Below are 144,179 nucleotides of genomic sequence, written 5' to 3'. Positions count from 1 at the left end.
AAAAGCAGATTGGCATAAAATGCTCTTTATAATTTCAGTGTGAGTGGCCTTGACTAATCTGCTATAGGCCAAATGGGCAGATATACTCTATTTGTATCATGGAACTGAGGTGTTTCAGGCACAACCATTGCTAACAGGTGTATAAAATCAAGCACATAGTCATTCGTAGACAAACATTTGCAGATAAATGGGTCATTTTGAAGAGCCAAGTGACTTAAACATGGCACTGTCATAGGATGCCACCTTTGCCACCAGTCAGTTTGTGAAACTTCTGCCCTGCTAGATCCGCCCCAGACAACTGTAAGTGCTATCATTGTGAAAAAGAAGCATCTAGGACCAACCATGAAGCAGTAGACCACACAAACTTACAGAGTGGGGCTGCCAAAATGTATAAAAATGCGTATCCTCTGTTGCATCACTCACTACAGAGATCCAAACTACCTCTAGAAGCAACATCAGTACAAGCACTGTGCATCAGGAGCCTCATGAAATGGGTTCCCATGGCTGATCAGCTGCACATAAGCCTAAGATCACTATGCACAATGCCACGTGTCAGCTGGAGTGGTGTAAAGTACGCCACCACCGGACTCTGGAGTAGTGTAAATGTATTCTCTGGAGTGATGAATCACACACCACTATCTGGCTGTTTGTTGGATGAATAAAATCCTTGCAGAGTTTTTGCTTCTGTGACATTCTTGGGTCATCTTGCATGCAGGACACTTTTAAAGTCTACTCGTTTATGTTCAGTGATATTAAGGTGAGGTGACTGTGGGGGTCATTCTAAAAACTTCAGCTTGCATTTCTTGAAGAAGTTAATCGTGGATTTTAAGGTATGTTTGGGATCATTGTCCTGCCTCTTTTTAGCTTCATCTAACATTTTCTGTAAACCCATAAAAATGTTTTCAGCTCTTGCAAAACATTTTGTTGCTCACATACTGGTCTACATCTTAATTTCTGATCTGCCATCAAGTTTTCCTCATAATTTCCAACAACTTACATACATATTGCCAAGATAAATGAACTTTAAATACTTTAAATAATGTGTTTAGGTGCCTAAACTGTTTTTGCATAGCACAGTATATACAGTTGTATGCAAACGTTTGAACAAACGCAGTCAAATTTTATGTTTTGTGAAAATAAGTTAACACCTCTTTTACAAGGCACAGGCTTAAGTATGACATTCCCCAACAAATTAGTACACAATTGTTTTATTTGCTCAGTTTAACATATTGGAAAACGTAAAAACATTAAATATAAAATGTGCCATAACTTTTGCACAGGCCCTTTTATGCTTCCCCAGTATGTTAAATTCAGCTAATACACTGTGATTGTGTTTTAATATGTGCAGAAGTGTGTTCTCTGTAGAGGACGTGTTCACTTATTTACACTTAAAAAATCAACAACATGTCAATTGACCAGGGGCAGCCAAAAATCAACAACATGTCAATTGACCAGGGGCAGCCAAACTTTTGCAAGTGACTGTATTTAACAGAAAATTTCACAAAAAATTAACAGAAAATTGAAATCATTTAATATTGCTTTCAGATTTTCACAGAAATCTGCAGGCATGTTTTTTCACATTTCCAAAGTTTTTAGAAGTTGGTTACACTGTTAGCTTCCTTGTAGCATGGATGTAGTAATTTTTGATTTTGACATTTTAATGACCTCGTGATTCAGATGATCTTGTGAAGTGACTATTTGTTTGCATATGAATAATATGCTATGAAGGAACATGGAACAAATTAAGAAATGTAGATATATTTTAATGGATTGTGCATAAATATACAGACAGTTGGCACTCCTGGTGTTCTGATTTATCAGGACTGACCCAGATGTGTCTAACGGCCTCACGGTTGGTGAGGTGGGTCGTGAGGGTCCTGTGTTAAAGAGATAAACATGAGCAATGCTGCTGAAAGAGAGGATTTCCCTGCACAGGAACCTGCAGACTCTATCCTGTGCACCCTGGGAGGGAGGGTGCGGGGGGGGGGCAGATGGAGGGAACCGGAGGTGTAGGCCACCGTTTCCAGCTGGAAGCTCGAGGTCCTCCAAGATCTTCTTGAGGGTCACCACGCGTTTCCCTCCACACGCCCTGCTCCGTGGCCTAGAGGTGCAAGACACCGCCTGAGCTGCCCCACCGTCCATTGTTAAGGTCCAGCAGAGCTGCTTGCGCTCATTTCCTCAGGAGCTATTTCTGACCGGCCTGCTTTTCTCCTCTCGGCTCTGATATATGAGCGATTGTGCCTTCGCCGGGCCTTTCCCTTATTCCTCTGAGGAGTCGGACTGTTGGCTCTCACCATTGGGTCAAAAAGTCTTTTATAATTGGATTCATAAATAGACAGATTTATTGTTATTTCACAGCTCACACCAGTGAAAAAGCATAACGGTGAAGGAAATTCTTGGTTCAGAGGTCCAATGTGAACATGTGCAAGGACATTAAGCAGCATAAATCTAATTTAAAACTGATATAACCTGATATATATCTAAAAACCTAAACAACAGTGCAAAGCGAACATTAATACAAGAGAGATATAATTAAATATAATTGTACATGCTTCAATATAAAATGACATACTTCACAAACATACTGTTTTTCATTCCTGCAGCAATAAATAACAGCCTATAAGTGGAAAAATTTATTATAAGTTTATTTGGCACAGATGAAATTTTAGTGCAGTTCTGCAACAGTGGTGCAGTTGTGTGCAAAAGTCAAATGGCATGTTTTTGTTGATTTTCTAAGTGTAAATAAGTTAACACATCTTCTGCAGAGAACACTTCTGCATATTTTAATGCACAATTACTGTGCATTGGCTAAATTTAACATATTGAGGGAAAAATTACATAGAAAGTGGCCTGTGCAAAAGTGATGACCACCTTTTTTCAAATGTGTTCTGCAAATCAATGGAAATTATGCACTCTGCTATAGTTAAATGTGTAGGGAACACATTTGGGACATTCAATATTTTTGCTTCGTTCAACATTTTTGTTTATCTCTTGACTTGATTATTGGTGTCTGACATAGTTGTCTCATAAACGTGGGCAAAAATACGTCACATAAGCTAAAATCAGTGGAAGCAATCCTCTTGAAGTCTGAATTCTGTACTAAAATCTGAATTCTGTATATGTTTCTACTAATTATGCTATAAGCTTATACTTGTTAGCCACATTAGCCTCATAGTAATTAGCCTCCAGGGCTAAAGCTAAAGAAGCTAACGTCAGACAACGAACAAGTCTTGGTTCATTGACTTCATTTGAGTTAAGGGGGTTACCGTAAATTTGTTTTTTTTTACAGAACTATCACTTTAAATGTGATGAATTGTCCAGCTGTGGTGGCTATAGAATGTCACAAAGCAGCTGGAACTGTAGTTTATGTTTCACAGGCCATTCAGAAGCTCCTCATTCACCTCTATTCATATTCCTACACAACAGCGGGCAGTGCCCACACCTGGCCAATCAAAACAAGGCCTCAGCTATTCAGTGCTCTGACTGCAGTCAGCCACTGTAAAAGCTTTTATTCATCTCTAACACACAAATACTCAACAAACAGTCTCTTCCTCAACCACAAACTGCATATTTATGGCTCATCAGCAGGATGGAGCAGTTTGCTCAGGCGTGGCGATGTGTTTTAGATTAAGCTATTTAAATGCTACACATGGTTTTACAGAAGTGTGAAACTTACCAAAGTGTGAAATGTTTAGCTTAGACAGTAATACATTAAATTAATTTATTCATGCATGTATACACTATTGATTTATGCTTTTCACTGACGTTGCAATGTTGCACAAACTAAACAATAAAGACAAACAAAATGCTTGGTTTGCATGTGTGTCTGTTTATGTCTGTATGAGAGTCAACAAAGACATGACACTCTATTGGGATATCACATCATTTTGATCACATCAGTTTGTTAATCCATTCATGGTGGAGGGATACATGCAGGGCATTGTGAGGCAATATAGTCCCCAAAGAAAATGCACTTTTTCAGATTTTTGACATTTAACCATCATCAACATTTCATACAAATAATCAGAAGACACGTGTAGGTTCACTGTTGGTTTTGGATAGTAAATAAAATGTCTATATTTGTGTTGTAGTCATGGTGACCCCTGGTTCCACCACCACTGTAAAGAAATCTGAACCATTTCACACCAAACCATTTTGAACCACTCTGTTTACATCTCACATACTGAATTATATAGAATATTTGGAAAAATTGGTGGAAGTATTTTCCACCCCTGGAATTCAATGACTTAGAGGTTTTATTCAGAAAAGATATGATGTAATATGTTGCTGTTAAAATTACAACATTCACTTACATCGATCAGGCATAACATTATGACCACCTCCTTGTTTCTACGCTCATTGTCCATTTTATCAGCTCCTCTTACTATATAGGTGCACTTTGTAGTTCTACAATTACAGACTGTAGATCATCTGTTTCTCTGCATACTTTGTTAGCCCCCTTTTATCCCTGTTCTTCAGTGGTCAGGACCCCCATGGACCCTCACAGAGTGGGTATTATTTGGGTGGTGGATCATTCTCAGCACTGTAGTAACACTGACATGGTGGTGGTGTGTTAGTGTGTGTTGTGCTGGTACGAGTGGATCAGAAACAGCAGTGCTGCTGGAGTTTTTAAACACTGTGTCCACTCACTGTCCTCTCTATTAGACACTCCTACCTTGTCAGTCCACCTTGTAGATGTAAAGTCAGAGACGATAGCTCATCTGTCTATCTGACGATAGCAACATCGGGCTAACAAAGTAGGCAGAGAAACAGATGGACTACTGTCTGTAATTGTAGAGCTACAAAGTGCACCTATATAGTAAGTGGAGCTGATAAAATGGACAATGAGTGTAGAAACAAGGAGGTGGTCATAATGTTATGCCTGATCGGTGTAATTAAATGAATAAAATTAAGCTGTCCCATTAACATTCATTACATTACACTTGTTTTTTTTCTAAAGATAAGCCTCAGTTTGGTCAGGAAGTGGCATATGTGATGTGTTTGATGTGCGTGATGTGTGTATGTGTCGGGGGGGTATTGGCTGGAGTGTGTATTGTTAACTAACTGCTTGGTCTGCTTTAAAGTCTTTTGTTGTGTTCATTTGTCAGCAGCGCTGTGCTGTTAGCCTCAGATTCATTAAGCTCAGTGTTTACCCACACTGACTCAAATCCATGCACATGCATTAAAATGTGCTACTTCACTACTTCTACACAACTGATGTCTCTCAGTTTACTTCTTTTGTCAAGAACTGTGTTGATGTAATAAACTTTCCTCATGTGCAAAGTTACGTTTAAATCATGTAAATTCAAACCACTGTGTCTTTCAGTGCAGGAGATGCTGCAACACCCAATAACAGAGCTTCAGGACTTAAAAAAAGTTTCAAGTAGGACACTTCAATTCACAAAGTGACAATGTGGACAAAACACCATACTGTGAATATAGTGCTACATATTGCAATTATAACATGTCTTGCTTGTTGAATTAAAAAAGTGAAATGCTTAGATCTGCCTTCACTGCTGCGACCGAATGTATGTACCTTTGTTTTAGTGTTTATGTTGGTTGGATTCTTGACCCCTTTGATTTGACAGCTCATCTGGAGCTGTGATTGGCCAGAATGCTTACATTACACTGAAAAATCTGTCCCTTGTTGGCTCATTTGCATGTTATGATATTGCAAGGCAATAACAATGTCAAAATAATTGCAAGCAATAATTTGAAAACCAATTAATTCAGAGGGTGTCCAGCTCTAACTTCAGTTAATTTTTTACATAGCAACTGTTACAGTGGATGCTGTCATAAAGCAGCTTTACAGGAATCCAGGTCCAAGGTCTTAATGTTGCCTAGAAAGACGCAAGGAAGGAACTCCCTAAGAGCATCAAGAAAAACCACTGTGAGGAACCAAGAGTGAAATGGAGAAAACTCTCTAAGAACATGAGGAAGAGCCACTGAGAGGAACCATAACTCAAAAGGAGAAAAGTCTCTAAGAACATGAGAAAGAGCCACTGAGAGGATCCAAGACTCAAAAGGAGAAGGTCCCAAAGAACACAAGGAAGAACCACTAAGAGAAACCAAGAAACCAAAGAACATGAGGAAAAACAACCAAGAGGAACCAAGACTCAAAAGTAGAAGGTCCTAAAGAACATGAGGAAGAACAATGAAGACTGAAAAAGAGAAGGTCTCAAACACAAGGAAGAACCACTGAGAAGAACCAAGACTCCAAAAGAGAAGGACCCAGAGACCATGAAGAAGAACCACTGAGAAGAACCAAGACTACAAAAGAGAAGGTCCCAGAGAACATATGGAAGAACCACTGAGAAGAACCAAGACTCCAAAAGAGAAGGTCCCAGAGAACATGAGGAAGAACCACTGAGAAGAACCAAGACTCCAAAAGAGAAGGTCCCAGAGAACATGAGGAAGAACCTTTGAGAGGAACCAACATTCAAAAAGAGAAGTTCCCGAAGAACATGAGTAAGAACAATTAAGACTGAAAAGGTGTAAAAGAACATGAGGAAGAACCACTGAGAAGAACCAAGACTTGAAAAGAGAAGGTCCTGAAGAACATGATAAAGAACAACTGAATGGAACCAAAGAGAACTTCCATTGCAGTATAGTATTCAGAGCACAGTACTTCTGTAAAGGGTTCTCAGAATCAGTTCCTGCAGGGCTGTAAAACAGTTAAATGTTGCTTCTTTGCTAACATGAAGTTGTTAGCACAGAGTAGATGCTAAACTGTGACCAGAATCAAACAACCTCAATCAAGTAGATCCAAATGGGGCCGTTACAGCCGATGCTTGGACGTGGATTACGGAGTCTGTCTAGTGGTCAGTGATCATGTTTCATGTTTTCTTGTGTTTCTTAATGAAGATTTGTCGCGGTTCAGCCTCCCTGCTGCTCTCGGCCATCAAAGCCAGCAGGACCGGCTCTAAAGCGGAGTCCACTCCACACTCTCTCACAGCAGCACTGATGAGTGCAGCACTGCGCTGTGTGTTGATGTGTATTGTGAGTGCTGTGGCTGAGGCTGCGGCCATTTCACACCATCACATACCATCACTCACCCCTTTCATTTGCTTCCCTCTGCTACTTTCACCACCAAACAATGAAGTCCACCACCATAGGTAATAAACAAACTCCTCAGCCCACAGCCATTTCTGGGCCAGTGCTTATTAGGACGCTGCATTTATAGACAAGTAAATGTGATTATTCATTAGAAATTACTATAATAGGTGAAATAGAATTTAATTTTTGGCTGGAGTCGCTCTTTTAACAAGCCTAACAAGTCAGTTTTACCGACAGATCAAAACTTTGTAACTCCATAAAGCGTTTTTATTGGGTTTTCACAGGGTTAGAATAAAATCACTGTTCACCATGTAAATCCACATTCAAAAACAATACAAATAAATAAACACAGTCATATGAAAAATTTTGTGCGCCGTCAAATTCCATCTTTTGTTGACTTCCTAAGTGAAAATAAGTTACATATCCTCTACAGAGAACAAACTTTTGCACATTTTAATCCACAAACACAGTCTATTTGCTGAATTTAACATATTGGGGAAACTTTTATTTTTTCCAATATGTTAAACTGAGCAAATAAATAGCAAGTGTGCGGTAACATTTGCAGACAAATGTCATACCTACGTTTGTGCCCTGTTAAAGAGGTGTTAACTTATTGTCACACACCATGGAATTTGACTGGGGGTGTTCAAACTTTTCCATACAACTGTATATATTGTGCTATGCAAAAACAGGCACCTTAGCATATTATTTAAAGTTATTTATCTTGGCAGTTTGTATGTAAGGTGTTGGAATTGATAAGGAAAGCTTGATGGCAGATTGGAAATTAAGATTTAGACTAGTAGGTGAGCAACAAAATGTTTGATAAGACCAGCAAACATTTTATGAGTTTACAGACAATGTTAGACAAAGCTAAAAAGAGGCAGGACAATGATCCCAAACATACCTTAAAATCCACTGTGAACTACATTTCAATGCACCGTTACTGTTTAAAGTTCAACCGTGGCCTGTGCACAAGTCATGCTACATTTTCTATTGTGGATTAAATTCAATTGTGCACTAAATTAAATTATGCGTAGAGATTTGCAGATTGAAATGTCACATTTAAGTGTGTTCTATGTGGAGAATGTGTTAACTTATGTTCACTTAGAAAATTAACAAAATATGTCCTTTGGCCAGGGGTGTTTAAACGTTTGCATACTGCATATTTTTGGTAGTAATGTAATTGATCTAGCTTCCCTCTACAATCAGAAATCCACCCCAAAGCAGATGTAGTTTTTATAAATTCCTCCAACCTTCAGGATACATCATCAGAAGGGGGTTGTAGTCTTTAAATGGGGAAAATCTCACTCAAGAGCAACACTGCTGTAGGGTGCGAGTAGGAAAGTGGTGGTGGAAAGAGATGGGTACATTTTTATTTTGGCTGGAGTGTCTTTTTAAGAAATCTCAAACAGACTTAATTATATGGTTTCTGATCAGTGTGGTTTCTGAACACACATGGGCAAAATGCACAACCACGGTCAGACCAAAACCTTCTACCTCCTAAAAGGTAACTTTACAAGAGAAGGACAAAAGATTATTTACTTTCAAAGGAAGTTAATGCAAAAATAATTTATTCCAAGCAATTTTTGACCATTTCTGTCCATTTAGCATGACATTTTGGCACAATCTAAAGAGTAGCTGGCAATTTTAAATGTTGTCAAAAAATGAAAAACAACAAAATTAGAGTTGAGGTTTTATATATTTAGTACAACATGACACAAAAGTTATCACTCGCAAACATATCTACTACTGAGGAGATCATTAGTCTGACCATCATGCAAAAGAGCTCTGTGACACGCAGATAAAGATATCTACTCAGGCTTTAGCAGGAACTGCAGTGTTTTTAACATAGCAAGCGTTGAGGGTGTTTCTTTTGAAGACTGTGTGGTTTTTAAATTTAGTGGGTAAGCACTCTATAAGTACAGACCAGTAAGTTGGGCCTAATCCAATCTCTTTTTTTTACCCCTACCCCTTGTTTCCGAGTGTCACCTTGCCCCTTGGAACTGAGTTACAGGGGTAGTGGTTGAAATCTTCCCTACGAAATAGGACCCTCAAATAAAAAAAGAGCATTACTTCATTAACAGGCTACTAGCGGCACTCTTTAGGCGACCCTGTCAGTCTGCAGTGATAGCAGAGGAGGGTAAAGTTCAGCAAACCTTAGATTTAGAGAATCGTATGCCTTTGTGGAAGGGGGGGGGCAATTATTTATTACTGCCCACCCCTAATTCTTCAGTGATAGGAAGCTGAAGCCAGCCATTTGCCAGTTTCTGAGGCGCCAGAAAGTAAATGCTGCACCATTTAAGGTGGAACGGGAAATTTAGCTAGCTACTGAGACATCAGTAGTACTAGCAATTTTTATGCTTGTTATGAAGAAAAGGACCATAATACATTGAAATGACATTAAACTAAGATAATACAATAGTTACGGTAATTTTTTAACAGAGAAAATACTCACATTTGTAGGTTTCTTTGTAGGTTTCTTTGGTTCACTTCGCCCTACCCCTCAATCTCAACAAAAATCAGGACACCTCTACCCCAGACGTGAACGTGCAAAACAGAGGAGTAAGGGCTAAGTGGTAGGGGCAAGGGGAGAAATGGGATTGGGCCTTAGACTGAATGCAGATATCTAATTTCTGTATTCTGAATATGAATTGTGAATACTTGGTTCTGGCAGCAACGCACTGCAGGCCTCAACTTTCACAGAATTTTCATGGGAAGTCCCTCTTATAGCTTAACTGTACAGCAAGTCAGTCATTACGCAGGAATGCGTAGTCATGCTAAATGCCCTTTTTTATAAGAGAGCTGTTTGATCAGAGCCATATAGAAGGCCATACATCAAGGAATGCTGCCTATAGAACAATTTCAAAGGTGTAGATTGTATTTTGAATGCAGTGACTTTGACACAGACTGCATAAGTTCTTCTCAGGTTTCTCTCTTCCGCCTGCAGACGTGTCTGTCTTTGAAGGAGCACAAGGTTCGAACCATGAAATTCATGCAGTCGACGGGATCGAATGGCCGTTTCAAATCTTTTTTACGACATCTTTGAACGTATCCACAGAGATTTGGTGCAGGACGTAACCAGAGACTTGTGAAAGGTATAATCTGACACCTATGGGCTCTAAAACTCTTCAGCTGTCACTAAACAAAGGGCCAAAGTCAAAACACTACGCGCCACATCTATATACAGCAGGCCAGAGGTGTGGAAGTAAACAATCATTTTGTATATTTGCAACAATACTGCCATAAAACAGATAGCTCTGGTACTAAAATCTGATTGGTTGAGTTGTTGGAAGATACTTGACACAGCAATGAGCACCTCACAACAATTGGATTTTGCAGTAATGTGCCTCACTGTGCAGTGAATGGGCTATTATGCTGCTCATATAGATCACTGAGTGCAGTGAAAAATGAAGTAAGAAACTGGTTCTGTTTAAACTAAAGCTCTGACAAATTCTTTTATCAACAACTAGCCTAAAATATAGCAGGCTAACAGGCTAAACCGCTCCTCCATTGATGTTAAGCTTGGAATATATTGAGGATTTACTGTAAAAAGATGAAGTAAAGTGAAGTGAAGTAAAGAATATGTCTTACATGCTTCAAATGTCCATTTTTTCAGCCTAGTTCTGCCTTGAGTAGCATTAAACCTTGTGTGGGAAAATAAATGTGTGGCACCATTAGCTTGATGCTAACACAACACTGGAAATTGCCTTTGGGCACTAGTGGAATTTATCATTATTATGGTGGAAAGCTATATTGTGATATTTTTTAATTTTTATATGATAAAAAGTTAATGACAACAGTAGCATACTCCAAACAAACTAGACATATTGTTGGACTGGTTGTTTATTGCAATTATTATTAATTCATTATTAATAATTAATAAAAAAAACGTTGCATATTTTATTGGATTTTCTACTATTTTCTTAAAGCAATGTCACTTGAGGCCGTGCTTTACAGTGATTTTACCACAAGGTAACCCCCTTACATCATGATTAAATCATAGCAGTTGTTGCTTTATCAACAACATATTTGTTTGTCTACAATTAATATTTAAAACAGTTAGCCACTCAAACTGCTGCATAAAACTGCCAAAGCCACTTAACTACCACACCAAACAAAGCTTGCTGGTTTGTACAGGGTATTTTGGTGAGTTTTGCAGTGGTATGAGGTCAGTTCAGTGTGTAGCAGTGTTAGTTTATATGTAGTATTATTCATATTTTGTCTCCCTAACAATGTCATAACTCAGAGAATGCAGCAAAATGTACATGCAGCAAAGCGTATCAGCTTTGAAACGTGTTTGTTTATTAATAGGTGCAACTGAATTTAGTGTTTGGTGTTCTTTACATTGAGATGATCCATTGACATTTGGGGGAGGAAATGTAGGTCAAATTGTCTGCTTTGGAATATTTTGGTTTACAACAAGGGACAATTTTTTTAATATTATTTTTAAAACCAATTTTCATGTTTATCTTTACAAAGTACGTGTTTGGCCTTGTTTGTGTTTGGCAACCTGAAGCTGTGTAAGCTTTAGTGATGAAATGCTAAAAGCACAGAAATATATGTTATGTTTTACAGCCTTTTCTTTTCTTTGAATGTTTTTATATTTGAATATCATTCATTTTTTGTTTTCTTTCTTTAGATTTGACTAAATATATTGTGTCATCCTTGTGTATGCTGTCATATTGTCTCTTTTTTGTCTACTTATTATGTATTTTGCTTGTTTAGGTCATCTGTAAAGCACTTTGTAAAGCAAAGCGAAATTTATTTTGTTTCATATAAATAAAATGTATTATTACATTTTACTCTTATCGCTGAGGAACATGGCATTTTCTGTAAACGAGCCTTTACTGAATATGTTTCCTGCATGTTTCTCAGAGCAGCACTGACAGATAAACAAATAAACAAACCAAAATAAACACAAAGGTGGGTACCAGGCCACACACATTCTTATGGGGTGGTGGGGGGGTAGAGGGGGGTAGTCATGGACACATGTGTCCAAACACACACATATTTGTGTGGTCTCAGAGGGTTCTTTTATATAACAGAAACTCCCTCCATTCTCTCACGCTTCCGCTCCTATCTGAACTTCCCTCACTGTCGTCTGCTCTCTCCCCACACACACACTTACACAGTGGTGAACAGTGACTGTTAGTGCTAGACCTTCAGTGTGGGCCATTAATGTCAAAACATGGCCAAGAAAATTAAAAAGACCTCTACAATAATGCTAATTTCTGCTGGTGCCCCTATGGGGTTCTGATTGTATGTAAGCGCTTAGCTAACAGCAATTCATATTAACATTTGTGGCTGTTGTAGATTAAAAACAGATATTTGAAGCTTGTAAAATCATTCCAAATGTTTTATCTGAAGCTTGTAACAGACATTATCATATATCTGAGCTCATATGTATCAGTTTTACAGTGACTCTTTCAGTAAAGAGTTCTGACATAGAGCTGCCGCTGCTGTTTTACACTCCTAAAAACTAACACAAACCTGCTTAGACTACAATTCATATTCACAGGTAATGATACATCTTGAACTCCCAGAAGGACTAGATTCTTACAAATTTGGACAAATGGACATTTGAAATTTATGTCAGAAATGCCTGCCATGCTCCCTGTTATCGAGGTTAGACCTTCTAACATCAGTTTTTCAACAGTTATTATACAAGGTTTGTTGCAAAAGTTAAAAAAAACGTTTCTATCTATATTTTGTGTGACGGATGGAAAGGCTATACTTTGTAGACCCTGTTAAGAATAACAGTTTGTTATTTTTGGCAATGTTGAAAACTTACCAGTGGCAGAATTTGGCTAATATGGCCCATATTCACAGTTAGTGATGTATCTAGAACTGTTGGAAGCCTAGAATCTCACAAATTTAGTTTCACCCATTGTAAATCAAAACGTGATTGGTTGAATCCACTGTCAGTTCTACAGTAATATGTGAGGGGCTATCAGAAGTATTAGGCTTTCAATTCAGCTCCTGAAGTCTTAACCAATGAGAAAGCTCACTCAGCTGTATCTATCACTTCGGCACATTTTAAGGGACTGTTTCACTGTTTATTTGCTGAATTTAACAGATGGGAGGAAAATAACGCATAAAACATGGCCTGTGCAAAATTTGCACATTTTATATTTTATGTTTAATTCAAAATTGTGCACTTAAAATCAAAGAAATGTCATATTTAAGTTTGTTTTCGTGTAGAGGATGTGTTAGAAAATCAACAAAACATAGAATTTGACCAGGGGTGAAACAATTAGCTCTTTTCTGAAGGCCTAGAAGGCCCTGAGGGATCCTCACTGCATACACACACACAAACACATGCTTCAGCTCATAATCTCTGTCTCACTGCCACACACACTAATCTCCAGATTATACAGTTTGCTCAGTTATTAAGTGCATTGTTTTTGCAAGCATATTTCAGTGTCCTTTTGAGCATAAACATTAGCTATAGATGATAATAAAAGCATTTTAAAGCATTGTATGCAAGCCTGGCATCAGATGCGGAGCATTTCAAAACCACAGAGGGGCCGGGGGGTCTGCAGGGTTAACACACACTGCAAAAAAAAACAAAAAAAACAGAGCAAAGCAGAGTGACATGTGCAAACCTTCCAACGTTAATCAGCTCCATGTACGTTTTTAAATTAGGTGTGTATGGCAAGCAGAGGCCACAAAATTTAGTTTCACTCTTTTGTCGCATGTCGCTTTAGAAGCATGTACAAAAAGTAGGTTTAGTGGGGCATAATGATTGGCTGGTGGGGTATTGCCCCACTAAAAGACCCCTCAGGCTGGGTTTCATTATGTGCATTATACTACACATAATTAATCAACCCTCAAACTCAAATGGCCTATATGTGTATCAGAGCATGTGAGTGGCAGGCGTTTCCGCTCCTCACTCAAAAGCATTTCGGTATTCACTCCGCTCCAGCTGTGCTCCGCTCCGGGTGTTCACTTTCCCACTTCTCACTCACTCCTCACTCAGACTTCAGAGAAACCCCGCTCCATATGATCCATTCGTATGATATTAATTTTATGTCTTGAATGTATGGATAACACACTACACACTTTATTTTTTAAATTACATAGTTTATAGCTATTATTAAATGAAAAAGTAGTTAAACCTTCTGTGCTACAATGCCAATTCACAAGCCAGAAAACTGCTGAGGGGAAAATAAATGCACATGCTTTTAAAACACTCTTCTTTATAATTTGTGCAGCAAAATGGACAAGAGACTTGCTCTGTCTGAGGCCTGTAGTGCTTAGTTTTAAATGGTGTGTATTTCCAGCATGTAATTCTGCTGAACAGCTCCACAGCGCAGAAGCTGTGTATGAACAGCTATCGCGTGTGAGCTGTAGAGTCACTGCTGGTATGTGATAAGGAGGAATATTTCATGCTAAACAGGCTGCCATGCTCCCTTATAGCACCAGTTTTTCAATGGTTATTAAACAGCACTTTTCTCTTTATATTTTGTGTAACGGGGTGCACATACTAGTTTTTATAGACCCTGTTGAGAAAGAAATCAACAAATCAACAAATTATCAAGGTAGAAAACTTACCAGCATTAGAATTTGGACCATTTGAAGACTTAAAGGGGAATTCCATCAATTAAAAAATTCAAAAATTAAAAACATTCTGCATAATTAAATAATCGAGAATGTCATTGAGAGTGGTTTGATGTGAAATGGAGTGAAATGGAAGTATTTTATTATATGAAACTTCAATTACTATATACATATATATATATATATATATATGTAGACATTCTGGGAAATGGAATCTGAATCATATTTCTTAAGTCCTTCACCCTTTTAACTCTGTCTGTATGTGGTTCAGTTCTTTACCTTCATAACTGGAGACCTCACACATTAGTTTCAGAAGACACTGAACAATAATCCTTGAGATTAATACCTCAATAATGAATCTGTAATGTAAACAATTCATAGTAGTTATCATATAATTCCTGAATAATAAGCTTATTGTTTAAAAACTTAAGCTCATGATCTCATATTACAATTCTGTAGTCATGGCAACATTGATGTATGCCTGTGGGATGAATTTACTGTGTCCATTGTAGTGTTTTAAAACTTTACTTTCAAAGGTGTTTTTTATAATAATAATAATATCTTGATCATCTGTTTGGATGAAAATCACATTTTCAACATTGTGAGGTGATAATTTAAGGCTCAAATATTTTTGTTTCTATTCTATCAAATGGAACACAGTCAGTATATACAGCTGGATGCAAAAGCCTTGGTTGAATAACATGTTTCGTTGATTTTCCAAGTGAAAATAAGTAAAAATAACACATTTAAACGTGGCATTTTTCAAAGATCGCAAGTTTACCATACTGGGAAAAAAATAAACCATACAATATACCATACAGCGCGCAAGAACTTTTGGCCACATTTTACATTTTACTTTTCCCCAATATGTTAAATTCAGCAAATAGTAATAGTAAGAGTAATTGTGGATTAAAACATGCAGAAATGTGTTCTCTGTAGAGAATGTGTTTACTTATCTACACTTAGAAAACCAACATTTGAGTAGGAGTGCCCAAACTTTTGCACATGACTGTGGGGAGTTGCTACCTCAGCATAAAATGCAGTTTATTTAATGACAGCATTTTCAGATTGTAAGTAAAACGACCCCCTTGACTCATTCAAATCCCAACTGTGACTCAATTTATATAATACAGTGATAACTCTAATTGTGTATTTATGTAATACAGTACTAATAACCCAGTCCATATTGCGTATGTTACATTAAGTGCCTGCTGCATGTGGGGGTCGGCGAGATTAGCACTTTTTCAGTAACTCCCTCCGGCTGAGATTACGTCCAGCCCAAAGCTCATTAGTGCAAACGTGGCTTAATGAAGGGGCAGCCTTTTAGGGGGTTAACATGCCTCTGTACATGCAGCATTTGTTTATAAGTGCTTAATTAGAAAAATTATGAGCCCACAAACATCTAGCTAAAGTCTGTTTTCATAGTGTAAAAGATTATTAGCATTATTCTTGTTTGTATGTGTGTAAAGCAGCTTGTGAGTCAGGACAATGGTGTAATGCATGTCCATGTTTGCTGAAATTATCAGAGGAAATACCAGAAATTTTGTGATTGCAACAACACATGCACAGCAATTCCACTCAGCACTGTTTCTCAGTGGGGCAAAACGCTGATATTTTGGGGCCTCTGTGTATGAAGCAAGTAGCAGAGAGGAAATCTGTCTGTAACATGCATTTCCTGTTGGACGTTTGCTTTGATTCTGGACTGACGGAGGACAATAAGTGACCTCATTGCTGCTTGAAAACAGGGAAACAGCTAATGCTAAAGACATTTCAGCACAGTCTGTGAGGGAAAGAGCAAGAACGCTAACAAAAAGAGTACTTTTCTAGTTGAAGAAATGTTTTATTCACAGAATACATACAATTATTTACAGAATAATTCATGGCAGAAAATGAGAAACTGACCAATTACATTTCACAAATGTCCACTGGCACACACCAACACACGTCACAGTCTCTCATCTGTAAAAGCTGCCACCTATTAATTGGCCCTCCACCTCCAACATTTGTCAGTTACCATCTGTCAGTCTGATCCCCCCGTCTCCCCCTGAGCCCCCCCACCCACACACACACTCAGAAACTCTTTAATCAAGTTGCAACACTTCTCCTCGACTGACACCCCACCCCAAGTTTGAACCCCAGTCTTGATGACAATAGCTCAAAGCTAAAATGATCAAAACAAAACAAGATCCTTATCTGCATCTGACCAAGTGCTTAAGAAATGAAGCAATAAAAACTGTTTAAAAATGCGCTCATTTAAAAAGTTGAGAGCAAATGTCTCTTAATCTGTCTTTCAGGCCACCCACCAGGCTACCCATCAGCTCTAAGTCTCAGAGTCCCCAGAGTAAGTCTGGAAAGTCCGCATGAGGTATGGCCCACCAGCCTGAGAGACAGCCTGGAATTCTGTCCTGAAACGTCTGGAGCACAGCTGTCTGTTGTGCTCTGCTCTCTGGAGGTATTACCAGGGTGCTGAAAAGCAAGGCCTATGGCTCTGGAGCCCTGGTGCCTGCATGACCGGAGCCACTCTTGCACTCTTGTGTTAAATTCACTTTCAAGTCCTTGGAGTGCCCAAAGGTGATCAACCAGCACGTTCATTCACGCTATTCCTCAAGGTGTCTTCTGGTGGACTACAAGAGGAAGAGTATGCAAGTGTTCCTCCAAGATCTGTAGAGTTACCTTTAAGTTATGAAGGTTTGCAACATCTTGCAAGAGTCTAAGATCTTTAGAGCTACCTTGAAGCCTTGAACAAGGTCAGCTCATGACCTCCTTCAAGAGTCTAGGGGTGACGTCCTTCAAGAGTCCAGTGGTGCTTCTCCAAATTAAATAAGCATTACCTTTAAGTTGTGAAGGCTTGAATGAGATGAAGACTTCTTTCAAGAGTCTAGTGATGTTTCCTCGCAAAAAAGCCTCCACTCACCACCCCCTCACACTTTGGTGGCCAGCGACTGCGCCTCCGTCTTCTGAGAGGACAGGGAACTTGCGGGGCTTGCATGGAGTGCCTTCTTTAGATTCAGCAGGCACAGGCACTGGGAGCGGAAGCGCAAGTCGAAGAAGGCGTAGAGGAACGGGTTGAGGCAGCTGTTGACATAGGCCAGGCAGGTTGCGTAGGGGTGGGCCAGGAGCAGGAAGGTGAGCAAAGTGCAGGAATCCGGTGCCAGGCCCAAGTAGGACAAGGCATCCATACTTTTCACGACATGGAAGGGCAACCAGCAGGCTGCGAAAACCACCACCAGTGTGGTGATGATCTTCAGGAGACGCCTTTTGCGCTGATCCTCCTTGCGCAGGCTGTTGAAGTGCCGAGTGATGGTGCTGCCGATGAAGCCGTAGCACACCATCATGGCCAGGAGTGGGAGGACAAAGCCCAGGGCAGTGGAGGAGATGCTCAACCCGGCGATCCAAAGGTTCTCTTGGCCAGGCTTGGTGATCACCTGGCTGAAATCCATGGCACAGGAGGTACGGTTGGCGTCTTTGTCATACATGGTTTTGCGAAAGAGCAGTGTGGGAGATGCCAAGATGCCGGAGATGATCCAAATGGCAGCCAGAGATGCCCTCATGTGGCCTTGGGTGCGCAGCTGGGAGCTGGTCAGAGAGTGGACGATGGCCAGGTAGCGGTCCAAGCTCATGCAGGTGAGGCAGAAGACGCTGGCATACATGTTGAGCAGTACAATGTAGCTGCTGATCTTGCAGAGGGCAGCACCGAATGGCCAGTGGTACTCCAGGGCTGTGTACACGGCCCATAATGGCAGGGTCACCACAAAGGTTAGGTCAGCCAGCGCCAGGTTGCCTATGTAGACATCCGCTGCCCTCCGCTTGCCCTGAGCCTTCCAAACGGTGAAGATGACGATGCCGTTGCCCGAAAGGCCTAGGATGAAAATTAGCATGTAGAGCACTGGAATGAGGGAGTATGACGGAGCCCACTCCTCATAGTCGCACATGCTGTTGTTTGGCAGGTCCTCGTAGTCTGGGTAGTAGTCATCAGAGTTATCCATGGTGCTGTTTTCCAGTTTGCTGTGATCTAAAAGTTCAGTTTGCAGTTCTTTCTGAAAGTTTCAGCAAAGTTTTGAAGTATTCAGTTCAGCTGTATCCAGCACAAAGCAGTGAGAGACTGAAGAAAGCCAGCAAGGCAGCAGAGAGCGTGTTCTCAGAGAGGAGTCCAAGTGTGAATGCTCTCTGAGACACACAGTCCGCCTTTTAAAGGCCAGAAGCCCCACACCCCTCAACCCCCCCCACTCCTCCACTCTCCTCCCCTCCCCTCCTCATGCCCTCCCCTCCTCCTCCTCCCTCACAGTTTGGTTTTCCCTCTTTACTCCACCAGTCTGTGCAGGAGAGCAAAATAATCACATTTACTAAATCAATTTGTTTAAAGATTAACATTTTACCAGTAATACAAAAACAAAACAAGCTAGTGGGGATTACCACTGTGCATATCTTTAAAAAATCTACAGTAATCTATGAATCTATGTATGGATTATGCATATACAGCTGTATGCAAACGTTTGGGCACCCTGGTCAAGTTTCATGTGTTGATGATTTTCTAAGTGAAAATAAGTTAACACATCCTAAACAGATGTTCTGCACATTTTAACACATAATTACTGTTTAGTTGGTATATTAAACATTTTTGAAAAAACACAAAATGTGGCCTGTGCAAAAATTCTGGCACATTTAAAAAAAATTTTGATTATTTTTATTTTTTTCCTAAAATTAGCAGAAAATCAACTAATCATGACCAGGAGACTTCAAACTTTTGCATATTACTAACATAACACACAAACACACACACACACCTATTCACATGTTATTACATGTTGATATAAGTGTGCATGTTTATATAAATTCAATTGAATATGTTATGTGTGTGTGTGTGTTACACATTCAACTGAATTCAATGAGTATAAGAAGAAGAATGAAGATTAAGTAGATTGTTTATTTCTGTCATATGTTTTATTGTCAGAAAATAGATGGCAAGTTTCTGGAATATTGCCAAACCAGAGTGTCCTAAGACTCATCAGAACAAGCCAGGACTCGTGTGTCTTCAGCTGTACAGAACTCCACTGAGCTCCTCACAGACAGAGGAACCTGTGAATGGCCCATTCACACACGCTTCTCCATTTCCATCCCAAAACATGGAAACTGCTCCAAAGGCCAGTTTCATACGTGTCTGCACAAGCCCAGAGAACACTTCCTAATGAGCCCGAAACCATTGACTGCTGAAACATCTCTTTCAGCTCAGAGCTCAGAGAATAAACCCTGACAGGACAGAGGCTTATACTCACACTGAGGGAACAGAGCAGGTCTGAACCGCTGTACAGAAAAGGAAGAGAAAAGAAGAATAACTGATCCTCACACTGATCCTTTCCTCTTGGGATCATGGGAGAAAGTGAAGCTTCAGCACAGGAAAGTCTTATTGACATTCAACAAATCAAAAAATACCACTTAAGGCCTGTTTTAAGATCTGTTTATTCTTCAAATAATGAAACAAATGAGAAGAAACAATTAAATTAGATAATAGATAGATAAAAATAGATAGATAGATAGATAGATAGATAGATAGATAGATAGATAGATAGATAGATAGATAGATAGATGAAGATGGTGTTGAATCGTGCTGAGGTGGCTTTGGTTTGTGCTCAGTAACTTCATCTGATAGATCACACAGGATATTGAGGGTCTGATGGTCCTCTGTGGTCCACACCCAGTGTTTCTATTTCTGTTGGCCTCTTCTGTACGCTATAGACCTCAACACAGCGTCCACTCACACAATTCATGTCATCGAAGAGTCCAGAATACATATACAGTCCGAACTCAGGGTGATCCTTCAACATATTGAGCGAGATAACATCACAGTGTGTCGGGCTCTGTAGGAGCACACGACGCAAACACATGGTCATTAGAGCCAGAGCATGTCTGTAGAGAGAGCAGTGAAATGTGGGAGGATGTGATGTATTCTGGGTGGATCTGTAAAGGAGTGAAGAGGCACTGCAGGCAGTTGTGGGGCGTCTACAGGTTCATACACAGAGCTTTAAGAACAAAGGAAAGAGAAAAGAGTTTTGTTCAAAATGCACAAAAACTGAATGTAAACCCAGTTTGGAGGATTTACAGTCATATGCAAAAGTTCAGGTGCCCTGAGTCAAATTACATGTTTTGTTGAAGTGTAACTAAGTTAACACATCCTCTACAGCACATGCAACAACTGCCTCATTAAACACACCTGATTCAGCTCATCAGCTAATTAGGAAGGCCTTCATAAACTGAATTCAGAGCATTAGATGAGGGTAAACGCTAATCTCTGCAGCGCTTTGGCCCAGAAGGTCATCAGTTTGACATGTCTGTTCTACAGAGCACACACTTCTGCACACTTTAATGCACAATTACCATTTATTTGCTCTGTTTAACATTTTGGAAAATAATAGAACATAAAATATGTTGAAGTCAGCAAATACAGAGTGATTGTGCACTACAATGTAGTTTAGTACTGTGGCTGATGAGACCCAGTACACAGTACAATGAAAAACATGTTGTAAACTTATAAACATGATACAAATTCAGAAAACATTTTAATCAAAATGATTACACAGTTGTAATTTCCATCATCTTAGTTGTAATATCAATTATATTAGTATATATTAGTATATATCTGCTCAAATAAAGGTTATCTTACTTTTATCTGTGAATGTTTAAGCTGCATGTACTTTAAAAGTCTTAATGGCTCCACCCCCTCTGAGTGTCCTCCAGAAACATGCCCATTGTGCAGTGACTGACTCTACTGCATTTCTGAAGGTCTGATACCATCCACACTATCACTATGGAGGACAAAAAACCTGTGATTTTGTTTAACTTAAAATCGTTTAAGTGAGCATGTCCATTTGGTTTTATGAAATGACTCCATTATGAGCAGAACTATGGATACACATATGAGCCCTTAGAGCTTGGGAGGGGGGGTTTATTGTGAAATTTTGTGCTGTATAATGTTTGTTTAAATCATGTGTAAGTTCTTGGTTTCACTGGGAAATCATTCATCACAAAACTTTATCTTTTCTTGTGGAGTCCCTCAAGGTACAGTTTTAGGGCATTTGCTTTTCTCTTTATACATGTTACCTCTAGGTGATGTCATTAGGGAATATAATATAAATTTTCATAACTATGCTAATACATTACCATTCCTTCCGATGATCAAGGCTCTGTTGAGTGTCAGATATTTCTCAGTGGATGTCAAAACATTTTCAAGATTCAGAGAAAGCTGCTTTATGAGAAGCTCAGCTCTTTAGCTCCATATACCAGACCTGAAGTAGGAGACCTGGGTGTGATCTTAGATCAGATCTGAGCTCTGTTTTAATCTGCATGTAAATACAGCCACTAAAGTAGCTTTTTATCATTTGAGAAATATCACTAAAGTTCGGCCTTTTCTATCTCAGAGAAACTTGTTGCTGTGTTTGTTTAGCAGAAGTGATCACTGTAATGATCTTCTTAGTGGAGAAAACAATCCAACCTCTATATCTCAGACAGAACACAGCATCACAGATCCTCACAACACCAACACAGAGAGCTCCTATCACTCCTATTACACACTGCACTGACTGCCTGGATCTTTTAGGAGAGATTCTGCTGCTGGTTTTTAAAGCTCTAAATAGGCCCTTTTCACAAGAACCGTAAGTGGTGGAACCACCGGCTCCAGTGAACGAACATCTACTCTCTCAGTTGCTGATCATTATTGAGGGAGAAAACGAACTATTCCTCTGAAAGCTGCTGTAGCAGCAACTTTAAAGCAAGAACTGCGTTCAGTGTAATATTAGTCAGCAGTGGTAAAATGCAGAGGTTCTTTTCCTCCGCATGACAAAGTTCATTCCTTTATTAATTGTACAAACTCATTTTCCACTGCTCTTCATCAGCTGACAAACCATTGAAACAGAGATAAGGCTGTTTTTGCTTCAACAGAGAGCGACTCTTTCTGTTATTTTGCTTCTAAACTGTGGAGTGCCTGTAGAGCACTTTGAGCTGCCTTTTTTCATGCTATGAAAAATGCTCTATAATTAAAGTTTTTAAGTGAAAATAACTTCTAGTTAACTCATGTTCTCCAGTTAACTCAGCCTCTTCAAGGAACCAACTTAAATATGAATTTTTTTGCTAATTTTAGTGTACAAGGTCTATTTCTTGGCAGAGCTTAACAAATGTGTTAAATTCAGCAAATAAACAGAAGATGTGTTAAGTTCTTTTAACTTAGAAATCAACATGTCATTTGACTATAATTTGCACATAAAAAGATGTCCAGCTTGGGTAAATTAACTTCCTTCACTTTAAATGAAATTTAAATCAATTTAATTTAATTTAACCCTTTAGACTCCAATTCTCATACCTACAGAACATACACATTAATTTCATAGTAGATACTGAATAGTTCAGAGTAGATAATAAATAGTTCATAGTACACATGGAATAATTCATTAAAACATGCTGAATAATCAATAAGTATACAGTGAATAATTCATAGTAGACACTGAATATATAACCAGTATATACTAAATAATTAATAGTAGACACTGAATATATAACCAGTATATACTAAATAATTAAAAGTAGATACTGAATAATTAATAGTAGATACTGAATAATTAATTAGTATATGGTGAATAATTTATAGTAGATACTGAATTTAAAGCTTTTACTATAGAATTATTAGATACTTTGTATTTTAGTAGCAAATTATAATGTAATGCTATGAAATACAGTAAATACTCAATTTGAAACCTATCTATGGTCCTTATTTGTATACTTTGTTTGTTTTGTGTTTTTGGCCATTGTTTCACCATAAACATAAACTTTTTGCCCTAAAGTTTGGGTACCCCATAAATAAACCATACTAGTAACTGAATATAATCATGACTGAATATAATGCCGATTTGTAGGGGTTAATAAAGTTTAATACCACTACTAATTAATTCTACTTATGTGTATTACTTTACATAATAATACAGTGCTGCAGTAAGTTCTGGTAAATGCAATATGAATCGCAGTACCAACCTCATTTAAGGGACCTTTTCTCTGTCTGTGTGTGTCTGGATGGTCACTGGTTGTTTGCTGTATTAGGAGCAGACTGGACTCAGTGTGGGTAAGCAGGCGGGACGCTTCACTCGGCACTCTGACCCATCTATCAGCACTCGCACAGTCAGTGGCGCCAAGGTCCCAACCCCAACAGACACAACTATCCTCCATCAGCACGCACACGTTCTCCTCCCTCTCTCACTTACACAAATGGCAGAAAGACCCACAGACTCACATATACTCACTATAACAGCTCTCTGCTGTAGCCCTTACTGACCATCCTCAGCATTAAAGCCATACTTCAGCAACAAATCTGGCCCCACTTCCACACGTAGTTGATCAGCCAAGACATGCTTGGAGCCTCAGTTGTTTTACACTGGAGCTATTAGGCTAATGTAGCCAATGAATAATGGAAGCGTTTACTCCACCAATTTGCATTGAGAGCTTATTATTCATTTGTTTAGTCAAAATAATGATAAAGTGCATCTGATGTGTGACATATATTTATATTAATGTGTTTTCCTTTTCAGAGTGCTAGTTTGTAAACTGAATAAAAATCTACGAATTTTGGCTTTATTAGTTTTTGCATATGAAAATGCAACAACATTCAGAAATGAGAAATTATTTAATGAAAAAATGAAAAAAAAACCAGCAGAAATTCTTTATTGCATCAGCCCTGAATGTTTAATACTGTCAAGGGTGACCTTCTTATGTGTTTAAGACTCCTTCAGAGCTCCTCTTCATTCTTTCTCTCTCTCTCTCTCTCTCTCTCTCTCTCTAGCTTTCTCTCTTGCTCTCTCTCTGGTGGTATTGTTCAGCCATGCTGTTGTGTGCAGTGCTGGGTGTGGTCCTGATTGCAGCTCTACTCTATTTATAAAAGGGGCTTTTTCATATTTACTGAGTAGAAAAGGAAGAGGATGCACTGCTATCTAAAGCTGAACCACAGATTATTCTCCCACACACCTGGAGACCCTCTTATCTCCTCCACTGCTCTTAACGGCACTGATAGGCAAATTTGATGAGCCAAATGGTCCAGATATGCGCGCTGACATGAACACCACAGGAGCAGCAGCTGCTCATTTCTTTATCTCTGATCAGGAGAACTCCAGCTGTGTTCGGCTCCTTTACCAATCAGAGAGGGTTTTTTTCATCTGTGTCGCAGTCTGACACTTCACTGAGTCACAGCACAGCATTTAGATACACTACCGTACAGCAGCTTCACGTAACGTTCAGTAACATATCACTCACAGAGAGAGAGAGAGACAGAGTGAGAGAGAGAGAAAGAGAGAAAATATATAGAGAGAAGAGAGGAAGAAATAGAGAGAGATATATAGAGAGAAGAGAGAGTGAAAAAAGAGAGAGAGAAATATAGGGATAAGAGAGAAAAAGAGAAAGAAGAAAGAGAGAAAGACATATATAGAGAGAAGAGAGAGAGAGAAATATATAGAGAGAAGAAAGAAGAGAGAAATATATATAGAGAAGGGGGGGCTCTCTCCGTGAGTGACCCTTACGAGCAGCTGTTTTGTGTGTTTGGTCTCTCTGATGTGTGTATGTGTGTGTGTGTGTGTGTGTGTGTGTGTATGTGTGTGTGTTTAACAGCTGTTCTGAAACCACCTTAGAGCATCTTCAGAGTGTGTGTGAGGGTATGAAAAAAGTGTAAAGTGAGTCGACCATCAGACTTATAATAATCTACAGCACACAAAGAAACTGATTACTGGTGTCAGAAAAACCATAATAACACAATGAGGACCAGCCCTTACCATTAACATAACGTAATGACAGGGTTACGCTAAATACCTAAATACCTTATTACATACAGCTACTTACAAATACACAATATGGGGCATATGGGGCATATTACTATTACATAAAGATAACTAGGGCGGCACGGTGGCGCAGTGGGTAGCGCTGTCGCCTCACAGCAAGAATGGCCTGGGTTCGATTCCCGGCCGGGCGACCAGGGTCATTTCTGTGTGGAGTTTGCATGTTCTCCCCGTGTCTGCGTGGGTTTCCTCCGGGTACTCCGGTTTCCTCCCACAGTCCAAAGACATGCAGTCAGGCTGATTGGACGTGCTAAATTGCCCCAGGTGTGAGTGAGTGTGTGACTGTGTATGTCTGTCTGTCTGCCCTGCGATGGACTGGCGACCTGTCCAGGGTGTATCCTGCCTTCCGCCCAATGGCAGCTGGGATAGGCTCCAGCACCCCACCGCGACCCAGAAGGATAAGCGGTTTAGATGATGTATGTATGTATGTATAAAGATAACTACATATATAATACATGTGGGGCATGTTAGTATTATGTATAGATATCTACATATATAATACATACAGAGCATGTTTTTATTACGTATAGATACTTACATATATAATACAGAAGAGGCATATTATTATTATTATTATTATTATTATTACGTATAGATACTTGCATGTATAACACATACAGGGCATACTGTTATTACATATAGATACTTACATATAAAATACATACAGGGCATGTTGTTATTACATATAGGTATTTACATGTTATGTACATTTTAAGTATTGTGATGTAGTGAACAAATTTATACAACTCGCAAATAATTTTGATATTAAATGTTTAAATATTAAATATTAAATATATTCACCAGGTAGGTGTGTCCAAGCTTTTGACGGACAGCATAATGTGTGTAGATGCTTTGTGTACAGCTCGTTTCATAAACTGGAGCAGTTTTACTGTAACCAGAGAATCCAACTGTGTAGGTCTCCCTCGACTAACAGTTTGACCAATAAGATCCTTCTCATCTCTCTGTGTTAAGTGGTCATGGGTGATTGACACCAGCCTGCTAATCACTGTGGCCTCCAGGATGGACGAGCTCACGCCTCAAAGCTCTGAGACCCCCGGCCCCCTGGCCCCCCTCTTCTAGCCCAGCATGGTCTCTTCCAAATCACACTTCATCATGAGCTCGGGAGCATATTGGAAGTGTGGATGTTTGTTTTTCCAGAACACAAAGACTCCTATGAGGACTAATGTGATATTTTCTGTTACATTGCACAAGTGCTTCCCTGCTCTAATACTGCTGATTCTCAGAGAAGGGCTTTATTATTTACCTGATATACTAAAAACACTGAACAGCAGAGCTCTGGCTACAGGGACGCATTTCAAGATCATTTATATATCCCCTTACACACTGTGGGCTGGTTTCCAAGATCCAGATTAAGTCCATGTCTATGTGTACTAGTCCATGTCTAGTACACAGGTTCTAGGGGCTGTATGTGGCCTAACGCTTCAGCTCCTCACTCTCCTAACTACACAGTTTCATAGTAAATAGTGAATAATTCATAGTAGTTGCTGACTGGTAAGCTTTAAATAGGAATTCCATAAACTTTTTAAATATCTACATAATTCAGTCACTGAGATGTAAACAAAGTCATTTACATTGGAACGAGTGGTCGATATAGCCATTTTACTTGCCATACAAAACCACCAGTGAACCTACACGTGTCTTCTGAGTTTTACATCGGATGTTGATGATGGTAAAACAGTGGAAAATCTGAAGAAACTAGATTTCTTTGGGGACTATTTTTGGTTCAAGGGTTAAAGGGTTAACTCCATGGAACTGTGAGAAGTTCTATACTTCCATGCCTCACTCATGTAACCCCATAGCCTACATATTAGTTTTATAGTAGATGCTGAATAATAAGCTTTAATATTAACACCTTAAATGGCAGAGAGCTTAATATTATCTCCTTAAATAGCTGGGAGCTTAATATTAACTCCTTAACTGGCTGAGAGCAGGCCCAGTCTTCCATTCCTCGCTGCTAAAGAAAAACATTGTTTCCAAGTGTTTACTGAATCATATGCCTAAAGAGGAACTCCAATTTTTCAATATTCCTATATAATTTAATGGTTGAGATGTGAACAAAGCCATTCAGAGCGGTTTGATGTGAAATGCTTCGTTCCAGAGAAACTTACTGAATTAGAGTTGTTCACAGTGGTGGTGATAGAAACCAGACATCTTTAATGCCTTTTAAAGTTCCCTCACAAAAAGTTATTACATAAAATAGTTATGAATACACAGCCTGGTGTCTGAGACATATCTATGGTAGTTTTGTGATAATGTTTTGGCCTAAAAAAATATTTTAATCAATTTATTTTAACTCATTCATGGTAAAGGCATACATGAAGGGCGCCCTGAGGCAAAATAGTCCCCAAAAGATCTTATTTTTTCAGGCTGACCACTATTATAGCATCATCAACATTACATATAAAAATTCAGAAGATGTGTAGGTTCACTGGTGCTTTTGGATAGTTAATGAAATGTCTATATTTGTGTTATAGCCATGGCAACCCCTGGTTTCCATCATAACCACTGTAAAGAAACCTGAGTCTATAAGTTTGTCTACAAATGAAGCATTTCACATCAAACCACTCTGAACGACTCTATTTATATCTCAACCACCCACTTATGCAGACGTTTTGAAAAATCGGTGGAGTTCTCCTTTAAGATGAAGGAATTTTAGGGACCTAGAGATGAATGGGCTAAAATGGGCCCAAAAGACAAGACCTGCTGGATTTATAGGTCGATTATAATTATAATGCCTTCATAATTAAATAATTATAATGGAAACAAACTCATTCAGAGTGGTTTGGTGTGAAATGTTCTGTTCTAAACTTACCGCGTCAGAATTGTTGACAGTGCTGGTGATAGGATCCAGCCTTATTATCTTCTCTGAGCGGAACTAAAATCAGGTTAGAGAAGAGGAACAACAACATCTACAAACAGGCTGCTAGAGTAGCTAAAACAGGAGCAAAGACAACAACCGGACAGTTTTCCTGGAGATGGGACGCCACTTAATTAGCCAGGCCAAAACATTCCCTATCACACACAGCCTCTATCCTGTCCCTCTGCAGCCTTGCCCTGCCATGACCCCACAGCACTAACACAGCACATGAGTGAGATGGACTGAATGCTAGAAATACCAGGTTATGCTAACTGCTGACTATGCCCTGCTAGTGTCAGCTAGCATCTTCTTTCAGACCTAGAAGCTCCTAGCTGATTAGGTATACGCTGTGATGTTGTGTTATAGGTGTTTTTTTTTCTGATCAAAGCTGATCAACATTTGCAGGTCTAAACACAAGACAGATAATGAACAGAACAGTCTATTTCTATGCTTTGTGTTTGTCCCCTTTAAATCATTAAAATCGGTCCAAGAAGTAGAAACTATGCATGCATGTCCATGTTGGCCATAGTAATATGTTTGCAAGCTTCATAATAATAGGAATGTTTTCCATAATCACGACTTACTGTCTCATAAATATGACTTAGGCTCCATCTGAAATTGTACCCTGTTCACTATATAGTGCACTATTTTGGGGTTTCGCCATTTTGTAGTGGTGTCTAAAAACAGCACAAAAGATCCAGTGTACTGAAACAAACCCACGATGCACCACAATTAGTAGTGTACAACCAATGTACCCTAGCAGATAAATGATACCCATAATGCACTTTGTTGTTTGGTTTGAATTATGGTTACTGAGCCCAGTATCTCCACAGTCCTCTCTTAAGATTTGTTACAGATATACATAAGCTTTATAATTCTATAGATTTATAGAATTTATCTGCTGTCACACAGTAATGAGCAAACCTGCATGATGTAGTGTCTAAAATTTTTTACTACCATCCCCAATTCTGTCCCCAGTACTAGCGTTCTATGTAGTAATACAGATTTTCGATGTAGGGGATAGTGATTGGGGAACCATTTCAGACACAGCTTTAGTGTCTAATAATAATGAGGGAGTAAATCCTATTAGGGTCATTCTCCATTTGGAGTGGGAATTCAGGTGGATACATTTTTTAAAAATCAATTTCTTTCATACCAAAACCAAATAATCTTAATATGTCTATTAACATCTCCTATTATCATATATGCAAACAGGAGAGCTTAATTCCAAACATATTTTACACCATATTCATACAACACCAGTGACTGTGACTGCAGTGACATTCTGGTTAAAACTGAGGATTTTGTTAATTGGCTGACTCATTGGTGGTCAGGTGACCTTGTGCAGCTATTTAAAATCAGTAATAAAAATGATATATGGCATTATTTTGAAACAAAAATTAATTACCCAGCCATTAAAGCACATAACACCAGTGACACATGGAAGTTATTTGCTGCCTGAAAAGCAAAATTATTAATAAATCAATGAAATATAGTGAGAAGTGAACTCGCCTTCTCATGCCTTGAGATGCTTCCTCTCTGATGAGCCTTGACCCAAAGAAGCAGTTTAATAGAGCTGAAAATACTATGTTAAAATGTAACATAAGAGTCCTGATAACACCAGTGACCAAAATGTCTGTGACAAACGAATTTTATAAATAAAATACATATTTTTAAATTTAGTATAATGTTAATGATATAAAAAGTACACATGAATCTGCTGTATGCAAATTCCCAAGTTAAACCTCTTAAACATATGGTTTTATATTTAAAATGGTTTCTCAAATGTTGTAAATTGGTTTTGTGACAAGCTGTTTTTCATATGCAGAGCAACTATGAAACAGGATAAAAAAGAAAAATCAGAGAAATCATAAAGTAAAGGTATTATTTAATCTTAGGTCAACTGTGTAAATGTACATACTGACTTTTGGAGCTGTGTCTGATATTTTAAGCATCTTTTTAAGCCCTACAACATTTGTGACATGCACTCCAAATGGAGAATGACCCATTTATGAGATATTTAGTCATTATTATGTTTCACAATTATGGGAAGTGCCATCATTATTATGACATAATGTACCACAGTTAGCTCTGACCTCGCAATGTGATTGGCTGACTGGCATTCTATGAGTATCACTTAACCTTATTTGCCTTTAATGTAGCAACAACCAGCCATTAAAAAAACAGCAGCCACAACCTTATTAAGCATGTGAAAGATTATAACACAGAAATCACATTGTTAATAAAGAAGAGTAGACTACATGTTTGTCTAAGCATTAAAAAGGGCTTTCTAGTACTATGGAATTTACTTTACTGTGGTCTCCATCGTGTCTTCTCTGGTGAAAGCTGGTGAAAAAGGGGCCGCTATGGCAGACGCACATCAGAGCGAGGCAATAAGAGCATGGTGAGAGTTTCCTCACCCTACTACAGATCAGACACAAACACGTTTTCCCGCATGGCCAGCCTAAACATCTAGACTAACATTCACCTCAGCTGCGTGTTTCTATTTAACGACCTGCTGAAACCATCGGATGCTAATCAAGCTAGCATGCGACAGACACGTTTCAGCCAGGGCGAGTCCATAACCCCTCTGTGTCTCTTTCCCCAGCTGTGCTGATTAACAGCCCACCGTCCGGCCTAATTAGCCTAGCTGAAAGATGGACTGCCACTGCTGCAGTGGCTAGCTAGCTAGCTATCGCTTAACAGAATTTTCTGTTTATTTAACTTCCTCTTATCTGCTGCCCCCAGAGACACTGAGTGAATCAGAGCTCTTAAGGAACCCGAGAGAGTCCTTTGTCTCTGTTTCATGCCTCGGCCAGTTCGGTTTCCTCTCCCTTCATAACGGCATTGTGCTAGCATACGAGATGCACCGACTGAAAAGTGATGCAAGGAAGTTCGCACTCAGCCAGTGTCCTTGAGTCTTAATCACAGCCTTATTTTAGATTAGAGCACTGCCGACTGAAGTGTGGCCAACACTCTGGCATCCCCATTTAAAAGAGTGATGATGTGCTTTGTAGTTCACCTCACTAACAACATTTATAAGCTTCAGGTTTCTGACCCTCTGGCTAAAGCCAAAAGCTGTTTACCAGGCCAAAAGTCATTGCCCACTCTTCTGTTGTCCACAAAAAACATTGTTTCGGACAGGATGGGCTATGTCAGGTACCGTGGCCACCCTGACTGACGTAAACGTGTCCGGCTTGTGTTTTTGGGTCACTTTAGGTAGGGACATTTCACCTGAAGCAATCCGTCTCTGTCGCTCTATTGTTGTGCCTTTGTTTGGGAGAGGAGCCACAGCTGATGTAAATATTTGACTCTTACGCCAAACCTGCGCATGAGGGGGATGTCCTGATCTGTGTGTTGTGTTTGAAATGAGGTGATATTTACGTACAGCTTTCATGGTGCACCGACACAAAACTCGTTCATATCGTCATATCATTTAACCCCTGCATTTTTCTCCTGTTTTGGAAATTCCTTCATTCAGCCACCGCTGCACTATTTAGATGGAAATGTGCATGATTTACATAATCATATTTTGTAGGTAAGCAAGCAAGTTTGCTTTGCTTATATGTACAGGACAGTCTGATATGAAAAAAGCGTAAATTGTTTATCTCAGCACGGCTGTCTTTGTGGAGAGGTGTGAATTGTTTTTCACAGTAGGAAGTTCTCATCCTTCCCCTTTCACCCCCCATTGCTCGCTAGCAGCTCAACACAAAGTCACAATATTTCCAACACAGAGAGATAACAATGTCTTAAGTCATCTGATAACAGAGTTATGGGCAAAGATATTTATACCACTGGATCCTCTGAATTACGAGGTCGTTAAAGAGCTATAATAGTAATATTGCTTCAAGCAAGTTTCAAGTGAGTTGCAGGAAACTTTAATGCAATTCAAGTGAACTTTACTTGCAATTTAGTGCCTAGCAATTAAAACTGCTGTGTAAAGCAAGCCTTATTTCCTTCATACACTGAGCACGGTTTATTTGGATATCAAAGGTGAAAATGTGATGTTTAATTCACTCCCTGTCTGATTAGCACACAGGTTTTCTAACTTACTCATTAAACCTCCTTGCACAATAGGCACTTTACAAAACTATTTTGTTCTAGATTGCTTTTACAGTGTAATTAATCATTGTGCAGAATCTATTTTGCAATATCCTATTTTTACCCCAGCACTCTTGTCATTGCTTATTGTCTACAGTGTGTGATTCTGCCTGTTGTGACAATGTTCATTGTTATTTTATTTATGGCCGTTATTGTTTATTTTAGTTAGTCTTCTCCGAAATCTGCTTAAATTGAGTAACAAAGATTCAAGCTGTGTGTTAAAGCACTTCTTCAGCTTCGATTTCACCTCCTGAATGAAGCAGAGAAACCCTCTGATTTCCTTTCACTCCTCCAAAATGGAAAATAGCCTACTCAGTGTCACTGCTTGCTCCTTTTTGTGAGGAGCGAAGGATCTTTTTGGTCACTTGAGGACATTTTGACCATTTGTTTTTGTGTGCGTGAACGAAATTGCAAATTTTTTTAAGGATTGCATTGCTTCCAGTAAGTATAGTTTTTAATTTTCGTCTGAACATTTTACATTTTCATGTTTGTTTGTACCACACTCAGTGCATATAAAGGACGTGGAAAGTGGGAGGGCTGAGGGCATTCTCAACTGCTAAAAACTAGAAAAAAGAGCAGAACATATATACTTGAATATTTTGAGCCATGTGTGCTTTTTTAGTGTGGAGTTGACTGTAAAAGTCACCTGCTAGATGTGCACATGTACCTTGACCATAGGCATGACACAACTCTTGTCCGTGCCTCAAATCAACAATCTAATTGGTCAGTGCTCACCTCATTTACATAAGGTTCGTTCAGTGTGAGAGGAGCAACAGCAGAGTGTGCATCAGAGTTTGCTGTTTTGATCACATATGCGTATCTGTGTTATAATACATTCTGTTTCATGATATCCAAACCATTAAAATGAAAATAATAAAAATATTTTATAAATAAAAACATGACATTATGGTGTATGTTAACTATACGCTGCTAAAAATTTCAGCACCCCCAGTTTAAAACATATTCCAGCTTCCCTGGTGCTTTACATCCTTTAGAACCATAACTGTTAGATATACACTTTAAAAAAATGGTTATTCAAGGTTCTTTAGTAAAGCAAATGGTTCGATATAGAACCATGAACACTCAAAGAACCCTTTGCATGATCAAAGGGTTCTTTGCATCGCAAAAGGGTTCTTCAGATTGATGGAGAATGTCCTGTAGTAGCAAAAACGGTTCTTCTCTTGTTACAAGCTTAACATCTTACTTTTAGCAGAACCCTTTTGGGTGCTATATAGAACCCTTTTTAAAAAGGTTCTATACAGAACCATCAATCTGAAGAGCCCTTTTACGATGGGGTACGATACAAACATTTGTCCATGTGTGATCATTTTGCAAGGCACAGCCTGTCGCCACAGTGGCTACCCAGAATCCCTCAAGGCCAGTGCACTCATTACTGCACACTGCAGCAGGCACCACAGGAAGGAGGGTCTGACGGACAGGAAGTGACCTCTATTTATGCCCATTTTACCAGCCTGGAGTTCTAAATTGAAGCTCCGGTGGTTCCCTTATTGATTAGGCCATTGTTTGTCTTCCTGCTGAGGGTGAAAGCTGGCAGTGGGTGGGAGATGAAGTGGGAAAACCAGAGAGTGAAAAATAAAACATGACAAAGAGGAAGAAAGGACAGCATGCATCATTGTCATTGTTACTGATTCTCTGAAGAGAATTTATATCTATTTATAAAGCCCTTTATAAAGAGCTTACTGATGATATAACCTTAGTAAAAGAGATTGTTCTCTTGTTCATCTTGCATCCGGCACCACTGAATAAGGCTTTGCAGGGCTGGACATATATTTATAACTTGCATACACAAAAGGATTTTCCGAACACAGAGCTGATTTCTTGCCAAAATGAAATGACCAGTTTCATGTATTTTTCTATCATTTTATATCACATTCTAATTAGATATGTTAAGCCATATTTACCTATTAACAAGTTAATTTAAAATATGTTTAAAAATATGTTTAAAATGTGTGTACAAATGTTTTACCCTCTACAGTGCATGATGTAATTTAGTAATGTGTTATCGTGTGTAATGGAAAGGCAGAAAACTACAAAAGAATGCCCCTGACCTTCAGCCCCTTGGACAGCACTGCAATAAAAACTGGCATAATTTTGTGAAGTTTGTCACCACATGGGCTTAGGAACATGTTGGCAAACTGTTGACAATAAACACTGTTTGTCAGTGCATCCACAAATGCAAGTTAAGACTGTACTACGCACAGTGGAAGTCACATTATCAACAAGGGCTAGAAACGCTGCTGACTTCTCTGGGCTTAAGCTCATCTGAAATGGACTGATGCTCAGTGGAAACATGTATTGTGGTCTGATGAGTCCACCTTTCAGATTGTTTATGGAAATAATGGATGTTGTGTTCTCTGGACCAGAGAAGAAAAGGTCCAGATTCTTACAGGCATTAAGTTCAAAACCCAGTGTCTGTCATTGTGTTGGAGGGTATTAGTGGGTATCCTGTACATCTGTGAAAGCACCTGTAACACTGAACATATTTTGGAGTAACATATGGTGCCTTCTAGACACCGTCTTTTTTTTAGGGCTGTCCATGCTTATTTCAACATGACAACACCAAGAAACATTCTGCACATGCTACAACAGCATGGCTGTGTAATCAGAGAGTTCCGGTGCTTGAATGACGTGCCCGTAGTTCAGTGTGTCCTGTAAAAACATGTCTTATTAAGCTCAAAATGTGACAACAAAGGCCCTGTATGGTTGCAGAGCTGAGCACTTGTATTACAGAAAAATGGCTAAAATTCTGCTTTCAAAACTGGATCAGTTTGTGTCTTCAGTCCCCAAATGATTATTAAGTGCTTTTAAAAAGAAAGGTATAAATATATATGCAGAACAAGATACTCATTTTTCAGCATCAGGAAAAGAGCAGAGTATATACATTTAACAAGATATAACAAAATATACAGAAGTCTTTATTCAGTTTCTCAAAGAAATCTACAGACACACCTCCAAAGTTCAGTCTTAGAAGTTGGTTGATCATTTTCTCACAATGGAAGGATAGACAGAAACACCTGTGGATGTTTTCAGATCTGAAGCAGCTTGATTTTCTCCTCTCTCTCAAAGATGAAAGCTTTAAGTGCTGTTTATCTGATGGGGACAGTTTTGGTGTCTACCAGGTCTTCCAGGTGGTTGTTAGGAGCCCTATTGTCTTTGTAGTTTTAATCTTTTTTTAGAGCTCCAGTTTTGGAAAGTCCCGTTTTTTCCTTTGACTTTCTCATTCTTTAAGCAAGTAGATTGTCTTTTATCTAATCTCCTCACAAATATCTCCTGAAAATGAATAACTTGTACTTGATTTCTGTTCTGATTGGAGGTTTTGTAAATGAAGGTCTCTTGACTTTTGCACAGCACTGTATAAATAAAGCTCAGGTCCCCACACTGACTGAAGGTAAGAGGACGGCTGGTTTTATTTAGAGCTTTAGTGCTGTTGGTTTTTTGGTGACTGCAGGACTCAGAGTGTGAGCTGTTATCTGTGGCGTCCTGACTGAGCTCTTATCCCACAGGCCGGCGTGAATGAGTCCTGCTGTTTCTGTCGTGAGAGATAGGGGAGGAGAGTGGCTGAAAAGGCACAACTGGCTGTCAAATTGGATAAAGATTGAAGTGATTCAGCGGGTCAGGCTGCAGAGAATGAGACAGAAAAGGGTGAGACACATACCAGTTAGTGCTGACCTCGCCATGTGATTGGCTGAGAGGCATTCTATGAGTGCCAGTATCTCGTGATATCATTGTTGACACCATGACCACATTTTTTAAGCATCATTCCAGTAATAACCTGTAACATGGCAACAAAATAGTTTAATAAAACGAGTGTTCTTTGTGAAAATAATGTAAATAAACTTTTGTTTATTTATGTTTTTGTTTACTGTTGTTGTATGTATACAATACTGTATACCATTGACATAAGTGAAAAAACAGGAGTTTTCAAAACTGTAGTCCAAAAAAAATCCTCCTCTTACTTTCACTCAGTGAATGGACCTGAGCTTTTTTCATACAGTGCTGTGCAAAAGTTAAAGACCACCTTTCATTTATAAAGTTTCCAGTCAGAACAGACATTAAGTACAAGTTATTCATTCAGGAGATATTTGTGAGGAGATATAAGATAATCCACTTGCGTAAGGCAGGAGAAAGTCAAGGAACAGAGTGAAGTCCAAAAACTGATTAAAAGCTCCAGAAAAAAAATGTGACTCCTAACAACCATCTGGAAGACCTGCTAGACACCAAAACTGCCAACACTGCAAAACAGAACTTAAAGCTTCATCTTTGAGAGAGAGGAGAAAATCAAGCTCCTTCAGACCTGAAAACATCCACAGGTGTTTCTGTCCATCCTTCCACTGTGAGAAGACAACTCAGCACTATGGGTCTGAAAGGATGTGCAGCTGTTAAGAAGCCTCACTGAGAAAAAGAGACAGACACTTCAAACAAAGAAGCTGAACAATGGACTGACTACCCCAGAGTCCAGACCTCAACATCACTGAATGTGTTTGATTACTTCAGAAAAAGAGTAGCCAACTTCTAAGACTGAACTTTGGAGGTGTGTCTGCAGATTTCTGTGAGAAACTGAAAGTGATTCTCCTGAAAAGAATGGAAGCTGTAATAAAGGTACAGAGTGACACACTGAATACTCAAACAGCTGATAGTCATTAATAGATAGATAATAGATAATAGATTTAGTCATTAAGGCTTCTGTATAATTTTCTGTAGAATATATATATATATATATATATATATATATAGTTTTTTTCCCATGACGTTGAAAAATTAATAAATTGTCCTAAATGGCCATTTTGACTGTAAATTAAATGAAAGATGGGTGGACTCTAACTTTTGCAACTTTTATTTGTGAGTGAAACACAGTATCAGTTAGCCAAACTAAGAACAAGCGCAGGATGTGAATTAAACAGAGAGAAGGACTGCATTACCAATTAAACATGTCCAGTATGTGGCTAAGTTAGCTAACTAGCAAGTCTGGCTGGCTATCGACCTCTTTCTTTATTATCTCAGTGGACTTGATATCATATGCATCCGAAACAAATAATGAGATTAGATTGACAATTTTTTAACCTTAAAGTTAAATATCAGGTTGAGAATTCAAACAGACAAATAGTCTGATAGCTTTTTGTGAATGGACAGCTATGCTAAATAAATCCAGTAAATCCAGTAAATCCACCTTTATTGTGTAGTGGGGAATGCACACTGAAGATTTTTACCTCTGCTGCGGTTCAGGAGAAGTACTGCTCTCATTCCTTCATCTCATCAATGTGGATCACTCTTTGAAGAAACAGTGGTGATAGGAACCAGAGGTCACTATGACTACAACACAAATACAGCCTTTTTATTTACTATCCAAAACCACCAGTGAACCTACACGTGTCTTCTAAATTTTATATATAATGTTCATGATGGTAAAATAGTGAATATATACGTTTTTTTTGCCTCACAATGTCCGGCATGTATCCCCTCCACCATGTATGGATTTAAAAATCATTTTAGGCCCAAAGTCTTACATAAAACTATCATAAAACAGTGTCTCAGACATCAGGATGTATTTATAACTATTTCATGTAATAACTTTCTGTGAGGGAGCTTTTAGAGGTGGACGTCTGGTTCCTATCACCACCACTGTGAACAATTCTGACTCAGTAAGTTTCTCTACACCAGAGCATTTTGCACCAAACCACTCTGAATGACGGTTTACATCTTAACCATTGCAATAGGTAGAAATTTTGAAAAATTGGTGGAATTCCCTTTTAAGTGTTTACCATTGCTTCAGCAAAGCACTTGAGCTGATGAGTTGAGCAGCTATGAAGAAACTGTGTTTTTCTGGTGCCAACACTACAGAATGTGAAGAGTTTTGTTTTAGGCTGATCTCTGTGGCAAACCATTTGAGTCACTTTAGCGGGAAACTGAGCAATTCTGGGAAAATTCTGCTCTGCCCTGGAGTCTAGAACATCTCTGCAAGGTTTTATTTGTTTCTCTAGAACGGAGCATTTCACACCAAACCACTCTGAATGACTGAAAAATCAGTAGAATTCCTTTTTTCAAAAAAATCTAATTTTATTCAGCCACTTAATTTGAACGCTGGCTCAGGGTTTATCTGGTTAACAGATAAGGCAAAATTATTAGGCCCTCTGCGGGGTCCAGAGCGGTCCTGGACAAATGGCCTAATATGTCTGTGGTGAGGGGAACCCTCGAGTGCACTACAGACATAACACAAGTCATCGTTCACATGCAAGCATGTATACATGTGCACACACACATGCACATACAGGGTCACATGGTTACGATGGTGGGCTTACAGCAGTTGGAACACAATGAGCCATTGTGCTGTAGATTTAGAAGACCTGCCTGCCATATGGCTTTACAATCAGTCCATATTATAATGGTGTTCTTAAGTGGCGACCCATTGTGAACCACATCAGTGTCAACCCATCCGTCCTTCAGCACACACACACACACACGCATGTGTGACATCATTAGAGTGTCCATTGTTCAATATGGTTGGAAGCTGGACAGCAGGACTGTGGTGACCCATAACAGTCAGAGTGTATCACAGTATTCCCATGTGGACAGTTTCTTACCGTAACTGCATCAGTCTTTCTGTAAGTTAAGGTCGCCCCTTCCTCATCCATTCAGAGTGGCGCCCCCCCTTGCTAGTCCATTCAGTGTGGCTCTTTCAGCTTCTTTGACCTGCAAACCTGCGCGCACATAAAACTTCAAAGCAAATTTCATTAAGTATATTAATAATTTAATTATCTACAAAGTCAATAGCTTCCATCATTTTTTTTACAAAATATATTTTAATACATCTAAAATTTTGGCGATAGAAATCTGTAATATTTTATTAAGGTTGACAAAACTGTTTTCAGCTTTAGCCAAAAAAGTGTTTCTCGATACCTGAAAAGCTGCAAGAAAACCTACATTGGAAAAATGTTGCATTCATGCATAGAAAAGTTTGTGTCATATTTCCCTCATATGCCTCTTACAGTTACCCAGACAGCGTAGTGGAAAGGTACATCTGCGCTGAGGAGGAGACGAGAGCGCTTTTAAAAGTAACACCGGAACTTTTCAGCTCTTACAGAAAGAGACAACCAAATTAAACAGACCTGTATCGAGTAAAATATATGTAAAAGCATTTGCTCATATTACAAATAGATGTGAAATATAATCCAAAATATGCACATATATCCTAATGCATTGAAATATATGCACGTGTAGATGAAGTACAAGTATCATTGTCAATATTGAATATTTACATACAAATTGCCTTCCAAAAAAAAGGCTTCTCCAAAATGGTAACATTACAGGAGAAGGCAAAAATGTTCTTAACTTTCAATGTAAAGTGATTCGAAGCAAATTTGGAGCAATTCTATTGATTTGTTCATCATAAAGTTTTCACATAAAGTAAAGGGGCAGCTGCTGTGCTACAATGATGCAGAAAAATACAAACGAAAAAATGTGAACAGTGATGATATATGTCAAACGTATACGAAAATATACTACAAAGTTGACCCATATAAATATTCTTTTCATATGTGGAATTTCCTTATCAGGTAATGGTTGATCAGAAATTAGAGAGGAAAACACGTTTAAACCAAAACCTATGAAACAACTGATGTCAATTCATAAGGCTTCTTTATCTCTAAAATTCTGTTTGATGGAAACATGTTGCTGAGAAGAACATTTTTTAAATGCATTTTCATTTTATCACTTGAAAAATATCTTTTGATTAAATACAAAGAAATTCTAAACACAGGAATGTTCCTGTCTATGTCTATGGTCTATGCTGGTCCAGTGTTGGCCTGGTTCTGGTTTAGCTGGTCACCCCAGCATGGTCATGCTGGTTGACCAGCATACCAGCGTCAGAATACAACATATGCTAGTTTTGGTGGCGACCAGCATATCAACTTCCATTGCTGCTGACCAGCATACCAGCATCCAAATCGCAACATATGCTGGTGACCAGCTATGCTGGTCTTTCTAGCAGGGTTACTATGGCTAACAGCCAATTTAACCTAGCAGCATCATACAGAGTCAGAAACCACATAATCAATAGTCTATAAGAGATACTGACCATCTCCACACAGTTTGAGGTGAGTGTGTGATGTAGGAATGCAGTTAGCACCATGCTAATTGGTAAGCTTGTTAATTGCCTTGTAGCTCCAGTTCAAAACTTAAGAAGCAAGAGAGGGGGTGAGAGGGGGTTGTCTAAATTTGACTTATGGCCAAAACCATCGTTTTAGGAACAGCAATGCTAATATTTCAGTCTGACTTTAGCATTATTCTAATGAATATCTACAGCTAAGCTTTCACTTCTTGTTAGCTACATTAGCCTCGTAGCTCCAGTGTTAAAACTAAAGAAGAAAACTTCAGACACCAAACATGTTTTCTAGGCTGACTGGCCACATTTGAGGTCAGAGGGGAAACTGTGTGACTTGCCAAACTATCAAATTTAACAAGGAAAAAGCAGACTGTGGAAAAACAGACTTGACCAATCAAAAGTGGAGCGGATCCCTGGAGAGTGGCTCAGAGGAAACTCCTCTCCCCAGTTATCAGCAGACAGACTGGGTCTGCTCCCTCTCTCCTCCTGTCTCCTGTCCTCATTCTTTCTCAAGACCAACCTTCACCAGCTGTTGCCAGTGCATGGACACCAGTGACCAGTGATCACTTGCATAAAACATCTTAACTATTTGTCTTAAGTTAAATGCTTAAGGATAAATTAAAAGCTGTAGGTTTTAAATGTGGAAACTGTCAAAAAGTGTTAAAAAAGTGCTGAAATGCAAAGTTAGAGTCTAAAACCAAATTTATAATTATATTTCCATTCCACTTTCCACTTAAACATTTCCCTGAAGAAATTAAACGCAGGTCAATTAAGGTAAAAAGGCCAAAAGGACAAAATTTACTTAAAATGTTTTATGCAAGTGACCATTAAGGTATATACCTCTAACCACAAAACTATTAGATTATGATTCTTTAGGAAACAATTCTTCATTAAATTAAATGAAAATCATCTCAAACTTCACCACAATTTAATTAGTTTATTTTGATAAAATTCAGACTTATTTTTCCACAAATGCAACTGGAGGAACTATTTACACAGTAGCGCAATATGAACAATAAAAACAACACACTAAGCTTAATAACACATTATTAATTTTTTAGGAGATGTTTCTGAGGAGATTAGATGTAAGATAATCCACTTGCATAAGACAAGAGAAAGTCAAAGACTAAGTCCATTCTTCCACTGTGAGAAGACAACTCAGCGCTATGGGTCTGAAAGGATGTGTAGCTGTCAAGAAGCCTCACTGAGAAAAGGAGACAGACACATCAAACAAAGAAGCTGAACAATGGACTGACCACCTCAGAGTCCAGACCTCCACGTCACTGAATGTGTTTGGGTTACTTCAGAAAATGATCAACCAACTCCTAAGACTGGGCTTGCGTCTAAGACCGGAGGTGCGTCTGCAGATTTCCTTGAAAAACTGAAAGTGAGTCTCCTGAAAAGAATGGAAGCTGTAATAAAGGTAAAGAGTGACACACTGAACACAGCTGATATTAGATTTAGTTATTTAGGCTTCTTTGCCGTTTTCTGTTTAAGATTGGGTTCTGCTTTTTTCCTATATTGAAATAAATAAATGAAGGGTGGTCTCCGCAGTAAACTATAAAATGTGAAGAAAGAGGGAGGAAGAAATATTACATTACTGAATATTGTTATTATAATCAATTATAGCAATCAAAAATTGATGCAACTGAATTGCTACATTTAAATCAATGCATTGTGACACATCATTGATTTTTACATTGTTACTACTGCCCCAGTCACCCAGTTGTGGTGTGTGTGTGTGTGTATCCTGTATCTGCGAGCGCAGTTTCCTCACTAAGGAGGAAGATGGGAGACAGTGGAGCAACAATGGCAGGAAAAGCTTCCAGATCACATCAAGATTACGACTCGAAAACACTCCTCAAATAAACACCAAACACACTCCTGTAATCCACACACACACAATCTTGTTTCTGTGGGGTCATTACATAGAGTTCCATTCATTTCCTGGAGACTTAACCAAACCTTAACCAGAACTGATACTAGTCTAATCCTAGTCCTCACTTTAACCCTGCCCTCACATTAAAATTTAATGACTTAAATTGTGGTCCCCAAAAAGAAGAAAGGTCCACACAGCGTGAGTGTACGGTCCCCACAATGTGGCATAAACCTGGTCCACACACACACAGAGCCCTGCTGCTCCTTTATATATGCTCCCTAATATGGACAAGACAGAGATATGAAGAGTAGCCACAGTTACAAGCTCAGCTTTACAGCTTTACAAAGGCTATAAGAAAAAGGTTAGAGACGTTTTTTCCAAACTTACTGGCAAATAAAGCTGTGCATGATCTGCTCTGCAAAAGCTTCAGGAGGGGATCTAAGCAGGCCTTAAAATAAAATAAATGCATAAGATAAATGCAGCTTTAAGGGCCTTTAGAAGAAAATTTCCCACTTTCTTCTTTTTTGGAGAATTTCATTAAGATCATTCTTATAAACTCAGTGTTTTTCTTAACATCCTTTATAAGTTTTTTCCTAGCAAAGCTGTCATGAATCTGGTAACTGAACTGGGAAAGTTGCTGTAACCCACAAACCCAGCAGCAAAGCCTTCATATGACTCCAACATTCAGTTTAACAGAAATTTAGTGTCGAATAGAACAGGGTTTCTTAACCTGTGGGCCAGGGACCACCAGTGGGCCATGAAGCACCCTCTAGTGGTCCATGGGCCTGTACTCAGGAGAAGGCAGTAGTTCATAGTGGGCTGGTAATGGCACTTCAAGTCATTAAAACATAAGAGGAAAAAAGATTAACTTAAGCCTAATAATTAAAACTCAAAGAATCAAACATTTCCAAATTATGCCCAATATAAACATTAACAGAGACATATAAATAAAAACATTGCAGTCGCAGGCTAATTAAACGTCATGAGTCTGAGACAAAGTAGCCGCCGGGGGACACTTTCTCCTGGGGGAAATCCACAATTTTCCACAAGAGCATTTTCATTGAAACGGCAATGGCCTGCACCTCCAAATCACAGTCCATATCTACATCTACCCTTTTTTCTTTTCCTCCTTTTTTGACATCTCTGCAAAATACGGATTTTTTAACATGCGATGTTTTTTTAACTTTTGTTAGTTTGTTTAACTGGCCACCTGGCATGGTCATGCTGGTTGACCAGCATATCAGCATCCAAACCATAACACATGCTGATTTTACTGGTGACCAGCCATGCTGGTCTATGCTGGTTTTTCTAGCAGGGGGATGAACCACCCAAAATAAAAATGAAAAAAGGAAAGCTGGGATTCTGATGACCTCTGATCCTCCTCAGAAACAGAAGTTGGCAGCCGTTCGTTGTGGAGTGACCGTCCCCAAACAGCCTCATCCCAGTTCACAAAAGGTCATAAACATGAGCAGAGACGTAAATACGACAGCGTAAACATTAAACACGCACAAGGCCGGAGTCCAGAGTGACTTACTGTTGATCTTAGGGTCATCCTGCGTAAAAAACGGTAAACAGGCAAATCCACTTCCTGTCCACTACTGACAGCAAAAGCATCTGTTTGACCTCTGACCTCAAGAAGTCACTAACTGATTTCCTGCCCCACGTGTGCTTAGCTGGACCGCTGGACAGAAACTTGCATCTGCATTTACATCCACATTTCAATAGTCTCATCACTCAGAGCCTCTTATAGTGCAAATAGATCAAGTGCTAATAATGTTTAAGTGTCTGTGAATATGATTATGAGTCACCGGCATCAACTAGATCAGTCCAGAAGACTGAAGGTAAACGAAAGATAAGACTAAGTATATTTTATTTGAAGCGAGAGTAGAAAGGGAATATACAAATGTAGAACATGCAGAGGTGTACTTAAAGGAATACTCCAGCCTTTTTTTAAAGAGGAATTCCACCCATTTTAACCATTTAGTTATGCAGGAACCCACCCTCCTGCATAATTAAATGGTTAAAATGTAAACAAAGTCATTCAGAGTGGTTTGGTGTGAAATGCTCTGTTTTAGAGAAACTTACTAAGTCAGAATTGTTCACAGTGGTGGTGATAGGAACCAGACGTCCACTTCTAAAAGCTCCCTCACAGAAAGTCAATAAATTAAATGGTTATGAATACTCTGCCTGATGTCTGAGACACTGTTTTCTGATAGTTTTGAGAAGATTTTGGAAGCTAGACATATTTTAAAACACATTCATGGTGGAGGGATATATATAGTCGGTTTAGTGCCGCTCCACACTTTTGCTGTGTTGCTGGTAGTTTTTTTTTCTGGTACTGCGGTCTGTTTTTGTGCATGCACAGACTGAGAAATCCAAAAGAAATCAGAGTAAGAGTTTACATGCACTGAGAAATCTGATTACTGAGCTTAAATCCAGCTCTCTTTATCTGACTTCTTAATCAGATTTCTAGACCTTATTCTGATTGGAGTGTGTTGTTCACACGACCACTTAAATTAGATTATGATTGGAGTATTGAATGCATGTAAACACTGAGTTTTCTGTTCTTTTCTAAGTTTGGGGAAACATGCAGAAATCACTACCATACAATGCAGTGCAACACACAGAGCTCAGGTTAAAAACCTCTGGACTCCTCCTTTAAACACACACACACCCATCTTCACTAACGACCTGTCTTCACTCAGCTCATCTCATTCTCAGATAAAACAGGCCTGTCACACAAGAGAACATTTCTCTGAGAGAAAAATGCTGCTATCTCCCTCCCTCCCCTCACTCCTCCACTACTGACGTTATTAACAAGTGTCATTACGAAAGGAGGAGGTTAAGTATGTTGTCTTCTTCCATCACTGTGGTTTAGTCATGCAGTTACAGACTCTTTCTATGACAAACCTGTTAGAAATGCATAAAACTTGCTTGTTTGAGCACTATCGACTGCACTGCCTGAAGATTACTCGCTCTAATGAGAGTCATCTCAGGGATTAACTGCAGTAAAGGCCATTAAATCATAACTAATATTACGTTATGCGTAATATTTTTTGGAAAAAAGGTCTGGTCTTAAGATAGATTTACTTTTGTCAGCCCTAACCGGAAATTGCACACAATGTCGTTACGGGAATAAAATTAGGATGATGGTTCTCAGAAGGCTTGTGATGAGACTTGGAGATTTGGAAGAGGAATTGTGAGAAACTTTACTTTTTTTTGGCGGGGTGGGGGGGGTGGGGTTTGGATAGTAGAGAGATAGGAGATAGGAGAAGGAGGGACACCGCAACCTCTTAACTCCAAGGTCCCATGGGCATGTCGACCCACATCTCAGTTCTGCATTCTCATAACTACAGAACTCACTTGGTTGATGATTCATAGTACCATAGAAAGGCTTAAAGCAGGGGTGCCCAAACTTTTTTCAAAGAAGCCCAGATCAAAATACTTGAGGGCCAAAATATTATTGACAAATGATTCAAAATATTGAAAGGGAATTCCACAGATTTTTCAAGATGTCTGAATGTATACAGTCATTCAGAGTGGTTTAATGTGAACTGGTTCATTCTGGACAAACATATAGACACACATTTCTTTACAGTTGTGGTGAAATGAACCAGGGGTCACCATGACTACAACACAAACATAGACACTTTTATTTACTATCCGAAACCACCAGTGAACCTAAACATGTCTTCGGAGCTTTATAAATGTAATGTTCATGGTGAAATATTAATAAATGATAAAAAAAAAAAGTTCCTTGGGGACTATTTTGCCTCACAACACCCTGTATGTACTTTTCCGCCAGGAATAGATTAAAAGAAGTGGATTAAATATATTTTAAACCTAATCTTTATCAAAAAACTATCATAGAACAATATGTCAGAGATCAGGCAGAGTATTCATGACCATTTCATGTAACAACTTTCTGTGAGGGAGCTTTTAGGGGTGGACATCTGGTTCCTATCACCACCACTGTGAACAATTCTGACTCTGTAAGTTTCTCTAGAACAGAGCATTTCACACCAAACCGCTCTGAATGACTCTGCTTACATCTTAACCATTTAATTATGTAGAATTTCTTAAAAATCGGTGGAGTTCCCCTTTAAGTTCTCAAAATACCTGTGCATGCTGAGCTTTCTCTGAGCTCACGTGTTTCCTATCGCTGTATAAAAGATGCACGAGGGTCTGAGATAGTTGGATCAGTAAGTGGTTATAACAAATAATTAAACTGTTTATGAGTAACAATAATACATTTATAATGTATTAATTATTTTCCTATTCAAGTGTTTACTTCAAAAAATTTGTGAGACATACAAAACAAAAATCTATACATTTTCTACATGTAATAAATGCAGCATCTGCATTCAGAAAAATCACTTTCTTAAAGGAGAAGAGCTGATTAAGCAGCATAAATAGACAAGTTTATGTTCAAACTTGAAGGGTTTAAATATACTGAACTGTTGAACTTGCTCTGTTAAGAAGTTGGTGCTGTGAGACTTGAGGAGCTTGTGGCTGCTTTAGTTTCTTTCCTTAATATTTACTGTAATGTTCATATTTTGTTTCATGTGCGTTGATATTAAATTTATTTCAGTCTTTTGAAATATGAGGCGCATTTGTTGTGGCTCTCGATGAAAAAGTGTTCAAATTTCCATCTCACCAAATTCTGCGGTTCTTGGTATTGAGTTTAAACTTCATGGCTGCAGTCTGGACTAAAGGTGGTCAGTAAATTAAGCTGCAGGTCTAGTCAAAGAAGAAAGGCTCTTAAACTTTAGCTAGCTTTGTTAACACAGTGCAGCGTGTTACACTGTAATTTACCATACTGCTGCCACCATCTGGCAAAAGGAAGAACTGCAACGTACTGGCTGGAGAGCCACTTATAGCACACTCTTAAGCAGGAGCCACAGGCCAATTAAAATCTGTATGTAAGCTGCATTTGTCCCTAAACAGAAAACACATTGACTCGAAACTCACTTATAATTGAAGTTAATGGGCAGTTACAGAATAAACGTTTGAAATATGTGACTACATTATGCAGATAAATCTGTTTCTCCATGCATTTATTTGAGAATTAATTTCATAATTCTAATATCTTGTTCCTACTACTATGAAAGACAGATTAAACTCAAGCTTAAGCTAGGTCTGAATTATAATAACAGACTGTTTTGACTAACATGTCTATCAGACTCTACTCACACCCTCACCTCACACAAATGCCACTTACTCAGGATCATGTATAGAGTCCGAAACATGTCAGTGTTTTTTGAGGGTGTAAAAATAAGACAAAAAATCTTGTTCTCAGCTAGCATAAATGCTAATACATTAGTATAGCTTCTGAGCTAGCTGATGCTAACTTGGAAAGTCTTTCTAAAGTAATAATTTAGACAAATGTGTACAGGTGCTGTGGTGTGAGGGTGAGATTCAATAGTTTATAGCACCACCAGCTGCTCGTTTCAGATGATGCTGGTAAATGTGCATTTTAACAGTCAGTCAGTCAGTCAGTCAGTCAGTGACTCAGAAAGAAACACTGACTCTTGTGAACAGAAATGAAAAGAATTTCATTTTAGGGGAGGCCAAGTTTAGGGGGCCTGCTAAGAAAGATTGTCATTGCTATAGTGAGACTGACAACCACCTATATTTCATTTTGTTTTCTTGACCATTTCTTCCCATATTCTGAGAACATTTTCATGGACACCAAAGGACTTTTTCTTTATAGCAATAAGACACATAAGGCTTAAAGGAACATACAGATTATAACATTTACAACTTCATGTAAAAATACTTGATGGAAAAATTTGTTAGTTTTCTGTAAAAACATATGTTTTGCATCTGCCCATTGGCTTCCATCGTTAAAAGGTTTACAGTCTTTTCTCTAAGTACATAGTGACTCATTAAAACTATTGTCCACTGTAATCAACTGTCTGATGCAGCAGACAGAGATTAGGTTGAAAAACATTAGAGTACTCACTAAATGATAAACCTGCATTTTAAGGGGTTAAAGAGCCAGCAGGGAGGGGCTTATTGGTGTATCCATCCAGGAGGTTTTGAGAGATTCTAAAGCTCATTAGAGTTTTAATCCCTCAGACACCCCAAACTGTCTGATTATCCCCAACTACACACAGTCTAAAACAACACAGCCTAACCAAGTGGGGTAAGTAACTCTACAGGGGTGGGTGTTGGAGGCCTCGCGGTCTGTAATACCTGAAATACAATACTGCTCCATAGCTCTCACGGTTGTTTTCAGGGTCTGGGGTCACCTTGTGTCTGGACAGGGTGGAGGGGTGGGCTGAGGGTCACTTGTCAGATTTTTACAGTCACACAGCTCCTGTTTCAAAAGACTTAGCCTACTGTACAGCTGCAGCCGCACTATAGTTCAGTAGAGCAGCGTTTCCACCCCTGTTTTACTGCTCTAACAACTCCAGTTCCCAAGAGTACATAGTTCACCCGAGAAATGTTTAAAGTTTGCTTCTTTAGTTTTACACTGGAGCTACGATGCTAATGTAGTTAACAAGTAATGATGGCTTATCCCACATTGATTATCATTGTGCTAACTTTATGCCTAAATGTTCTCATCATTACTCCAACTCAAAAAACTGGTATTCAGTATCTCTAATAGATTTGATTATGTGGTTTCCTCCCTCTCCCCCATCACTCAGCACAATGCTAGCTAACGCGGATCTCCGTTAGACATGCCTATTGCCCTAATCGTAATAAAAATAGAGAGGTGCCTGATAGGAAACCTGTAGAATTTGATAAGAAACGTGAGGCCAACCCCCCCCCACCTCCACCAGTTTTAGCAAAAAAAAAAAAACAAACTGAAAACTGAGATTACAGCCTGCCCTCAATGCGATACACCTGTAACATCTATATAGGTAGCCAATATAGATGCTAGGGGTGTAACGATGTGCACATTTCTCAATATGTGATATATATCACATATATCTTATATATCATGTATGTCACTTTGGCATCATCATACAATACATTTTTGATGCAAAATTATAAAAGAAATGCTAACATAACTTTTGCATTTATTTATTGATTCCCACTGTTATCCCAAAAAGACAACCGTGCACAAGTCACTTTCTTAGAACAACAAATGTTCAAGATCTGTGATGCATGTTGCACATGTTTGGCATATGTGTTATTATGGCACATAAAATTTAAAGTACACTAAAATGTAGGCTATAATGCTGCATTTAAAATTAAATGAAATGAGTTTTGCAAGTTTTTAAAATCAGTTGTTGTGTTTGTATAAAAAGTGTAGATGAAATGAGTGAGAAGGGCTTTTTAACACTCCCAGCAAACCGTCAAAATCCAGGACTCTCTACAACCGAGTAGCGGTGCAAATCAGAAGCTGTACACATCCCAATGGAGCAAGTTTTTTTTTTTCAGAATTAAGACTTGGTGGCTTTTTGAATCTGGTGGGGAGAAATAGCTGCTGCTGTCTTTTCTCCACAAGGCTTGTGCTTTCTTCTCGCTCCTGAGACATTTGGGTGATGCCTTCAGAAATGAGTTAACATAGCTGAGATATTGGCATGGGTATTTGATACTATCGGCACACTGACACTGTCTCACACAAACTTAGTACATATATGACGGAAAAGGACCAGACCAGATATTCATAACATTTGTACGCAGACATTTTCAGACACATTGTATGAATTCTGGAAATGGAATTTTAGTCAAACATGTACCAATTCATCTTGAGACCAGGCTTGCCTGTCCAGTATACCACTCTTTGCCACTCTTTGCTGGTCATTCCATCGACTGGAAAGCCAAAATGTTCCCAAAGAGGAGATGAATGCAAGAATGATTTCGCTTTGTTCTCGCTCAAGCTTGCTCGCTCTGCTCGCCGTTTCAGTTCAGCTAATCAACCAACCAAGGAAGGCTGATATTTCCAGTTTCCAGAGCTGCGCAACAAAAGTTTTTTTTTTTTGTTATCATGCATTTCATAGCAGGAAATATAACTGTATTCGATTCACAGAGAAAAAACGTTTATACATGCATATCGTGACACCACTAATAGAAGCTGGTTGATTTGGTTAGTTTGTAAGCTCATGAGATCAACACTCCTGTCTTTAATTTGCGGGGGTTTTTTTTTGGCCTAATTCACTGGGGGGTTTAACCTAAATTAGCTGCAGATCCCTGTACAGGCTGCTGCTGTAATAACACAAAATGCGGCATAATGTGAAAACCCGGCAGTGAGAGCACAGCAACAAATCTGATGAGTAACATTTAGGGTAAAACTTGTGTAAATTTGATTTTGCCCAACTGTTTCTTCTAGATTAGTTTGTCCCTATGTGTACAAATCTGGCCTTAGGGATAAAACAGTGCAGCCCCAACATTGTGTGCTCCTACATGTGGGTTGTAGCACCACATGTGAACTTCCAGTGCCTGTTCTGTTTAACACATGGACCAGGACTGTACAGTCACCACACGCACTCCTGTCATGTGGCGTAACGTGCCGGACCGCTGCGCTGCTGTGGTGATGGAGCTGAGCTCCGGCTTTGATGGCCTCCACAGGGAGAGCTCCTCAAACCCTGGTGAGGTAGCAGGGTGGTTATTTATTACCCACATTTAGTACTGCCGCAGATACCACACACAGCTTCTGTCCACTCTTCCCTCTTTTGTCCATCTCTCTTTTCCTCCTGCTCTTGCTCATTACCACTCACTTCCTGTCCTATTCAGCTCCGTTTTACAAGACATATCCTCATCATCTTCAGCGTACTCGCTGCTTCCTGTTTTCACCACAAGGAGAGTGAATGACCCTTCGGTGCCTGTTCACTTCTTCTGATTCATTCAGGCTTAATAATGCCAAACAGCTTTGTCAGGGGCTGTTCCCCTACAGCCCCCCTGTCCTGCACGTTTTGGTGTTTTCCTTCCTCAACTCACGTTCCTTTCATGAGGTTAAAGCGAAAAATCAAGCTAAAATATGGTGAGCATGCGCTGCTGTGAGTCACCCTGTAAAGCCTGAAATAATCATTTATTATTATAGTCAGAGGCGTCGGGTCAGGAGTTTTTCACACCACATTGTACGTCTTTATGTATAACATAACAGACACACACTCAAAAAGAAGGTCCAGCTTGATATTTAGGCCTCAAATCATCTTGAAATCAACATTTTACTGACGAAGATGTGATAACAATAGTAAATAATTCACTCACATCCTCAGAAGACGCGTTCTTCATCACATTTTGACTGAGATCTCTTTTAATTATCTTTCAATCATCAGACTCATTCACTTAGGTAAGGGGTCTGAAGCACAACCCATGCAATGCATTGTATGCAGTTACACATTTCCACTAGAGAAGTCTCCAAATCCCCAAATCTTACACAGTGTAGCTTTAACTCATTGTGTCAGAAACCACATAAGCGAGTCTATTAGAGATTACTTAACAACACAGTTGCCAAGTCTGGTTATTAAAAGCGGCTTTGGGTTTATTTTTTGGCAAAGATGTTTAAAAATATTGGGAGCCATGGGCTGCAGTTTTTTGGCCTTGTTTAGAGTAGTTTCTTATTTGGGCTCAATCTCTGATCCTGTCTCTCTGCACTACACCTGTCTAATAAAGCAAAACTGCTAGTTTGTCCTGTTGCACAATCCGCCCACAGCCCCTTCCCTCCTCCCTTTCCCATTACAAATCAAAACTGAGGCACTGATGGTCCATCAATGATGGAGCTTCTTCGGTTAACCATGGCAGGGACTAGGTGGGTGAAATATGGAAAAAAAAAACAACAAAAAATGGGAGAACTGGGATTAAAAGACTGGATTTGACCACAAATGGAGGACAATTCAAAGATTGTGTTCTTCAAAAAGAAAAATGTAAAATTACATTAGTTATATATAAATGTTATAGAAATAAATTGATCAAGTGGCCTCTCTTACACATTGTTATTTTTAGAGCCAAAATTACTGTGTAAATTCTACTATTTTAAGCAAACTCTATCTCCTGTTCTTGACGAACACGAGCCAACACTGATTCAGCAGAACAGGTTCCTACTGCAGAAAAACAAGTGACTCAACTCCTGAGAGTATCCTGATTTAGCCACAAACAAGCAGCTGTGGGACAGAGAGCTGTAAGAGGGAAATAATGACAATCATGGAAATTATAATACGATATAAAACAACTTCCTCTGAGACATCTGACAAATATAAACTATTGAGGTTCAGCTGTTGGAACAGAAAAGGAATATACTGAAGTGTAACCCAGTGACTAATCAAGTGTTGCCACTTCATTATTTTATTTATTAAAGTGGTCAGTGAGTGGAAGCACAAGGTAAGTGTCTGTAATAAAGTGGCAAGTGAATGGAATTTAAGGTAGTTGTTGCCAATAAAGTGGCCACTGATTGGAATTACAAGGTAGGTGTTTCTAATAAAGTGGCCAGTGAGTGTAAGCACAGGCTAGGTGTTTCTAATAAAGTGGCCAGTGAGTGTAAGCACAGGCTACACTGCTAGTTTGTCCTGTTGCACAATCCGCCCACAGCCCCTTCCCTCCTCCCTTTCCCATTACAAATCAAAACTGAGGCATTGATGGTCCATCAATGATGGAGCTTCTTCGGTTAACCATGGCAGGGACTAGGTGGGTGAAATATGGAAAAAAAAACACTCAACTCCTGAGAGTTGAGTGTTGACTCAACTGTCTTCACAGGCTAGGTGTTTCTAATAAAGTGGCCAGTGAGTGTAAGCACAGGGTAGGTGTTTCCAATAAAGTGGCCACTAAGTAGAATTATAATGTAGGTGTTTCTAATTAGGTGGCCACTGAGTGGAAATACAAAGTAGGTGTTTCTAACAAAGTGGCCTGTGAGCGGAAGCACAAGGTAGGTGTTTCTAATAAAATGGCCAGTTAGGGGAAATAAGGTAGGTGTTTTCAATAAAGTGGCCAGTGAGGGAGCAAATATCATACTTATTTAGAGAGATATATTAACGTCAAGTGATATTTATTTTGTATGTATTTAGTCTTTTGGTTTGGCTGTTGGATTGGCATTAACGTTTGCAGTGTTCGGCTGGATGGTTGGGGGGTTTCTAACATCCGCTGTGGGGTGGGGAGGGCTTCTGGGAAACGTTCAGAAGACAGAAAGACAAGAGATAGAGGAGAGAAAAGTGTGCCAACATCGTTCACATGCAAATCTGTGCAGGGAGCTGAGGAGGGGGAGAGGAACAGGTGTCCCGAGCTGGCTGAGGGGGGACGAAATGGACACAGAAACCCCTTTCACCTCACACGTTCTGCCTTTATCTCTCTCCATCTCCTCCCTTTCTTTCCTCCGCAACCCGCCTGACTCTGTAATGACAGGCAGATTTCAACTGACTCTGGCATCAGCAGCTTAGAGCCCCATTAATGAAGACACAGAAAAGTCCAACAGTATCAAATTTAATCCTGGAAAAACAAAGCATATTAACTGTCTTCTTTTTTCCTTTTTCCTCAGAAACATTGTTCGTCATATGTTGTCGTAGAAATCTTATTTAGTGGCTAGAATGACACCCAAGTGACAAAGAAAACCCTGCAGAGATGTTCTAGACTTCAGGGGAGAGCAGAATTTTCCCAGAATTGCTCAGTTTCCCGCTAAAGTGACACAAATGGTTTGGCACAGAGACCATCCTAAAACAAAACTCTTCACATTCTGTAGTGTTGGCGCCAGAAAAACACAATTTCTTCATCGCTGCTCAACTCATCAGCTCAAGTGCTTTGCTGAAGCAATGAAAAACATTTAAAGGGGAATTCCACCAATTTTTCAAAATTTCTGCCTACTGCAGTGGTTAACATGCAAACAGAGTCATTCAGAGTGGTTTGGTGTGAAATGCTCTGTTCTAGAGAAAATTACTGAGTCAGAATTGTTCACAGTGGTGGTGATAGGAACCAGACATCCACCTCCTAAAGCTCCCTCACAGAAAGTTATTACATGAACTGATTATGCACTGCCTGATGTCTGAGACATTGGTTTACAATAGTTTTGAGAAGATTTTGAGCCTAAACATAATACAAAACACTTATGGGGGAGGGATACATGCATTATGAGGCAAATTGTCCCCAGAAAACTTATTTTTTCAGATTTCTTCCATATAAAACTCAGAAGACACATGTAGGCACACTGGGGGTTTTGGATAGTATATAAATTGTTTATATTTGTGCTGTGGTCATGGCGACCCCTGGTTCCTATCACCAAAAGTTCTTTGGCGTGATGCCAGAGAAGAACCGCTTATTGAACAACATTTCATTGGATGGTTTTTTAAAGGGGAATTCCAACAACTTTTCAAAATCATTAATTCAGTTGTTAAGGTTATAAAAAGTTCTTATCAGTTTTTATATATAATGAGTTTAAACTTGGTAAATCTGAAAAATATTAGTAATAATAATAATAGTTTTCTGTGGTGACTATTTTGCCTCACATTGCCCTATGTGTATCCCTCCACCATGAATGGATTTCAAAAATATGTTTTAAAACTACAACTTTGTTTGCAAAAAAGTTGGGACGCTGTGCAAAATGTAAATAGAAACATAAGGCAATGATGTACAAATCATTTAAACTCTATTCCCATTGACAATAGTACAAAGACAGCATATGAAACATTATTTTCATTAAATAAATGCCTGTTTTGAATTCGATGCCAGCAATGCAGCGCAGTCAGAGGGCCTGAAGATCACGGCCAGCCAATATTGGTTTTCGGCCTGTCTCCCTTGGAGACAGAGATTTCTCCCCGTATTTTATTTTCAATGAAATATAGGGTTTAAATGATTTGCACATCATTGCATTCTGTTTTTATTTACATTTTGCCCAACGTTTTGGAAACAGGGTTGTATCATAACATCTCAGACATTACGCTGCGTATTTATAACCATTTCATGCAGTAACTTTTAGAGACAGTCTGGTTCATAAGAACAATAAAAGTTTTTTCCTAGAACTGAATATCCAAACCAAGAACCATTCAACCTCTCCTTTAAAGCATGTAATATGTGTAGTTTTAAACTGAGCACACATAAAATGCTGCATGTCTAATGATGAATTTTCTGATAAGAGAAAAAAACTTCTTATAAGCCCCAAAACCTTCTATAAGCATCAAATTAAAAGAAGGATCCAAAGAAAGGGGGCAAAAGTGCTTTATCAACATATATATAAATCAATAGTGTCAAAATATGGTCTTAGCCATCATATTTACTGTAAGTAAAATACATTTATATAAAGAAATTTTTCTTTCTCTTTAACACAGAGAGGAAAAGACCCCCCCAGTGTTGCCTAACATGCAGAAAGCCTTCAGCGTCAGCAAATTAAGTCTAATTATTAAAGCAAAGTGCAAATGACATCTCTGTAACTCAACAGATCAATTCAGCCAAACAGAACATATTTATACTGCATAACAAATACAATGTAGCTTAAGACTCGTTCACATTAGAATGCAAAACAAATACAAGACAAAAAAGAATTAGTACAACAGAGAAACACATGTACTGCATTTGCTACTCGAGATGAGCACATGTCTGGATTAGCTTGTCAATGTCTGAGAGCTCATTAAAGGAATATTCCAGCTTTCTTCAACAAAATGTCCATTTACCACAACAGACAGCACAGTCTATTACCACAGATATATAATTTTGACGTGCATTCAGGCACACAGTAAGTGAAATGCACTTACAATAGAAGTCAATGGGCTACAATCTACTAATGTCTATGATACAGTTCTGTGCAAAAGTCAGAGACCAACCTTTCACTTATTTAAGTTCCAATCATAATATTTCTAAGAAAATAATCCACTTGTGTAAAAAGGAGAAAGTAAAAAGTGAAAGTGAAGAAGTGATTAAAAGCTACAGAGAAAATGGGGCTCCTAATAACCACCTGGAAGAACTGGTAGACACCAAAACTGTCCCCATCAGGTAAACAGCACTTAAAGTTTTCATCTTTGAGAGAGAGGAGAAAATCAAGCTGCTTCAGATCTGAAAACATCCACAGGTGTTTCTGTCCATCCTTCCACTGTGAGAAGACAACTCAGCGCTATGGGTCTGAAAGGATGTGTAGCTGTCAAGAAGCCTCACTGAGAAAAGGAGACAGACACATCAAACAAAGAAGCTGAACAATGGACTGACCACCTCAGAGTCCAGACCTCAACACACTGAATGTGTTTGATTACTTCAGAAAATGATAAACCAACTCCTAAGACTGAACTTGGGAGGTGTGTCTGCAGATTTCTGTGAGAAACTGAAAGTGAGTCTCCTGAAAAGAATGGAAGCTGTAATAAAGGTACAGAGACACACTAAACACTGACACTGACAATAAATGAATGAATAACTTAAATAGTAATTTAATTAATAAGTTAGTAATAACAAAAATATTTACAGGCTGTTTTAAGAAAAATAAATAAATGATGGTCTCTGAATTTGCACAGAACTGTAGGTGTGTTTCACTAATCACAGGGAATTGACTGTAGTAATTATTTGTATGCTACAGAAGTGTTAAATAAACATTAGGTTGAAGAACGTAACTTATAATGCGTGAAAACATTCTCCCACTTGTTTATGACTCATCACAGCTACATCACATTATGAAGCTGATGGATTGTCTCCAAAATGAGCTATTCATTTTCATAACAAAAAAGGTCCCACATATTTTCACGCACTCATCCCATGTGTGTTTGATTGATAAGGATCAAGTCTTATTGTCATCATTCATGCTGCACATACAACAGGAATGAACTGGGCTGATGTTTATGCTGCAGTTTGGCCTCAAAGGCCTCCGTCATCTTAATAATCTGAAAGTCAGGACACTGTGAAAAAAATATTTGTAGTTGAATTATTCTGTTTTCGTTTACTTGAATATAAATCCCAAGTTTTTTGGCACAACTAAAAGCTTCATAGGCTACAGCCAAAAAGTCTGTGTGTGTTCAGTCTTGCCTGTGCCTCTTACAATTCTGACACAATTGCTGTAGTGTTATTCCTAATCAAATGGACTGTGTTAGGCAGTAAACTGTAAATTTGTAATAGCAGAACACAAAATAAAAGTCTTTGGTCTTTGGGTAGAAAACATTGGCCCCTGTGAGATATGGAAACTATACAACTGCACTTTATATGCAATTATGAAGCATATTGCTATTTCATCACTGTCCAAAAAAGAAAAAAATGTGTTGTAACTTTAAAAGAGAAGGCAAAAACGTTCTTCACTTTTAATACAAGTTAATGTAAAGAGATGTTATTCCAATCAATTTTAGAGCATTTGTTTGTCCCATTTATTTTGAAATTTTCACATAATGTAAAAAGCAGCTGCTATGTCCAATTATGTAAAAATAAAATGAAAATTGTGAGGGAGATTGTCTTTTTTGGACAGCAACATTATATGACTTTATACTTTTTTAAAACCAGAAATATTGTCTCTCTGGTGCTAAAAGAACAAAAACAGCCCAAGTGCAGCCTCTAGTGGCCAAGACCCCAAACTGCATGCAGCAAAATCAGCCTCATGTTTTATGGCCTGCAAAGTGTTTTAGCTTTTAAAGCACATTTTCTTAATAACAGAAATTCCATTTGAACAAGTAATAATGTTAGTATACTAGTATTTCTGTATACCTTTCAATTCATCTTAATTTGATGAAAAACAGGGACTTTTAAACGCAAGAGACAAATTTTAAAATGTAACAATTCAATCTTCACTAGCAAGAAATCCATTCGAACATGTAATGATCATAATTTCAAAATGTAGTTTTCTGGGGAAGCTGTGGATTAAAAGCTAAAAAGACTTTCCAGAAGCAACATACTTGATTTCAGCAACCAAGAAAGCGCTTACAATTGACTCCTGACTGGAAATGATGTAAAACAGGAACGCTACAACTACTGCAAACAGAAGAAGCTGAACAGAAACAGCATCCATATCAGATATTAGCATCTTTCTATAAAAATCAACCTGCTAAAATGCAGTAAAGGATTCTGCCTTTTGATCTCACTATCACACAGTGATGTTTCAGTGATGACCTTAATCTGAGATGCTTTAAATTTAGACCTGTTCCTTCAGAGAGATAACTAGAACTGCACTTGGTCATCCTCAGTTCATATGAGAGAAAAAAAAAAAGAACGTGTGTACGTATATACATTCCTTCATTAAGTAAGAGGATGTGAAAGACCTCATAGTGGAAAATAAACAAAAACTGCAACTCCACTGTTCCCATTTGATTGCTCCCATTGCATTCTGGGAATTGCAGTCCAGTCAGATAGGATGAAGACACCTGAGAGCGGGCAGCTGTGCTGCACTTCAGTCATGATTGACTATCCAGGCTCTGCCTGCAAATGTGTTCTTTCATAGCAACTGTTACTAGGTTGGAAAAGCTTTACAGAACACTGGTTAAAAGCCTATTCAATCTAATGATGAACTGTGGCACAGAACTCATTTTACCACAATGCCTACACTTAGAGTCTGTTACTAAAAGGGAATTCCACCAAATTTTCAAAAATTCTCTATGGTTAAGATGTCAGAATTGTTCACAGTGGCGGTGATATGAACCAGAAAGTTATTACATGGAATGGTCATCAACGGAAAGCTTGATGTCTGAAACATTATTTTAAGATGTTTCTGGTCTATTTTTCAAATTCATTCACTGTGCAGAGATACATGCAGTAAACCTAAAGCTGATGCTGTTTACTCAAAAACTGAATTAGGCAGAAATTTAGACAAATTGGTGGAATTCCCCTTCAAATTCAAATAGACGGAATGTATTCTTAGGAGTTTAGATTTAAATTGAATCACAACAACCTCACAGTCACTATGAAACGGTTCATATCTCAACAGAGCATAGAAAAGTCAGTTAGTAAACATTCACAGGTCAGGACGATGCTTAGAAGTATCTGATGTGCCGCTGTTTACGCAGTGGCTGTGTCCCATTTGCGGCACTACCAGATTCTCCACTTTCTTTCTCTCTCTCTCTTTGACTGAATCATAAATGGCATCTTACTGGACATATACAACACTACTTTTGTGTAGAAACTAGGGCTGCATAATATGTCGTTAGTTATTCGTTATTGTGATGTTGGCATTTACAATACTGACACTGCAAAAGCTGCAAAAAACTGCAAAGGAGTCATAGTGTTTTTACTGTTCCAGGTGAGTTGGTGTGGTCGTTTTGATGAACGTTTTATGTAATTTAACAAAAGTTAATTATTGAAGTAAAAATGATGCAGGCTGATCTTCACTATATTATTGATATAGTAATACCAATATGTCTCAAAAAAAATTGTGCTTAAAAAAATCGGGCAGATGTGGATTTGGCCAATATTTCAAACCAATTTCTGAATTATTAAACTGATTTACTGTAGCAGAATGTTTAGAAGACTGCATTTTTATATCTTAATTGTATGCATTTTTAAACCTTCTACAGATATATGTTACATTTCTCCTTGTTCCAATTTCTACGTTTTGTAAATGTTTGTGTATCAACATCAATATCATCAATATATGAAAAAAATCGGGTATTGGCATCACCCAGTTTCCATATTGGTGCATCCCTAATTCTGACCATAGTATATGACCCAGAATATGCGTAATTATTATGTATATAGCCCAAACTATTCTTGAATAGAAGCTCTTTAAGGGCTTTTAAAGCTCTAATTTAATAAAATCATCAATGTGTTTCCTTTTTATTTATTTTGCATCATTTGTAAACACCAACTACCCTTCAAATTGTGTTATTATTTCACGATGAATGGTAGAAATGTTTTAAATTACAGGTCATTTTAATTAAGAATGAAAAGCAAATTGATTTGTGAGTAATTACCGTTTCTGTGGGCGTTTTGATAAATCAAGGTATTCACGCAACCTAACAAAAGTATTATTTTGGTCAAAATAGCCCAGGTTCATTTTGAACCATGTCTAAACATTGACTGATAAATGTATTTTTAAATAGGATTTCCATCAATTCTTTAAAACGTCTGCTTGATTAAACTGTCAAAATGTAAACCAACTCAAAGTGGTTTGGTGTGAAATGCAGAGTCAGAATTGTTCACAGTGGTGGTGATAGGAACCAGACGTCTACTTAAAGCTCCCTCACAGAAAGTTATTATATTAAATGGTTATGGATACACTGCCTGATGTCTGAGACATTGTTTCATGACAGTATAAAAATATTTTAAAAAGAAAGTTCCCAAATAAAGCTTATTTTTTCAGATTTTCCACTATTTTACTATCATCAGCATTACATATAAAACTCAGAAGACACGTGAAGGTTCACTGGTCATCACAACCCCTGGTTCCGTAAAGAAATCTGAGTCGGTAAGTTTCTCTGCAATGAACCATTTCACATCAAACCACTTTTCTCAACCACTGAATTTGAAAAATTAGTGGAATTCCCCTTAATATATAGCAATATAATAACAATAATAGGATTTTGTCTGTATCATGCAGTCCTAGTAGAAAATAATGCTCTTTGACCTAAGTAGTGCACTATATGCCCACTAGGAGGCTTTGGGGATTCAGCCTCTCTCTTTCTCTGTCTTAATGTTTTGCCTCTCTACAGGTATGTGTCATGTTCTGCACTACTCAGACTCTGATTGGACCCCTGGAGGGGCGTGTCCTTCAGCAGCGTCTGTGGTTGGCCGGGTAAAAGGTCGTCCTGTGATGACGAATGCTGATTGGCTGTCTCAGGCGGAGAGGTGATGTTTTTCTTGCCTTTTTTCTTCTTCTTGTCCCTCTCCTCCTCAGTGTTTTTGGAGTTTGGGAGGATGTCCACAGTGATGGTGGGTTTCTGCCGCAGGTCCTGCTTGCTGGGAGGTTCAGCAGCCATGATAGCGCGAGCGCCGTGCATTCTGGGAGGAGATTTACAGTGCAGCTCTCCTCTTGACTCCTTCCACAAACGCAGCTGAGCGAGGTGCTCCTTCTCAATGTCCCGCTCAGAGATCGGCAGCTCCATAATCTGGAGGAGAGAGAGGGAGACAGATCTACACTCCTACCCGAAACAGAGCACTCCAGTCATAAAAGTAATATAGAAGTCTTGAAAGAGAAAGCATCTGTTTATTATTCTTATTAATGTTAAAAAAAAAATCTTTATCATATAATCTTAAATAACTTATTTTTGATCAATCTATTTCCATTTTTTAGTCTTCTCCTATTCGCACAAGCATTCAAAAGTTTGGGATCACTTTTCATATTTATATTTTTTGGTTATTTAAATGCAATAATAAACAATTCTTCAATACGTATTTGTTGTACATTCGCAAAGTGGCTCAAATTAGTATATCATAATATTTTTAGATATTTATCTGCCGTAATATTGCTTTTATATTACTGGAAACATTTAAAGAAAGCAAGAGAGAGAGAGTTTAGTTTGTGGGGTCAAGGTCTACTGCTTTCTTTTAATAATCAGAGATCCTCCTTTAATGACTGACAAGAGTAGGTTAATAAATTACTCTGTCATGTGAACTGCAGTAAAATTATGTAATCCAGTAAACTTCATATACAGGTGCAGTTTTATGATGCTTACATAAGCAGACATAAAAACAGCATACACAGAAACAAATACTACAGAATATAACATGCAGGATTTAGAGTTTGCTTTATTCGTCCTGCAGTAACAGATAGTGTCCAGTAGGAGGAGACAAACTCAGTTTTTTCGCCAGTGTTCCACATTGTGTACTGTGAGGAGAAAACCAGTGATCTGCAGGGACTCGTCCCATTTTCACTGAGAGGAACAGAAAGAACCTGTGAGTGTTACCTCTCTAATGAGGAAGACTTCCTGCATGTAGCGCAGCTCTATGGCCCGAAGCCGCTCCATCGTCTCGTACTGACCCTGACACGCCTTCAGCTTCTCCTGAGATCCCAGCATGCACTTCAGCAGCACCAGCCCCACACGGAAGATGATTTTTACTCCTAAAAAAAGCTCACACTCTTAACTTTTAATGCAAGTTAAAGGAAAATTCTATCCATCTCCATAATTAAATGGTTAAGATGTAAACCGAGTCATTCAGAGTGGTTTGGTGTGAAATGCTCAGTTCTAGAGAAACTTCAGAGTCAGAATAGTTCACAGTGCTGGTGATAGGAACCAGACGTCCACCTCTAAAAGATTCCCCACAGAAAGCTATTACATGCATACGCTGCCTGATGTCTGAGAAACTGTTTTATGATAGTTCGCAAAATATGGCCTGAAACATATTTTTTAAATCCTTTCATGTTGAATGGGCAAAATAATCCATTCATTATTACCTGTCAACATTCACTGTCAACATTCCATATAAAACTCAGAAGATACGTGTAGGTTCACTGGTGGCTTTGGATAGTAAATAAAATGTCTATATCTATGTTGTAGTCATGGTGACCCCTGGTTCCCATTGCCACCACTGTAAAGAAATCTGAGTCTCTACAATCAACCACTTCACACCAAACCACTCTGAATGACTGCATCTCAAAAAGTGATTAATGGAAAAACTCGGGGCAATTAGTGGCATCTCCTTTAATAAACTGAACTTTTCTATTTCTATTCCATTCAACAAATGATGTTGGACAGTGACAATTTGCATGAATTCAGTCATGTGTCTCTTCTGTGCTGGTTTAAGTGTCAAGAGGCAGCAGATGCCACACCATGAAGAAGATAACAAAGGAAGTTAAACTGTGTCTGCGAGCTATAACTAGCTCTCACAGTACTCATATTACTATTTTTATAAGATGTCTGGAAAAGGTTAATATTGTGACATATTGTGTACAATGAAAAAAATGAGATATTGTAAATTTGCCATAACGCCCATTGCTACTCATGAACTTGAAACACATCCAACTGAATAGATGGAAACACAGTTAAAGCATAAGACGAACGTAGCACCGCTGGCAAACATTAGGTGTCAAAGATCTCTGAGCGGATGTTTTCGTGGTTTGTGGTTGAGGTGAAAAGACCAGCCCAAGAGCGTAGGGTGAAGAGCAACACAGGGGAGAGTGAGAGGTGCTGACCATGTGGGAATTATTCAGACTCTGTGCGTGCACTGAAGTATACTGATTGTGTGTGAGCCACACCCTCGCAGAAGAACATGTCCCAGACGCGCAGCACCGAGGCCCAAGGGAGCGTCCGGGAGAACACACACATAAACCACTCGGTCATGTACAGGATGGGGTCGATCTTGTGCTTCTTCAGGTGCCGATGAGCAACAGAGGAGACACGCTTCAGCAAAGCAAAAAGAATCTCTCCATCCAGCTGAATTGCCTCCTGTACACACACACACACACACACACACACACACACTTTTATACAATGTCAGGACGTGAAGTTATGTATCCCATATAAAGGGTGGTGGTGTTGATTTCAGTGGAAGGGTTTTATCTGTTTGCTAATTAAGACAGGTGTGTAACAGCTGAAGATTTGTTAATGAACAGCTCCACTCTGTTGACCAGCACGGGACCAGCAACCTTTGAACCCTACACTCAGCTACATCAGCAGAACAGCCTGCTGTGTGTGCACGTGTCTATGAGAGTGGGAATGAGAGAGAGAACTCACATGCCCTGTGAAAAAGAGAGAGAGAGAGAGAGATAGATAGAGAGAGAGAGAGAGAGAGAGAGAGAGAGAGAGAGAATATATATATAGTGTTAATCTCACCAGGCCTGCGCTATAATATCCAGGCAGATATTTCTCACAAATCTGCACCAGACTCCAGAACGCTTCCTGAAGAAAGCAAACAAAAAGATATCAGCAAACAAACAAAAACAAACCGTTTGTAGAAGAACAAGCACTGCTTAAACAACGCTGATTCACTCTGTGGACTGGTTGCTAAGATAAGTTGATCACACCTGACTCATTAAAGCTCATTAAGCTCAATCAACACAGTCAGACAGATCGATTGACCATTGAGCTCACTGTACACATGCAGACAGGCAGACAGACAGACAGCAGGCAGACAGACAGATAGATAGACAGATGGACAAAGACAGATAAACAGACAGATAGATAGACAGATAGATAGATAGATAGACAGACAGACAGACAGGAAGCATTTCTACACTACTGACCATGTGGTGCATGTAATCAACTAGAGTAAGTCTGCAGTGAAGTTTTACAGTGATGTGGTATCAGATCCAGACACTGCAGAGATAATGGAGTTTGTGTTCATTAAGGTTCACTGACCTCAGCAGGCATGTGCATGAGCAGCACTGCAGCTATCGGAGCCTGAGCCTGACAGTACCCCTCCTCTGGTCTGTACAGCGTGTAGGCCTTCAGCACCCGGAACAGATCCTGCTGCCTGTACACACACACACACATGCGCGAGCGCGTTACAAAACGTCATGCACATGCAGACAGTTTGACGTGAAAGTGCGATAATGAGCCCTGATTAGGCATTCAGCTAACACCTTGCTGATTGGTGGGTATAAACGTCCATTACTTGTTAGCTACACTAGCCTCGCAGCTCCAGTGCACAACTAAAGAAGCAAACTTCAGACACCAAACATGTCACTGCTGATTGACTACATTTGGAGTACATTTGGGGTCATCTGATTTATTGCTTTAAACTAATCTTTTATATTCAGAGAGCATGAAAGTTCACCCGTGGCCTCCTCGAGCCACAAACATCTCATGGAAAGGAAACTGCCTGTGGAGATCCTTCTCAATCACATCCACCCATTTAGGATCTCCAGGCTGGCGGTCCAAATCCTAAGAAAGACAGACAGAATTATTATAAAAATAACACGAATAAACTCCTGTGAATGTAAACTATGTACACAGAACACTGAAGCAGTTAAATCATCATCCTAGATCAATGTATCATGATGCACTGATACATTTTTACACATATTTTCTAAAAAGTCTGCTGGTGTGTGTTTGGTCAGTTTTAAGTAATACGTTTCCAAAAAGGTTCATGTGTGTGTTCGAGACTGAAGTGATAGTCAGAGCGTTATCCTCACCTGAAACCTGTCCTTGTTCTGCTCCTTTTTGACCTTCCCTCCACAGAGATAGAGCCAGACACGCCCTCTGAGCGACGGGGGGATTCCCTTCTGACAGCGCAGCTTCACCTACAGAGAGAGAAAATATGGAAATCAGGAACACACCAGCGCTTCAAATAATCAATGACTGTGTGGGCACTTGTGGAAGTAGTATCAACATGTAATATGCCCCATATATATTATACATGTGTAAGCACCTATATGCAGTAAAAATACTAATTATAATAATAAAAATAATAATATGCCCCATATGCATCATTCATTTCAGACCATTTCCGTCATTCTGCTCATCATGAAATTTTCCGGCAATGAAAGTGTTAACTGCCATTGTCAAATTTGGTGAAAAAATGGAGATCCAAGGCTTTGTTCTGACAGCAGCTATCTTTATTAATATGTAATAATAATGTCACATATGTATCATAAATATGTAACACGCGCATATTTCAATTAAAGCTTCATTAGTTTCACTAGGGTAAGTAAAACTGACCGCTACAGTGGAGTTTGACCTGTCACATTTTCTTTATCCTCAAGTTCTAGAGAGAACCACTAGCCTTTTTTGGTCTGATAACAGGCTGTGGAGAATTTTGTTTGGCAGGTTTGACCCATCTCTTTTAACAGACCTGATTTACAGTAAGAGTGAAACTGATGTTAAAGAAATTATGTATAACAAAAGTCTATGTTTGCCCTTGTACAGTCATATGTAAAAGTTTAAAACTCCTTGTCAAATGCAGGTTGTGATAATAATTATTTGAACAATACATAAACATTATTATTACATAGAGGTTCATACATGCATTCACCAAGCACTTTATCAGGAACTTCTCCTTGTTTCTACATTTACAGACAGTTACAGACTCAAGTCCATCTGTTTCTCTGCATACTTTGTTAGCCTCCTACTGTGTCTGATCCACTCGCACCAGCGTAACCCACATTAACACGCCACCACCACATCAGTGTCACTGCAGTGCTAAGAATGACCCACCAGCCAAATAATACCTCCTCTGTGGGGGTCCTGACCGTTAAAGAACAGGGTAACAAAGTATGCAGAGAAACTGATGGACTACAGTCTGTAACTGTAGATCTACAAAGTGCTCCTATATGGTCAGTGGAGCTGTTGAAATGTACAATGAGAGTAGAAACAAGGAGGTGTTACTAATAAAGTGCTGAGTGAGTGTATATCGGACATAAGTGTCAAAACAATCTACCAACAGATTTGAAAGCTCACCTTTTTGTGTTTTTTGCTCATCCACTTGTCCCAGCTGTTGAGCATCTCCAGCCATTTCACCTCTCTCTGCCTCAGCACCTCTGGAGGAATTTCTTCAGCACTGTAGAACACAGCAGAGAGAGAATAAACATTCTCGCCTATTCACATACACAGCACAGTTATTTGTGAGTAATGTTTGATTTTGCTGTTTTGGGACATGTCTGGGGACAACCATGTTACTTTTCAATGAAACGGAACCACCACTGTAAATGTTTAGTTAATCATATACAGATCTGTGCTGAAGCTTTGTGTATATTTATCTTCAATACTCAGCTTCGTGTTCATCAAACTGTCTTCTTTGGTATAAACAGCAGAAGTTTTGTTTAAATAATGATTTGATCGTAACCAGCCTTCAACATGGTGGTGGTAGTATGAGGTGAGACTGGCTGAGGGAAGGAAGAGAACTCTGAGAACTTGGGCTGCAGCTCTGCGCAGCTTCTGCTTGGAGCTACAAGGCTGGGCTCCCCCATAACTGGGGTAGGACTGACAGAGAGATAACACTGAGGAGCAGGGAGGAGGTGGGCTTGCAAAAACTTGGTCAAGGGAAATGTGTACATTTGCATACAATGTGCTGCTGAACCCTACCTGAAATTCCAAGCACTTTATCTAACATCAGACGACAGACACAGTCTAGATATTCACAATGGATATAAACTGGTCGATCCTAATCTTGGGTCACGGGTATGTAAGCAGTCACCAATCACAAGGCTCACGTGGTTTGTCCTGTCTGCATAGCTTTACACACGTTGTGGTCCCCTATAGCTTCACTGTACTCATCAAACAAACTTAGAAAGAAAGCTAACCACCAAGCGAAAGCTAAACCATCAAGAATAACTAGAAGCTAGAACAATTCATTCGTCCATTTATTTGGTCAACCAGCTGTGCCAACGTTCCATGGATGCAGCAGTAAGTGAATAAAGAACCTCCTTTAAGGTGTCTCCTTATAAAGGCTGGATGATGTTTTTAGTGAGTGGACACAAGAGCACCTGGATATGTAGAGCCCATTTCACTCATTTCCCTCTGCTTTACTGTTTCAGTGATGTAGCGTCCAGGAGTGTTGGACTATGGGCTGTCAATTGGGTGTGATCATCAGAATATTAGGTCACACTCAAACAGTTTTTTCATTCAGACTTTGCTGAATGTTCAATATAACAGTCAACACTCTCACAAATGAAAGGGCGAAAAAGGATTCTTCAGAGTGGTGCCATAGAACAGGGGTTGGCAATATGCGGCTCTTTTACTGCCCTGCTGCGGCTCCACAGCGGAATTGGATTTTCAGGTTAAAAAAAAAATAATAATCCTCCTTTGCAGTAAAATAAAGCTCTGTTGATCGTTCTAACACAGTTTTAACAATATATGGTCTTAAACGCTGGAGTTAATGTAGAACTGCTAATTCACCCTTTAACCCTGAAGGTTGACGCGCAGACTGCTGGTCACCATAGCATCGCAGACAACAATCTCGCCTAGCTAGTAGCTAACAAAAGGCAAAGAGAAATGAACCTCAATCATTTAGAGACAAGTGTACTTTGCATTTAATAATCACTCCAGCTGGTTTCCTGATACGTTTAATCTGCAACGAGAAACTGTCAAACACTAAAAAGTCAGGAGGCTGAAGTCATTCTCATTCGCCAGCTTCTTGTTCGTATTTTCCCGTTTCACCTTAAATGGTGCAGCAGTTACATTCTGGCACCTCAGGCACCATTTAAGGAGGAATGGGAAAATAAGTACAAGAAGGAATGAGAAGCTGAGCTAAGGCTTAAGGCAGAGCAAAGTAAGTCTGCGTTTTCGTTTATATTATATTTTTAGTCTATACTAGTACATTAGCACATATGGAGACATATTTACAGCCAAGATGGTAAAACTGACATAAAATGTTGTAGCTCCCAAGGTGGTTTGATTTTTGTTGAAAGGACAAAATGACTCTTCTTAACACTTGGGTTGCAAACCCTGCCATAGAAGAACCACATTTGGGGACAGTCATGAGACTGTGGCCTAAATGTGGGAGGAAACAGAGTTTTAAGGGTGGGAACAAACTGACTGAAATGTCCATTTCTTCTATGTCATTGTTCAAACCCTTTTTGTTAAAGAGTGTACTGTTCAAAAGCACTTGGCATATTTGTTATATTATATTCAATTTTGACTTTTACAGTGTGGATTTAAGTGTTAGAAATATTACAAACTTGCATTTTTAGATGTTTTATTCAATATTTAAAGGATAATAACATTACATAATGTAAATATCTATTTACATTATTTTTGTGTCATGTCAGCTGTCTTGAGATTTGATCTTCATATTTGTTCCCACTGATTATCTAAAGAGCTGTGTAGTTGTTCAGGATGGGCAAATTAGAACAATTTCTATACATGTACCTGCAACTAAACTGGATTTATATTATTGAAGACAGTGAATGTAGGGCTTTTATTCTTGTGATTTATTCAGATATTATACAATATATACCGTTCCTTTTTCTTCTCTGAGGGTGGCTCATCTTTCTCTCTAGCAGTCCAAGCCCTTTTGTGAGTGTGATCGAGATCCCAGAGGTTTCACAATGAAAAGCTTTCTTTATTAAAGCCAGTCAATAGACACACCCTCAGTATAATTAAACCACAACTGAGTGGGTGAACATGGAGAAAAACCACATCAGCATGAAGCACAGAGACAGAATTATCAAGAAAAAGAAAAAGGGATGTTCTCATGAGGATGGGCGATTGGGCAAAAATATAATATCAGCACAATCGAAAACCTTACACATTAAGACAGAGGAGCTGGTTAGCATTAGCTTAGCTAGCATGATAACAGCTCTGCTTACCACAGAACATGTTGGATTCTGGTTAACTAAAACACAGAAAACAACTTCAGATGATAATGACTCATATCTGAGGGAGTAAATTCAAGCAGCTGGTGCGGAAAGGGGCAAAAAGGAGAAATTAAACAGGTTCTGTGTGTTTGGAGCTATAGCCTGATCGGCTAACTTAAAGTTAGCTTAGCGAGCAGCTACAGACACTAACAGAACCACCCATCACAGTGCAGGTTTGATTCTGATTAACTGCTGCTCTGAAACAAATGTAGATAATAAAAAATAGAGAATAAAAGTGGAATGACCGAAAGAAAGCCAAAATCGAACCTGTTCTGTGGTGTTTTGGACTGTAAAGTTTTGGCTAAACTAGCATTAGCTTAGTTAGCAGGCCAAACATGCCACACACTGCAAATGGAAACTGTACGTTAATGTAAATGAATCTGTGTTTTGTTTTTTTTATTAATGAAAAGGCTGATACTTATTGATCATTTTTCAAAACTGTTTACTGTCCCAGGCCTAAAAGTGAATGAATAAAACAAGATAATTTTCAAGTGGGCTGGGGAACAACTACTATGCAGCTAATGTAGTTACTATACACTGGTAGTTGTTGTTGACAGCCTCTTTTTACGAACCATGCAGTTGGTCAGTGTACTGTGCAGTGATTTGTTCTCAAAAAGAGTTTGAAACATAGTGACGCAGAAAGGATGTTGATAATCTTTTAAATTACGGTGGGCCCCTAAGCTCCAGGTAGAGAACATGACGGACGTCCAGCTGCTTTATGCGGGACATAAATACTCACAGGTCCTCTGTGTACATGGATTAAAAGGTGTGGATTATCAGAGGCTATTAGATTACAGGATGGTGTGATACAGCTGAATGAGACACTAACCTAACACAGGCTGTGTTTGGTTTCCTCTTGGCTGTGGTTCTAGACAGAGATGGGCAATACGTCGATATATTTTCAGTGTGATATATTCTGTCGTAGAAGGCTTTTCTGACTACATGATGGGTATCATCAGTACTACTAGAACGCTGAACAACTGCATGGATCAAAGACCAATTTAGAGTCTGTAAACAACAACAAGAATACACTAACTGAATAAAATGCATAATAAGAAGTAACGGATTGAATGGCAGCCTATTATACCATCATCTCACTTTATTCATTTATTTTTTCCAATTTTTTTTTAATGTAGCACTACTGCTTTTCTGGTGCTTTTTGTTTATTCTAATTAGTTTGCAAATGTCAGAGATATGAAATATTTCATATACGGTGTGATACAGTTTGCCATCAGGTATTGTAATGTTATATTTTTATCATAACACCCACCCAGCGTTTCAGACAATTAAAAACCGACCATACGACCAAAAACTAATTCCTTATGAAATTTACTTTCTCAGGGAAGAGCAGACGACCTGCAACTGACAAACCCACATGGAAAACAGGAAGTGCTGTAGTGGAAAGATCCCCCCCCCTTCCTGAAACACTCAGGGACAGACTGCCTTGATGTCACCACAGTATGCATCCATACTGCACCTGAATTTAACAGTCAATTTGGTAAGACTACAGCGCATCACATGAACTGCAGCCACACCCATCCACCAAGACATCAAGAAGTTCAGGACGAAAGAGAAACTGAAGGCTCATTCATGAAGAGTCTTAATACATAAAGTTCTTTTCCACAGTGGCGTAATGAGTTTGTGAAATGCATACATCTTTGGGCTGTTTCACAAATTTCAAATCTATTGTGTTGATATTCACTGTTCTAATTTGAAGATAAAAATAAATCTGTCCGTGTTTGAATTTTCACTAAATATATTTACTTCGATATGAATATATTTTTATATGTTTCAGTTGGAAAGCTGACTTGGTCTAAATGAGATGAACTCTATTGAACTGACATTGATTTACCAGACTTTTCTAGTGATTGTTGCAACCAGGCCCTCCATCTGTTCCACTTTACATCATCTATGGGGTAAGTTTTAACATTTCTAATCATGTTAAAACTGTTGCCAGAGTCACATTTGTGTATACAGACAACACTTAAACATAATTCGGACTGCATCAAACTGAACTGCGAAAACTGAGATTTCATGAACTGTTTCCTGAAGAATCATAATATATCGTAATAATTTGAGGTCATACATTTTCACTAGAGAGTGGATACAACTCTTTCAAAGTGGGTTCTTAAAAAACACTGCGAACCCAAACCAAACTAACTCTACCTGTTGTCCTGTTATGAGTCAGCCAAGCAATTGTGGTGTCCCACAAGGGTGTATTCTGGGCCAAATCCCAATGTCCGTCTCCATGGCAGCAATAAACTATCCCATGGCAAACAAATCTGTCAAAGCTCATAACTAAGTCAGTGGCTATATGAATGGTCTCTATGCTCCATTCATAAAGCCATTGACTCAGTTATTAGTTTTGACATTGACTCTCAGACAAATATGCCAAGCTCACCCTTGGGCTAAACCCTCTTCATTGCACTGGCCGGTTTCTGTCTATTCACAGTAAAATGTCATTTACTCTGCATAGAGGCTCTGTTCTATGATAGCTTACAGACTGCAGCCTTCTTAAAGACTCTATTTAAGAGAAAAAGCACTGTTTTCTGTCTCATCCCAACACCTCCACTTACAGCAACAAATGCTAAAGCTGAATCATTTACCAAGAGACAAAACCAAGAATCAAAACAAATCATGCTGTAGATCGGGGAGTTCACATTCCTAAGGTATTGCATTTATCTTCGTTTATATATGCCTTCCACTTTTTACTGGCTTTGCTTTAACTACATTCTTGATTCCTTATGTCTATTTGATTGCCTCTCGTAGGTATACTATCTAAATTTTGTATTATGGTAAAGGTCAGCAACCAGCCTTAAAAGTCCTGAAATGATGAGGTTTATGTTTGTTTTTGATAACCATTAATAACTTTCCATACCATTAAAAAAGTTTCCAAATAATCTAAAGCATGATTCATCTAGAGCTGCTGGTGCTTAGAACTTTAAAAACTCACTGAACTTCCAAAGAAGGGACCATTCATAGTGAACAAATGAAATGACTTGCCTTTTAGCCATTATTTAGTCACAAATATTAGATTAATTTTACTGTCACATGTTTGCTTGAAGGTCTGGCCAAAATGCCAGCAAATACAAGGCTGCATTGTCTGGCTTTTTAAAAAGAAACTCACAAAACTCATTATACAGAATAGAAAATGTCGCCTAATGTATTGTGTCAGTGTGGCATTGGGCAGGGAATCAGAATTAAGTTAAGGATAATTAAGGAATAAAAGGCTTTTGATCATGGATTTGCCAAATACTAAAAACTACATAATGGAAAGTACAATATTAAGCATTTCTGAATACAAACCAGGTAGTGGTGGATGGTGGTATATGTGGTATGCCACATATCAGCGCAGATGTGGCATACCAACAGTGTAAACCACCCTATTGTTGTACTGTTTCGCTGCATGGCAGAGTCAGGGATGTTTCAGCAGACCCTCGATCACCTCCTGCTGTCTAGTCTGTCTCATCTGAAGCAGTCCACTTTGCTTACAAGGTACCGAATATAAAGGAACGGTCGGTCATCTGGGGGTAGCTTTAGCCATACATTGACACCAGAATGCTCCTGTTTCCTCTCGTACCGCCTAAAATGAGCTGCCTGACTTGATCAGCTGCATCAGACAACACTCTTGGATTTGTGTGGGTGCAACAGGCTGTAGACCAGCTGGTACTGAAGCGTGAACAACTAACATTTTCAAAATTCCAGCAGTGAATGTTGACTGTATGACTTCACAAATTTGACCAAGCTGAAATTGGATTTTTATTCAAATTTGGCATTCCACCTTAAATTGTGCAACAATGACATTCAGGCACCAGTACAGAACATAACTGCTACTCTATTTAAGGTGGAACAGAAAGGTCAAAAAGCTGCTGTATAAGAAGCCAAATTTAGTCTTGTAGAAATTCAGACATGAAACAGAACGGGACCATGGGAGTAGTGCAAAAAAGCAATAATGACATGATTTATCTATCCATTGTTCAATTTTGTTTATCATATTTTTCACAATAAAAGTACTTCATATTTTCTTTTGGTTGTTAAAAAAGGCATATTTTTAAAGTGAAATAACATCTGAGAATAATAATCCACTGTTAACATACAAAAATAGGTTACTTAAATGCCTTTACAACACACCTCTATAAACTAAGAACAGCTCTACCAGTTTGCACTAAAGTCCCTGTAGTTCCTGAACAATAAGCCTTAGTATGTAATAACCCTGGGATTTAAAGGGGTTAGGCATCTAACATGGTTTTAGTTTAATAAAACCTGAACAACATGAGCACCTCGTTAAGGATGTGATTACGAAGGCAGAAGTGGAGCAGCTGTAACTACTAGCTGGCATTATCTAGAACCAAAAACAATGGAAAGATATTTTTCTGTTCTCAGTGTTACTTTGATGAGTCATCACCATCTACCACCGCACTGCTTCGCTCTAGTGTTAGCAGGCGTGTACCTGTTCTGTTCTATTTATGTACCCGTTTTATTTACGTAGTGGCTTTCAGAGTTTTGGTTTCACAGCCTTTTATTTTATTTATGTGCACAAAGACGAATGAAGAAACAAAGGCAGGTCTTGGTGAACAGCAGCTTCTAAACCATATTTTCATATATAATCAATGCTTTGTGGCATCACATGTTAGGTCAGCATCATACACACTTAAAAAAGGTGGTTCTTCAAGAGTTCTTTAGTAAAGAAAATGGTTCTATACAGAACCATGAACCCTCAAAGAAACCCTCTACATGCCTAAATCGTTTTTTGAATCGTAAAATGGTTCTTCAGATTGTGTAGATGGTTCTAGAACCTTTTTGAAAAGGGTTCTTCTGTAAGTTCAGAGGTTCTTTTATAAGTGTCTATAAGACCAGGCACGTTTATTTATAGAGCACCTTTCATACACTGCAGTCATTAAAAGTGCTTTAAAAATGAGACAATACAAAGATAAATCAAATTAAAATTTAAAGTACTGTAATTAACAATAATGTAATGTAATGGAAAATGGAAATTAACATGATGAAAACAACTTTTTTAAAAAGATTATAAAAGAAAGAACCATTTTACATACTAAAGAACCCTTGAAGAACCATCTTTTTTAAGACTGTAGAGGTAATAAGCCCATGACTCTGCGCTTTTAGTCTATTCTAAAAACACAGCTTACTTCGAACAGAACTGTTTCTTTAGTTTTTATTGTATTTTCAATTGTTCTCCCAACAAATGATATACATTCTAGTTAAGCATCTATCAACACCACTAAAACACTAATGTGACTCAAATCTCCACTACACACATAAAAAAATGGCTATTTAAGGGTTCTTTAGTAACGAAAATGAACACTCAAACCTTTTCTTATGATTAAAGTGTTCTTTTGCATCATGAAGGGGTTCTTCAGATTGATTGATGAATGTGTTTTATATGGTTCTATATAGAACCTTTTCAAAAAGGGTTCTATATAGCACAAAAAAGGCTTGACGTCGTAACAATAGAAGAACCCTTTTTGGTGCTATATAGAACCCTTTTTCAAAACCGTTCTACACAGAACCATCTACAGCACATTTTCCATTAATATAAAGGACAATTTCATGATGCAAAAGAACCCTTTAATCATGCAAAGCATTCTTTAAGTGTTCATGGTTCTATATCGAACTATTTTCTTTACTAAAGAACTCTTGAAGAACCATCATTGTTAAGAGTTTATAGTATAGTTTATATTACAGACCATACATATAGACCCCCCCACACTGGCAACCAGTCTGTTCCCAGAATAGACTTTATGGTGCTGTTACTGCTCTATAAATGTCTATGAGTGAAGCCGCTAACCAAAGCAAAAGAATCAATGTATCTGAATGGATTTCTCAATCCAGCAGCAAACCAAAGATAAAAGTAAGAGCACCTTCAGCACCAGCTTTGTGAAGAGGGGCGTCTACAGCCAGGCAGGGGTGTCATGGAAATGTAGATGCTATCAAGTCATTCAGTCACTGACTGTCTTGACACTGAAACTACCGCAGTGTGAACCACAGGTTGTTCCATTTATGCAGTTCCACGTACTCAAGTGCAGTTCTGATGGATCTGTACGTTTCTGAGTGTGTTCAACTCACAGTACTTTTACTTTTAAGTATATTTGTGAGCAAAGTGATCTGACTCAGGTCCATTTTAATCCCTGACAGCTTCTTGTTCTCTTTTTGGGGGTCAATTTGATTCTGTTGTGCTGGCTCAGCTCCTGTACTGCTTTACTGTTGCTCTCACTTTATAGCTTTGGCGGGTTTTCATATGAATGAAAGGATCTAACAAGAGCAGATCCTCTGCTGAGAGATGCTGGATGGACCTAGTTCCACTGCAGTTCTACAAGTTACTCCCTAACTTAAAAGGGAATTTCTTTACAGTGGTGGTGATAGGAACCAGAGGTCACCATGACTACAAAACAAATATAGCCATTTTATTTACTATCCAAAACCACCAGTGAACCTACACGTGTCTTCTGAGCTTTTATATGGAATGTTGATGATGGGAAAATAGTCATAAATTTGAAACTCTTTGGGAACTATTTCCCACAACACCCTGCATGTATCCCTCCACCATGAATGGCTTTTAAAAATATACGATTCTTCAGGACCAAAACCTCCTCAGAACTATCATGAAACGGTGCCAGGCATCAGACAGTGTAATCATAACTATTTCATGTAATAACTTTCTGTGAGGGAGCTTTCAGAGGTGGACGTCTGGTTCCTATCACCACCACTGTGAACAATTCTGACTCAGAAAGTTTCTCTAGAGTGGAGCGTTTCACACCAAACCACTCTGAATGACGGCTTACATCTTAAAAATTTAATTATGGAGAATTTAAAAAATCAAAAGTCTTTAAATAGCTCTTTATACTTCTGCTCAACCACTTACGCCTGCAGTCATTATTTCAGAGTTAAAGTTAACCTGTACAGGTGTGACAGCCTTCATATTATAACATCTTGCGATCCAGTCACAGTTAGTAAACTCCTAAGACCTGTCATTTGTTTATTTCGGTCTAAACTGGCCTCTCAGATGATGTTCATACGTACGAGTCTTCAGAAAACTGCTGAGCTCCTCCAATAAATCCGTATTTGTCTGTGGGTGTCTCAGCGTTGTTGGCGGAGCCGTTCAGCTCAGTCTGGGATTCGAGTGAAGGGCTCTTCGGCTCGGCCAGGCTTTCTGTCGTTCCCCGAAAACCCCGTCCGTCCTCAGGCTGCCCTCCACCACCTTGCAGCTGAGTTTTAGCCATTGTGTTTCGGTCAGAAAATCCAGCTTGTCCGCGGACTGCAGCTGCAGTTCACCGCCTTCACCAGTAACAACCTCACACTAAAGCCCCGACACTCTTCTTATCGCCTCTTCCTTATGGCTGTTTAGCACTAAGCTAGCTCTGCAACAGAGATATTTAACTTGGGCTGACATCGGCTTCAAGCTAACCTAACGTTACTTACGCTAAGATTCGACTTGCATATTTTAATAACAAAGTGGGCGCACTAGTTCCACTTCTTAGATTTAGATATTTTGTGTTCGTTCGCTGACGTTGATTCTCTCTGACTGAAAGAAACACACTTTGAATAACTTAGCTAGCTAAGATAGGTTAGCTAAATTTGCTCCCTTGCCAACATTAACAAAACGACGGCTACGAGAGTCGTGTCAGTACACAACGTTTATGCTAATATTAGTAATTTTACAGGCACACGTTCCAGAATAAGAACATAAATAAATAAATAAAACCGTTTTCTGTAAACAAGCTAACCGGCAAGCTTACTATACTAGCTAATGTTAGCTCCGGCTAGCAGGTTAATTCGCCCAGCTAGCAGCTGTAAACATGCAAAGTTCACCCGAGCTTCAGAAATAATATGATTAGACGATGTGCGTTTCTGTAATACGAACGCGTCTAATTTATTAATCTAATCTGTTAGCTGTCCCAACTAGCAGCTCTGTTAGCTGATGCTATCTAAGCTAACAAGCCTAGCAACCCCTTAGTCCCCTTTGACGTGGCTGCGCTGCTTTTACGCAGGACCGCTGCTGCTTATCACAGGGCAAGATCATAATAATGATTATATAATAATAATCAACATTCAGAGGTGAATGAGAAAAACTATAGCAAACGTTAAGCTACTTCTCGGAATAAATCACTACAGTACTTATGAAAAAAACAGAAATACAAAATCCTGCATACAACCCTCCACCATTAATAGATCAGGCAGTGTATAACTTTCTGTGAGGGAGCTTTTAGAGGTGCATCTCACTTTGTGGAAAATTGGTGGATTTCCCCTTTAAGTACTGCGAGGATCCGCTGTGGAGCTTTTTGGTCCATCCAACATCTTTCAACATAGAAACTGAAGTTTTTACGGCTTTACGACTCTTTTTGGATCCTATTGATCTAAAATAAATTGCTAAAGCTCCCATATGAGAAGGGCAAGAAACAATGAAGTAATTCAGGAGCTGAACCAACACAATAAAAAAAAAAAATAGATTACTCACTAATATACTTAGACATAAAAGTATTATCGTAAAATACTCAGAAAAGTACAAATCTGTTCCTTTTTAGGTCTTTACCTTTTTATGTCTTTATAACTGTCTTTGCATAGGTCTGTAACTGATATGTACGTTTTAGATGGGAAATAAAAATTATTGTTATTCGTCTTTATTATAGTTATAAGGAACATGCCATTACATTAAGTGTCCACACAATGGCGCCGATCCGCCACAGTTGATTTTGTAATCAGGTTCTGGAGCAGTCAAGGTTGGAGAATGAACTGATGACTGAATGTCTCTTTTTAAGGGATTGTATTTTCATCTCTAAATGTAGAGATCAGACCAAAAAAACATGGCTCGGTTTAATGGACATGGATTAAGCCGAGTCTTAGACTAAGTTGCCGAGGCAATAGTGAATCAGTACACTCTTAAATAAGATAGTCCTTTAGGGGTTCTTTAGTAAAGGAAATGGTTCTGTCTATGACCATAAACACTCAAAGAACCTTTTGCATGATTAAAGGGTTCTTTGCATCGTGATAGTGCTCTTTAGATTGATGGAGAATGTGCTGCAGAGGGTTCTCTATAGAATCTTTTTCTATATAGCAGCAGAAAGGTTTTTTATCACAATGTCAAGCTTGTAACAATAGAAGAACTCCTTTGCCCTTTTTGGTGCTAAATAGAACCCTTTTCAAAAAGTTTCTATATAGAACACATTATCAATCTGTAGAACTCTTTGATCATGCAAAGGGTTCTTTGAGTGTTCGTGGTTCTATATAGAACCATTTCTTTTACTAAAGAACCTTGAATTAGTGAGGTCAGGTACTGATGTTGGATGGTCAGTTCTGAATCACTCAAGCTCATCCCAAAGGTATTGGATGGAGCTCCATCACTCCAGAGAACACAGTTCCACTGCTCCACAGCCCAATGCCGGGGGGCTTTATACCCCTCTAGCCCCCACTTGGCATTAGGCCAGGGGTGCTCCGTCTTAGTCCTGGAGATCTACCACCTTAAAGAGTTCAGATCCAACACAGCTGGCTCTGTTGCTGTGCTGCCACTGAAGGCCTACATTACCTCGTTCAGATGTTGTAGATTAGAGTCGGAGCTAAACTCTGCAGGCTGGTGGAGCTACAGGACCAGGAATGGGCACCACTGCCTCAGGCTCACAGAAAGCAGAGCATCCCGTTCTGTTGGTCAGTGTTTTTATATGTACATTATAGCTGTGCACAGTTGAACACCTGTGTCAGCACTGGGTGATCTTAAAGCAGCAAAATTCACTCATTAGCAGGACTGTCTGGATATTATTGGACTGACAGTATGTGAGTTCTTTATGGTGTACGCCAGCCTTTCTGCTTGTATTTTGAAGGCTGTTGGAATAAATGCTGTGTGTGTCATCACTGCACATCTAGGTCATCTATGGTGTGTCCATGTGCGGGTAGACGCGGAGAATCTTTACACTGACCGGCTGAACAGTTCAATTTAAAACTAAGGCAATTTTCACACTCAATATGTACAGAGAGAGAGAGAGAGGAAAAATACTATATATATATATATCACTGCTGTCAGACCAAAGCCTCACATCCTCGCATCTCCATTTTTGTCATTTTTGAGTTTTTGGCAAAATTTGCAAATGCCTGTTATCCTTTATATTGTGTGTAAATTTCAAACAACATTTCAACATCTGGTTCCACTGACTTACATTAAAAGTAAAGTATATATATATATATATATATATATATATATATATATACACACACACACACATATATATGGGAGGGAATGAAAAAAAGAAAAACAGACAAAGATAAAAGATGAAGCAAAGTGAAATAAACAGAAAGAAAGAAAGTGTAGATAATAATTCAACAGTATCTATATAAGGTAAATTAAAGTGAATGAACAGAATACGACAGAAAAAATGACAAATTCACATCATGTTAAAGTATAAATACTATATTATTTTTATTTAAATATTTTACAACTTGGAAAACATATTTACAGAAACTAGATTTGCATTGTTACATTGTACACACACACACAAAAAAGTGTAGTTCTCATTCAAACATCGTCTGCTTACGAGACTCATCTGCAGAAGCACCATCGCAAACAATCACCAGAGAGAAGAATGGACGCTGAAGACATCGTAAAACAAGACAGAGACTCTGCAAAGGGACGAATCAGAGCAAAGCAGCAACACACACAGCAGCAGGACAAACTCGCGTGATGCTGTTTAAGGCGGATTCGGTGTGTTTTGGGTCCTGCTGCTGCAAACTAGGCGCACGCTTCTGACTCAGGAGGGACAGTATGGATTTGATCTGAAGCTGTTTCATAGGGCTGCACAATATATATCATTTGTTAATCGTTATTGAGATATTGGCCTTTGTGATACCGATACTGCACAGAGAATATGCAATATGAAAATAAGCGCTCCAACCAATCACATTGTTTTTACTCTGTGCTGTGGTAACGCTGACCAATCACATCATTCAGATGAATTTCTGTGGGTGTTTTGATGAATTGCAGTCAATTTAAAACCTTACTATTGTCAACATAATTCAGGCCAATCTTCGTCACATTTAGCGCATTAAATATAAATAATCTTATGGTGCGTTGGCTTGCAGGACCAATTGACCGGGTAAGAAGAACATCTGCGGACAACCGTGAGAAATTCTGGGCTAATTGTGGTTAGATTGTCAACTTATTAGCGTGGAAATTTCTAAAGCAATCCAACGGCTCTTGAATGTAGGGGGGCGCTGATGCGCTTCTGAGTAACGTTAAGCACGGAAAAGTCCCCCAAGAACTCAAATTAAGCATGTTGATGTCTTGCGTATGTGGAGAACACATTACATGCAGTAAAAATAAACATTACATCTTACAACGTAAAAACAGTTCTGTTAGCTAACAATAGCATTTCGCTAACTAGCTTGTTTTGGTCATTACTGATTGTATTCTGGACGTTAAAAGAGCAGGAGTTTAACTGAAATCAGATTTACTTCAGTCATTCAAAATCACGCTTCAATACCGAAGCAAACGGTCTTATCAGGATCAGTGAGCCAATAAGCATGCTTGTTGCAAAATCTAGACTGCTGATTGGCTGTCTAAATTCCATTTTGCATGCATATTAAAGAGGAAATCCAATGATGTTTCAAAATTCCTGCATATTTCAAAGGTTAAGATGTAAACAGAGTCATTCAGAGTGGTTTGGTGTGAAACGCTCTGTTCTAGAGAAACTTACCAAGTCAGAATTGTTCACAGTGGTGGTGATAGGAACAAGACGTCCACCTCTAAAAGCCCCCTCACAGAAAGTTATTACATGAAATGGTTATGAATACACTGCCTGATGTCTGAGACACTGTTGTATGGGAGTTTTGAAAACAGGATTTTGCCTAAATTTTTAACTTAATTCATGGTGGAAGGGTATATGCAGGGTGTTGTGATGCAAAATAGTCCCTAAAGAAAACTTGTTTTTTAGATTTTTCACCATTTTACCATTCTTAAAAGTTCCACATAAAGCTCAGAAGACACGTGTAGGTTCACTGGTGGTTTTGGATGGTAAATAAAATGTCTATATTTGTGTTGTAGTCATGGTGACCCCTGGTTCCTATCACCACCACTGTACAGAAACCTGAACCATTTTACACCAAACCACTCTCAGTCACTCTGTTCCCATCTCAACCGAATTATGAAGGAATTTTGAAAAATCGGTGGATTTCCCCTTTAACATCAGTGCTTATGATTAGTCTATAATCCGCTGCAGGCAGTAAATACACCAGCACTCATTTCTACTTTAAGCCACACCCACACTCATTTTGTAATATAAGAAAATATCAAAAACCTCTCGCTCAGGAATCGCTATCGACATTTTTAACCGATACCCAGCCTTAGTCACTTTACTGATGAAAGTTTTGAATAAGGCGTATTGCAATATATAGCAATATAATCGCAATATTAGCATTCTGTCCATATTGTGCAGCCCTACTGCCTGATCAAACTGATTTATAGTAAATGAAAAATGACAAACAGAACAGAACTGGAGCAGACTGAAGTAGCGTCTATGTGATGAGCCAAACAGCCACACACCCACATATCATGCAGCGACACCCAACACACTGATCAAAAGCAGCAGCTACGCATTAATCTTTGCATTTAGGCCCCGCCCACACACATACATTTGTTTATCTTATTGTCATATACACAGTTTGTTGCCTTGGTAACTATAGAACATTTCTGATTTTTTTCCCCTCAAATATACAGTATAAGTGTTAAAAACAATCACACACTGATTCAGTCAGAGACTCTATGAAGGACAGCAAGAGAAGGATGAATGGATGCCTTGGTTGTGCTGGTAAATATGGCTTTTCTACTTTGGTTTTCTTCACCGACTGAAGCTGAAATCGCTCTATGGCTTGAAGAGTGCAACCAGAGAACTTGTAGAGAGGAGAATAACCACTCTGTAATGTATTCCGGGTTTCTTAAACGCTAGAGGGCGCTCTCGAGCGAGTCCAAAATGAATGGGTCAACCAATCAGCACTCAGTAGCAGTAACGCTAGAGCCCTGCTGCCCAAAACCCGTTTACTGTAGAAAAAAGGAAACACATAGGTAAGTTTTCTTTGCTTTTTGTGAAATATATCCTTATACTTTCTAAAATTAAAGAAAAAATTCTGGGCAAGTTATTAGAAACTACTCTAACTTTTCATTTTTAGCTCCATTTACTCCTATTCATTGAGGACTCGCTCATGGACGCCCTCTGCTGTTTTGCAGTCCTGTTTTTAATATAACGGGGGAAATAGGAAGTGGCCAGACTCCTCATAAACCAGCTCTGGTGCAACCATGATCATTTAGAAATATGGATTAAACAGGTATGGATGAGAGACCACAGCGTCAGCGGAGTTTCTGCTGATCTAGGATCATTCTGACCGACAGTCCAAAGCTGGATTTCTCAGCCACCCCAGACAACTTAAAGAACTACAGTAGCATTTTTAACAAATCTCTATCTGCTGCATCTGTAGCATACAGTTCATTACCACAAACAATAAATGTGTTGCAGCACCTTGTACTTGAAACTCACTTGTAATAGAAGTCAATAGGCAGTTGCTTTAGCTTATGCTACAGCTAAAGTGGAACTCTACTCTAATTTCTGCTCATTTTCTGCTTAATTAAATGATTAAATCATTCAGAGCTGATTGATGTGAACAGCTTCATTCTACAGGAACTTGCAGGGTCAAAACTGTTTACAGTGGTGGTGATAGGAACCAGATGTCTGAAGTGTTTATTGCCTCTTAAAGCTCCCTCACAGAAAGCTACACTACATGGTGAGACACTGTTTTATAAGATTTTGGCCTAAAACATACTTTTAAAAATACATTCATGGTGGAGAAGTACATGCAGGGTGTTATAAGGCAAAACAGTCCCTAAAGAAAATGTATTTCATCAGATTTACCACTATTTTACCCTCCTTAACAATACAAATAATAGACCCGGGTAGGCTACAACAAAGTTATTATATGAAATGGTTATAATACACTGCCTGATGCCTGAGACTATATGAAAATCTTTTTAAAAGCCCTTAACGGTGGATAGATACATGCAGAGTGTTGGGAGGCAAAACAGCCCCCAAAGAATTCATGATTTTAAAATTTTGGACTATTTTACTATCATCAACATTCTGCATAAAAACTCAGAAAACACGTGTAGGTTCACTGGTGGTTTTGGATAGTAAATAAAATGTCTATATCTGTGCAGTCATGGTGACCCCTGGTTCCTATCACCACCACTGTAGAGAAATCTGAACCATTTCACACTAAAATAAAGAAAAAAAAGAATTAGTGGAATTTCCTTTCAAAAGGAAGAAATTAGAGTAGAGATTAAGTTGAACATGGCTGGATTATTCCTTTAAACCAAAATGAGAATGGTCCAATATGAACGTCATTTAGCTCTCCCACTATTAGACAGTTGGGCTTATGTTATCTGGTTAACTGAGAAATCCTGCTTTGTGAAATACCTTCACACTTAAATACTCAGGGATATTACACAAAGCAAGAATTCTGGGAAAATTAAGCCCAAAGTGAGGACTATAACAGAAATGGGCCTTATCTTTTCTCCTACTGGACTGGCTTATCGGGCTAGCCAAGAAACCCAGTTTTGTAAAATCTCCTTGGTCTAGATTTGTTCGAGGCACAATTTTAAAGGATACATCTGCCTGCACACCTTCCATACAAACCCAGGTTTCCATCTGCAGCATAGTGCATATGTTTATAGCCACACACTGGGATTTTCAAAGACATATGGTCATTTTTTCAGACTAGGCTTAAGCCTAAAAAAAAGACTGAAGGGACTTTATAGTGGATAATTACCACTGAGGTGTCAATTGAAAACTCAGCCAAAGAGCCCGTCCAGGAAACAGACTCTACTGAAAAACATCTGAATTTGCATGATTCAAAAGTGCCAAGTGGTTGTACACAAATACAATTATGTTGCACATCAATATAACTGATGTCTTTGCTTACTTACTGTGGCAAGAATTGTGTTGATGTAATAGATTTTATTCAAGTACAAACTGTCTGACATGTTTGAATCATGCACATTTCAAAATCTCAGTGTTCAGATCTATGCAAAAAAAGGTACACACATTATTAAGGTACACATATGATTCTTAGTACTTTTTTACGCTTGGGTAACTTTCCTGCACCATAACAAATCATTTCCCCATTATAAACAATGGGTCTTTATTCAGGTGACTGTTGGTTCAAGCTATGCTGAAATATGAGAAAAAAAAGTCACAGTCACTCCCACAACAGTGATCCAAAACCTCAGTGTGTACCATTACCAGTGTTTTGAATATCCCAGGTGTTCACAAGCAAACATTAAATAACTGAAACATCCATTTTACAGCATACACATCATCATCAGTCTACTTTAAAACCTTAGAGGACGTTCACATTCGGAAATCTGCTATACAGTTGAAAATGAATAGAAAAATCATTCAGACAGAAGGGTTGTACATTACCGTATCACGTATTGCTTAAAATTTTTTTCCAATCAGACCCAAAATGAACAAAATAAGACCATAAAAACCACAATAATAATAATTACAAAAATACTGGGGGGCTCATGTCTTTGGTTCAACAGTTTTTTTTGTCCTGTTCTGGTTTAACAGCAGGAGAGATCAGAATGTGTTTGTTTTTCTTCTGCTTTTTTGGACAAAGACATCCACCCCCCTCCACCCCTCGCAACTTATTGTACAGATAAAGTACATTCATATAAATAAATGTACTCACATGCGCACACACAATTTACAAAATAAAAGCAGCATGTGAGAAACGGTCTCTAGAACAAATCTAGAAAAAAGTTTAAGAAAAGAAAAAAGTTTTACACAAACGGAAAAGATTAGGGAAAAAAATAAAACAAGAAAATCCCAAAAAACTAAACTTTTTTTTTTTTAAAAACAATTTAGTCATGAAGATCAAGAGAACACACTAACATACCTCCACATTTACCTCTACTTTCACTTCCGAGTCTGCTAAAAACTATGAGTTTATAAAAATAAAACATTTTCTTTTTATACCTGACCTAGCGATTTCATTTAAAAGCTTCTCCGGATGTATTTGTGCGCATACAGCTGACTTCTTGGCTCAACTGGTGGGGGAGCAGAAGTTATACAAATGGAGACAGGACACGCATTCAACACAGCTCTTGGGGACAGTCACTACAGTCCATCAGCTTTAAATCTTGGACAGTATGCGGTACAGACACATATACATGCTTAATTTAATTAAAGGAATCAATTTTTAACCTAATCTCTATCTGCATGCATAGCATGAGGTCAATTACCACATACATGTCTGTCTGTACGTACTAAAGGAACTGAAAATACACAAACAAAATATACTTATTATAGAAGCATCGGCTCACTGGCTTCTATCATAAGTGCGATTTGAGTCAGTATGGTTCCTGTTCTTTTCTAAATACAGGAAAACACATTGAGGTTATTGTCTGTGGTAATGGACTCTATGCTACAGATGCAGCAAACAGAGATTGGGTTGAAAAACAATAGAGTACTCCTTTAACATTCTAGTCCCAGCCTATTTGAATTACATGAAACTTCAATAAAAAACTCACTCAATCTCATTATCTAGTTATCAACCGCTATTTCTCCAAAAAGTAACAACACGTTACACAGTTCTAACCGTTATGGCTGCTATTTCACTCGAAAGCCCATCCCTAAATCCTCCATGTGTCTCTCTCACAAGGGCCACTCTGCCTGCTGTGATGTCTGTGCAGTGTCAGCTTACAGTCTGCTTCTTTCTCACAGCTACACAGACATCTCAAATGACCAAAACAAGTTTTTCACCTTAGCCTGCCCTTCAACACAGCGTTCCACTAGCTGCATCCTCCTTGAGTGTTACCATGGAGACAACAGGCCACTTAACCCTTAGAAGGAGAGAATAATTGTCGTTTTGCAATGCTGTTTAAAAATTGCACACCGTAATTACATAATTATTTATGTAATTAATTACATTACCATTTGGTTCACATACTGTATCAACAGGTTTGAGTCTGAACATGGCAAAAAAAAGTAAAGAACATTTTTTCCTTCTGCAAAATAATAACATCAAATTCGACTCTCCTCTGTTTACAAAAGAAACATGGTTTGGACTGCAAGCTTAGAATCTGAAAAAAGTAGAGAAACTGTGGAAAATGCAATGAGCAATTAAAGGGGAATTCCACCATTTTTTTTTATTTTAATTGAATAAGATGTAAACAGAGTCATTCAGAGTGGTTTGGTGTGAAATGCTTTGTTCTAGAGAAACTATAGTTGCTATCACCACCACTGTAAAAGAGGTTTCTCTACAATGAGATATTTCACATTGAACAAGTCTGAATGACTTTGTTTACATGTCAACAAACAAATTACACAGAAAGATGGAATTCCCCACAACATGCTTTCCTTATCTTAGGCAATATCTGACTTCTAAGGGTTAAGCCAAAAGACGACAGGGTCAGTAGGCTAACTCCAAAAGCACTTGCCAAGCCCAGTGACACTAAACAACCCAACCCTCTGCACATTAACCTGCCATTGGCTTACAAACTAAACCACTGCTAAGCTGGCAGAATGCTGGACTGCCACAGCTCACACATATAGGACAGATCGCTATAGCCAATACAGTACTCTTAAAAATAAGGGTTTTCTGGAGCGATGCTCCAAAAGGTTCTAGAGATTAAAAATGTTTTATAGAACCATTTAGGAACCTTTCATTTTAAGAGTGCAAGGCTGCACAATATATTGTCTGTTCATCATTGTTGCTATACTAGCCTTTACTTTACTGATATCACAGAAGGCATCAGTATGCACATGAGCCCTTTAACTAGTGTGCATGCTGACCAATCACAGCTCCAGATGAGTTTTTGTTAATGTTCTGATGAATCCAAGCATTCATGTAAATTATTTTAGTCAAACTAACGCAGGCCAATCTTTAACAAATGTCAGACTATTGGTGTTTTCAATATATTGCAAGATGTATCGCAGTTGGAATATGAAGCAACACAACTGCAATACTAATACGCTGTCCATATCATGCAGCCCCACAATTTGGAGAGAATACTAACTCGACCACACTCACTCGGACAAACACACATGAAAAGGGCTAACAGATTTCACTTTACATTTCTCCCAGCTACAAAGGGGCAAAAAGTAAAAACAACACCCCCTTCTACAATTTCCCATAAAAATAGCAACCTCATTTAGAAGCACCTTTAGATAATGCATGGCCCTCGCTGCTCCGAAAGCAGGAACGCTCCCAAACCTACAACTTAATCACATATAACAGAGACGTAGGATGACTGGATGACTCATGCTCCCATAATTCTCTTGGGCATGATTGAGGTCGTAAAATGACCACAAATAGCCTCCTATAGAATCCTTCGTACGCCCACGCCGACCAGTCCATGCTGTTCTCTTCCTCTGACTCGTTGGAGAGCTACTCGGAAAACAGAAAAAAAGGAAGAGGGAGGGGAGAGACGGTTCCAAAAGACAGGAAGCAGAGTGCCGTGAGAGAATGACGGATGAGGGGGCAGACGCGGAAGACACAAGGATGAAAGACGACAACCTCCAGTGAGCGCTCTCAGTCCGTGTATTCTGCCACTATGGACAGCAGCACCGTGATGTCATCAGGCTTTCCCCCTGCGGAGCCAAGAAAGGGAACAGAGCAGCTCAGGAAAAGAAGGAGCCTCTTAAATTTCATGATTATTACTCCATTATTAATTTTAAGAGTTGTTATTCAGTAAATGCTATGAATTACTGATAAACTACTATGAAACAGTCGCAAGTTATGTAGTTGTGAGAGGGTGATATCTGTGGTCAAATTAATAGTGTGGGCAAATTAAAGTAAACTGAAGTGGATTAGCGTAAATTAAAAATATTAAAAATGTTACCCATCCAAGAAATGATAGCATGCAATACCAGTTAGCATCTTGTATCATTAGGTTCATTAGCTTTTTGCTTTATTAATCTGAGCTAAGTTTCACTGTCAAACGACTACGGCAGCGACAACAGCCAAAAATGTCACTGGAGATATATAAAAATAAACACACAAAATGTTCACATGGATCACAAAAGATCGATGTACAGGCGAAACTTTGAGTAATAGCAGCAGCAAAGTGAGAGGAATCAAAAGGATAACACAGTTGGGTTAGTCCATTAGCTCGATAGGTTAACTGATTTTAGAAAGAATCGTTAGATTTTGTCCCACAAATAACCTCTGAAAGGTAAAATCTGGGAGTTTGTTGTGTCTGAAAGAATCAAGGGCTCTGCCCAGCATGGTCCCCTTCACACTTCAGTAAGGACAGAAAAGCCAATCTGGACAAGCCAGTTCCGCCATCCTCTCACGCTCACCTCTCACGTTCAGGCCATTGTCGCAGGCGAACTGGGCGAAAGGAGACATGTAGTTTGGGTCATAGGCCAGCTCGTGCGCCTGCTCTGCAATGCTGCGGGCCGTCTGCTGGATGCTGTCATAGTTGGTGTTCTGTTAAAATGTTTTACAATATTACTTTCAAGATCCTTGTGGTGAAGGCAGAAAGACTGGCAGTCCTCTGATTTAAATAATGAATTACAATTGGACAAACTGGTACTGGTAAATAAAAGTGTTTGCTTTTTTACATTATTCACCAATACAGTGTCATAATAAGATGCAATGTAATTCTTCATATGCATAGTACAAAATATTAAGGTAAATAAACAGCCTGCAAGACTCAGATGCAGAAACACAGAAAGAGCAGAGATGCAAACAGAAAAATGCTGGCAGGTGTGTTTGGAGTGGGAGGGTAAAATTGCACACCGTCAGCAAATTATAGAAAAGTGTAGCTTAATTTCAAATTTGTCTTCTGGTTAATTGCTACATATATTATATGGTTTTATATATATATACACACACACACGTTTTAAAATAGGTTTCAAACAAAATTTAAGCATTGTGAAGCAAATGTAGTTCATGTGATGGTCTTACCTTGAGTTTTTTGAGCTCCTGCAGGATCATGTAGTCTGGCATGTTGTCAAAGAGGCCATCTGTGGCGGTGAGAATGATGTCGCCAAGCTGGACATCAAATGAAGACCTGTCTGCCACATCAGGGCTGAGAAAGAGAGAAAGAAGAAGAAAGAAAGAGAAAAAAAAGCTGCTAGTAAAGTCCATGCACTAAGCACACTATAATACATTCCCACAATACACGCTTCCACACCAACTCAGCAAGTATCAATGAGGTCTTTTACTTTATTACTTTGTCTGAAGTTTGCTTCGTTAGATTTAGCACTGGAGCCATGAGGCTAATGTAGCTAACAAGTAATGGAAGATTGTGCCCCACCAATTAGCATGGTGCTAACTGCAAGCGTGTGGAGTTGTTCAGTAATTGCCAATAGACTTGATTATGTGGTTTCTGACACACTTATGTATAAACACAGACAAAATTACATCACACAGATAAAAACGGTTGTTGCAGCTTTCTTGATGTCCGAATTTTGACCACTTTCATAGATAAATAAAAGGCTGTTTTTATTTGAAATGAGCATCCCAAACATGCATGGCCTAGTTATCTTTACAAAGAATAAAGGCTATTTCAGAGGAAAAGCGATGACCTAATCCTCTCCAAGTAGCGCTATTTAATCTGAGCTGAAATTCCAGCTAGTGTGTGTGTGTGTGTGTGTGTGAGCAGGGCAACAGGGCAGGAGTTCACAATGGCACAGTCAAAGAGAGTGCAGCAGTTGAAATGGGGGATGGTAACTGGACACCTGGGGTGAGAGACACGCCGTCCAGACCCAGCACGCTCTCTGGCCTGAGCCCGGGGTGTTGGTCTGGTTTCCTGGAATCAGGCCCTAATGCAGAGTTTCCGTCCGATCCGACTCCGCCGGCCAGCAGGAGCTTAAAATCCTAAAGACTGGCACATGCTCCAGAAGGAGTGGGGGGGGAGTTTGTGCTTTAGGAGGTGAAGGAAGGATGTAGAGCGGATCAGCAGTGATCTCAGAAAGACAGTGGCCTTCTAAGTGTGGACTACAAGGTTCAAAGCTGGATGCATTTGGGTCAACTGAGAGTGAACGTGTAGTACTGCTGCACATTGTAGCATTTCTTAATCATGAGAACAATTCTGCCTTTTTAATATTAATATCAGTGAGCAGTAACTGAATGAAAAGCACAAACACAAATGTGCGTACTATAAGCATCCTGAACATGATGGGTTTCGTGCACAATGCATGATTGCAATCAGGCAGATTTTTGTACCAAACATGCAATAAGGCAGTTTATTGCTTTATTTTGGCCGACCTGTGTTGCATTTTTATGATGTAAATACGAAATACTGATGCTGCTACACCTGAACCAAAATGCTGTAGCATAGTTATACATGACTTATTGTGCTGAATAGCCAGTTGCCTATTACTTTACAAGCAGCACTTGATTCAGGTTTTATAAAAAGACAACTGATTTTGAATTTAAGAATTGAAAATACCAGTTTGGCCTATTAAAGAACAAATAATATTGCAACTTCAACCAATCAAAAGCACTAGAATTGTGCTTGTGTGTTTTAGCAGCCAATCTGTCTGTAAAGAAATCAGGATCAGAATCAGCCATAAAAACCAGGAATGGTGCATCTCTATCCATGGGTGTTTGTATGGATCGAGATGTTTAAGTGATCCAACAAAAGCAAATTATTTTCGTCAAAATAATGCAGGCTACTTTAATAGGGCACCAGTGTGTATTAATGCACTGCAAGATGTATCAGCAATTTAATCTCAGTATGGAATTTTATCCATATCCTGCGGCCCTAACGTGTAGCAGTGTGGATTGTAGTCCCTTATCAGGTACACCTACCTTGTATCAACATTTATTGTCCATTTTATCAGCTCCACTGACCGTATAGGCGCACTTTGTAGTTCTATAGTTACAGACTGTAGTCCATCTGTCTCTCTGCATACTTTGTTACCCTGTTTTTCAATGGCCCCCACAGGACCCCCACAGAGCAGGTATTATTTGGATGGTATGTCATTTTCATTAAGAAGTGTGATTACTCTGTAAATTAGAAGAGATGTAAAAAAGTGCAATGGTTTGTGATCTCAATCTGGCATGTGACAAACATACCCCACCACAGGGGAACAGAGAGAAAGGTGGTTGTGTTTTTTGTGCTCCAACATGATACTGGGCAAGAAACACATTGCTAAAGACGGCTTGTAGTTTGTGGTTTACTAGATATAAAGAATAATTAAATTCATCATCTTTCTGTTTTTAAACACATCCATATACAGCTCTGCATGCTTACGTCCCCATACTGTCTGCAGTTCCGCACCACACTCAAACATGTATTTAAAAATAACACAATTTATTTTTTTTCCAAAAGTCTAAACTGCACAAGCTGTCAGTGTCAATGTATGTGAACAACTACATCCATCACCACTACTTATTTTATATTATATTTAAGGCAAGTAGGATTAAGTTAAGCTCTCTCAGATCTAAACTTATGTCTGAACATAATGCAGAACTGCAAACAGTCTCTGAACTTCAACGTTTACTTTTCTGCCCCACCTGTATGGAGACTGCTGACAAAAATAAAAAGGTGCTGGTCCTTCCTTTAAGTGTTTTGATTCATGGAAATTCATTCTAAGAAGTCAGAAGGCCAGTAGAAGTAAAAATGAAGTCCCATCTCCACTGACACCTCTTTGGGAGAAAGTCAAATTGGACTCCACCACACAGGCCTCCACTAGATATACAATATTAAAAGGTCCTGCTTAATTTTAGCATCTCACGAGGAGCCCAAAATAGTCACTCTAAGACTCTACACTGGCTGGGGGACCAAAATGTTGAAAGCAGCACTTTGATTGGCTGAGATGAAGGAGTTTTGTGGCCTCTTTATTCTGGTTGGATAGTTTAGGCTTGGCTGTAAGCCCCTGGCAAGCCAGCAGGAGCGAGGACCAGAATCACATGGCTCTTGCTTTGCCCTTCACAGAAAATGAAAACACACAGGCACATTCTGAGTGGCTGTTCAGCCAAAGGAACACCAGACCAATTGCGCAAGAGCTGCTGAACCAAAACGCTGTCACCAGAAATATCCCACTGACTCCTGTCACCTCTGTTCAAGGACTTCAAAATGGTCAGATCATGCTGTGAAGCCAAATTTCACAATGGCTCGGCTGATTGCAGTACTAATCAGCCGCTGAGGACCTGGACGAGTTCTAAGAGAGGCAGAATTGAGGCTGGTGACAACAGAAATTCAGTAATCTGCAGCAACATTAAATTAGCTTCTCACTGATGCAAAGCAAGTTAAAATAAGGACTCAAAGTAATAGTTCACGTTTACAGTAACTCCAAATGTGGCTGATGAGCCAAGACTTTGGCATCTGAAGTTTACATCCTTGGTTTTGCACTGGAGCAGCGAGGCTAACGATTACCAGCAGCTTTGTCAACAATCAGCATTGTGCTGGGGGTCCACTTGTGTGGGTTTATGCAACAAAAACAGTCACAATTAATTTTTCATTCACTCAGTTTCCACTCACTCTTTGTCCCTCAGAATCACACAGGCTGTTTTTGTTACTGTGCCCTTAAGATATACACTACATAGACAAAAGTATTGGGCACACCTCCTAATTATTGAGTTCAGATGTTTCAGTGTAAAGTACGCCACCACAGGACTCTGGAGCTGTGGAAACATTATGTGGAGCGACAAATCACGCTTCTCTCTCTGGCAGTCCGATGGCCGAGTCTGGGTTCGGTGAATGCGAGTAGAACGTTACCTGCCTGACTGCATTGTGCCAAGAGTAAAGTTTGGTGGAGGAGGGATAAAGCTATGGGGTTGTTTTTTCAGGCCCCTTGGTTCCAGTGAAGGGAAATCTAAATGCCTTAGCATACCAAGATGCTTGCAACTTTGTGGGAACAGTTTGGGGAAGACCCTTTTCTCTTAGAGCATGACTGTGTTCTAACAGTGTTCTAAACAGTGTTGTAAGCTGAAACCTGCTCAAATAGGAAAGATTTCAGCCTGGATTTAAAAGTATCCAGTGTCAGAGCTCTCATTAGAATGAAAGTGATGTGTTCCCTTCTGTTACTCCTAGTGAGACTCTGGTAGCTGCATTCTGAATCAGCTAAAGTGGTTTAATTGTATTTTTTGGGAGTTCAGTTAGGAGACCAACAGAGTAATCAATCCTGTTAGAAATAAAGGTGTGGATGAGTTTCTCCAGGTCTACCTTAGTCAGAACATTTTGGTCATGTTGTTGTTTTTAAGGTGATAAAAAGTTGATTTAGTACCTGCTTTGATATGACTGCTAAAACTGAGATCAAGGGGACCACAGTTATCTAGGGAGAGGGCCATAAGGTGTCAGAAACCACATAATCCAGTCTATTAAAGATACTGAACACCTCCACACAGTTTGAGACAAGTGATGCATAAGCGATTTCACTTATATTGTAAATGGCTGCTCCTGTGGATTTGATTATGTAGTTTGTTCTAATTCTGAATTAACAATTCAAATGGAACAATGGTCAAGACTGAGACTTTATAATTCATCTCTCATGTTCCCCAGGCTCCACCCACCTGTCACTCAGCACCACTCCCTCAGCCCCAGGTGGAGCAATTGACAGCTGGAACGGTGTGTTAAAGTAGTGCTGCTGTTCATCTGACCGGTGGACCACCTCTCCACCCCGGACCACCAAGAAACCAGAGTCGCCAAGGTTACACGTGTGTATCCGATGACTCCTCCGGTCCAGCACCACAATACAGGCCGTACTGCTTCCTATAAAGAGAGAGAGAGAGAGAGAGAGAGAGAGAGAGAGAGAGAGAGAGAGAGAGAGAGAGAGAGAGAGAACCAGAAGGAAAGAAAGACAATAAAGGAGCGTAGAGAGACCAAGAGAGAGAGGGGGGAAGACAGAGAAGGGAGGGAGAGAAAAAGAGCAAGAGAGGAAAGAAGAGGAAAGGTCATTGGATATCATGTGTCTGATGATCAAAGAGCCAAATGTTCTTCCACTAATTGTCCTTGAAGTGTATTTGCAGCCATCCATCACTGAGCCTGAGAAGGACAGGCAACAGGCACAGCTGACACTGGACTGCATCATAAGTCTCTCTCACGCAACAAGGTGGCCTTGGCCAAGTGACCCTGCTTGAGAACGCTCACCTACTGACCTTTAGGGCATCAGGCAAGCATTCCCAAAATGGTATAAGCGTCACTTTGAGAGGGGCACAACAACATGGCCGTGCCACCCTAGAAAGTATGTGATGTCCGGTTTCATGCGAAAGGTGAACCACGAGTCTGAAATGCCAAACCCACCGAAACACGAAAGGTGGATTTCAGTGGTGACAGAAACAGCTCTGGAAACAGAACCTGCACTGCCATCTCTGGTGGTGGGGTCCAGTTATGGTGTTTGTGTGGGTTTATGTACCAACAACAGCCGTACATCATTTTTAAATGACATTTTTCTAACTCTCTTAATCTTTTACAATTAAAAAACAAGATGTTTTTGTTACTGTGCCTTTCAGCCTTCTAAATGTAAATGAGCTCTGTTCTGATTGAGACACAATACAGGGCAGCCAATAAAAAATCCTACAGCATGAACTGCCAGTGATAAACTGCTATAGGCTGAACAGGTGAATACATGTAAATGTGCTGACAACACAAAAACTACATTCAAAGTGGGCTATTTTTGCAGCTTATTTGCCATATATGGACTGTTTTGACCAGGTAGAGCTTAAAGGAGGTCTTTCAAATGTTTAATTTTCTACTCTATAGTTAATATGTAAACAGTTATTCAGAGTGGTTTGACGCATTCATTGCACAAGAAACTTACAGACCCAGATTTCTTTACAGTGGTGGTGGTAGGAACCAAGGGTCACCATGACTGCAACATAAACGTAGCCACATTTAATTACTATCCAAAACCAATAGTGAACCTACACGTGTAAGCATTTATATGGAACGTTGATGATGGGAAAATAGTGGAAAATCCGGGAAAAGAAAAAAACAAACAAACAAAAAAAAACGTTTTCTTGGGGGACAACTGTCTCACAACGGCCTGCATGCAAAATACATTTCAGGCCAAAATCTTCTCAAAATTATCGTAAAACAATTTCTCAGACATCAGGCAGTGTATTTCATGTAATAACTTTCTGTGAGGGAGCTTTTAGAGGTGGACATCTGGTTCCTATCATCACCACTGTGAACAATTTCGTCTCTAAGTTTCTCTAGAACTGAGCATTTCACACCAAACCACTGTCTAAATCTGAACCATTTAACTATGCAGAAATGTTGAAAAATCAGCAGAATTCCCTTTAAAATGTTTACACTTCATTCTTTTTTTTTTGTATTTTTGCCTTATTATGAGCCCATTAGAAGTATAAAAGAACTTGCTTTTACATGTGTTTAAGTATCAAAAGTAAACATACTGCAAGCCATTTTAATGCTATATTATTACTATGTATGTCACTAAGATGAGCCATTTTTGTTAAAGAACCAGTTGCAGGAAAAAAAAAAATACTTCCCTGTTTATCAACATTTCAAGTTGACTACAGCCAACTTTCTAGCTTCTGTATTACTGTAAACACCCTAATATATCCTACATCATATATAAAGGTGAGCCGCGAAAAGTTTGCTTCAATTTCAAAATGCATCGCATTCTTTTACATATTTTAAAGGATCCAGTTTTTTCCCACTTCAGTGTAACGAGTGTCGATACCTTCTGCAGAAAGCAGTGATACATACAATATCTTAAGCCCAGATCCTTATAAAGTATTTATGTACAATATCAAATTACATGTACTTTGTTACTGTTCACCACTGGCTGTCTCAAATCAAAGGAAAAAGAGGAATGCCTGTCAGTGTGTTTGGCCAACACAGCATCAAAGGACAGTCTAAAAGATTTTTGTTCGCAGGGTGAGGAAACATCAGGTCAGTTACTGAGGCTTCAAAACGACCGAGTGGTGTGTTGCTTCATGTAGCTCAGATTTCCCCCCATAAACTTACTGTGCACACACTGACCAGCCAAGAATATCGTGTCTTCGCTCTAGTAGAGTTTCAGTTGCTCAGGCTATTCGTTTTTATGACAAAGCGACGCTGCTGCATCAGCCCCTGAGGGACATTCTGTCCAGTTCACTTTGGTCAGGAAGGTATTAAAGCAACAGTGTAGCAAAATAAAAAATGATTTGCACAACATTCCCCCTTACTTCTAATGCCACAGGTCAACCATAATGCTAACTGGTGGTTCTAAACTAAAGAACACCAAACATGTGTTGATCGGGAATTGGGGGAAAACCATTACTTGTTTAAAATAAGAATTGGATGCATCTTCAAACAGTGCTGAAATTTTCAAAACATCCCATTCACTAGCCCCAGTCCATACATGGAAACTTAGTTGGAAAAACGGCCTGTTATTAATTTATCGTTTTTGTGATGTCATGAAAACCAATACAGTAGCAAATATCCAACTATTCAGTCCACAACAGTTTAGCCCCACCCAATTACACTCGAGTTATAAGCACTGGACTGTTTTTGAATGAGGCATAACACAGGACAGCCAATCAGAACACAGCATTACATATAACCAGTCTTAAAAAGCACAGCAATTTTATGACAGCAGTTATGATGTTTTGGTATATAAAGAAAAGTTCTAAGTGAACCTCTGGGAGTAAAAATAAAGAAAAAAAAAAAATGTAGGACATGGGCCCTTTAAGGGCCATGCGCAATGTAAACCAACCACTAATTCTCCTAGCAGGTCTGTGGAACATCATAGCTTAGAGGGTTTGTACAGGAGAGAAGGAGTGTCCAGCATCACCACACACACACACACACACACACACACACACACACACACACCCTCTGACTCATCCTGCAGACATTTTCTTTATTTATTAATCTAAGCCGTGTGTGTGTGTGAGTCACCATATGCTGCTTCTTGTTACTATGTGTTCTTACCCAGTAGGGGCACTTTGTTCTGTAGAAGCTCGTAGTAGGCCGAGGTGAGGATGCCCACCGGGCTGGTGGGGGTGAAGCGGCCCTCCTTCACCAGACGTTCGCACGTTCGCATCAGAGTAGCCGAGAACTGAGACGGATCCACACCGTAATCCCTCCATCCACCCACGCCGTCTGCCACACCTGAAAAAAAGAAAGAAAGAAAGGAGAGAAAGAGAAAGAGAAAGGGAGAGAGAGAGACTCTTACTTATACTGATGGCCAAAATGCTGGGGACATCTAGCTTTCCAATCTGTCGGTGACATACTAACTGGATTTTAATGCTCTTACAAATATGAAAAGGTTACAAAGTACACATCTCAAATTTATCATTAGGTAACTACTATGAAAGTAATACAGTTGCGAGAGTGAGGAACTGAACTGTAGGCAAGTTTATTTAGAGTTAAATAATACCACATACAAATATTAATGACAGCTAGAGGATCAAAACGATGACATTTTATCATTACCATGATAAACAATATGGTTTTCTGAGCATATTGTGCCAATTGTTAGCACTTGGAGAACACTGACCAACTGCATGATAAAAAGAGTGTAATTAGTCCTGTTTAATTAGATTTTGTGCAGTGCAGTATGAAAACAATCACAGCACCCAGAGCTTCTGATGGCTATTTTTTTTAAACTGCCACTACTAATGAAAGTGTGTCAATATCATGATACATATCATGTATCGTGAAAACGTCTAAGTACTGTGATGTGATATTTTTGCTATATCACCCACCCTTATTGACCGTGCTACCTTGGGCCTAATGCCACATTTCATTTCCTTGTGGTGAAGCCAGCCCACATCACTCAGCCTGTCACAATTACATAATCGCCTAATTGCAACTATAGGATACAAATGCAATTATTTATGCAGATTGCAATCATTCTCCACAGTTGTTAGATTTCAGTCATATTCTGCTGCAACAAACAAAAAGTGAATTGGGTGTGCAGACTCAGATATGCTTTATTGACTCCACACACACACACACACACACACACACACACACACACACACACACACACACACACACACACACACACACACAGAAATGTAAACAAAAGAAAGCGGTAAATGCTCTCAGCCTATTCATGATGTCAGTGCACGCTCTGCCACGAGAGCGTTTTGTCGGTTTTATGAGCAAAAACAGCGAACCACGCACTGTTGGGCAACAAGAGTTAAACTGAATGTATTATAGCGTTGCACGTCTCATGAAGATGTCACTACTATGCTTGACTCTACATATAATTCTCTGTAACTGTAGAGGTTTGTGCGAGTGTGCGCGCAGTACTGATTTAAAACCAGTGTTAGCTACTTAGTAAAACACAGCTAGCAAGTAAGGTGGCTAATCAGGCAATTTTCTACTTTGGGCATGTATTTTAATAGTTGCAAACAAAGAACAAGAAAACACAATTGGGTTGTTTATTGTAATTATTTATGACAATTAATTATCGGCTAAAAGTTGCAGCACTTAAACTATGCAAAAGAGTTTCAATAACCTTTAACAACTGTTTGGAAAATAATCCAAATTAAATCACTACGTAGGCAAAACCTGCTCTTCATACTAAGCTTTTTGATAAACATTTCCAAGTAACAGGCACAAATCAAGCATTACTCTGAAAAATTCAAAAGGCGGCAAAGTGTCACCAAGCTTTTGATGGTGGTGTAAGTGCAGCAAAAGGATCTCTTTGCCTTTCCTGTCTTCATTTCCCCAAAGTATTTAGCATTAACACTTAGAGCGCTTTAAGTTGACAGTATGATAAAGGAGACCCAGAGGCTCAGAGACAGATGCTGTTCCCACCTAATGCAAATCTCTCCCAGACCTTATGGTCTATCTTTGTGATGGTAATACTCAAGTCCAGTTTCATTGAGCATGTAGAGACAATGCATCAATAAAGAACATCCGAGTCTGCGTCATCAGTTCAGGCTCCTTTGACACAGCACACCGGAAGTGAGGCTTATCGCCAATAGTCTCCATCTATCACAAGTGTCGGTCAAGTCAGTTAAAAAAACACTGTCTGGAGCTTAAGATGAGAAAAAAGTAATTCCATCTGTCTTGTGATCAGTTTTCTTTTAGATGTGTAGTGTTAGTCCTGAATCAGCTCTGATATGTTCTTTGGCTTTAGAACCTTTTGTACAGCGCAAGGTAGAAATTTTTCCCCACTCGTTATCGTGCTTGAGAAACTGATAAAGCCGTGCTGCAGCCTTACAGGCATGTAATGGCTTGCGTGAAAATTTAATTTCCACTAGTATATTTTTTCCAAATTTTTACTAATAAGAATTTATTTTAGTAGTGAAAATTTAGTTCTTACTAGTAAAAATGTCATTTTCGATATCAATTTTGATATTTCACAAGTGTACATTTTTTTGTAAATCCCTGATATCAAGAGTAATAGAATTAAAAGTTAAATTAGCTTGCCACACCTCCACAAACTGGGGCTTAAAAGATTTTTACCCTGTAATTACAACAGTTAAAAAAAAAAACATAGCTGCATTAACAGTCACTTTCAGGCTACTGCATATGGTTAATCTTTAGCTGCTTAGTAAAAAGCCATTCACATGGAGAAAATACAAAATTTTTTAAACCTTTAGCAAGAACAGCCAATCCATATCAAGAGCAAAGATGGCTTCTGACAATGAGCAAAGTTTCTAACTAGAAGCATGTTTATCTTCTCCGGTTTAAGAACGCCTCAGGTGAAACAACTTCACAGAAGGCCTCAGGTTGAGCTAAGTGACCACAAACTCTGGGGCAATGAAGTTTGGATGACATGTACAATGCTTTTGTTTCTTATTTGATTAATTATAGTCCCCAAATTAAATATGGCATTGTACAACAATCAAAACTTTGACTAAACTGCGTTGTTTTTTTGACAAAAATTAAGCATCAACTCACAAGCTACCACCCTGTTTGCTTCCTTGTCTACGGTTTCCATTTGTAATACTGATACAGCAGAAAGCTACAAAATGCAAATGGGACTGAATGTTTGGATGAATCAAGGTATTCATTCACCATCACACTGATGTTAATGTACTTCAAGGCGTATCAAAATAATGTAGCAAAATAATCACAGTGCTAGTATTTTATCCATATTGTGCAACTTATATGCTTTTTCCTCTATGGACCAAACCCTGTTTCACATGATAAATAAAATGCAGTGGATCTGATGTGCAGGGTACAGACAGGATGATGAATTAGCTCTTACATCCTCTAGCTGTCCGGCGTACGTCAAGCTAAGAGCTTTCGGAAGAGAAGAGGAATGTTTTAGTCACGTTTTCTCTCTCCATACACACAGACGTCACTGCTGTAACAGTGAGAAGCAGCAGGGTCACGACTTCAGAGCTGAAACACGATTTACAGCAACATGACCTGCCATTACGAGGCCTGCATTAAAGGCAAACGACTAACGCTACACACTAACACAAACACTCGCTGGGAGGGAAAAACAGAGAAAAGTGAGAGCTGAAATCCTCAATCTGACAAAGAGCAGAGCGAGAGAGAGTGAGCAAGAAGAAAGAGAGAGAAGAAAAGAGCGAGTGCAGAAAAAAAGTCTAAAGCAGTAATGGAGATAGAAATGGAGAAAAAGGGAGCGAGAGAAGAGAAAGAAAGGGGGGGGGTGGGGGGACAGAAAAAAAAGGAAAGACTGTTTACTACCAACATCTCGCTATGACTACTGTCACCGTCACCCTGTTTCCTTCTCCATTTACCTCAGAAAACAGGACTTTGGAAACGTCCCTTTATTTCCTCTAATGTGGTTTGGCCTTTGGCTCAATTAGTTACATCACAGGCCGTCACAACGAAGACCGCAAATGACCAATAAAGAAGTCATGAGGGGAAAACAGACAAAGAGGGGGGACTTCATATGATTTAACTCTGTTCCGTAATAAATCTACAAAAAACAATAATGTGTATTGCAGCAGAGAAAAACAAACCTGCACATGTCCTCAGCGTTCCAGGAGGCCAGTTTGAGAGGCGTGCCTTAAAGGGCCCATACCACTGAAAATTTAATTTCACCCTTTTTTTAAAATAAGAATTTGATGTAAGTAAATATTGTTATGTTTAGAAATTGACAATCACTCTGCAGTCCACACAGTGCAGCTGCAAAAACAGCATTTTTTTTTTTTTGCTGTTTTTGTGATGTCACAAAAACCAACACATCATATTGCAAGAGCTGCAATTTTTTTAACTATAGCCTATACTATGGTTCTTCAAGGTTCTTAAAAAGATGTCTTTAGTGAAGACAGTGGTTCTATACAGAACCATAAACACAAAGATGCATTTGCATGTTTAAGGGGTTCTTTGCATGGTGAAATGGTTTGATTGATAGAGAGTTGTATATGGTTCTATATAGCACTAAAAAGTGTTCTGCTATTGCTCTGATCTCAAACTTACTATATAGAACCATATACAACACATTCTCCATCAATCTGAAGAACCATTTCACCATGCAAATGCGGCTTTGAGTGGTCTTAAATTTTAAAAGAGGAAATTGAACCTAGTAGTACAGCCTGTAGACGAGTTGAACCGATCAGAGGCAACCAAACCTTCATGTGTTGCAACATCACAACCACGACTTACTGGCAGTTTGGCAAACGACATTCAGAGATCATGAATATTCTGGTCTTCTTGGCCAAAAAATTCAGGCTTGAACCTCAGTTTATAAAAAATAATTGCAATTTAAATTGCAGTTGCAATATTTAGTTGGAAAAATCAAAATTAGGTATTTTCCCCAAATCATTCAGCCTTAGCGCCACCCACTCAGTCTGAATTCAACAAACAGTGTTTTGGCCAGGACTGCTTTTTGAACGAGATACAACACAGGGCAACCAATCAGAACACATCTCATTTACATATTTCAGTTTTAAAGGCACAGTAACAAAACACCCTGTTTAATTCTGATGGATAAAGAGAGGTTGGAAGAGAGTGATGTAAACAGTAACTCTTTTAATTAATTACATTTCTGGTACAAAAACCTACACAAAGTTCATAAGTGGTACCGCGAGGAAAAAAATAATAAAAGTGGGATAAGGGCCCTTTAAGGTGAAGTCCTGCACTGTTCAGACAGGTTCAGTTGTGGGCTTCTAGCCTATTTAAAGGCTGCTCTTTATCATGGCATTTGAAAAGGCCTTACAACCAATTTAGCTACTTCGCTGACAGCCACACGTTATATATGTTACACGTGATGCAACACAGCTATGCATGTGACACAACATGGTCACATGTGTGATGTAACAAAGTTATGCATACGCAGCATTGTTAAATAACTACTAAGTACATCAGGGGTACTGTGACTACTTCTAGATCAGGGGTGTCAAACTCGATGACTAAAAGTAAAAAAGAACCACAACACAACAACAAATCGGTGAGCCAATAAAGAGCCGTGGAAAGATTAATTGATAGATGGTGTTGTAGAAGCATAGATATATAGATATAGAGAGGTGTGTCAAACTCAACCACTAAAAGGGCCATTTTAAAAAATTTCAGCAAATTCGTTGGCCAGCTGTTTTTTTATTTTATTTTTACTGAACACTTTGCCATGACCCCGACTGGTTTATTCGAAATATGCCAAAACTACAACGGCAAAAAACAGGCACTGAATACCTGAATGATTCAAAAATAATCTTAAATAAAATAAATTGTTTTATATAAAACAACAGATGTTCCAAAGATCATTGTTGGGGAGGGGGTGGAAGCACACGTTACGTTGCAGTGCATGCTGAGAACTGTAGCGTAGTTCATGGTAAAATGGGCTAATAATACAAAATCAAAATAATTTTGCGGGCCAAACAGGATTGTGCCATGGGCCTGACTTGGCCCCACGGGCCTTGTGTCTGACACATGGATTTTAGAACACTGAACGGTACGGATAATAGGGGTGCAACAAACAACTAATTTGCCAGTCGAATTATCTATCGATTACTGAAACGAATAAACGATTAATCGGATTATGAATCACTACATTACCAAATACCTTTTATGTAGCTATTAGGTTTTAAATTTAGCCTGAGATTGTTTTATGCATTTACTAACTAACAATAAATACGGTATAGATAAATAACATTTAAGAAATCACTGCTTTAATGAACTTTTGCTAATACAAAAGATTAAAAAATTAAATTCCAACGTATTTTTCCTGTCAAAATTTATAACCAAGGATGTGCAAAGTAGCAGCAATAAAATATGAACAGTTAATTTAACGATTTTGTGAAAACATTTCATTTCAACGGTAACCCTTTGTCCAGCTAAGCTACCTAAACTGTTAGCGAGTGGTGGCAAGAGAACTGTTTGCAAACACCCTCCTATGTTCGCCGAATCTCAACGCACCGGCGGGCTCGACGATGCAGTGTTCAAAACTGTAAGCGTTATTTGGAAAGTGAACAGGGTCGCTGTGAATAATAATAATAGTTACGTGGTTCTCTGTTCCAACTCCATTAACGATTCCAGAGAGCAGCATTTCAAAAATGAAAGTGTTACAACTCACAACATGAAGTAGGACGGCTTTTAGCGTTAACATTAGCTAACTAGCTCGCTGGAACAACTATCGCCGCGTCCCAAACCACACACTTCTGTACTTCACATAAGACACTAACGAGTGCACCTCTAATGGTATACGCGCTATTTTTACACACTATTTAGTGTGCTAGTGTGCGATTTGGGACGCGGTGTATCTTACCGAGATGAATCTTCTTCAGCCAGTGGACCGACGAGTTTCCTCTTGAGAGGCTCCAACATGGAGGATGTGCTCCCGTGCCAGACAAGGTCGGCGTTACAAATAGACAACTAACCTTTTTCTAAGTTTAGCTTCCACATTTTTGAGGATTTTGTTCTTGAGGCTGCCATCGCGCTGTTAAGCCTCCAGTGAGCGGTCATGTCAAAACGTCCCTAGTGAGCGTGAGAAAGACGTGTAATGACGTCACCAACCCTTCGACTACTAAATTAGTTGCCAACTAATTTGGTCGTCGATTTTAGTCGACTAAGACGAATAATCGTTACACCCCTAACGGAGAATAAGAAAAAGTATGATTTAGATCAAATATATAGAAATATATATAAAGAGCCTGTTAATAGGGTTGGGCGATATGGCATAAATCCCAACATATATCACAATATTTATTTTTTTAAGACATCTGATCATTTTTATTATACAAAAGAAGAACCAGTAGGGCCACAACGAAAAAATATAATCCAAAACTAAGAATACAATGATTTTGATTCAATACTTTGCACACTTTGTTACACTAAATTTAAACAAGACTAAATAATGCCCTTTTTAATGTCCACAATATGCTCAGGAAAGCTTACTGTGAGGTACTGTGATGTAATTCATCACAATAACGATACATATCATCATACTCCCTGTCCTACCTGTAAAACGAGGCCATTATTCACTTATTTTTACCAGCTGTTTGATTTTTCCCCTCTATCCCTTATTACATTTTTCTACTTCTTATAAATGTGGCACTGAAGTTTTGCTGGTGCATTCTGCCCACTCCAAGCTACACCTAAAAAAGTAATAACCGTATAAATGATGCACATATTTTGAAGTTCTTTATAATATTCAACGATAAAACGAACCCCAGAAATTACAACCGTTAGAATTTATAAACTCTTCAGAAAACATTTGAGCAAAGGTGTGTCAAAAATAAGCCCCGCCCCCAGATTCCAGTAAATAGGAGACACTCAGATGAGGGAAGAGGAGAGTATCGGCCATACAGTTTCACATTTCTATGCACCGTTTTGAATGTTGCCGTTTTCAATACTGTATTGCAATTGTTGCATCTTACGGGCATTACACAACAAATATGATTAAGCAACACAAATGTTTTCAATACTTGGAAACTTTTTGATACAAAAACATTTAACAAAATAGGCAGAAAGTCTTCAACTGACAGACCTCCTTTGCTCTTCATAAAACCGGCAAACGTTGACATTGGGGACACTACTTTACATTCTGGAAAAATTTGAAACGAGAGCAGTCTCACTGCCTCATTCAGGAGCCGAACCTTTATAAGCTTTATAAAAGCTTTCATGCATAGCTCAGATGTCTTAGGAGTTTCAGCTGGTTTTGGAAAAATGCAGCACCACAGGTGACAAAGCAAATGACAAACAAAAGCATAGGTCAAAAATCTTTCAGTATCTAGGATGCAGCTAATCTTAGCTGTTTATTTTATATTTCATACAAACTGCGCTCAGTGTTTAAAGGCCTTAAGCCTTCAAACATCATGAAAGATGTGCCGTATCACTCACTCTTATAAGACACAACTCTGTGCCAAATTCTCAAGCTTGTGACTGTTATGTAAAACACACGCAGTCAATGAGTCACTGTAATACTGCAGAGCAGAAAGAAGAGAGACAGCATGTTCCCTTATAAACTCCAGTCTTCATTACTACAGGAGAACTTTCCTAGAAAAAGCCCATCCACCTCACACACACGCGAGATTCCACAGAGACGACCATACAAGGAGTCCCTCCACTGCTTCTGCAACACACAGCAGAGCAGCGGGGTCCAACTTAAACAAATCCAGGCAGCACAATACTAGGACAAACCGCTAGGGTTACCACGGTGACGAAGATATAAACAACTAGTACATGAATCCAGATGCCTCGTGCGAAAGCATGGGCCAATTAACAAACACAAACTCAGCACCAACTCAAACTAAAGCTGCCCCTGCCTTAATAAAAGTGTATCTACAGTCAGCACTGCTGCAGTTTCAACAACACAGAGGAGTGTCTGCGTTTGTTATTGCCTCTTTGTGGCTCAAGCACCAGAGCGAGGAATCACCGCTACATTCAAAAACTGAGCAGGGTGGAAACAAACTGTGCACATTTTTTTTTTTAATATGAGGATGGCTATATAGAAACATAGATGAATATGTGGATGGATGGACACATATATACAATGGATAGACAGATAGATAGATAGACAGACAGACAGACAGATAGATAGAGGATGGGTAGATGGATGAAAGGATACATATACAGATGGATATATAGATGGAGGGAAGGATGCATAAACGGCTTGATGCATATATAGATGGACACATATACAATGGACAGACAGACAAAAGATGGTATAGGGATGGAAGGATATACAAATGGATGGATATATAGATAGATGGAGGGAAGGATACATAGATGGATTGATGCATAGATGGATGGGCGGATATATAAAACGGACAGACAGATAGACGGATGGACAGATAGACAGGCAGACAGACAGAGGATGGGTATATGAATAGAAGGATATACAAACGGATGGACATACAGATAGATAGAGGAAAGGTTTTGGATACCAAAAGATGGATAACTAAAATGTACAGAGTGCATACATAGTTGGATAGCTGGATAAATCGATGGATATATAGATGAACAGACATCAGTGCATATACACGACATTGGAAAGTGCAGAAGTCAACAACATAAAAGCAACTGCATTTAATGGTGCGTATCTTAATCAAAGTGAGGAACAAATCACAGAGCCCAGAATAAATAAGAAACGCTTCCTATTATTTAGTTATGCAATGTAGCTATTTGTACACAAAAAAATTTGACATTCCTGTGCCTGTAAAGACTTCAGCTGCCAATCTCCTGTTTAGTCATTTACATCCAGAGCAAATTTCTCAGAAAACAGGCTACGGAGCAGCAGACATGGTGTTTATAGCACCAAACCTGTAGGCATCTGATCCACCATCTTAAGGAGCAGCTCATTAAACTAATTGGACTGGAGTTCATCCCTGGATGTGAGTGAAGAGGAGCTTCTCTTCAGGCTAAAGGCTTTTTAAGGCCTTTAAGGCTCAGAGGTGGCTGCCAGACTCATCAGGGTTATTGGACTAAAAGCATTTACGCTTTGCAAGTAGACATTTTATGGGGGAAAAAAAAAAAAATTAAAGAAGGTCAAAGCAGACAAGAAGGAGATTTTAGGAGATTTGTTCTCTCTTTTAATATGTACAGAGGTCACAAAGAAGGGGACAGAGAGCAAAGCGTTCAACTTTATAAGTAAGGTATTCTGTGCAATGCAAGAGCTCCTTAAGAACAAAGAAGCAATATACTACACATGTAATACACTACAGCACTGTTACCTCATCATACTCTTTGCAGTCCCAGTCTGCATGTTTTAATTTCATGAACGTTAAAGAAGGATTTACTCAATAAAACTATGAAGAATTGAGAGTTTAGGCTTTGAATGATATCATTAGATGTAGTATAAACAAAAACAGATCAAAATTGATAGGAACCAGGGGTTGCCATGTCTACAACACAAATATAGACATTTTATTTGCCATCGTAAAGGACCATTGAACCTACATGCATCTTCTGGGTGTTTCTGTATATAGAGCAAAATACAATTAAAGTTGATGGTGGTAAAAAAGTGGCACATCTGAAAACAGTAAGCTTTCTTTGGGGACTATTTTGCCTCACAAAGCCCTGCTGGCGTCTATGAACAGATAAAAAAACATTTTAGGCCAAAACTTCATAGCAAAACTATCGTAAAACGGGCTTCAGGTAACATATCCATAACCATGTCATGTAATAACTTCCTGTGATGTAGGCTTAAGAGCCATTAAAAGCTTAAGACGTCTGGTTCCTATCAACACCACTGTGAACAATTCTTGGTAGGCTTCTCTCAATCCACTCTCAATGATTTTGTTTTCATGTTGACCATTTAAGCACGCAGAAAATTTGAAAAATCGGCGGAGCTCCCCTTCAACACACCTGCTAACGCTTGTCAACTCAGCCGCCAAAACGCTTCCTGAGCTCAAAATGGTTCTTAAAGCATGAGAACAGTAAAAAGGACAGGACTGGGGGAAACCGTCCTACAGACTGAAACAGCTGGCTCTCGCTCACCCACGTGGCTCCCATAACAAAAGGCGCTCATGCCGGAAGTAGAAAAGCGAAAAAGCCTCTTTGTTTTGGAAGGTGATCTACCGGACAGTGACACCTCTCTCGGGAATCTTTATCCTCAAAAGCAACATCTCCTGTTAAAACATGCTTGTAAAACACTCAAGAAGGCTCGATGGCGTTATAAAAAATGAATGCCAGAATGTAACTGCTGCACCATTTAAGGTGGAACGGAAAATTCGAGCCAACTTCAGCCTCGCGTATAAAACTTCATAAAACACCACGCATTTTACACAGCCACAGGGTATAATATAGGGAGAATAATGTCCTTATAACAGCTCAATTGCTCTTTTCAGCGGATTTTAGCTATTATATTCACTCGTTCTATGCAAAAGCAGCCCCCCCAACTAGCGCATGTGCGAGCCTGCAGCGTGGTTTTGCTCTAACATGGCTGCCTCCATGCTCAACCATTCTGACCTTTACGCAAAAAACACTTCAACTCTCATGAAAAAGTGAACACAACACGCTTTAACGAACCTCGTCTGGATCAAAGACACCACGACGTGACTCACTTAGGATATTATCCTACATTAGCGCTAACCATTCTTTCGCAATTCGATCCACTAAAACATTCTGCGGTTACTAAAAGTGACTTGACGTGGTGCTTCAATGCAATGTATTACAATTAAATCGCATTTTCATGCTGTTTGCAATAAGCTGGGTCGTGTTTTGACCGCTGGGGGCTCGTCCTGGATCTCTCTGGGTGAAAGGTCACCTCCTATAGCCCTGCTCATTAATGTATTGCATCTATCGCCATGTGCCTGGGCTTAGGTTTACATTTAAGCCCGTTGTTTTGAGTGCATATGAGGTCTAGGATCAGGAATGAGTGGTGGAAGATGGTTTAAAAAACGAGGTTATTTCAGGTGAGGCAGCCCGTACCATTATACAAACACTGTGCTGGACTGCACTGACACTTCAACCAATGAAGGTCATCCAGGAGCAAAGTAGCTGTGGAGGAATGAGGGCTGAATTGTATGGAAATGCAATATAAAAGGCATTTAATTCTGGTTTAAAGGTATAGAACAAGCTCCAGGAAAGATCATATTATCCCCTTACCCCATGTAGTTAGTCAGGTATGACATATTTGGTGTGTGAAGTTTGCTTCCTTAACACTGGAAGCTACGAAGGTAACATCATGACGGTTTAGAGGGCAGACTTAGCTCTACTCTCTTAAAAGGATGGTTCTTCAAGGGTTCTTTAGAGAAGGGAATGGTTCTATTTAGAACCACTAGTACTACATAGAACCATTTGCATGCTTAAATGGTTCCTTGCATGGTGAAACAGTTCTTCAGATTGATGGAGAATGTGGTGTATATGGTTCTGTGTAGAACCTTCTTGAAAATGGTTCTAATTGGCACCATAAAGGGTTTATACAGACATAAAGAACCATATACAACATATTCTCCATCAATCTGAAGAACCATGATTCTATAAAGAACCACTGCCTTTACTAAAGAACCATCTTTAAACGTGTCTTGACTAGCTGACTGACTGGGAGTAAGAGAGTAAACTGATTTTAGACGCTGCAACGTCGAAACCGCAAAGGAGCTCACTCAGGTCAGCTTCCTATTCGAAGTTCCCCGTTCCATCTTAAATAGCGCAGTAGTTACATTTTGTCGCCTCAGGCGTTGTAATGTAACTGTTGCAATTTAAGGTGAAACGGGAAAATTCGAATAGGAAGCTGACTTCATCCTCGTAGGTCCTAAGGGGAAAGGTGCAAAAAGATTAAACAAAAAAAACCAAAACAAAAGAAAAGTTTACCCACCCAGCACATCCGCTGACCGGTGGCGGGCGATGAAGCAGGCGTCATCCCCGTAGCACATGCCTTTCTTCAGGATGCCCTTCCGAAAGTCTTTGCCGAAGCCGCAGCTGGCCGTGACCAGGCTGTAATCGCGGCCATCTGTCTGAGAGAGTCCGCCCAAGACGGCCCTGGCCACGATCCGTCCGTAGGAGAGTACGGATAACATACCCGCTCCGCTATCCGACAGCCCGCGTCAACCGGCAGCCAGCCGCCGGCACATACAGCGGAGCAGCTGGGCACCGCAGGGGGAGCTAACCGCGGAGCGGCGCTAACCCTCACTCACACAGCCGGGCTGGAGAGACTCCCTCCAGGTAGCGGAGACTGTCCTCCTAATTTGTCGTGCTGTCGCCGGACTGGTGCTACAGAGCCGGTTCGGTCCAGTTCAGTTCGGCTTTAGACCGCTGAGTTTTAGCCGGTCTCGCGGTGCTCCCTTACAACTGACATCTTCACCAGAGCCGCTTGAGCACGAACACAACACCGCCGCACTACCAGTGGGGATAAACCGCACATACGGGCACTCGGGTCATGTGACTCTTAACGTCACAGAAAGCGTGCCCCCTGTATTTTGATAAAACAAAAATAAAATAAAAGCCCCGAATCAATTCAGTAAATGCATTGTAAAAAACAGCTAAATTGATGAACATATTGAAATATTGTATTTACGTCATGCACGGTGTGATGTCTATATTTAAAGACAGACATCACATCGTGAGTGAGGTAAATACAACACGTAAATAAAATAAATAAATAAATAAACTTGTGTTGTATGGGTCATTTTATGCATAAAAATCAGAAGGTCTAAATAACATAAAAGCACGTTTTTTACATGTATGAAATTGTTTGCAAAGAATAAAAAATAATGTGTCCTTCCGCATTGCATAATAATAATAATAATAATAATAGTAATAATAATAATAATAATAATAATAATAATAAATTAGAAGAGTTGTTTGTTTATTCTTTTTTTTTTTTATTGTTATTACCCAGAATTCCACTTCCTGGAGACGGGCTACACTCAGCCCGGTTGCTAAGCATGGCTACGGTGTTTTGTGTGCTTATTTTATTTACGTATTTGGTAGAAACTCTCTGCAGTAGCGATGCGGATTCTGTCCGCTTTAATGCCACTTTCTCTGATACGAACCGAACATGGATCAACTGGGACGGATTTCTGAATGCGACGGAGCGGCCGGAGGGAGAAAACGCCACTTTAGCTCCGTTTTCGATGCCCGCAGCGGCGCCCGCCGAGCCCGGCCCCGCTTTCCCCGGAGAGGAGACTCCTGAACCCACAGCCCGGCCAGACTTAGAACGGGCGGCCACCGCAGCGCTGCCCTTACCGCTGTCCGGAGCCTTACCGCGACCGGTCACTCGAGGTAGAAACAGTTAACGTTACAGTTAACAAGAGTGACTGTGATAGGTAGCTAGGTAGCCAGCTACACTCTTAAAAAAGATAGCTGTGAAAGGGTTCTTTAGTAGATACAATGGTTCTATATAGTTAGAACCAAGAACACTCCAATAACCTTTTGCATGCTTGACGGGTTCTTTGCATCTTTGCATGGTGAAATGGTTATTCAGATAGTGAATGCAAAATGTGTTGTGTATGGTTCTATGTAGAAACTTTGAAAAAGGTTCTATGTAGCACTATAAAGGTTCTTCTATCGTCTTGATGTCAAGCTTATAAAATACCCTTTTTGGTGCTATATAGAACCATTTTCAAAAAGGTTCTGTATAGAACCATATATGGCACACGAAGAACCATCTCACCATGCAAAGAACCATTTAAGCATAAAATGGTTCTGTATAGAACTCACAGTTCTAAGTAAACCATTGTCTTTTCTAAATAACCATTGAAGAGCCATCTTTTTTTAAGAATGTACCATTTAAATGTAATGACATTAATTGCATAGTAGTTACTTTTTATGTAGTTTAAGTTTTTTATGTCAAGAAATAATGTAAACATTCCAAATCACAAAAAGTGATTTTCCTTTTTGCAAATAACCAACTTATAAACACAACTGCTGTATAGTTTCAAAGCTTAGAATCTGTGCTTTTTACACTGTATCTCCCTTGTGTCACCTATGAGTGAAATAATTAAAGGAAATGTAATTAGATGCTTCATAGCATATAGAACACCAGGAATCTTGAAGGGCTGACTGTGTTTGGGAATGAGCTTAAGAGCTGAATCAGATGTGTCAGAGCAGTAAAAACACTAAAATGTATAGCACAGGGGGGTTCTAGGAGCAGGGTTGGCACCTGCTGTTCTAGATAATGACGCTGTCACCTATTACAGCTTCTTTGAAATGCCTTCTTTATATTTGCTGCCCTTGGGACAGATTATAAAAAGCTTCAATATTGCATATCACTTATTTGCAGATGATATCCAGCTCTACATTCCATTTAAACCTAACGAACTTTATAGATTATCTTGGAAAGCGGACATTTTTTTACAGCTAAATGCAGACGAGACACAGGTTTTGATTGTCTCTTCAGAAAAGGTTACCCCTATGATTAAATAAATTATTGGGCTTCTCTCCTCTGCTGCCCACCTGGATTGCATAATTTAGGGCTTATTTTTGATCAGTCCTTGTCATTCAACACCTGTGTTAAGCAGTTGGCCAGATCTTGTTTTTTCCACTTAAGAAATATTAGTAAACTGAGATCTGTAGTTTTAAATGCAGAGCGAGAGAAGCTTGTACATGCCTTTATTTCATCTCGCACTGATTACTGTAATGCCCTGTTTTCCTCACTTAGAATATCTTTCCTTAATCGTCTGCAGGCAATTCAGAATGCTGCCACAAGACTACTTACTAGGTCTAACAGAAGGTCATATAACCCCTTTGTTAACGTCTCTTCACTGGCTTCCTGTTGCATATAGGATCTAGTTCAAAATTCTTACTGTAACCTACAGAGCACTGCACACTCAAGCTTCTGCATATGTGGCTGATTTACTTTACCCTTATTTATCAGCTTGTTCTCTTACGTTGAATAAGTTGAATTTACTGTCTGTTCCACATATGATTCTGTGGAATCTTTTAAAAAGCAGCTAAAGATGTATCTTTTTGAACAGGCGTTTGGGTAATTTATGTGCACCAGTTTTGTTTGTGTTTACAATCTTTTATGTTGTGTGATGCTTCTGTAAAGCCTTTTGTGACTTTTGTCTGTGAAAAGTGCTGTATAAATAAACTTTACTTACTTACGTACTTACCTTCCTACCTGTCTTGTTGCAAAACAGGCAGCATTTGTTATCAGAAGCAAGTTAAAGTGCTAATATTGAGTCTGATGTGCTTCTTTTGCTCCAGCATCTGATCTGTGTCCGTGCAACGTGCAGAGCGAGCAGTGTGATGTGAACTGTTGCTGTGACCCGGACTGCTCTCAGGAACTGGTGCTGTTTACCCACTGTTCAGTGCAGAAAGTCACGTAAGTTGTGTAACCTTTTCTCACTCTTTACCTCTCATAGTGTTTCTGAATTACAGTCTTTTGCATTTTGTTGGGAGCAAAGCACTTACAAATTATAATTTGTATGTTTGAAGCTCAAAAATGAATGATAATATGATTGTCACATTATTAGAATTTTGACTTTGATATTGACCAAGTGTAGTATCACAGTGCTTGAGATGTAAACAATATTATGGCAAAAAAAGCTTAAAAAGTTGTCTGAACACCCAGAGTTTATTGATGTGGACACAGTTATTGGTTAATTAGCATCTCTGATTTTTAAATTAATCTCTTTATGAATATAAAATCAACTTTGAAATAAAAAAATAAGAAAATAATTTAAGGCCTCGTTCTCCCAAAGGGAACATTAATAGTGAGACAATATAACACCTAAGATGCATCACACTGTGTTTAAAACAAATGCAAAATGACTTATACCTTTTGTATGTTAGTCGTTTTAGTGCTTGCCTTAGTCAATAAAGAAATCAGAGTATCAAAAGAAATCTACCAGAAGAGAATGGAATTGTTGACCCCCTTGTAATATTATAAAAGCTCTGAAGCTTTGATGCATCATTCAGCACTAATTGTACTTACATTGTGTCTAATGTGTATTTGCGCAGTGGTGACTCTAGACTGTGCAGCCAGGATGCGGCTCTATACACTCTCAGCACAACACCAGAGGGTTTGTCGCAAGTGAGGACATCCGTCCAGCAAGAGGTCAACCCTGATGTTTTCTGTATACAGTCCGCTAACTGTAAGTATATCATCACCCTGCAAAGTTTGACTGAAAACAAATGCTGGACCAGTTACAGTATTATAGCTGAAAGTGTAGTTACAACACTCTATTTCCAGTGTTTATGTTAAGGGTGGGCACTGTGGTAAAAATATACATTTTCACAATGATATATGATGATGTTTAGAACAAGTTCAATGTGCTTTGTTTAAAAGAGCTGTGACAAACTATGAGTGCAGTGTATTTTTTTAAAAAGTTAATATTTGCAAAAAGATTTACCATAAAATTATTTAAAGCTGTACTGTGTAAGATTTGGGGATTTGGAGACCTCTCTGGTGGAAATGTGTAATTGCAGAAGAACATTTTGTATCATGGGTTGTGCTTCAGCCCTCTTCTCTGAGTGAATGAATCTGATGATTGAAAGAGAATTCAAAGAGAACTCAATCAAAACTTGGTGAAAGATGTGTCTTCTGAAGATGTGAGTGAATTATCTACTATTGTTGTCATATCTTCATCATTATTATGTTGATTTTGAGATCATTTGAGACCTAAACATCGAACCAGACCTTCTTTGAGCCTTCAGTATTGGGTCCTTGTGCAGCATTAAAGTAAGCCATCTGTGCAGCTCCTTGTGGGTGTGCAACACAAGACTCATCACAATCGATTGCCTGATTGTGTTTCATGTCGGCTATTCGTTTAAAAAACACCATCTTTGATGTATTTTAAATTAAGAATAATAGAAATAAAAGACACAGCCCGTTCGCAGTGAGGCCCAGTGGCATGCACAGACTTTACTGTATTAAGTTAGGCCTGAAATAAAATTGCTATTGTGAGCTATAAGTGTAAATAAACTGTAGAAACACAATTTTATTGTTTTGATTATTTAAATATATAGGGTGAAATTTCTGATTTATTTTTGACCAACAAAGCGAGTGCAGCCACTAATTTCTCCTCTGTTATTGTCACTGCCCGTCTTTCCTTTGATCTCGTTGGTCAGTGCTGAAAAACTACTCGACTGCCTCAAGTTGAATTTGGAGCGCTCCCCACAAAACACAGCCACGCAGAGCCCATAAACCATGCGGCACCCAGTGTGCAAAAAACAGGTCTTTCCCACTGAAAACAATTGGAAATAAAGCGCCTCAGTCCTCTAAAAACATGTACAGTGACCCTGCCTTAGAATGCTTATGTTTGTTACAGAACATTTGGTCAGTGTGCTCTGCTCTTTAGAGATGATCTGACTTGCACAACATACTGTTCCTCTCTTGGATGATTTTTTATTTCCTTTGAAGAAACAGTTTTTATTGTGTTCTTATTTTAGATGAACAGGGCATGTCCTTCGTCACCCCAAGCACCCCCACTGAGCAGAATTTCGATTATCTCTTTGAGCGCTTTGTGGGATTCTTCTTTGGGAGCTCCGGTGGGACAGGCAGTGCTTTAGAGACTCCTGTACAGGGAAACTCTCCGGGATACCTGGTATATGTCCTATTTTCTCATTTCAGTTTTGTGCTCACGTTTGAGAGTCAGCCCCACCTGTTGTGTGTAAGGACAGATGATTCCAAAACTTTTAATGTTTTCCATGTTTTATCACACCTAGGGATGCACAATATATCTGCAGCCTATATATTATTTGCAGATAAATAAAAAAACAATTATTATTATCGGTGTAATATCAAAATTTTGGCGACAATTAAAGAAAAATAGCTTGGCGCCCTGTTTTCAGCTGGTTTTCAGTAGTCACCAGTGGTGAGAATTTCTCTTCTTCAAGACCCTCTGAATTTTCTTTAACAGTGGCAGACTGTTGTCATGAACTTCATTCAGTTAGCTTTTTTAATCAACATACACTATATGGACAAAATATGTGGACACTCCTCCTAATTATTGAGTTAAGGTGTTTCACCCACACCCATTGCTACCAGGTGGATAAAATTAAGCACATAGCCTTGCAGTCTCAATAGACAAACACTGTCTGGCAGTGATGATGAACGAGTCTGGGTTTGGTGAATGCCAGGAAAACATTACCTGCCTGACTGCATTGTGCCAACTGTAAAGTTTGGTGGAGGAGGGATAATGATATGGGGTTGTTTTTCAGGGTTTGGTCCCTTAGTTCCAGTGAAGGGAATTCTTGATGCTTTAGCATACCAAGACATTTTGGACAATTGTACGCTTCTACCTTTGTGGGAACAGTTTGGGGAAGGCCCTTTTCTGTTCCAACATGACTGAGCCCACAAAGCAAGGTCCATAAAGACATAACTGGGTGAGTTTGGTGTGGAAGAACTTAGCTGGCCTGTGCAGAGCCCTGACCTCAACCCCATCAAACACTTTTGGGATGAACCAGAACAGAGATTGCGAGCCAGGCCCTTTCGTCTAACATCAGTGCCTGACCTCACAAATGCTTCTAAGTGAATAGACAAAAATTCCCACAGGCACTCCCCAAAATCTTGTAGAAAGCTTCCCAAAAGAGTGGAAGCTGTTATAGCTGCAAAGGGGGACCAGCTCCATATTAATGCTTATAGACTTAGAATGGGACGTCATATGTGGGTGTGCATATAGTGTATTTCACTTTCATCAACATATTTAATCGACATATTTCAATTCACAACAAATAGTTTTACAGATCAGTATGGCCCTTTTTACAATGAATGCTCCAAATAGGCTGAGACATTTGAGGCTTCTCGAGTCTAACAGTAAAAGAAGTCATGGGTATGATCTTGAGCACTGTTAGTGCTGTTGTCTACAAAATGTATTGTAAAACATCAGTTATGATATCGTTAAGAAGACATTTCCAAGCATATATGCCATTGGGTTCTTAGAATGGTTAAATCAGAAGTGGCACATCAAGGAACGGTTGCATAATTGTCCCAAAACAAAGGCATTAATCAAAATAAACAAGTGCAATACCAAAATGGGGTGGACGTCAGAAGAAAAGAGCTAAATGATATCGTCAAGAAGAAGTGGCAGCATAGATGCACACGGTGTGCTCTCAACTGAAATTAATCAACATTAGAAGCAACCTAGAACTCAGTTTGGAGTGTACATCTCTTTTTCCTCTCCAAAATGTCACATTTTTAATCTCATGCCAGTCAGAAGGAAAGGGCAGCTGTAATAATATTTTATGCATGAAGCAAAATGAAATCAGATTATACTGGTCACACTGCAGAACGGTCTGTGTGTTAATACTGCAGGCCAGGAGATAAATGACTAAAACAATTTCTTGATAAATAATGATGATCATTGCTTGCATGGTGTGTTTGTCCTCAGTATGGAGACATAATCCAAACAGAGGACGAGGCTGGACAGCGAGACTTCTTCAGGCTTCCAGCACCTGCTGGAACAGCAAACTGCTTAGATACAAACCCTGCAGGTGCGGCTTAAGACTGTTATATACTTCTGCAAAGATGCACTTTAATGTTTCTATATGAAGACGCAGAGAAAGGGTGTATGGGTCAGCGTAACGTGGGATGAGATCCAAACCAGAATGAATTGTGCAGCAACATTCTATTAATTATTCAGTATCTACTATGAGTTATTTGGTAAATATAAATTAGTCAATAAATAAGAATTACTGAGTATCTACTAGCAGTTATTCAGTATCTACTATAAATGTTTCAGTAACTACTATGGATTATTCAGGAAATATGAATTATGCAGTAAGTATCATGACTACAGTAAAATATTGAGTACATTTATTTATTGAATTATTTAGTAGCTTCTATGAAATATTCAATGTCCACAATACATTATTCACTACCTACCATGAATTATTCAGTATCTAAATATCACTGTTACTGCTTCTTGTTAGCGTTTCTGAAGAATCAGACGAGCAGATGCGTGAGGAGTTTCACTTTGGCAGAGGACTGCACTACGTTAGAGGCTTTGAAATTAAGGACTTACACCAGCTTCCGTATTTTCTCAGTGAGTAAGAACAGTCTAAGGGCCATGTCATCCTGCTCATCTTCTGTATTGTGGGCTTTTAAAGCAATAGCTTCACCAAAAAATACATTCAGACAAATTTTCCCTTAACCCAAATGAATTGATCAGCCTAGACATGTTTTGTGTCCAAAGTTGAGGAGCTTTGAGGCTAATATGTCCAATTAATGGAAGTTACCTACAAGTTTACAACTGCATGCCTGAATCATCACAGACTAAATTTAGTCTGTACGTTTAGATCCCATTGTGTCATACAGCATCAGTAGTGCAAACTTCAGACACCCGTCGTGTCATGGCTGATCAACTACTTTTTGCTGTGAGAGGAAAACTGAACATGTTTTTGGCCAGATTCTTGCTTTTAGTGAAAAATAGCTTTATAACCATTTTTTGTGTTTTTTGTTTTACAGGGAAAGGATACAGAAGCTAACGTAAGAACACAATTTTATTAAACATCATTCAGTTAAGCATACTGCTTAAGCAAGTTTATAGCTTTGCTATTCGAAATACATTACTAGTCAAAATATTGGACACTGAATATGCATTTCACATTGGGTTCTAAAGGCTTTTGCAAATGAAGTTTGTTTCTAAGACAAATATAAATAGTGCACCAGTACATTTGATGGCTATGAGTGAAATAAACCTGAATAAAAAAAATGTAATTCCAGAAAGGAAAGGTCAGTTTAGGGTTTACCTTTTCTTGGTCTCTGCGTAATTCCATGTGTAATTTCATAGTTGTTTTAGGTTCTCATTGTTGTTCCAAACTGAAAGAAAATCAGGAAAACCTTTATATGAGTAGATATGTCCAAACTTTTGATGATTTTATTAGTTACAGTTGTATGCAAAAGTTTGAACACTCCCTGGCAAAATACACATTTTGTTGATTTTCAATGTGAAAATAAGTTAGCACATTCTCTCCAGGAAACAAACTTAAATATGAGTTTAACATATTGGAAAAAATATACCATAAAATGTTAAATGTACCTTAACTTTTATCTTAAATGTTATATATTTTTTTCCAATATGTTAATTCAGCAAATAACCAGTAATTGTGCATTGACATATACAGAAGTGTGGATGCAGAGGATGTGTTCACTTAGAAAATCAACAACACATGTAATTTGACCAGGGGTGCCCAAACATTTGCTGTATACAACTGTATACTCACACATTTACGCACATCTAAAGCTGAAGGTATTTAAGGTCCTGTCCAAGTACATTTCCGCCTGTCTGACATCCTTTGGAAACTGAAGCCCTGTAATCCTCTGGTCACTGGACGGCCTGCCTTACCTCAGTGCTAAAACTGCACAGCATTCAGGCCATCACACGCTCAGCCAGGTCTCACAGCAGGCACACTAAAGCTAACGCAAAGCGTGGCCTGATCAGCTCTAAGTTGGATTAGCAGTGTAGGATTAGCTGAGTGTCTACGCTAGTGTCTGTGACTGAAACAGGATGTCTGTGTCTCAGCTGGTGGCCGTGTGGGTGGAGGCTGTTACCCTGCAGTCGCTGGAGGGCACCCAGACACTCCTGGAAACAGCTGCTGATTCTGCTTTTGAGCCTGAGTTTCTGCAGCCTGCTGAAGTCTGCAACCAGGTGGTGCTTCAGGTGAGCTCAGAAACAAGAGTACAGAGCAAAAACTGACCTCAGTGTGTTTCTGGCAAACAAGCCAGTGTCCATTTTAGCCATTTCTTATGAATGCATTATGAAATGATATATTAATATATAACGGTATATACCTGTAGAATACCACTTTATTAGAAACCCATACTCTGTGGTTCCACTCACTGGCCACTTTATAAGAAACACTTGCCTTGTGCTTCTACTCACTGGCCACTTTATTAGAAGCACCTACCTTGTGCTTCCACTCACTGGCCATTATACTGGAAACACCTACCTTGTACTTCCACTCACTGGCCAGTTTATTAGAAACACCTACCTTGTGCTTCTACTCACTGGCCACTTTATTAGAAACACCTACCTTGTGCTTCCCCTCACCGGCCACTTTATTAGAAACACCTACCTTGTGCTTCCACTCACTGGCCACTTTATCAAAAACATGTACCTTGTGCTTCCACTCACTGGCCACTTTATCAGAAACACCTACCTTGTGCTTCCACTCATTGGCCACTTCATTAGAAACACCTGTCTTGTACTTCTGCTTACTGGCCAGTTTATTAGAAACACCTTTTCTTTTACTCACTGGCCACTTCATTAGAAACACCTTGTATGTCTACTCAGTGGCCTTTATACTAGAAACATCTACCTTGTACTTCCACTCACTGGCCACTTTATTAGAAACACCTGCCTTTTGCTTTCCCTGCACCAGCCACTTTATTAGAAACACCTTCCTTGTGCTTCCACTCAGTGGCCACTTTATTTGAAACATCCACCTTAAAGGTCCACTATATAAATATACAATTACAGACAGTCGTTAATCAGTTGCTGTACAGTTTATCTGTTAAAGTGGATAATGAGTGTATGACAATAGAATTGTAATGAAATTTGAAAGCATTATATTAAATATTCAGTGGACATCCCTGCAGAAAATCAGTAATGTGGCTGTAATCTGTGATCTTTTTTAGGTGAAATACACAGTCAGGTATGGAGAAGCTGGTCAGATTGTAAGAGTGGCCGTATCGTTTGTGCTGGGAGCTGTTAATAGTGCCATGCTGCCGATCCAGCAGGAGTTCCAAATAGCCTTTGTTCAGGTATCCATGTCAAATTTTGCATTTGTTAAAAAGTGTTTAGTGCAGAAATAACCATGCCAGACTTCAGAACTCTGTGTATTCCATTTTAATAGGAGGCAAAAAGTGATGCAGTGCTCCGCTCCAGTGGAAATCCTGGTTATGTGGTTGGACTTCCCCTTGTGGCAGGATGGAGAACTGCAGAATATCCTTTTCCACCGATCCCTCTGATAATATCCAGAGTGCACTTAATGAATTTAATTGTTATGTGTTACTATCCTATTTTTACACTCTGTGGGAATTTGCCATTGAGTGTTATAGACACAGCAACTTCAAAGCAAGAAGTCAGAGAAGTTGCTCGTGCATTTTAGTGCAACAGAATTAGCAGAATGATCTGTTTAACATGTCAAAATTAGCTAAAGCGGTAGTTTGGTCAAAATCAAATTTACAGTTTCCCCCCCTTACCCCAAATGTACACTGTTGGAAATAAAGGTTCTGTGCAAGTACATTTGTTGGCCATCAAGGTACAAACAATGTAAATGTTCCCTCAAAGGTACAAAAGTGGTTTTAAGGTCCAACTGTGAACCTTAAATAAGTTTTTCCTGGTGAAAAGTACATATTTGTACCTTTTCATAACCTAACGTTTTAAAACAGAACAATAAAATAAAAAGCCTGTAGGTGAGACGAGGTGTGTGGAGTCAGTGCTACTTTAAAAATATAATTTCAGTGGATTATGACACAATTACGTTTCCTGACTAAAGGTACTGAGATGTACCCTTGAGGGAACCACCCCAGTGACATTTCAGTACCTTTATTCCTGAGAGTGTGGTCGATCATGTTTGGTATCTAAGTTTGCCCCTTTAGTTTTATCACTGGTGCTACTTTCCTTAACTGCTGTTCCACAGGGATTATTCAAAGCGCTAACCCAGAGGGGTCATTCACTGTTCTACAGAGCTCTGCAGATCAGGACTGCCTGTTCAGCTTTCCCCAGAGGTCACCAGTCCTGTTTGGGAAAGATGTGGTATCAGGTTGTACCTTTAGGTAGGAAAACAACATTTATTGCCCAGTGCGTAATGGACTTTGGAGGATTGCTTTTAATGATTTCCACTGGCACCATGTTCATCAAAACATTATACTGATCTAATAAACTCGTTTCCTGCCATCCAGAATGATGATGCTAATTAAGTATTATGTGTGTTTTGCTGTTGTTATGATGGCCTCTTGTATCCACAGCAAGTTTCTTATTTTTCTTTTTTTATCCCTCTACAGGCTGGAGGATGGAGCAAATTGTTCGCTAGTGTCTGAAGCCATTTTAGGAAGACTGAAAGGCCAGAGTTTTCCAGACTATGTGGCATCTTTTGGGAACTCTCTGCCTCAAAACCCCATGGACTGGGTGCCTGTAGGGAACCAAACCACAATAACGGTATTTTGCTTTTTCATGTTGGCTGTACAGCTGCCTCAAATCACCATCTTTCAAGAATATCTCAGACGTCTCAGATTTGCTGAATACTTAGTCATATGCAAAACTTTGAACATCCTCAGTAGTTACATTATTAAATGGTGAAAATGTGTCCTGTCAATGGTGAAGTCGTTCAGAGTGGTTTGGTGTGAAATGCTCTACATTGTTCACAGTGGTGGTGATAGGAACCAGACATCCACCTCTAAAAGCTCCCTCACAGAAAGTTATTACATGAAATGGTTATGAATACACTGTCTGATGTCTGAGACGTTGCTTTATGATAGTTTCGAGAAGATTCTGGGTTAAAACATTTATATTTTTAAAAATCCATTCATGGTGGAGAGGTACATGGAGGGTGCTCAACGGTAAAATAGTGTTAAATCTGAAAAAAATACATTTTCTTTGGGGACTATTTTGCCTTGGAACGCCTTTCATGTACCCCTCCACCTTAAATGAATTATAAAAACTCGTGTAGGTTCACTGGTGGTTTTGGACAGTAAATAATATGGCTATATTTGTGTTGTAGTCGTGGTGACCCCTGGTTTCTTTCACCACCACATTAAAGAAAGTCTTTATAGTCAACCATTTCACACCAAACCACTCTGAATGACTTTGATTATATCTCAACCACTGAATTATGAAGAAAGTTTGGTTAAATTGCTGAAATCCCCTCTTATAATGGCATTTTTTGCTAATTTTGGTGCACAAGATTGATTTATGTGGCAAGTTTAATGTATTGAAAAAAATCATTTTCACTTAGTAATTCAACAAAACATGTAATTTGATCAGGGGCGGCCAAACCTTTGTGTACAACCGTATAATAAAGTACGTTTGCTGAATACATAATGTACAGAATTTCATTATTGTTAGATACAGAAACTCAGAAGTGCTTCTAGCTTTGATAACAAAAGTTTATTTGTAAAGGAAAGTGTACCCAGTGAATTTTTAGGCAAACATTCATCTCTATATCCGTTTTGATAGTTAAACACACCCTACACTAACGAAAGATTCCTGCCTATTTCATGCATCTAACATCAAAACTTCAAAAGTTACAACTTGATCAAATTTGCACTTTATTATTATAGCACTCATTTTAATGGAGTTTTAAAAGTCTCCATATTTTAGAACTAATCAAGGTACAATCCTAACTTTTCTACACTTAATCTGTCAGGCACAGTGATGTTATTTTTAGACAGTATTAAGCAAATCTGAAGTTATTCCGGAGACGAAGGTGATTTCACCTCATTCTTAAGCACACACAGTGGTGTATTAGAAACTGGTGTATTAGTGTTGTGTTCACATTTCCTTGAAGTGCCACATTTATAATTACCCGAAACACAGACACAGAAGTGGGTTTTTAAGCAAGAGGAAACTGTCTTAAAGGCTGGTTTCTCAAGAGTCACTATGAAGCAAACTCAGGAGGCTTGTAGGTAACAATGGGTTTCATTCTCCAATATCTTCCTAAGTTTGTTCTGAAATGTGTTCTTGAGAAAGGTCCTAAGAAAAAGTCTGTCAGATTCATGACAAGTTCTTAAAGCGCAGAACTGTTCTCACCTTTGTGCTCTTGAGTGTGTGTAGATTCTGTTCTTACCCAAGAACAAATCCCAAATAAGAAAACATTGGTGAGTGTCAAAAACTGTGCAAGTGAATTCTAAGAAGAAATTTCTTCTTAAGAACGGCTAATGAACAAAGCCCAATCTTTTTTTTTTTTCCATGTTTTCATTTAGGGCACACAGGGATGCAATATTCCTCTGTCCTATCATCTTGAAGTAAGATGGACCAAGTATGGAACCCTGCTGAACCCCCAAGCTCAGATTGTGAGCATCATGGAGATAATCAGGTTCAACACCAGCGCTTTAGTAAGTCAACTTTGGTTAGCCTGTTACTTTTCAGTGTAGATTATATGAACCTTTATTTCAAAACTTCATATCAAAATTAAATTCTTTTTCAACATCTTGGAATACTACTTGGAAGAAAATCTTGTTACATTAAAGATGGATATATAAGAACTGAGGACTTGGAGATCTCTTGTGGTAATTGCACGCAACAAGCAGAAGAACATATACTGGTTGATACTTTTTCTCTGGTATGAGTTTTATCATAAATATTACACTGGTATTTAAAACGAACATCGATAATTTGGAGACATCCATCCATCATTTAAACCGCTTATCCTTCTGGGTCGTGGTGGGGTGCTGGAGCCTATCCCAGCTGTCATTGGGCGGAAGGCAGGATACACCCTGGACAGGTCGCCAGTCCATCGCAGGGCAGACAGACAGACATACACATTCACACACTCACTCACACCTAGGGGCAATTTAGGAGTACCCGGAGGAAACCCACGCAGACACGGGGAGAACAGGCAAACTCCAATTTGGAGACAAATGGACTTATTTACATTTATAATCACTCCAGCTGGTTTCCTGATACATTTAATCTGCAACGAGAAACTGTCAACACTAAAAAGTTGTGAGGCTGAAGTCAGATTCTCATTCACCAGCTTCTTTTTCGAATTTTCCCATTCCACCTTAAATAGTGCAGCAGTTACATTCTGGCGCCTCAGGCACCATTTAAGGTGGAATGGGAAAATTCAAACAAAAAGCTGGTGAATTAGAAGCTGACTTCAGCCTCTTAAAAAGTCAAATGTTGAGAGACCTTTTACAAGAAACTATGGTACTTTTGAGGAAAAGTTTCCTGCTGGAGATGTGAGAAAATCAGCTATAGCTGAGCCAGTAAGCTAACTAGCTAAGCTTAAAGCAGAGCACAGTAAGTCTGTGTTTTTTGTTTATATTGAATTATTTAGCCTATACTAACACATTAGCACATACTGAGACATATTTACAGCCAAGATGGTAAAATGGATTTAATATGTTGTGGCTCTCAAGGTGGTTTGATTTTTGTTGAAAGGACAAAATGGCTTTACTTAATGTTTGGGTTGCGACCCCTGGCCTACTACCTCTATATAAAGTGAAATTTTTGTGCCAGTTGTTCCCAGAAAAATTGAGTACTGTAAAAATTGATTAAATGAATTTTGTTTTCACAGTCTTCTCTCTCCACTGGCATCACCATCGTCCCCGTCACCAGCTCTGTGAGCTTTATAGACGTTTCTGCTTCAGCCAGTCCAGGCTTCAGAGTTCCTCCCACGATCAATGCCAAACTACCCTTTGACTTTTTCTTCCCGTTTGTTTGACCTGGACTACTTGGACTTACATGACAAAGTGACAATACCTCATTAAGTAAATTATGGAAGACTGTATTTTACTAGAATCATTTTTGGATCCTTGATATTACTGTGTGTTCTGTATGTTTTGTATAATATGTACATTTATACTGTATATTGTTGAACTATTTGTTTTTTCAGGAAATTAAATAGTTTTCAAAATTTTATTAGGTCAGCCTATACTGGTTACTGATCCCAATTCACCCCCCAAACAGTGTTGGCAGCTATGTTAGCATTGTACATACTAAATTATTCTGTGTGATCTGTACATATTGCACATGCTCACACAGTTTTGCCCATTTTCTTTATTTTTTATACATACTGTTTTCAGGTATAACAAAGAATACATTTAATTCCTTTGCAAATCATTATGTAAAGTATACAAATTATACATCAAAGCATATTTCTTACAGCAAGCCAGAGAAATGTTTACAAGTTCACAGAAAAATTTTAGTGCACATACTTGTGCAAATGGACAGTGCAAAGGCTTTGAGTAAAAAAGAGTTGGTTATAAGCATGTAGACCTGTCAGTTTTTCCCTTTATAAAAATTCTCAGCATGCCTTCATTATCTTGTTAATCTATAACCAGTTTCAGTATAGCTTACAGCTTACTCAGCACAAGACTGATTCACTTTATGACCTGATTCAGTGCTGTACTGATTCACTACAACACCTGATTCAGTACTGTACTGATTCATTACAACACTTGATTTAGTACTGTACTGAAACACTTCAACACCTGATTACTTACTGTACTGATACACTATAACACCTGATTCAGTACTGTACTGATTCACTATACAACCTTATTTTGTACTGTACAGATACACTATAACACCTGATTTACTACTGTACTGGTACACTAAACTACCTTATTTTGTACTGTACTGTTTCTCTACATCCCCAGATTCCATACTGCACTGATTCACTATAACCTCATACAGTATTGTAATGATTCACTACGTGTTTCAGTACTGTACTGATTCACTACAACACCTGATTCAGTAAAAAAAACTGACTATACTGCCTCATTTTGTGCTGTACTGTTTTACTACAAAACCTGACTCATTACTGATTCACACCCATTAACACCTGATTCATTACTGTACTTATTCACTTTAACACCTGAATCCATACTGGATTGATTCACTACATGGACACCAGTACTCTAGTGATTCACTATAACATCTAAATAGGTATTGTACTTACTCGCTATAACATTTGGTTCCATACTCTACTTATTCAACTCTATAACCAATTATACCCTCTTTGTTGCCCTTCATGGCCCTTCTGGATTGCTATAGAAAATTCTGACCTAAAATTTGACTGGGACAGTAGCTGGGGATCCCTGACCTAGGATTTAATCAGACACGTGTCGTATTTGCTTTTACTGGCTCCATTCACAATGAAGAGTGCAGATGTGACTAGCTTTTTGTACAGTGTGGGTTTGCTGGTGTGAGTAAATTTGCAGGATGAACACAGTGCTAGTGCTCGATGTTGTGCTGCTTTAAAAGTGCTCGCAGCCTGTTGAGCTCCTGCTCCTGTAGAAAGATTCACAACAAACACATTTCAAATCAAAGTCTCTGCAAGATTCATTCAAAATCAGTGTTTTTCACTCTCACACATGGAGAAGTGCACAGTTTAAAGTGATAGTTTGCTGAAATATCACATGTACACCATTTTATACAACTCATCCCACACTCACCTCAAACTGTGGAGTTGTTCAGTATCTCTAACAGACTTAATTATGTGATTTCTGACACTGTAGGGCACACTGTTGTCTATTAACATGGACAAAATAAGCAAGTCTTGAGAGTTTGAGGCGAGTGTTTGATGATTTTGGGCATGCTGTTAGCATGATGCTAACAGGTGGGGTATAAACTTCCATTACTTGCTAGCCACAGTAGCCTTGTAGCTCCGGTGTAAAACTAAAGAAGCACATTTCTGTAATTTTTCTGATTGTTTCCAGAATGCAAACATGGGCCTTGACACACACATATTTTCAACTATTTTCACCCCAGAAATCCTGATTCAGCTCATCAGGAAACTATTAAACCCTTTGTGAGGTGAATCAGTTTTTTTGTGGCAGGAAATTCAGAAAAACAGCTTTTGTGCAGGATATCCTCAGCATAGAAATTAATACTACAGGTTAATATATATATTTATATATATATATATATATATATATATATATATATATATATATATATATATATAAAATAACATATTGTTCATTCTACTGAAATGGTTCAAAGTCTGATTTAGACTTCAGACTAAAATCCTTTTGCTTTGAGTGACTCTATACCTTAATTATGTTTATTTTATTAAAACAAATGACTGAACATGCCATTTTGTCACTACCAGAACAATCATAACACTATAAAACCAAATGTTTCAGTAGTGACTGTTTCGGTGGTGACAATTTTAGCTCATTTTGAGCAGAACTCCAGCCAGCAGCCAGTACATGACCAGCAAACACAGCTTTAAACAGCTGTACACACAAATTCAGCACATTTTTCATTAAAACACAAAAAAAATAACAATTGCAGAAAATGTGTTTCAGTAGTGACAATTCTTAATGTTCCACACTGATTTTCAGACTTTGGGACACATTTACTTCAAAACAATGGGATCTAACTGCTCACCATGTGGCCATGAGGGACAGGGATGCAGCCTCATTTCCTGCTCTAAAATGCAGGGGTGTGGCTAAAACAAGGCTCCACCTACAGACTTTAACTGTTTCAGTAGTGACATGAAAACACGGGACAGCATTTTTTTAATGAAGTTTTTTTTTTAATTAAACTAATGATCAATCTAAATCTTTCAACTTCACTATAAAATACATTTAAAAAATGTATTTGTGAACATAAAAAAAGTATTATTTTCACAAGTGTATATTTAAGGGTTAGGGTTTGGGGCAGACACCTCCCAATAGAAAGTACTTTAAATCTACCCTTTAAATCATGATTTTGTGTATATTTACCTTATTTCTTTCTCTATTAATGTGTTAGGTTGAAATAGATCTTAATCCTTGTAAATATCTAAGGTCTCAATACTACATTTTTTTTTTACTGTCAAGACACAGTTTGAAATAATTCAATAGAATAATCCATATATGCATCTTTCTGTTTTATAGACTTACTAATATTAGATAAACATTGTAAAAATTAAGGAAATTTTGTAACCTTTAAAACCCGTGGTTGCAAGTTTGCAGCATTTTACAAGATAAAAATGAAAATCATTATGGTTTTTATGATCAGAAACCTGGCTCTCTGAAGGTTAAGGTAAAAGAAAATCTATGGCTTTAATGTTTCCCCTCCAAAACATGCACACAGAGTTTCATAATTAACTGATGAGCTGAATGAAGTGTAACCGAGCGGCAAAAACAATAAGCCAAGCGCTCCTGCACTGTCCTCAGACGCTCAGGTTCGGTTTATGATTAATTTGGACGAGGAGAACGCTGCTAGCTTTAGCTGTGTTAGCTGATACTCACCATTCTGGCTTTCTGTTCCTGGAGCTCGTTGACTTGCTGGACGAGCCGATCATTGCTCTCTTGCACTTTCTGCACTTTGTGATGAGCTCGGTTTTCCACCGTCACCAGTATACCTGCAGAAGAGAGAGAGAGAGAGAGAGAGAGAGAGAGAGAGAGGGAGAGCAGACATCTTTTTTTCCTGACACAGAGGTCCGCCGAAGCACTAAAAGTGGCAAATTAATAAAGTATCCATCTATCGACCTGAGCCGCATGAGCCATACCGTTAATGATCCTGGCCACCCTCCATAGCCTGAGCAGAATCAGAAGGCCCATTCCATCAAAGGCGTCCTCTCTGGAGATGTAAACAATGTCCAGGACGAAGGACACCACCACCACAACCCCATCAAACACCTCAAATTTGTGCTTGAAAAACTCCATCCGGTATGCATACAGCTTCAAGCTCAACTCCACCATGAAGAAGGTCAGGAGGGCCAAGCTGAGGTAGTGAAAGACCTGCATGGGAGCAATAGAGAGATTATAATATGAATATTAAAATACTGGCCACTTGAATGTTTTAATTATTATCACTTTAATATGTGTGACATCATACCCATGATGAATTCAAAACAGGTTGTTTTACTTAGGGTTTAACTTAGGGGTCATTCAGACTTGGCAGGTTTGGTTGTATTAAAACGAACCCTGGTGCGAGTGCTCTGTTAGAGCAAGAGAGAACACCGCTCTCTGAACTCACACTGCTCCAAATAAACAGACCGAGACCCCCTGAGCAGGACAGTCTCGGTTCATTTCAAAACAAACTCTGGTGCAATTTATAGTTTGGGTTTTTCAAATGAGGCTAGACAGATAAAATAAGACATAAGTAAAACCAACAAGCCCAGATAGAACAGACAACAGCACAATTCAGAAAGTTTGGAGGACATTATCACAATTACTGTACATCATGGCCTTTTTAATTGACTATATCTTTTGTCTTGATGTTAGATATGTCAGTGTGAACGCTAAAAACGCTTTTAAAAAGAGAAGAAAAATATAGTTTTTCATGATATGTGCCCTTTAACCCCTTTAATGTCCACATTCCAGGAGATCTAGTAACTCTGTAAGGGGTTAAAGTGTGCCTCTTAGTAGATTCAGTTGATTACAGTATGGGTAATACTTTCATATTAGCTCTCAAAAGACTTCACCAACATCAAAGTTCAAAGGTATCAACAGGCTGTGTATAGTATAATGTTCACCACATTACTCTTTTCTTATTAAATGTCATCAATGACTACCTTAGCTGACATTCAAGCCAATAGTCCTGTTTCAAGCTGCACTATGTAAGATTTGGGGATTTGGAGACCTCTCTAGTGGAAACGTGTAGTTGCACATGCCATGTGGAAGAAAATTGGTAGTGTAGGTTGTGAAGTACCACTTAACTTCCTCAAAATTAAAACACATAAATACTTATTATTAAATAATTATACCTTCACAATGATGTGAATAAATACCGTGAATAATAAAATATTTTTGACTAATAAATTATTCAGAGGATACTGTTGTACTGAATACTGTGGCATGAAGCACTTCTACTGGGGATGACTTTAATTACTATTTAATTAAATGAGCCACTTGTTTATATGAGATATAAATAAAAGCATGCATAACTAAAAACATGTGACCCTGGAGTAGTTGCGCTGCAGAAGTCTGTAGATTCGGCCTTACAGCAGCTCACCTGTGGGGCGATCCGGTGCTGGTCTGCTTTGATTATGGAGAGGTCGATCAGCAGCTCACATAGTACAAATATGGCATCCAAAACCACCAGGCACACAACAGCTATCTAGAACACAGAAGAACTTAAACGTTACTTAGACAACATGCACTGCTCAGCCTTTTATATCAGCTCAGTTAATCAACGTGACTGTTGCTATTTCACCATTTAATAGTGTATAAAGTATAACAGAAGTGAGCAATATGATGATATTTTATCATTAGGGGCACTCATCATACATTTGGCTGTTTCTTTAAGCCAAGGCTCACAGTGTGTGGACTAAATGAACACAAGACCCACACTAGAACATTTCCAGCACTTAATAGTATCTAAAATCACAGTATAAATAACATTATTTACTCTTTAATGATCCAAACTGTGATTTTAAATGTATCATAGAAAAATCAGTTGCCTATTGCAATAACACAAATCAAATAAAGTGTAACATGAAAAGTAAGGGGCAACCGGCTATTCAGCACAGTGAGTCGTGGATATTTTATCCTATGACGTTTTGGTTTAGGTGTAGCAGCAGCATTCAAATACGGTGCAAGTGCTCTTAACTGCCTTACACTAGTAACCTCATAAAATATCAAAACAGATCAGCCACAATAAAATAATAAACTGTCAAGTATGGAACAAAAATCTGCCCATTCTGATTTCATTAATCCCGCGTTATCATTATTGTGATAACTTACATCAGGATACACCAGGAAGGAGTCGGCAACCCAAATGTTAAGAAGAGCTATTTTGTGTTTTCAACAAAAACCAAACCAAATGTCCGTTTCCGTTTCACCATCTTGGCAGTAAATACGTCTGAGTATGTGCTAATGTCCTAATATATACTACAGAACATAATATAAGCTAAAACACAGACTTATTTTGCTCTGCCGTAAAGCTGATTTTCTCACATCTCCAGCAGGAAACATTTCCTCAAAAGCAGAACAGTTTCTTCTAAAATGTCTGTCAACATTTGACTTTTTACAAGGTTAAAGTCAGCTTCTCATTCACCCGCTTCAGTTTCCTGTTCCACCTTAAATGGTGGTCAATTTAATGGCTGTACAATTTATGGCGGAACAGGAAAATTAGAACAAGAAGCTGGCAAATGAGAATCTGACTTCAGCTTTGTTACTTTTTAGTGTCTGACAGTTTCTCACTGCAGATTAAATGTATCAGGAAACCTGGAGTGATTATAAAGGCAAATAAGTTCATTCATCTCCAAATTATCAATGTTCATCTTAAATCTTTCTCTTTCCCTTTTCATTTGCTACTAGCTAGGCGAGATTGTTGTCTGCATTCCAGTGGTGACCAGCAGTCTGCGCGCCGATCTTCAGGGTTAAAGGGCGAATTAGCAGTTCTACATTAACTCCAGCGTTTTATTGTTAAAACTGTTTTTAGGGACATATGCTGCTCCAGAGCCACATGTCGCCGACCCCTGGGCTACACCTTCATGGGTGTCATCAGTACTTCTGAAATACTGAACAACTAACTGCATGGACCATAAAGACAGATTTAGACCAATTAATCAGCCTGTAAATAACACCAACAACCAGTGTACAGTAACTGCACAGTAACAAGTAGCTAATTGTACAGGAACCCATTATGTCATCGTATTTTCTTTATTTTCAACAGCTGTTTAATATTCATCCTCATGTTCCCTCTTAATAAGTTTATTTCTGCAAATATTTTATATATTTATAAATAAAAGAAAAAACATTGTAATCATTCCTTTTTTAAACATGGCACTGTTGTTTAGCTGGTGCACTCTGTCTACTCAATTAAAGTGACACAGTTTCAGATGTGAAGGTCAGTATCTGCAGATCTAAGATCATAAACAGACAGACATTCGGGAGCTTTAAGGTCATTCAGATCTTTAAAAACCAGCAGCAGAGCTTTAAAATCTCTCTAAAAGATCCAGGCAGTCAGTGGAGTGTGTAAACGGGGGTGACATGAGCTCTCTGTGTTGGTGTTGTGAGGATCCGTGATGCTGCATTCTGTACAAGTTGTAGAGGATGGATTGTTTTCTCCAGAAAGAAGATCATTACAGTGATCAACTCTGCTGAAGAAAGACAGCTACAAGTTTCTCTGTGTCACTCCGGGATAGAAAAGGCCAAACTTAAATAAAAAGCTACTTAAGTAACTGTGTTTACATGCGGGATAAAACAGAGCTCAGTCTAAGATCACACCCAGGTTTATGACTTCAGGTTTGGTATATTAAGAAAAAGAGCCGAGCTTCTCATAAAACAGCTTTCTCTTTTAGCATAAAAAAGAGAAAGTTTTAGCACTATGGATCAGTATTTGATTTGAAGGAATGGAAATGGATAACCGCATTTCATCAGCATAGCTATGAAAATTGAAATCCTGTTTACTGATGACATCACCAAGATGTAACATTAAAGCAACACTGTATGATTTGGGGATTTGGAGATCTCTCTGTTGAAAATATGTAATTGCACCACCGGATCTGACTTTTGTGAGTGCGCTGAAAGAGTATTTGAAGAGAACTCAAAACTTGGTGAGGGACGTGTCTTCCGAGGATGTAAGTGAATTATGTACTACCGTCATCATACCCAGATAGCAAGTATACATCGGTCCGCTGGCTTGACAAGGTCGGCTCCCGCTGACAGTTAGCCACTGCTGGTCCACCCTTGGACCACCCAGATTACTGTCACGCATACAAGGTCTAACTAGCTAACTTCTTAAACAGTTTTTAAATGCACACAGACTTTTATTTTGGAAAATAAACTATACAATTGTTGCAACCAATTGAGAGAAATGACTAGGCCTTATATAAAATGATTTTTTTTTAAATGTTGTTGCTGACACTGTGCCTGATAACATTAGCATAGTGGACCACTGTTGGCCCACTGATGGCAAAGTTGGCGGGTCACTGGTTTTGCTCAGTGTTTTCTGGATGGCCCACCAGTGATTAAGCACAGTATTAGACAAAAAATTCCACTTATCATCCCTCATTTTCAACTCACAGTCAAATTTACTTAGTTTTCTGTCCTTACTTACTTATTTTAGTAAATAATTTTAATCTAGTGCAGTGTCAGCAACAACTTTTTCTATAAAATAATTTTATATATTTTTTCACTGATTTTTTTTCTCTCTCAGGTGTTTGTAATATTTGCCTTAGTTTATTTTATGAAATACAAGTCTGTGGGCATTTAACTAACTAACTAACATTTAACTAACTAATTAACAAAGAATATCAAAAAAAGAAATAAAGGAAAAATAAGTAGATTGGACTGTGAGTGGAAAATTAGTGATGAAAAGTGGCATTTTGCCTAAAAGCTTTGCTGTCAGCTGGCCAATAGTGGTCCACTGTCCGCTTGCTATCTGGGTATCTTCATTAGTAATGCTCACTTTGCATTTGAGACCTACACATCGAGTCTGACCTTCTTTTGGAGTCTGTACGTGACATTAATATGTAAAGACGTATGACGTGGTCTGAAAAATTCCCACCAACTCCGTCCCAGTACCTCTGACTTGATTATTTCAGGCTTTACAAGGAAACTCAATGGATCTTTGGTACCTGAAACCTCTCGGAGCTGAAGAGCCTCTTCATGGAGTCTCTGAAGGTCAGCGCAGAGGGGTGGGTCTGCTTTGCTGGCTCCAGCTCCTCGCTGTTCGTGTGCAGCTCTTCATGGTCCCACTGGGAGATGCTGTGGTGATTGTCCCCCACCGCGGTGAAAAACCTCAGAAAACGACGGGGCATTGTGCCTGGGTCGCTCACCACAGCCACAAAAACTCTGCAGCGTGGATATAGTGGGTTTGCTGGTCATTGAGTATTGTGCCATAGAACTCTTTAAATCACTTTTGTCATATATATATACACACTATAGATAAGTGGGTGTTATACAGTGACATAAACCACAATAACTATCAGAGAGTACTGAACAGCTCCATATGATTTATGTATGTAGTTAGCACTTTATATAAGGTCTTCTTACTTGTTAGCTACATTAGCTCCAGTGCTAAAGATAAGAAGAACTTCAGACACTAAACATGTCTTGGCTAATCGACTACATTTGGGCTAAATTGTGTGAACTTTAAGAACTTAATGTTTATTCCAATTTCATGTCATGTTAATTAATACTTTATTTTTTCTAAATAAGTAAAGGTACTGTAAATAGGGTTTTACACTACTTTTCAATTTCCCAGTAAAAATTTCATTATAATCAAATTTATACTGGGAAATGAAGGAAAAAATGGCTTCATCTTGACATGTGTGTACATTAGTATCCAACACCCATTACCTGAAATACTAAAATAAATTTCGCCCTATAAGGGTAACTTAATATGTCCTGCATGTACATCTCTGCATGAATGGATTTTAAAAATCAGATTTAGGCCAAAAACGTCAGAAAATCATAAAACAATGTCTCAGATATGAGGCAGCACCATTTCATGTACTAACTTTGTTTGAAGGAGCTTCTTATTTAACTCTTCAGACATCTGATTCCCATCACCACCACTAGCACCACCACAGTTCCATGTACTCAAATAAAACCTTAAATTTGTACTCTTCACTGTATTTTTACTTTACTTTTTTCTGAGGTCCTTTTTAGTCTTTAACATGTAATTCCTAATTCTCTTTTTTTTTGGGGTTTAACTTCATTCTGTTGTTTTGGTTCAGCTCCTGTTCTGCTTTACTGTTGATCACTCCTCTCACTTTGGAGCTTCAGTGTTTTATTTTAGACCAAAAAAGAGAAGAATAGAGTCTAACAGACTTTATTTCCTGTGCTGAGAGATGCTGGATGGACTAAGAAGTTCCACTGCAGTTCTATAAGACACTAAGTACCAAAGTAGAGCTGCTACTTTTCTACGGTTCTCTTACTGGAGTACAGGTTTGGCCACTGTACACACCTCTAGTCTAAGCAAAGAGCAACAACAAAGACTCCAAAACGTGTAAAACAGGTACTGCTACTCAGGAGCCTGTCATTACCTGAGGATTAGACATGAGTCTTTACTTGGCAGTTTTAAACTATTCACTAATAAACAGTCAACATATAAGAGAAACACCAGAATTTAGGATGTGGGATGCCTCTATTTTCCTTCCTCACATTTAGTTAGTAAATAATTACAACATAAGCTGCAGACATACAGTGTAATAGACTCTAATAAAACTGACCACATTTGACATTTAGTTAAATGCATTTAAATGGACAATGCAGAATATATAACTATATAACTATATAGATACATGTAATCTATCTATATATACACTCTCACTTTGCACTTCTTTGAGTCCTCTTGGTATCTACACTCACTGTCCATTTTATCAGCTCCATTGTCCATATAGGAGCACTTTGTAGTTCTACAGTTACAGATTGTAGTCCATCTGTTTCTCTGCCCTCCTGTTCTTCAGTGGTCTCTGACTATACATACATATATACATTCAACGAGGTAGGAGTGTCTATTAGAGTGGTGGACACAGTGTTTAAAAACTCCAGCAGCACTGCTGTGTCTGATCCACTCGCACCAGCGCAACACACACTAGCAGACCGCCACCATATCAGTGTCACTGCAGTGCTGAGAATGACCCACCACCCAAATGTGGTGGTCCTGTGGAGGTCCTGACCATATGTATGCAGAGAAACAGATGGAGTACAGTCTGTAACTGTAGAACTACAAAGTGCTCCTATAGGGTCAGTGGAGCTGATCAAATGGACAGTGAGAGCAGAACCAAAGAGCTGTCCAGTCAGTGGCCATAACACTGACTAACTACGTTTCATTACAAAGTGAGCATAAGGCCTGTTTAGTTGGATTATTTAGTGCAGTACACTGAATACAAATCACTGTAGTTGTAGGTTATTATTATTATTGTTGTTGTTATTGTTATTATTATATTTTTATATTTAGCACTACATATACTTATATGTATATACTTCTATTTTGCAGGTTCCAGCTTATTAAATCGTGATAAGCGGCTAAGCCGCCGCTGTGTTGATATTCATCATTCTGACTTGTGCCTAACTCGTGATTTCCTCCTGTTTCCTTCTCAGCAGCTCCAAAAAAAAAATCAGCAGTTTCTGCAGGTCAGACTACACAGAACACAGAAGAAGAAGAAGAAGAGGCACTCTGTGTATTTAAAAGAGAGCAGATGTGTCAGTAAATCACTGAAACTCTGCGCTGCTCGGGTGTGTTTACTCTTTACTGGAATGCGCTGAAATAACCCTGCAGTCCGAAGCTCTGCTGTGTTTGTGGATCTACGTGCGCGGCGCGTCTCCAATGAGCGGATCTGTTCTTACCTTCACGCGGAGTTAAAGTTGGTGGATTTGCCGCGATAAACTGAGATTTTTAGCACCGTAAAAGTTGTCGGTCCTTCACAAACCCAGACCAGCCCCCGTTTCCTCCAAAACTTTGACCCCAAAACTCCGCCTCTGCTGCTCTCGCGCTCCAGCTGCAGCTTCACCCCACACACCAAGATCCATAAACCACTCAGCACGCAGAGAATCCGCCGGAGGAGGCGCTGTAGAGCACAGACACAGACCGACACCTACACGGACAGATCACAGGTTCCTAAGACTCGTCCTGCAGAACTTCCTGAGCTGAACATGTTAGTGTCTTACTTCTCTAAATACCCACTACAGCAGACAGACAGACAGACAGACAGACAGACAGACAGATAGATAGATAGACAGAAAGATAGGCATATATACATTGTTATTAATTGTGGAGATGCCATATATATATATATATATATATATATATATATATATATATATATATATATACTTCAAAGGTCGCGAGACATCGTGGCATCTCCACAATTAATAAAAATTAGTTAATAAATATACATTTGTATAATGAATTTAATGTAGGTCAATGGAACCAGACTTTTTTCCAAGTAGTTTTGGGCCGTTTCTTTTACTCCATTTATTATAATTTATACACAATGTCATAATGTGAAGTATATATATATATATATATATATATATATATATATATATATATATATACATAGATAGATAGATAGATAGATAGATTGGCAAACAGTGTGCGTGCAATAAACATTGTGGGCGGAGCCTCTTCGACATCGTCACGCTGAAGCTCGAGCCCCGTCGCGCGCTCTCGGCCTTAGTTGCTAAGTTATGGTTTGTGAATGTCCTCGCGTGAAAGGTCACGTTACCAAGTAACGCAGAAAGTATGCTGAAAGTGAGAGCACCCCAAAACAACACAGCACGTGACTCCCAGCAGTTAATAATAATTCAGATTCTGAAAATAATAACAATAATCAAGATTCTAATATCAGAATCAGAATTAGTTTTATTGACTGAGTCAGACGTCACTGGGACTTTGACTTGGCCGTTGCGCACATTAACATAAACATTACAGCAAAAATAAACAGAACAGAATAAAAGAAAAGAAAAAAAGAATCAGGAGAAAAAATGAAAAAATAAATAAAGCAGTATAAGAAGATAATTGAGCTGTAGTCCCTCTAGTTTGTGAGGGGCAGGTCGCTAGAGGGCGCTGTGCGCCGCTGAATTGGGTTAAAGCGGAACTCTGAACAGCTCTCACTTTCTGAGTGGACTGGAATAAAAACCTTACATTTACACAGTTCTTTCACAACACTGAGTTACTGCACTACAGGCTGTTCAGGAATGAACACTACGGCTCTGAAAGCTTATAGAAGATTAAATGAACTCCTACAGTTTTCATAGAAGTCCAGCTGGACCCAAAAGGAAATTGAGAGAGTTTTGATGTGGATGAATTTAGGTTCTTACATCCTACAGCTATTATAGTTAAGTTAATCGCCTCATATTTCACTGGTCATCCTGCATCAGTGCCTCACTGTATTCTCTCCAAATGTTATCAGCACAGGAGGAAACTCAAAAATAGCCTCCTCATGGTCCAGTAGTGGGTGCATGCTGGCATGAATGGGCCTGACTGTCCCTGAGCAGTATGAATGGAGTGTATAGAGTGCACAGGGACACATAGACCCCATCCTTTCACCCCTACTTGCAGCTGGAGCAAACGAAGAGGGTCCTGTAAAAGAAGGTCTCTGTGTGCACCTTGGGTGAGGTGGCCCTCCTTCCTTATTTGCTTCCCTACAACCTGAGGCAGCACATTTATTCACTTCTTATCCAGACAGACTTGCACTGCATAAAATGACAAACACATACACACACACACACACACACACATATATATATGTGTGTGTGTGTGTGTGTGTGTGTGTGTGCAGTGCAAGTCTGTGTGTGTTGAATACATATATATATATATATATATATATATATATATATATATATATGTATCCAACAGCAGCTGAGAGATTGACACTAATCCTGTACAGACCTCTGATGTAATGTGGTGTACTTTGGGAAATCTAATGTGATAAGAATGTTATTAGCATTAAAGGGCCCATATCATGCAAAACCAAATGTTCCTTATTTTTGTTAAATAAAGCAGTATGATGTTGGACGTGAATACTGTTGAAGTTTTAAATCTTACCAGTCCATAGAGTCTATATATAGTAACTAAGCCGCAGAAACAGCCTATTTTAAGGTCAGCATTTTTGTGATGTCATGAAAAAAAACCCCAATAATTTACATGTATTTGCTCATCTGCCCTACACCAGTTTAGCTTTGCCCATTCACGCCAAAGTTATGAGGAGTGTTGCAGCCCAGAAAGCTTTTAGAATGTGGTACAATACAAGGCAGCCAGTCAAAACAGAGCTCATTTGTATATATCCATGCTAAAGGCACAGTAACAATGACTTTTCAGTACATGAGATCATTCTAGCATTATAAGTGGACATGTGTATATATTTTAACCCTCTCCAGTCGACAATGTCATATACAACATTAAAGGATGTCACAGATAAAATAAAAAATATTTTGTGGATGCTGCATGCTATAGACGTTCTTTCATTTCACCTGGTAGGGGTAGTGTTGTTTAGGTGACGACAAGTCATGAACACAGATCTCTGATTGGTCAACAAGTGAGAAACACAGCCTCTGACTGGTGGACGAGTCAGGAACACAGTCTTTGATAGGTCAACGAGTCAAAAACACAGCCTCTATTTGGTCGATGAGTCAGGAACACAGCCTCTGATTGGTCAACAAGTGGTCCATAGGACACTTTTCCACTTCATCTCAGTTCATATTAAATGAGCTCAGACCCAGAGAAGGCAGCGGCGTTTCTGGATCCTGTTTAAATATGGTTTCTTCTTCAATGGTTTTCTGAAGTGTTCCCAAGCCCATGCAGTGATTTCCACTACAGAATTGTGTCTGTTTTTAATGTAGTGCTGTCTGAGGGCCCAAAGATCACAGCCATCCAATACTAGTTTTCGGCCTTCCCCTTTGCATATAGGGAATTCTCCTGATTCTCTGACTCTTTCAATGATAATATGTACCGTAGATGATGGAATTCCCGGGTTCTTTGCTATTTTAGTTTGAGAAACATTATTCTTGAATTGTTGCACTACTTGCCTGCATGGTCTTTTACAGAGTGGTGAACCCCTCCTCATCTTTACTTCTGAAAGACTCAGCCTCTCTGGGATACTCTTTTGTACCCAATCATGTTACCGACCTGTTGCCAATGAACCACCAGGTGTTTTTTAGCATTACACAACTAAAGCCTTTTGTTGCCCCCGTCCCAACTTTTTTGGAACGTGTTACTGACATCAAATTCAAAATGAGCATATATTTTTTTCAAAAAACAGTACAATTTTAGCTTCAACATTTCATATGTTGTCTGTATACTATTTTCACTTGAACATATGGAGTTTAAATAATTTGCACATCATTACATTTTGTTTTTATTTACATTTTGCACAACATACCAACTTTTTTGGTTAGTACATAGTGCAGCTTTAACCATATTGTTATTTCACCACAGTATATGCAATGGACACAGAGAAGCTGGAGATAGCTCTTTGGACCTCAGTAGAGAGAAAATAGGACTGTGAGGGAAGCTTCATTACTGAATAAAGCTGCTCAACTCCCTCCTGAGTGCTTTTCAACCACTAGTAGAAGAATTCTCCCCATTTCTGAAGGCCTAATAGGGGCTGTGTATTGAGCATAGCTTATTTCACTGTTGACAGCTGAATGTAAACGAGACTCATTTGCGTGTTTCAAAAGATACTGTTCCCTCCCCCGTCCACTCTATTTCCATGTACGGAAAATAAGCTGTAAAAACAGCCCCATTTGAATTCATTGTTTTTTGTGATGTCACTAAAGCCAACCCATTTTCATACATCTGCCTTCTACAGCAGTTTAGCCCCGCCCATTCATGCTAAAAATATAAGAAATATTTCAGCCTGCACTCCTTTTCTGCTGGCACAATACAATGCAGCCAATCAGAATAGAGCTCATTTACATATATCAGTCTTATGTGATGACAGCAGTAGATAATTCACTCACATCCTCGGTAGATGAGTCTTTCACCAAAACAGAGTTCTTTTTAAATACTCATCTGCTTGTGGAAAGGGGTCCGAAGCACAGACCCTGTTACAAAATGTTTTTCCACACATTGCATGCAGTTATACATTTCCACCAGAGAGCTCTCCAAATCTCTAAATCTTACACAAAGTAGCTTTACATACTGTTTGTTGTAAACCTACAGTCTGGACATGTTTAGGTGTGCTGTAGTTCAAATGAAAAAGTCAGTGGCTATCAAGTATTGTTTAGGACAGGGGTCAGCAACCCAAATGTTAAGAAGAGCCATTTTGTCTATTCAACAAAAATGAAACCACTTTGGGAGCCACAACATTTTTGTCCATTTTACCATCTTGGCTGTAAATATGTCTTAGTAGGTACTAATGTACTAGTAAAGGCTGCATAAACATATAAACAAAAATGCAATCTTAGCTACTTTGTTCTGCTATAAACTTTAGCTCAGCTATAGCTGCTTTCCTCTCATCTCCAGCAGGAAACCTTTCTTTAAAATAGTAGAATAGTTTCTACAATGTTCTACGTTTTACAAGGCTGAAGTCAGCTTCTCACTCTCCAGCTTCTTGTTCAAATTTTCCCCTCCTCCTTAAATGGTGCCTGAGATGCCAGGGTGTAACTGCTGCACCATTTAAGGTGAAACAGGAAAATTCAAACAAGAAGCTGACGAATGAGACTCCGACTTCAGCTTCGTGACTTTTTAGTGTCTGACAGTTTCCCTTTGCAGATTAAATGTATCAGGAAACCAGCTGGAGTGATTATTAAATGCAAATAAGTCCATTCATCTCAAAGTTCATCTTAAATCTCTCTCTTTGCCGTTTCATTCGCTACTAGCTAGGTGAGATTGTTGTCTGCTTTGCTATGGTGACCAGCAGTCTGTGCGCAGCCCTTCTGGGTTAAAGGGTGAATTAGCAGTTCTACATTAACTCCAGTGTTTAAGACCATTTATTGTTAAACTGTGTTAGAACGATCAGCAGAGCTTTATTTTACTGCAATGGAGGATTATTTTATTTTTTACCTAAAAATCTAATTCTGCTGTGGAGCCACAACAGGGCAGTTACAGAGCCACATACAGCTCTGGAGCTGTATGTTGCCAACCCCTGGTATAGGATAAGAGGTATTAGGCAAAATAATTGAAAAAAGAGAAAAACAGAGCTGTACAGACTTTAGATCCTGTGTTGATAAATGCTGGATTTGCTAAGAACTTAGTACTTATGTAGTCTTTGACCTAATACTTTTACTCAAGCTGTTTGATTTGAAGGTACTTTTGCTTTTACTTGTGTCATTATTTTATCTAAGTGTCAAAATTTTAATTTTTAATCCATGTGCAAATTATGTGCACATTCCATGAAGTAAATTCAGTACATTACTGTTCTTTAATGTGTTGTGGATCTCACATTCAAGCTGACCCCAGTCTTACTCCATCTGCAAAAGATATGCTAAATAGATTATTACAGTTGTGTAAAAAAAAGTTTGGGCACCCCTGGTCAACTTTTGGTGCACGGTCCCTCCAATGAAAAACCATGTATTAACTATTCCACCCTTTTTAGGATTATCAGTTACTTTGTTTTCTATTGTATTTTGTATTTTATATTAAAAAGCTGAATTATACTTTATTTACATTTTAGTGACCTCTTTAATTTAACCTCCTAAATGGCCAGGGCTCACCAGCAAGCCCAAAAATGTATTACACACTTCTCTAACCTAAGAATAGCTCAGCCAGTTTACACTGAAGTCCCTGTAGTTACTGAACAACAAGCTCTAATATGTAACAAGCCTGAGATTTTAAGGGGTTAAATACAGGGCATCAAACAACAAATCCATGCTTATAAGATTTTTACAAAAATGTCGCATGTACAGTTTTTCATTGCGAGAGCTCAATTTCTGACAAAAAAAATAAAAGACAAAATGTTATGTTACATTTCATGTTTTCTGTTCTATTTTTTCCAATTAAAAATCAGCAAATAAACAGTAACTGTGCACTAAAATTGGCATTTGAGTGTCTATAGATTAAAAAATCAAAATACATGTAATTTGACTATGTCTGATTTTATATGAATCAGGTTTGTTAGAGCTAAAATGTGCAGTGCTGGGGTTTTTCAGGACCAGAACTGGGGACCTCATGGTTCTGTTGTTATTGAGTCTAAAGGCTGTGCATGTTTCCCTACATCCCTCAATTCACTTAGTTTGCTGAATGTCTGCATCTGTGCACTAATGCGCTCCAGCTAATCAAGCATTAGCCTACTGAAATAAACAAGATTATATCAATTACAGTGCTGAAACAGAGCCTGTTTTCACTGATTTCTGAATAACGTCATTGTTTTCCCTGTTTATTTATATCTGGAGATAAAGCTCAAAGACTGATACTGATCTTACACAGATAACTGATGTGGTTTGATGTTCTGCTGATGTTTTGTGTCTCATGATGGTGAAGTCTGGAATTATTGATGCACTGACCTAAATACACCTAATTATTAAATATTTTCAATATTATGAAAGAAAATTACACACACACAAACACACACACACACACACACACACACACACACACACACACACCTGTATATGTGGGTCAAATGCTCCATTAACAAAATGTATTTGATATAGAAATGACTTGAATAATTACATTTTAAATGAAATACATTACGAGAGTCATAATGACAAAGTGCTATAACGTTCCAAAACTACATAAAAGCTTACACTGTCCTGAAAAATCTTTGTCAATAAGTTTAACATAATTGTAACATAATCATTCTCAAAAGTCAGCATAGTGTAATCAATGTGCAGAAACCCATGAGACAGTAAATTATATCACAAAAAACAAACCCCTGAAGACCCTCCTGGTTGTGTGAGAAGTTCAACGAGTATAAAAATATGACCTGTTTTATGACACCGCAAGATTTGTTCAGTCTTCTATATCAAATGTTATATTTATATAAGAGTTTCCAAAACTGGAGTTCAAAAACTGATTAAAAGCTACAGAAAAAAAATGGGGCTCCTAACAACCACCTGGAAAAACTG

At 38.9% G+C, this 144,179-nt stretch overlaps 5 protein-coding genes across 5 annotated transcripts; 1 reads left to right on the top strand and 4 right to left on the bottom strand.

The window, feature by feature from the left end:
• Nucleotides 1–16,435: 16,435 nt before the first annotated feature.
• aplnrb (apelin receptor b) lies at nucleotides 16,436–18,785 on the bottom strand. Its single transcript, XM_036595479.1, has one exon. The coding sequence runs from the start codon at nucleotides 18,600–18,602 to the stop codon at nucleotides 17,538–17,540; it is 1,065 nt and encodes a 354-aa protein (XP_036451372.1). The 5' UTR covers nucleotides 18,603–18,785; the 3' UTR covers nucleotides 16,436–17,537.
• Nucleotides 18,786–60,697: 41,912 nt separating this feature from the next.
• tbc1d10ab (TBC1 domain family, member 10Ab) lies at nucleotides 60,698–77,457 on the bottom strand. The gene is made up of 9 exons (XM_036594672.1): nucleotides 76,489–77,457; nucleotides 66,554–66,653; nucleotides 65,290–65,397; nucleotides 64,932–65,038; nucleotides 64,514–64,628; nucleotides 63,989–64,054; nucleotides 63,412–63,601; nucleotides 62,123–62,277; nucleotides 60,698–61,324 (listed from the first exon to the last, which is right to left on the bottom strand). Exons 1-9 carry the CDS (start codon nucleotides 76,686–76,688, stop codon nucleotides 60,923–60,925), a joined length of 1,443 nt encoding a protein of 480 aa, XP_036450565.1. The 5' UTR covers nucleotides 76,689–77,457; the 3' UTR covers nucleotides 60,698–60,922.
• A 2,391-nt stretch (nucleotides 77,458–79,848) lies between these two features.
• Nucleotides 79,849–110,591, bottom strand: pptc7b (protein phosphatase targeting COQ7 b). Its single transcript, XM_036594505.1, has 6 exons — nucleotides 110,037–110,591; nucleotides 97,337–97,516; nucleotides 93,970–94,168; nucleotides 89,413–89,536; nucleotides 88,803–88,932; nucleotides 79,849–88,091 (listed from the first exon to the last, which is right to left on the bottom strand). The coding sequence occupies exons 1-6, from the start codon at nucleotides 110,236–110,238 to the stop codon at nucleotides 88,033–88,035; spliced, it is 894 nt and encodes a 297-aa protein (XP_036450398.1). The 5' UTR covers nucleotides 110,239–110,591; the 3' UTR covers nucleotides 79,849–88,032.
• Nucleotides 110,592–111,087: 496 nt separating this feature from the next.
• tctn1 (tectonic family member 1) lies at nucleotides 111,088–125,719 on the top strand. The gene is made up of 14 exons (XM_036595133.1): nucleotides 111,088–111,442; nucleotides 113,369–113,486; nucleotides 114,125–114,258; nucleotides 115,556–115,710; nucleotides 117,496–117,598; nucleotides 118,037–118,149; nucleotides 118,572–118,592; nucleotides 119,629–119,766; nucleotides 120,744–120,869; nucleotides 120,962–121,050; nucleotides 121,749–121,886; nucleotides 122,115–122,268; nucleotides 124,032–124,163; nucleotides 125,348–125,719. Exons 1-14 carry the CDS (start codon nucleotides 111,106–111,108, stop codon nucleotides 125,492–125,494), a joined length of 1,905 nt encoding a protein of 634 aa, XP_036451026.1. The 5' UTR covers nucleotides 111,088–111,105; the 3' UTR covers nucleotides 125,495–125,719.
• Nucleotides 125,720–125,802: 83 nt separating this feature from the next.
• Nucleotides 125,803–137,218, bottom strand: hvcn1 (hydrogen voltage-gated channel 1). The gene is made up of 6 exons (XM_036595134.1): nucleotides 137,016–137,218; nucleotides 134,297–134,513; nucleotides 130,726–130,830; nucleotides 129,278–129,509; nucleotides 129,018–129,130; nucleotides 125,803–127,065 (listed from the first exon to the last, which is right to left on the bottom strand). The coding sequence occupies exons 2-6, from the start codon at nucleotides 134,477–134,479 to the stop codon at nucleotides 127,009–127,011; spliced, it is 690 nt and encodes a 229-aa protein (XP_036451027.1). The 5' UTR covers nucleotides 134,480–134,513; nucleotides 137,016–137,218; the 3' UTR covers nucleotides 125,803–127,008.
• Between the last annotated feature and the right edge of the window lie 6,961 nt (nucleotides 137,219–144,179).

Source organism: Colossoma macropomum, unplaced genomic scaffold, assembly GCF_904425465.1.
Source record: "Colossoma macropomum unplaced genomic scaffold, Colossoma_macropomum, whole genome shotgun sequence".
In the NCBI taxonomy this organism is placed as follows: Eukaryota; Metazoa; Chordata; class Actinopteri; order Characiformes; family Serrasalmidae; genus Colossoma; species Colossoma macropomum.
Note: the sequence above shows the minus strand (reverse complement) of the source record. Positions and strands in the feature narration are given on the sequence as shown.

Coding starts and splice junctions, on each gene's coding strand:
- aplnrb (XM_036595479.1), bottom strand. CDS start 18,602: ATGGATAACTCTGATGACTACTACCCAGACTACGAGGACCTGCCAAAC.
- tbc1d10ab (XM_036594672.1), bottom strand. CDS start 76,688: ATGGCTAAAACTCAGCTGCAAGGTGGTGGAGGGCAGCCTGAGGACGGA. Junction 64,055..64,513: donor TCATGCACATGCCTGCTGAG/GTCAGTGAACCT, acceptor TGCTTTCTTCAG/GAAGCGTTCTGGAGTCTGGT. Junction 61,325..62,122: donor AAGTCTTCCTCATTAGAGAG/GTAACACTCACA, acceptor TCTCTCCTCCAG/ATTATGGAGCTGCCGATCTC.
- pptc7b (XM_036594505.1), bottom strand. CDS start 110,238: ATGTTATCCGTACTCTCCTACGGACGGATCGTGGCCAGGGCCGTCTTG. Junction 97,517..110,036: donor CCGGTCAGCGGATGTGCTGG/GTGGGTAAACTT, acceptor TCTTTTTTTCAG/GTGTGGCAGACGGCGTGGGT. Junction 88,092..88,802: donor CAATGGCCTGAACGTGAGAG/GTGAGCGTGAGA, acceptor TTGGCTCCGCAG/GGGGAAAGCCTGATGACATC.
- tctn1 (XM_036595133.1), top strand. CDS start 111,106: ATGGCTACGGTGTTTTGTGTGCTTATTTTATTTACGTATTTGGTAGAA. Junction 117,599..118,036: donor CTTAGATACAAACCCTGCAG/GTGCGGCTTAAG, acceptor GCTTCTTGTTAG/CGTTTCTGAAGAATCAGACG. Junction 120,870..120,961: donor TCCAAATAGCCTTTGTTCAG/GTATCCATGTCA, acceptor CCATTTTAATAG/GAGGCAAAAAGTGATGCAGT.
- hvcn1 (XM_036595134.1), bottom strand. CDS start 134,479: ATGCCCCGTCGTTTTCTGAGGTTTTTCACCGCGGTGGGGGACAATCAC. Junction 130,831..134,296: donor TCAGCTCCGAGAGGTTTCAG/GTACCAAAGATC, acceptor TCTGTGTTCTAG/ATAGCTGTTGTGTGCCTGGT. Junction 129,131..129,277: donor GGTGGCCAGGATCATTAACG/GTATGGCTCATG, acceptor TCTCTTCTGCAG/GTATACTGGTGACGGTGGAA.